This window comes from Gopherus evgoodei, chromosome 11, assembly GCF_007399415.2.
Source record: "Gopherus evgoodei ecotype Sinaloan lineage chromosome 11, rGopEvg1_v1.p, whole genome shotgun sequence".
NCBI classification, from domain to species: Eukaryota; Metazoa; Chordata; order Testudines; family Testudinidae; genus Gopherus; species Gopherus evgoodei.
The window spans coordinates 327,619-466,147 of NC_044332.1; the positions used below are offsets into that span (position 1 = coordinate 327,619).

A 138,529-nucleotide genomic window follows, 5' to 3' on the forward strand; every position below is an offset into this window, starting at 1 on the left:
CAGAGTCTTGGAGAGGAGGGTTGGGGGTCAGCAATGACTACGCTGGCACAATCCTCCATGCTGGAGTGAGGAAGTCCATCCTTTGTTCTTCTCATACATAGATATGGGGAGTGAAAGGAGAGGGGACAGTCTTATCTCACTGAAGCTACACAGCACGAAGGCAGCATCGGAGTGTAACATATTCATCACAAGGGATGGGAAGGCTGTAACGTAGCAGGAAAAGCTACCAGGAGAAGACAGCAGCTCTACATATGCCTTTTTGTATCCTCCTCCCTCATTGCAGCCTTGCATCTTCATCACTTTATCCTTTATGGTCCACCAAAGGACGCTCTCGACCTGGCCCCTTCACGCACAACAAATCTGTTCCTTGTGCATATCCGGAGTCATAGCTGTTGACTGGATTGACATAGCTTAAATCTCTATTGCTTTTTACTCTTGTTAGTATTTGAAAAATGAACACAGCTATAGGAGAGGGGGTTGCATTATTTGGGGCTGTGCATGATCAATGGACTTGCCAGCTAAGGGCTTGTCTCCACTTACTGGGGGACCGATGCGCGGCGATCAATCCACAGGGGGGCAATTTAGCGAGTCTAATGAAGACCCACTAAATGGACTGCTGATCGCTCTCCAGTCGACTCCAGTACTCCACCAGAATGAGAAGCATAAGGTAAGTCGATGAGAGAGTTTCTCCCATCAACCCAGCATGGTGTAGACACTGCAAAAAGTTGACCTACTGTATGTCAATTCCAGCTACATTATTAAGGTAGCTGGAGTTGTGTAACTAAGGTTGACTTAGTCCCGTAGTGTAGACCAGCCCTAAGACTCTAAACCTACACTGAGAAACATGAGGGCAGACCCCCACGGCTTAGTCTATACTGCACAGTTTTGCTGGCATAACTATGCGAGCTAGGAGTGGGGTGGGGGGGGAGGTGGGGGGGGAAATCATACATCCCAACTGACATAGCTAGGCCAGCAAAAGCGTCAATCCACTGACATAGCTTATGTCATTTGAAGAGGGGGTTTAACTGTGCTGGCAAAAGAACCCCTTGTGTCAGTATAGCCCGTGTCTCTTCTAGGGCTTTTCAGGCATAGCTCTACTGGTATACCTACGCCAGCAAAGCCTTTGTAGTGTAGACAAGTCCTTAGAGTCAGTGAGGCTCAGGGCGGACAGACACGCCTGACCACACAGAGTTGTTTGCAGGATCTAAGTCGCAATCAGCAAATCTGTATCAAATACGGAGCCCTCAAATGCCAGTTTTGCAGTGTCTCTTTTCAAAGTATAATGGCACTTGAACACGTAATAGATGTGTTTCTATTTCAGTAAATGGTTTCTTGCTAACTGGACTCACTGGATAGTAACAAAACAAGCAGCTCCTTGGAACTGCAGCTCAGTCTCTCTGGCATTTCTCAGTAATGCACCTCTCTTGTGAATGCTTTGAACCAACAATCAATTAAAAGCAAACTGCATTTTAATGTATAACAAAGTAGGTTAACTTTAAGTACATTTTTTTCTCCAAATTCACAACATACAAGGAAATCATGAAGCATAAAATAATCAAAGTGTACCCCCAACATTATACATGAATATATATAATATATAGAGAGCAAGTCATAAGTAACAGAGCTAGGCGCTTGGATGCACTGAAGTCTCTTCTCTGAACCCTGATCAACAGTACAGTCTCTGTCTGACTGCACATGTGTGCTGCAATAGGATGATGAACAGAGCTTTTGTCTTCATTGCAACTCCTACAGAATTTAGGTTTCTATTCTTCTCTTAGGTTTGCGCCACACAGTTTTTGTAGCAGTATAATTATGTCAGCTAGGGGGCTGATTTTTATACGAATGAATTACACCAGCCCAAGCCCTGCTATTGATGCAGATATAAGTGTGCTCAGTACGGGCACTGGATTACTTTAACTAGACTGGCATAGTTGGTGGTACAACTATTATGTATAGACAAAGCCATGAGGTGTACAAGGAGGGAAGGGTTTTAAAAAGTGCTTAGTATGAAACTATGTTAATGCAAACTAGCACGGCTGGCTCCAGCGTTTTTGCCACCCCAAGCGGCAAAAAAAAAAAAGCCGCAATTAGCACTTCGGTGGCAGCTCTACTGCTTCATTCTTTGGTGGCAATTCAGCGGCAGGTCCTTCCCTCTGAAAGGGAACTGAGGGACTTGTCGCCGAAGAGCCAGATGTGCCACCTCTTTCCATTGGCCACCCCAAGCACCTGCTTGCTGCGCTGGTGCCTGGAGCCGGTCCTGAAAACTAGGTAACTTTTAGTTGGCACCAGCAGGGTCTACGTGGGGCAGTTAGAGGGCAAGACTTTACAGCACTCTACAAAGCACACCCCTGTAGTCCAGACTGCCCTCACTCCTCTCCTGTTGGCTTCAACAGGAGCAGAGCTGGGCCAACGCTGAGTGCTTTGGCAAAGTCAACGTCATTCCTATTAGTAGTAAAGGGAGGTAGGCACACACCGCGGGGAGGGAGTCAGACCCTGGACACAGCTTTGACCTGCCAAGGGGAGGATGAATTTAGGTGAATTTAGGAACTATAAGTAAACTCAAAGTTGCTTTTTCAGCTGAAAACTTGCACTTGGTGCTGTCTACTATTCTGATGCAGATTATAGGCACCTTCTTTATTATAACGGAGAACAGCATTGTTTTTTTAAAACTCTGCTTAGTTTTTATGGTTCACAATAGCTTTCATTTTATTTGAAAACTCCTTTGGCCCTGTAGGCCTTTGAAATCAAATTAAATTACTGATGCCTATTTCTTTTTAGTTTTGGCTTTATTAAGGGCTCAAAGTTGTCATTGTGTTGAGTGGGAATTAAAGACACTTGATACCTGAAAGATCATCCAAATAACAGACATTCTATACTATTAACCAAGCCTTCTTGATAACTGTTTATAATGAGGGTAGAAACACTTAAAATTATTATACTAAAGAAAGCAGGAGTATTGTGTGGGCCTGATGTAGACTTTGCATTACTAGAACTTTTTTTCCCTATGAAACATTTTCAACTTTTTGGTGTAAAAATCAGCTCCCCAAATATTTCCATTTAGAAATGCCACAGTGGTGTCTCCTGGGAACTGTAGTTCGGGCACCTTGTGTTCCCATTCTCTACAGGCCTGGCTCCCTGGTTGGACTACATCACCCAGGCAATAAAGTCTGGCTGGGGGGCACGGCCCACAGAGGAGAATGGGGACATGAGTCACCCAAACTGCAACTCCCATAAGGTACTGCTGAATAAAATATTTCAATTTTTGGCCAAAATCAGAACAATTTTCATTTGTTTAGCACCTGGCTAGTCAATGAAACATAAAGAATGTCCATGGAAAGCAGACACTTTCAATGTAAAACTGCATTTTGTCAAAACCCCAATTTTCCATCAAAAACAGTTTGACAGAAAATTTGGGACCAGCCCCAAAGTACACAAAACTTCCAAATATTTTTTTCCACTTAACTGACAGTAGTTGGGTCATTGTGGCTCCATTTCAATACAGAGGACTTGACTGAGCAAAGCACTTAAGTTCCTTTCTAAAGAGAGATGGAGCTAAGTACATGCTGAAGTTAATTAGGTGCTTCAGTCGTACTGAGGTCAGTCAAACACATGCTTAACTTTAGCATGTGGGTAATTTGTTTGGTGAACTGGGGCCAGAAAAAGGACAACAGATGGGGCACAGATAACTTTGCTTGGGGGCAGAACCCTAGTGGAGGCACTAATGTATTAAGTTTTGTGAAAGTCCAGAAATTTGATATAATGGATAATCAATGACATGACAAAAATATAGATAAACTGTTGAACTAGGATACATCTGGCTTTAAGATCCCATATTTCATAACTAGAAAAGGGTAAGGGGGGAACTAACAAAAAGCTCCCTTGGCGGGTCATTGAAAAAAAGTTTGGATTGGGTAAAATCTTCCTGAGCTGAGTGATCAAAAAGACACGCACTCAATCCCTGATTGTGGATTGCTCTGTATGAGCCTTCTGGGTCATCTGGTTGAGTTCCATTGGAATTCCAGAGGAATAACTTACAAATGCACACACAGTATTCAATATGGTATTTTCTCTGCATGCCCAAATAGGGGCTAAGGCGATATGCTCAAGTATCCTGTAGGCAGATAGGGAAAGACAAATAAAACGCAGATTAATATACAAACAAGACTGTTGCCAGGCAATGGCACATTCCCACATTGATAATTATCCCTTGCCACATCAAAGCATTACACATTATATATTTATATCAAATGACTAGACAGGGTGTTGAAGCAGCCACATGGAGCAATGGCTCTAAGACAATATTCCAATCAGGTTCAGAGATTTGGCATCACCCAGCCACTGTATAGAACATCACACACCAGTAAATACCACACTGGGCCAAATCCTTCTCACATTTACTTTTCAGTGGGCTTGCGTGGGGGAAACAAGGAGGATCTGGCCCAGTGTCCTTATATATAAGCTGAGCCAAATTCTGGGCTGAACTATATCTTGTGCAACTCAACCAAAGTCATTGCCATTGCATACAATGCAATATAACATAACATGCAGCGTACCCTATCTATTGACTCTCATAGCTTTTGATAAACAAGTCAGCACAGAACATAGAGAAGTTACCATAAGCCTTGGCTACATTTATGTGGGGAAAACAACTGTGTGGCCAATACATGTAAAGCAGCGGTTCTCAAATTGTGGGTCGTGACCCCATTTTAATGGGGTCACCAGGGCTGGCTTAGACTTGCTGGGGCCCAGAGCTGAAGCCTGAGCCCCACTGCCTGGGGTCAAAGAAGCCTGAGGGCTTCGGCCCTGGGCAGCAGGGCTCAGGTTACAGGTCCCCTGCCTGGGGCTGAAGTCCTTGGGCTTTGGCTTTGACCCCCCCCCCCGCACCACTACCTGGAGCATTGGGGCTCGGGCTTTGGTCCCCACACCCAGGGCAGTGGGTGGCCTCAGGCTTTGGTCCCCATTCCTGAGGATCTATAGTAATTTTTGTTGTCAGAAGAGGGTCATGATGCAATGAAGTTTGAGAACCTCTGAAAAGTAAAATAAGTCAGTACAAGGCTTATCATCTTTGTTAGCACTGATAACCTTGGGTTGATTTCAGTCATTTGGTCATGTACAATCATTCGAGGGGTAGATGCTTTTTGGATTTAGAAGTGCCCCCATTCCATATCCAGATCGTATCACACACAGCTTCCCAATGGACAAGAGCACATGCACAAATAATGCTTGCAAAGACTGCAACCATATCTTTGTCCCTTGAATTTGAACTCTTGGCCTTAGCGTTCAGGCAGGAGATCAGACAGCAGCCTTATGGAATTTCTATTGCAGCATCTCAGGCATTTTTCTTACATCTGTGTCCTTTGTCTTGGTAATTACTTGACCTGGAAAACTCATTGGAAACTCCAAGTACTTATTCCCAGTTTTTTAAAGCTTATTGTGGCTCAGTTACTTTAGTGCCTAATCCGGTTATTGGTGCTTAATTCTCCTTGACTCTGCTCAGAAGATCAAGCAGAAGACAACTGGTTGAGAGGGGTATAGTTTCTTCAATAGAAAATGCATGAGCATTTAAGTTCATCTCTGAGGAATCCATAGTAGAGTGTCTCAGGAATGCGTGTGTGTTCACTAAGAAAAAGCCACCGGCAGCAACAATTATAATAATACCGAAATAGTCACACATCAGTAGGGGGAAAAAAAGTCTTGCCGATCCAAGGCCATGAAATCAGTCCACAGCTGGGAGCAGGGTCTTTTCCTTCTCTATTGCTACACTCCCTCTCAATACTTGGGGAAACACACACCGTCTTTAGCAATTGTAGAAGTAAATTCCATGGAGGCATTCTCTTCATTTTGGTGACACTGCTGAGCAGAAAAAGAAGAGATGAGTTAGAATCGCAATCAGGCAAGGAAAAAAGGAGGAAAGTGTCAGCATGTCAGCAAAGCAATGAGAGGGGAGGATTAATATATTCCAAGGCCAGAAGGATCATTATGATCATCTAGTCTGATCTCCTGCATAGCACAGGCCAGAGACCTTCCCCAAAATAATTCCTAGAGCAGAACTTTTAGAAAAACATCCAATCTCAATTTAAAAATGATCAGCAATGGAGGATCCAACCACGACCTACAGTAAATTGTTCCAGTGGTCAATTACTCTGTTAACAATTTACACCTTATTTCCAGTCTGAATTTGTTTTAGCTTTAACTTCCAGACATTGGACTGTGTTACACCTTTCTCTCCTAGACTGAAGAGCACATCGTCAAATATTTGTTCCTCATGTAGGTACTTACAGACCGTGATCAAGTCTCCCCTTAACCTTTTCTTTGTTCTGCTAAATAGATTGAGCTCCTTGAGTCTATCACTATAAGGTATGGTTTCTAATCCTCTAAAATCAATCATTCTTGTGCCTCTTCTCTAAACCCTCTCTAATTTACTAACATCTTTCTTGAATTCTGAGTGCCAGAACTGGACACAGTATTCAGCAGCAGTTGCACCAGTTCCAAATATAGAGGTAAAATAACCTCTCTACTCCTACTCAAAATTTCCCCTTTTGTTCACCCCAGGATCACATTAGCTCCATTGGCTACAGCATCACACTGAGAGCTCATGTTCAGCTGTTTATCTACCACAGCTCTAAATCTTTTTCAGAGTCACTAGTTCCCAGGATAGGGTCCCCCATCCTGCAAGCATGGCCTACATTCTTTGTCTGTAGAAGATAACCCTGAAGCTGGATATGGAGACTGCTCACAGCTGGCTGCAGAGCTGAGAAAATATATTTATCATCTTCGATTGGAAATACATATTAGAATACTAATCCTCTGGACTTGAAGTTGCATCTGCCACAATCCAGGTGAATGCTCTAACAACTAGGCTATTCTCAAGTGGGTCTCTCTTAATTGCTCCTGTTGGAGCTATCCTATTTTGTATAGATCATTAAATATTCCCGGGCCTGCAGAAAGATAGACTCAGCCTTGTGGTGAAGGCACTCAGTGGGACTGTAGGTGACCCAAGTTCAAGTCCCTGATCTAAGACTTGAACCTGGAATTCACACATCACAGGTGGGTCCTTCACTTTGACCAGAAATTTAATCCTGGGCCTGAGAAACCTTCCCATCAAAACTGATGAGTCATTTCCATGACAAGTTTCAGTTTTGATGAATCAGCATTTTCTGATGAGGAATGGGGTGGTATTATTGAAAAATCCCAACCAACTTTATTTCAGGTGTTTAGTTTGAGACACCGGAAATGGCTGTGATTTTTAGGAAGTACTGAGCACCCATCTTGTGAAAGATGCCCCTTAAGGGGTCTCAGGTTAGGTGCCCACAAAAATTAGGCATCTAACATCACTAGCCCCTTCTCAAAATTTAGCTTGTAGGTCAGAAATAGTTTGTACTGTTGGTTCAAGGATCATTATTATAACAGACTTTTTAAATAGTGCTTTGAACACTGACTGTATAAGGGGTTGTGAAGAAGAATATGCTGAAATGGCATTGTTAAGATAAAAAGTGGTCTTGTTTAACATTTTAAAGCCATTTTTATAGAACAATGGCCTTCAAGAAATACTGACATCCCAGACATCTTCCTTCCTCAATGGGCTGGAAGCTTTTGGCTCTCAGTTGCAAGTTTCAAAATGAATCTGCACATTTTCAAAATCCATCTGCATTGTGTCTGTATAACTACAATAACTACAAAACCAAACCTTATATAATGTTCATATGTCTCAGCTTGTCACTTAACATGCACAGCTTGGTTGTTCTTGTGTCCGTCCAGTTTTCATACCTTAACATATGCCCCCCTCCCTCACCTTGAACTGAATATTGTAAGTGAAGAGCTGCTGCTGACTCTTCATCTGCCTATCTGTTAATGACACGGAAGGAAAATTTGGTTCCAACTGGTAGAAAGGTCCTCTCAAACCAGCTTCTGTGGGAGGAGTCACTGAGGAACCCAGAATGGGTTCTTTAGGCCTTTGGTAGTTACACAGTTTTGGATTGCTCTCAGCATGACAGGGCATGGTATTTTGTTGCTGGGGAAAGGATGTCATGTGAGTGGCTTTAGGAAACGCAACATCATTTTCAAAGGATAAGCCACTGTTTTCATATTCCCATGAAGCTAATGTAACATCACTAGATAACGTGCTACATGATGAGGACTTCAATGAGCTTTCACAAATATTGTCCATTTGCTGGTTTCCCACCCGGGAGCGAATGTGACACCAGCTACTTGGCTCCAAGGAGCTGACCAGTGGAAGTCCATTGTGTTGCATTTGAGTTGGCCTGCAATGAGCTTGAGGATATATCCTTGCTTGCATCAGCTGCTGTTGCTGTGTTGACAACTGTTTGTTCTGAAGCATCTGCTGCTGCTCTTTATTGTACAAATGTGGCATTAAGTGAGGTCCATGTGAAGAGGTATGCTGGGGAAAGGAATGGCTTCTAGACAGGTGGCCAGCTTCTAATGTACTAGATTTTTGCTCAACAGAATCAGATATTTCATTCTGTAGAGCTTGCACTGGAGACACCTGCATTATGCTGAACTCTTGCATGCCCTGATCATTGTTAAGAGCAGGCTGTGAGGAGGAAATCCATGGATTTGTTACTTGTGATCCAAAAAGATTCTGTTGGTTATTTGCCAATAGAGTTGGTGACTCTGTCTCCATTGGTTTGATTCCCAGCTGATTTGGAGTGGCAGATTTCCAAACATCTAACAAGCGACCTCTTGGAGAATTATTCTGATTGAAACTGATGACTGGATTCATTGAAACCAATGGGTCTGGCTGCTGACTCTCTTGTGAATTCATTTTTAATGGAGCTGGATGATTTGAGTCAATCAGAGTTGAGCCCCGATGTATCTGATTATTAGGAATAACATTCCCCCAGGAAACTGGAGCAGGAGCCTTTGGCTGAAATACCTGTGCAGGATTTGTTAGATTAATCCCTGTAGTTCGCTGGTTATTGAAACCCAAGGAACTTAGTATATTCCCACTTAGCAAATTTGCTTGATCAAAACATGCTTGCTTTTCTGGTTTAGAAGTGATATCCTGGGACATATTGGTGACTAAAGGACCCTGAAGATCATGGTCTAGTGAATTTTGATGTGAAGTATACATTGGATTTTGAAATCCAGATGGTGCAGAGGCTGCTGAATTAGCCCCCCAGAAATGGTGACAATTCACCAGAGGCTTGCTTTGCTGATTGCATTTCTTATTATTGACCAGCTGGTTTTGAAGTCTGTTTAGCTGAGTGCTTTGTGGAATTTGTTCCAGAGGAATTTGTTGAATAAGGGCCTGAGATGAAGCCATCACATCATACTGTGGAAACCCCAGATTCTTTCCATTATCGTTTTTAAACAATATCTCCTCCACACAGGAAGTCACCTCGTCATTTGGTCTCTCCTGGAAACCCTGGGCCACTGGCTCCTTGGTGTCCATGTTGCACAAGATCTCCTCCCATTGCTTTAATTCCAGGTCATCCATTTCCAGGCTCTGCAGAGTCTTAGAGATGTCACCATCCACATTGCCCTTTTCAAAGAGTGTTTCAAAGATGACTAGGAGTGAGTCACTCTCTTTGACAGCTCTCTTATTTCCATCATCCAGCCATGGCTCTTCCGGTACATCGACAATATCTGCCAGGGAGAACTGTGGCACGTTATCAGCATGGGAGACGTATATGGATTCGTCTTGGTTCATCATGGCCCCTAGGAGCGAGTTGGGATCTACGGAGTCCTGCTTCAGGGGAGTCTCTCTCTTTGACTTTGAAACCTTCTTGGTGTGCAAGTAGTCCAGGAACCCTGGCAGACTGTTTTCATACAGGACTGCTTCACCCGTGGCAAATTGAAAAGGCAGTTGCAGGCTCCGCTTGCACAAATGCTCCTCTCCTTCTTCATTCCTGCAGGTATATGAATGGGACATTAAGAAGAGGGTGACAGGACAATGAAATACATAGGGCTGGGCAAAAAACAGCTGCTAGAGAGTGAGATGAGAGCAAACAAGTTGGCATCGGTTTGAGTGTTTTCTCTACTTTAAACCCTACAATTGGGGGGGTGGTTGCTTTGTTTTCTGGCTTGCTCTGAAATGGGAAATACTCCTAACTCAGATAAATGGAGCCAGAGGTTGTGCCGAGTGTCAGTGTGGCTTAGGTAGCTCTGTTGAAAGGCTATTTTTCATAGGTTTTATAAATGTTAAGACCAGAAGGGACCATTATGATCATCTAGTCTGACCTGCAGAACACTGGGCAGTGTATCAGCCTATGATCTAGAGACCTGCCTCAGATCTGAACACCCCTAAATTTTGGGGAAGCTTGGATGCCATCTTTGAGGCTTGGGACCAGGTACAATTTCAACACAGCTGCATTTCAGCATGGCAGGTGATTTTGTCCATGCCCTGAGGAAATGAAGGCTGCGAGGTGAAATCCTGACTTGAGCGTACTCAGTAACAGTTTTGTCATTGACTTCAATGGGGCCAGGATTTCACCCTCGCCATCTGGAGGGACACTTACGACAGGGCCCGCAGCCTGGAAATGATGCAGTCCGGTTGGCCTCCTTTATACACCAGTCTCGCATTTGCTTGGACCCAGATCCAGCCTGCTTTCTTCGTCAGCAGCCTGAAAACAGTCATTCCGCTCTCTCCGGTTTTCATAACTAGGGCAAACAGAAGAAGGTAGCAGCCTAAGCTCAGCAAAATGCACCAAGAAATAGCTCTCAGCCTGCTCCTGTCTATTACATCCAGAAAAAGGTTACCAACTGAGATCTGCAGAACCATTTCACGGACCAGCTCACAAACCATGTAGGCAAACCTTTTACAGTGACACTGCATAGCTACGCCCTGGCCTTACTTGGCAAAGTGTATAATGTTAAAGAAAATCCTTACTGGCCCTGAGTTCATTGCCTGGGATCAGCACTGGGCTATAAAACCTCAGTAGGACATAAAACCTCATGTTTCAGGGTTTAAACCAAACTATAACTACTAGGGAAGAGAACGAGACCTTTCTGGGGCAGATTACCATACACAGCTGCCTATTAGAAGCTCAGAAGTATCTGGTGCCAGCCAAGATACTGGGCTACACGTACTTCGGGGGTGATCCAGTCTGGCTATTCCTATGTTCCAATGAATTTTCTCAGTGGCTTTGGGACGTTTGAGTCTTGGTGGTGTGACATGTTTGTCCATTAGCTTTTCGCATCTGGAGGGCTGCAGTCAAATCAAACCTGGATCACAAATGAGTGATTTCAGAAGGTTCGGTCAGATTCCTAGTGGATATCTGTCCACATCACAGAAACACAGCACAGCTTAACAAAATGGGCAATTTCTGGATAGGACAAGGTTAGGACTAAACTAACATGGGCTGCTGCAAGTCAGAATTCAGAGCTTGTCTACATGTGGAAATTTCCCAGCATAACTCTACCAGTATAATTATACCACTCTAGTTATGCCAGTATAGCTACCTGGCTTAGCTCATACTCAGAGGTATTCTTTGGGAAGTTAAACTTGTACAGGAGGATGTTACTTATTGCAAGGGGAGGTTCTTCGAGATGTGCGGTCCCTATCTGGATTCCACACGTGGGCATGCATTTGTGTTATGTGCCTGGGTCTGGAATTTTTTCTAAGTAGTGTCTGTTGACCTGCACGTGTGCAGTACCTTCCCTTGTGCTTCCAAATGAGGGCATAAGGGGTGGTGCAGGCCGACACCTCTCCAGTTCCTCCTCTTACCACAATGCAAGTGAGTCTGCAGCAGAGGGGAAGGAAGGTGGGTAGTGGTATACAGATAGGGACTACACATCTTGAAGAACCTCAAGTTACAGTAAGTAACCTCTTCTCCATCGTCTTCTTTTTCAAGGGCGGGTCCCTACGTGTATTCTACAGGTGGGTGTCGTGCAAGCAGCAATCAGTGGGTGCGAGAAAGCTGCTAGCAGAGCTGTTTGTAACAGCCATTCCTACTGCTGCATCCCTAGTACCACTTGAATCAGGGCATCATGAGCCATAAACCTGTGGACCAAGCACTGAATTGTGGCTTTGCAAATGTCCTGCAATGGGACATCTGATAAGAATGCCATGGGGGCTGCTTGTGTTTGCCTGGAGTGAGCTGTAACACCTCTACGAGGGGAAGGTTTGCTATCGTACAGTATTCAATACTCATCCTGAGACCCACTTGGAAATTCTCTGTGAGGCTACAGCTTGGCCCCTTGACCTTTTCACTATGGCGACAAAGAGCCTCAGATTTTCTGATGGGTTTGGTTCTCTGCAGGTAGAACATTGGGTTGCATCTGACGTCGAGGGAGTGCAGTTTCCTGTCCCCAGGAGAAGCATGAGGTTTTGGAAAAAATACAGGTAAGTGAATTGATTGGTGATATGGAATTTGGAAACAATTCTGGGGAGGAATTTGGGGTGTAGCTGGAGGGAGACTCTCTCTTTATGGAATACTGTGCAACAGTGATTTCCCCTACATCCACCCTTGAATTTCCCCAACCCCCCCATCCAGTTTTGTGAACTAGTTACATGCCAGGTTAGTGACTATTCGGAAATGTGAATCGGAATTGAAACATTACTACACACTTGAAAAGCATATACAGTGTATGATAAAATACTCGTATCTGAAAAAGTATAATAGATTTGAAAAATATGAACATAGACTAGCTTTCTTATACAACTGTGTTTTTTATGACAATGTCAGTGTATTCATTTGGTGATGTTGGCCAACCTAATAATTTCAAATGATGATTTGTAAACCAAGTCTAAATGAGCTCTCTCGCTGACAGCTAGTGATGAGCTGAAGCTGGGGCTGGGGGGAAAGGCTTCAGGACCAGACTGTATTTACATGCACACCTAATCTACCTAGGTATCCAGCAAACAGCTGTGTTGCCCAAGTGATAGATTTTGGCTGGGATTGGGTTACAAATTACTTGAATGCCGGTGGGAGGAGGAATGAAATGTTGTTGTTCTTATTGTATGAGTAAAGGGCAGTAGAACTATACTTAGCCTGTGCTGATTGAGGGCCTCAAGAGAGAGGGTGGGGACCTGTCCCTCTCCACTGTTTAAAGACAGAGCTGATTAGGCTCCATACATAGTCTTTTGTTCTGTTAAGTGACCACTGCAGCTGAACTCACTGATAATCAGGTCTAAGTGCTCAGTCCTGCTGTGGGGACAGTGTTTCTGTGGAAGAGACAGCCCAGATTGCACTAGCAGCGAGGTTCCCACACTGAGAACTCAGCTGAAATCACTGAGAGCTGGTGGGACCTCAAGAGACCAACTCGCAGAGGTCACGGTGGCAGGTGGCAGCAGAAGGTGACTGCGCAGGGCATTGTCAACAGAGTGGTGGAGTGAACGGTGCCACAATGAACAGCAGTGGCCAGAGCGAACAGTGAGCAGCTGGAGGAACAAGCAAGGTGCCTTCTTGCCCCCCACCTGAGAGGTGTCTGTACTCATGTGAAAGCACCTCTGAAGTCTGAGTCTCCACTGACCAAGAACAACACCGGTGAGTGGAGTGCGGTGGAGGGAAAAGTGAAGGGCACATTAAATAAACCTCTGTTGTTGGACTATATTTTAGTGACTTTGCTCCAGAATGCTAGATTTGTGACTGGGAATGGAAATTTGTTATGTATTTTGGTGTAACTTGCATTATCCTCATGTTAACTTTGCATTATCCTAACAAAACATTTACTTTATTCATCTCTTTTATATGTTGCAGGTCAAAGTGAAAATGAAAAGACAAAAAACAATACAACAATTTTTCCACTTACAGGCCTCAAAAACTAACCAAGGTGAAGAACACTGCTCAAGTTGGTCCACAGTCCTGGATCATCTAGACTTAAGGAACTAAACTCAGCAGCAGCAGGAGGGATAGCTCAGTGGTTTGAGCACTGGCCTCCTAAACCCAGGGTTGTGAGTTCAATCCTTAAGGGGGCCATTTGGGGATGGGTCCTGCTTTGAGCCGGGGGTTAGACTAGATGATCTCCTGAGGTCCCTTCCAACCCTAATAATCTATGATTCTATGTATCTCCGGAGAGCTCCTTCCTGCTTAGATAGAAAAGCTTTCTTTTTCTGAATGCTGCCCCAGAGGGGCGTTTTCTTCTTTCACTCATGACTGCTGTTCTGTGCCAGCTATTGTGGCTCTCAACACTTGATTGAAGGGGACAAATAAGCAGGCTGGTAGCAGGGCCTGAGTGAGGGAAGATATCAGCGTCTTAAGAGCCTAACTGGCTCCTGCTACTTCAGCTGACTGCCTGTTCCCCTCAAGTGGATTCACGGAAGTAGCAGGAAACAGGAAGCTCCCTGAGAAGCTGGTGTGAATCAATCCAGGCTCCTGGGGGTGCGAGAGAGGTACATAAGAGGTGCCACCTCCTCTCTCTCCCTGCAGCTCTTGCTGTTTTCTGTTATTCCCTCTCACCTTTTCTCCTGCCTGCCTGTTATGTCTCTTGTGCCCTCCTTCCTCAAGCACAACCCTCCACAGGTCTGTGCATCTAGAGCAGGGAGAATACATATGCACCGGCACCAGATGCAATTTTCTACACTCTGGGTCCTTGTGGTGTCCACCCCGCCCCCCCCACAGTCTGGCACCTGAGGCGGCCACCTCAGTTTGCTTCATGGTAAGGCCAGCCCTGACAACAACCTTCAGAAGATCTATTACGATAGGAAGCGTGTGGAAGCCATCCAGGAAACTGAAAACACGACTATGATAGGCACCTGTGCTCTTCAGCCCTGATTTTTTTCAGGAATTCATACTATACACAGATGCCTCGAATGTCGATCTCGTGCCATCTTCTCACAAGACTTTGAAGGAGAAAAACACCTGGTCCTGTTCCCTAGGGAAAAGTCGTACTCAATTATTGACAAGGAAGTATTAACTTACCAGTGGGCAGTAGACACCCTCAGGTATTACTTGTTGTGTAGCCCCTTTTCCCTGATCACTGATTACGTGCCCCTACGCTGGATCCAGACAACAGAGGACATGAACCCTCCTATGACGAGATGGTAGCCTGCACTACAACACTATAGCTTCCAAGTACAACACTAGGTGGGAAAGGACCCCAGTTTCTTTTCACAGGAGATCGGGGATGGAGACAACCCAACCCCAAATGGCCTTCTCATCTTGAGGGGTGAGGTATGTGAAGGGACACACCATCACTCTGATATGAAGGAAACTAATGAGTTCTTATGGGCCGGTTCCATGGTAACAAGATGCACCTTCAAGACTTGTTCAGCCTAAAGGAGGAGGAGCTTAAAAAGGGGATTTTACCATAGGAAGGGACAGTGATCAGGAATAAGGCTGCTCCACCCAGAGACTGCTGGTCCTAGCCAAGGAGGAAACAGCCACAAGACACACCACTCCCAAAGCCTCCCTGACTGACAGCAAAGAAATGTGCCCCAGGAAGAGTGGTAGAAGGCAAACTCCATGAAGGAGCAATAGAAGCAATAGACTCTAGGAGATTAACCCATTGGAGCTGAATATCCAGGGTCTGTCTGAGAGACTGGCCCTCTTTCCAGGCAGATCCTCCTCTTTTTCAAGGGGAAGGGAAGAGGAGGAGCCAACCCTCTGCCCATGTGTGGTTGCCTCAGAGAACTCCCCCAAGTGCCGCCAACTGGGGGAGAAAAGAAGGTAAACAACATACAGTGGGACCAGGGTAGGGCTACCTCACAGGAGAGTACTAAACAATGCCTCTCAGCTCACTGCAGGGTGGGGGCACACAATGCTGGAGTAGGCCAAACTGTTCTAGCTGGTCCCAGGATGGCCTCGTTTATTGGAAGGGATGGTCCCTGTGGCTGCAAGATTTCCAAGAGATGGTGTTGGGGGCCCTAGGCCTCCTCCAGTGGAATTTGCAAGTCATCGACCACCCTTTGGAATAGATCTTGAAGAGAGGGTGGCAATTGGATGACCGCGTTGTCCAGTCATGAGGAGGTTCCAGTCAGAACTGGCGGCACCGGCACTGCTTCTTCCTCCTCATACACCGATGGAACTGGCTGACTAGAAGTGGAAGAATGGTAGGACCCTTGCGAAAATTCTGGGCATCTGCTATAAGGATCCCAGGGGCCCCAGTACAGCCAGAAGGAGGGATTTATCAGTTGTGGTGATACCCAAGGGAAATGACCAGGTGTTCCTGGGCAGGGGGGGTGTTGTAGTCAAGAGGCTCGGGGTTCTGTGGCTGTCTGTCTGGGCTCCTGCACCTTCCTGGAGATATTGGTGGAGCTACTGCCTCTGACTCCTCCAACTCTGAAGAGGTTCCATCAGAAATGGTGGTGCTGTTGCTATTGAGACGCTCCTGTCCAGTGGATCGGGATGGGGTCTCTCCTGTGACAGCCGCAACAGTTTGGCCTCCCGGCTAAGAACTTCCCTGAGAACTGCAGGGCCCGATAGAAGTGGAGACTGTGGGTGGGGGAGAAAGACATCCTCCGGTGTCAGAAAATTCTCCTTATGCCAGAGTCTGCAGAGTTCCCACTAAGGCACCAGAGGGACCTGCTTTATCCATCAGAGCTGGCCACTCTCCGAATTGCCAAGGTAGTACCAATGGTACATCCAGACCTGCCCTCATGGATGGGATTGGTCTGTCTTTCTGACCTGGTACTACACTCACTGTTGGGACTGATGGATCCTTTTTCTTCTTTGCCTTATCCTCCAGCACAGAGGGCTTTGGCGCCAGTTCCATGGGATCTGTACATGACGTCTCACCTGACCAGGCATGGCTTGGGGAGCAAACAAGTTCCTTGAGCGCAGTCCACTCCTGGGATCTGCCCTTATGCACATAAGTGTGTTTCTTACTCACATGGGGAGCCCTGTGTCCTGAGTCCTTGGGCTTTGGTGCCAGCAGCTCCACTCCGTGGCTCATGCTTGGAGGGGCATTGCTGGTCAGCTTAGGCCAAAGTACAGGGAGGTCCCTCTGGCCCAGATCAGAGCAGGGCCTCAAAGCCTCTTCCATTAGGTGCTTCTTCAGCCTGAGTCCTTCCTTGGGCCTCTCTGGTTCTGGGCAGGAAGGACACTTCTCAAACCTATGCGCCTCACCCAGACAGTAGAGTCACCGTTGACCATCGCTGACGGAAAAAGAGCGGAGGCAGGAGATGCAGTTCTTGAAGCCCAGGAACCTGGGCATAGTCCCCAAGACAAAGACAGTCCCCGACTGGGGGGAGGGGTTTACTAAATTGTTCTAAACTATATGACATACAACTAAGATTTCTAAACTACAGGATAATTATTTGCAGCCAATATGTACTATAACTCTTCTTGAGAGTTCAAGAGCGAAGGAAGACAGGATTCTGACTCAGGCCATGTGGCCATAAGAGGGAACTGGAGAGCTATCCACTCACACTGCCCCCTATACCTTTGATTGGGGAGCACAAGGGAAGATACAGTTCATGTGCAGGTCATTGGACACTGCCTGGAAAAACTTCCAGACTCATTCACATGATGCGCACCCACATGTGGAATACGCAAAGGGACCAGCATACAAAGAATTATAATTATGCTGGTAAAATAATAATTAAAATAATATATGGAGATATAGCTATCTCATGGAACTGAAAGGTCATTGAGTCCAGGCCCCTGCCTTGGCTAGCAGGACCAAGTACTGATTTTGCCCCAGATCCCTAAGTGGCCCCCTCAAGGATTGAATTTACAACCCTGGGTTTAGTAAGCCAATGCTCAAACCACTGAGCTATCCCTCCCCTCTAGTAATCTTCCTTGAGTAGACCATCCCTGCATAAAATAGGACAATACAATCATGTTCGCTGAGTTGGATCTTTGATCTTATAGCTTGGCCCCAAACTCACTTTTCACATGCTTCTCTGCACAGTGCATCATGTCTGCTGCATGGATAAACTGGTACCCAGAGCCTCTCATGCAGAGCTCAGTTTCTGTGTATCCCAGCACAACTTTTCCTCTGTAAAATAAAACAAACAAAACAAGAAATGCAGTTCACGGAACTTTTAGGACCAAGGATGAATGCAGAACACAGCTATGTGGGTCCATTAGCTCGGGCTTATCAGATAAATGCACAGATTGGGTTAACAGGGAAAGCTCTGGTGGACTTAGCCCACCCATAGTTATCTCTCCAGCTGAGTGAAGAGGCATTTTCCATTCTGTGAAAAATTCTGAGATTTTGAAAATGTTTCAGTCCTCACCAGGATAAAGCAAACCAAAGAAAAATCAACTCAATTTTTTTTGTAGAATGACTACCCCAGCTGGTGTGCACAGGTATTGCAGAATGACTGCCCCTTTGTATTCTTCCCTTTCCCTCCCTGGGTATTCTACTGTTAATTGAATTAGCACATTAGCACTGATCCCCCCCACTTGGTAAGGCAACTCCCATCTTTTCATGTACTGTGTATATATATCTGCTACTGTATTTTCCATTCCATGTATCTGATGAAGTGGGTTTTAGCCCATGAAAACTTATGCCCAAATAAACTTGTTAGTCTCTAAGGTGCCACAAGGACTCCTCGTTGTTTTTGCCCCAGCTGGGAAACAAGGCAACCCCCGTACCCAAGGAGCCAGCCTGCTGGGCTGTCCAGGTCCTCAGGGGAGCTGCTCCGAATAGGAAACCAGCCTCCTAAGTCCTCGGGAAGCCTGGGAGTTGGGGCCTGTCCAGCCAGCTACCCAAGACTTGGGATCTTGGAAGCCTGGGCTGTCAAGGAACTGCCTGCATATAAGCTTGAGTTTCTAGCCTCTCAGCTCCCATTCAGCCCAGCGGACTGGTTGCTGAAGAGCAGGACATCTGAGCTGGAATGAACCAGGTTTTGGATCGAATCCTGGCTGCGTTCCACTGTAATTTTGTCAAGTTCCTGTAGAATGTTTTGATTTCAGCAAATCAATATTTTCCAGCAGAAAAATGTTTCAGCCAAAAAATTCCATCCAACTCTGCTCACTTCACAGAAGAACAGTTAGGAAGAGTCATCTTCAGTACGTTCTCCCTGCACCTTTGCCTTTAGACCAATGGTGCGCAAACTTTCCCAGTTGTGCCCCCTTGCCAGTAATGGAATCTGCCTGTGCTCCCTCTCCCCTCATTACTTCACAGTCAAGGCTCCCTCAGCAAAGGGAGCTTGGGCTGAAAGCAGAGACTGGGGCAGAACTGGGGTAGAGGAGGAGCTGGTCTGGGATGGAGAGGGAATGACAGCTGAGCCAGGATTGGGAGTGGTGCAGGAGCTGAAGTGGAGCGCGGGTTAAGGGTGGAACGGAACTGTGGGCGGATCTGGATTGGAGGCGGAGCTGGGCCTGGAGCCATGATGCTCCCTCCGCAACCCCTATGGGGGCTGACCCAAGGCTGGAGACAGAGCAGGACTGGGAGTTGGGGTAGGGGGAGGAGTGGGGCTGGGAGTGGAGTTGGTCTGGGAGCAGAGCAGGGACAGAAGCATGGCGCTCCTTCCCTGCTACCTGTAGAGGCTGGCTCACCACATACCCACCCCTGAATGTTCCTCCCTAGGGGGCACTCCCCAGAGTTTGGGGACCACTGCTTTAAAGGTGTTTCTGGATGTTCTCCAAGCTGAGAATTTGTAGCAAGATGCCATCTACATGGAAGGACAAGGTAGAAGAGCAATAATAATTGTAAAGTAAAAGTAATGCCCTGAAATAACCATGAGGGGGTTTTCAAAGGAGCCTGAGTTAGCTGCCCATTTCAGTGGGAGCTGGGCACTGTAACAGGGTGGCCAGTCCCTTTAACAGTCAGAGGCCTGGAGCTGGCCAGGACCGTACCATTAGCCCTGCCTTCCACAGCTGGGATGGGGCGTGGAGTTTCATTAGTAGAACCAGCAGGGTTTGGGGGAGCTGATTGTTCGATAAGGAGCAGCAGGAAGCAGGGGGTCCCATGTCTGCATGCTTGCTTAGCTTGCTCACTCAGGAAAGGAAAGAGCAAGAGTGAGGCTGGAGGGAGAGATTTCAGCAGACGCCTGCCAAGGCAGGGAATGGCTGCTGAGTGTGAATAGGCTCCAGCAGGAAACCCAGAGGAGGCAGGTGGGAACTGAGAGACTACAGTGGGAAATGGCAAAGACTACAGAGGCTGCTGAGCATGAGCAGGCTCTGGGAGGGGACCCTGAGTCTTTAAAGGAAAGACTTGAGGTGGGAAAGTCTGGAGGGAAAGATTAGGAGTGGGAACATGGGGAAGATCTGAGAACTCTGCTTTGAGAGTCTATGGAGAACTGCAGAACTGAAGAAGAATTTTGCTGATAGTTTAAGTTATAGGCCCAGAACTGAAGAAAAGGGAAACTGAGGCAGGGACGCTGCAGAGTGACCGCAGGCCATGAGAAAGCTCTTAGGAGGCAGCTGGCCCATGGACAGGCACCTAACTCCTTTATGTTGCTGTGATAATCCCAGCCTATGCCAATAGCTGGAAATATGTTTTGAGACACAGTGGATTTTAACCCGATGATGTCCCTCTGAATGTAATTATGTTTACTGCAGGTTATTTGAAATGCAATGGACAAACTTTTCATAGGAGACTTTCTTTTCTCTATTCACTTAATCCGGCATTTGGCCAGGGTTACAATCATGTTTTCTCTGTTTCCACAACAGCAGTACTAGCATCTCTTGTTTTGCATTTCACATCCGCTATAGCATGATGTCTGCCTATATCCTCAGCAAACTTAACGAGAGCTGTGAGCATGTGGCATCTTGGCCCTGACTCTGTGCCATACCTTGAATCACAGGCCACGGGGGTAAAATCCAGCTTGTGTTTTGTTTGGAAGATGAAGGTCTTCATTCGAAGCTCCAGGATAGAAAACGGTTGGAGCGGAGTTGCGATGGCAAACAGAGCCAGCTGGGGAGGCCTGTGGGTCCCATCTTCTGTTCTCTTTTGCTGCCCATGGAGAAATTTCAAACGGCCATGGAAATTCAAGGCCTTTGGGGAAGCAGGAAGAAGTGGAGATGACAAAGATATACATTAGTGACATGGATCATTCATATCAAAATCTCTCCATTCAACTCCCCACCACTGTAGTATCCAGGTACCACACAGACATTACTGAATATATCCCCCATGATCTGGGAAAAATTATCCCTGTTTCACAGATAACACACTGCCATTATCCCTATTGGGCACATGAGAAACAGAGGCACAGTGAGATTTGCCCCAGGGCACACAGAGAGTTGAACATGGTTCTTCTGAGTTCTAGGGCAGGGCCTTGGCCACCAGGCCATCCTTCTTCTCTACTGTCTCATCTCAAAATCCCAACTGTCCAGAGGAAGCTTGAGCCTGGCAAAGCTCTGTGGACTCCCCACAGTGTGGCATGAATGGGGAAATATCCCAATACTCCCCATCAACTCCCATCATCTCTGGTCAGGTTTGCACCATCCCACAGCAGAAACTAGTACCTACTCGAGAAGCCAGGCTCAGAGTCTGTTCCCAGGGGTGTGACTGTCATGAGGCAAGTGCAGCAGGGGAGAAAGACCTAGATCCTCAAAGGCATTTAAGCACCTAGCTCCCATTGAGAGGTAGGTGCCTAACTCTCTGGGGATTTGAGCCCAAATGCCTTGCTGGCTGGATTACCAGGAATCCCGAGGAGCTGTCCAACAAGCAACGGAAGCGACAGATGAAGCTTCTTTCTAAGAAGGATGAATTCTCAGGTGGCAGGTGCTGGGGGTCATCCATGGTGGTGCTGCTGCTGTCTACATGAGGCATGGCTGGGAAACCAAACCAAAACAAGAGAGAATGTATTCGTCTTGTTTGAAACCACTTCAGAACATTCCTGTTATGCTGAGTCCTTAATGTCCACCAGGCACTGGCTCCTCCATTCCTTGATCTTTCTGACTGGTCTGGCCCTCCACTGCTCATCAAAACACATTTGATGCTCCCACTAAGAATAAGTTTTCTTCAGAATAGCATCCTGCTCAAAACGGCCACAAATTGCATTGCCAGCTCCCCTCCCACCCCCGCCTTTGGACAGGGTTCCCAGTGGGATTGCAGGTGCCATTGTGCCTTACAACCCTTTGTTTGCTTTAGCACTTCAGGCTTGTCAGTCTCCATGGGGCTTTTCCTGTAGAGCTCATTGAGGCAGCGGTAGTCACGGTTCTCACTGCACAGTCTTGTATTCCCTCAGCCCTGGTCACTTACCGTCTGTGCCTTGATCCGGTTCCTTGTATGGAGGCAGGTTTAGGGACCATTGCAGCTGGCACTGGAACATGGCTCGATCGTCCACGTGGATCAGCTCAAACACACTCTGGTAGATGATGTCTGACTGAAAAGAAATCAAAGGGAATATGCCATTGAACGCCCACTCAGCTGAGAGACACATGGAGCAAGAACTGAAAGGCACAACTAATTCATTGCAGCAGCACTGCTCTGCAGCCCCATCCCCTGTCTGTGGCTCAACACCTACGCATGGTCTGGCTCCCTCAGCACTGCCAGACTGACGAAGTGTAGCAGGCCGACCCTTTGACAACTGCCATGGAGACAAGTGCACAGCAAAGCGGTTAAATCAGCCGCATGTTTGAGTCATTCAGACTAGCTGGAGAATGGAGGCTCTGAAAATGGGGCTATCATCTTATGACTTGTATTACTGTGGCATTCAAAGCCAGAGGCCATCTGGCTGGGAAGCATGCCCACCAGAAAGGTGAAAACAGCTTCCTGGACCTCATACAAGGGACACGTGGACTGAATCAATCCGTCAGGCTATGCAAAATATAAAACGACTTTCAAACCAGTGTGCCTGAGGATTTCCTCCCACGCCTCCTGGAAATCAAACAGATTCTTTCATTTAATGTACCTCTCTCCTTCTCCCACTGCTTAGGCCATGATGGAGGGCATTCATGAAGTTCAGTTTGGGTGACTTTTAAGGTTACTTTTTAATTCAGCATCAAAGAATTAACAGTTTCAGCTGAAAGCCAACTGTTAGCAACAGAAAAATAGAAATAAACATTACAAACACTACCTGATTTCCCTGCTGGCACAGTGTTCAATGTTTGGTCCATGGTCTCTTCCTAGGCCACCCGCTGTGCACGACCAGTGCACAGCAATCTTTAAAACTACCTATAAGCCTAGGCCACCAAATGCCTTTTCAGGTTGCGCCTCTCCCGGGGTCAGGAGTGTTAAGATCCAGGATTCTGTTCCAAACTCTTTGCTACGTGAAGCGTTCCATATGCACAGGCTAACGGAGCACCATGCCCCAACTGGTTTGGATTTGTTCCCTCCATCAAAAGGCAAGACAGACAAGTTTAAAAATTTTAAAATGACCCGTATGCTGCTTGTACAGTGAGGGGCTGTGCTGAATGTTCACAGCCAAATGAGAACGTACAAGAGGGAACAATTTGAAATTGCTGGGGTTGGAGTTCAAAACTCTCGTAAGGCCCGTCCTGGACCATCCGTTCCCCAACGCTGCTCCCATTTGACAGATGTAGGGCCAGGAGCCTTCCTCAACTTCTGGCTACACAATTGATCTTCTTGTGTGTCTCCTTGGGCTGAGGATAGAGGGGACAAAAATTATCTCCTGTGCCTTCCCCTTTTAGGGGATAACTGGCTGGCCTGTACCTCCTAACCCCTCAGTCTTCAGGGGCTGGCAAAGAGACGCTTGTCCCTTCCCACCCTTTCCCAGATTTGGACCTTAGCGTCCAAAATATGGGGGTTAGCATGAAAGCCTCCAAGCTTAGTTACCAACTTGGACCTGGTACTTGCTGCCGCCACCCAAAAAATTAGAGTGTTTTGGGGCACTCTGGTCCCCCTGAAAAACCTTCCCTGGGGACCCCAAGACCCAAATCCCTTGAGTCTCACAACAAAGGGAAATAATCCTGATTCCCTTCCCCCCTCCAGGTGCTCCTGGAGAGATACACAGACACAAGCTCTGTGAAACTACACAGAGAGATTCCCCCTCTCCGTTCCCAATCCGGGAACAAAAGCACTTTCCTCTTCACCCAGAGGAAATGCAAAATCAGGCTAGCAATCCAACACACAGCTCTCCCCTTGATTTCTTCCTCCCACCAATTCCCTGGTGAGTACAGACTCAATTTCCCTGAAGTAAAGAAAACTCCAACAGGTCTTAAAAGAAAGCTTTATAAAAAAAAGAAAGAAAAAATACAAATGTTCTCTCTGTATTAAGATGATACAACACAGGGTCAATTGCTTAAAAGAATATTGAATAAACAGCCTTATTCAAAAAGAATACAAATCAAAGCACTTCAGCACTTATATTCATGCAAATACCAAAGAAAAGAAACCATAGAACTTACTATCTGATCTCTTTGTCCTTACACTTAGAAACAGAAGACTAGAAAATAGAACTACTTCTCCAAAGCTCAGAGGAAACAGGCAGACAGACAAAAGACTCAGAGACACACTTCCCTCCACCCAAAGTTGAAAAAAAATCCGGTTTCCTGATTGGTTCTCTGGTCAGGTGTTTCAGGTGAAAGAGACATTAACCCTTAGCTATCTGTTTATGACATGTGCCTTCCCCTTTTAGGGGATAACTGGCTGGCCTGTACCTCCTAACCCCTCAGTCTTCAGGGGCTGGCAAAGAGACGCTTGTCCCTTCCCACCCACCAATTCATGGGAAGGCTCTTTGGGCAAAGAGGGCACTAGCTGGAGTACAGGGAATGCCCCGCTCTTTCTATTAACAACCCTGCACTGAGCCTCACCGTGGTCTGAGGTCATTTCAGAGTTGCCCAGTGTGGGGCTAGGAAAGGGACGCAGCTAGAGAAACTCAGCTCTGGTTCAGCAAACATAACTCAAAGAGATGGCAGAATCCCCATGCTGCAGGAAGACATAGCTCCACCGCCCCAGGAATATGGGAAGTGCTTTGGAGTTGGTGCCGGATACGAAGAGGCTGTAATTCTGCAGCATGTGGCATTGCTCCGCATTACCGAGTAACAGCAGTGACTTCCCTGTAGCAGGTTCTGTAGCTGCCTGTCACTGCCAGGATGGGCTCCTGTTCTCCGCCCAGCCACTTCACACTGCAGCTGTATCCTGTACACTGCACCCAGACAGGAGACTAAAACGAACGATGCTCTGATGTTTTTAGAAAAGGGCACTGCCACATCCTTGAAAGTTGTGCAATGTTTTTTTTATTCTTGGTGATTAACAGCAGCCCACTGGAAGCTTTGATAAAAAAAATAAAATCCTTTTCTTGCTACATGTGCTATTGCCAGGAGGTAAGGTTTGATTTTCCCTGGCAAGGCCTTCTTCAAAATGTTTACTCTTTGGGATAAACTCTGCACTGTGGCGATGGCTTCACAACATTTTGATGCTGTCACATTCCATCATGGGCCATTTTAGACTTGCTGTTAACAGGATCTTATGCTAGATCTGAATTTGTCCCCAACAATAAGAGGATATCCCATAAGATATGGGCTTGCTGCAGACATTTCTGGGAGTTATGCAGGAGGTCAGAGGTTCTCAAACTGGGGGTCAGGACCCCTCAAGGGGTCGCGAGGTTATAACATGGGGGGTCGTGAGCCATCAGCCTCCACTCCAAACCCCGCTTTGTATCCAGCATTTACAATGGTGTTAAATATATAAAAAAGTGTTTTTAATTTCTAAGGGGGGGGGTCGCATTCAAAGGCTTGCTATGTGAAAAGGGTCACCAGGAAACAAGTTTGAGAGCCACTGGACTAGGTGATCATTCTAGCCTTAAAACTATGCTGACCATCACATCTTAGCTACTTATATAGTCACATTACTGTAGTACCTGAGCACCTCACAATATTTACCAGGCTCCATGTACGCAGTGCATCCGGTGTTTTGGTTTGCTGGCTTGTATTGAAAGACCCTTCGGACGTCTTGCAAAATGTGGGACAAATTAATTAAAACTAAGATGACCTCACTTTCCCCCCTGGTTGTATAGGAACTCAAATTAAAAATTATTTAAACTTGCTACTATGTCTTTAGCATTCAAAGCATGATACTATGTCAAACTTTGAAACAAACAGAATGCGAAGAAACTGGATTTAACGTAAACAGAACCTAACCATGCTAAATATTAGCAACAAGAGATGGGGCAGAGAAGAAGTAGAAGTGTGCCATTCTTCAACCCCTGAAGTGCTACATACTGATATCGGATAGCTATTTTTGACATAAATGCAAATCAAGGAAGGAAACGCTTTGGAGAACAAAATGAAGTGAGGTAGGTTGTTAATATACTGCATCTAGTGCTAAGAATAGTCAATAAAATCACAGTTGATTGTTTGGTTCTGTGGAGGGGACTGTGTTCAGAGCTGGCAACATTTTTTGCAATTACTTTTTCCAGAGAAAAATGCAGATATGGCAACATGGAAACATTCTGTGAATTCATGTCGATTTCAATTAATTACTGAAAAAAATGGATTATTTTGTTTCAACATTTCTAAACAAAAGGTTTCAACTTTTGGATTCAAAAGTTCCTTTAATTTTCATTAAAAAAAACCATGATAAAAATGTTGTAAATGGTTGGAATCCAAACAAAACATTTTTATTTTGTCGAATGAAATGTTTCATTTTCACCCACAACAATATTTTTTAATTGATTTCCTGAAAAATTTGAAAAATGTTGACCCAAAACAATTGTTTTTTGTGATTGTACGTATGTGGATGAGAGAGAGAGAATCACTAAACAAACAAACATTTGTCTAACTCTTTTTATGTTGGGAAACGTAATAGGCATTAAGATGGGAGCTGACATTTCAGCTCTGGGCATTTCACAAACTACAGAAAAAAAGAAAAAACAACTGAGGTTGTTGCCTTTTTCCAGATGAGATGAAGCAGAAGGTTTATTTCAAAAACCAACACAGGGAAAAAATATGTTACCTTTGGATAGTGCTTTTATAACCGTACTGTGGCAGGAAATAAAATCTCTTTCACAAGAAGGAATTGTGTAAAGAGAACATACTTGTATACTCCATACAATTTCTAACTTTAAGGCTTCCTTGTACACCCTTATTTCTGTCCTTTGGTGCATGTGTGTTACAACACCATCTTTAATGATGTTAGCATGTTGTTTTTCTCAAATAATGCCCTGAGGGAAATCCTGGCCCCATTAAAGTCAATGGGAGTTTTGCTACTGACTTCAATGAGCCAGGATTTCACTCTGTAAGTAAAAAGGTAACAAAGCTGCATTTGGATTTGAAATGCTGCCTTCCTTAAGTGCAATTCTGGAGATGGCTGAGTTCACCATGAAGCCTATTAGCTGGGCTACAAACACACCAGCAAATGTTCATTATTAACATAAGGTCTTTACTTAACAGACCTGCTTTGCTGGTGCCCTACATCTGGCCTAGATCATTTCCACCAGTGCAAAGCATGCACACTCACTTTGCACAGGAAAATGATGAATCTGGCACAATGTGCAGCAAGTGAAGTGCAGTTTAATGCTATAATTACATACTTGGAAACTCTATAGCAGTGATACTCAGACCGCTGGGGTTCCAGAGCGATCATTACCCAAAAGAGCCACAGTAGTATGAACTCATCATTTTATTTACTATAGTACAATATATTCCTAAGAAGGAAATATTTAGTCCCCATTTTTCTTATATAGTCTCCTATTATCCCCCACTCCCGTCCTGATTATTCACAATTGCTGTCTGGTCACCCACACACACACACACATACGTTTTAGGGTTGCCAAGCAATTAAAGAAAGTAATCATGATTAATCACACTGTTAAACAATAATAGAATATAATTTATTTAAATATTTTTGGATGTTTTTCTACATCTTCAAATATGTTGATTTCTGTTACAACACAGAATACAAAGTGTTACAGTGGTCACTTCCTATTTATTATTGATAAGTATTTGCACTGTAAAAAAAAAAGAAATAGTATATTTCAATTCACCTCATACAAGTACTGTAATGCAATCTCTTTATCATGAAAGTGGAACTTACAAATGTAGAATTATGTACAAACCCCCCTGTATTAAAAAATAAAACAATGTAAAATTTTAGAGCCTGTTCAGCCAATCACTCAGAGAATTTTGTTTACATTTGCAGGAGATAATGCTGCCAGCTTCTTGTTTACAATGTCACTTGAAAGTGAGAACAGGTATGCTCATGGCACTGTTATAGTAGGCGTTGCAAGATATTTAAGTGCCAGATGTGCTAAAGATTCATATGGCCCCTAATGCTTCAACCATCATTCCAGGGGACATGCGTTCGTGCTGATGACTAATAGTGCTCAATAACAAATGCAAACCAATGTGAATCAACACATTCATTTTCATTATCTGAGTCAGATACCATCAGCAGAAGGTTGATTTTCCTTTTTGGTAGTTCAGGTTCAGGTTCTGTAATTTCCGCATCAGTTTCTGCATCAGTGTTGCTCTTTTAAGACTTCTGACAGCATGCTCCCCACCTCATCCCTCTCAGATTTTGGAAGGCACTTCAGATTCTTAAACTCTGGATCAAGTGCTGTAGCTATCTTTAGAAATCTCACATTGGTATCTTCTTTGCATTTTGTGAAATCTGCAGTGAAAGTGTTCTTAAATGAACATGTGCTGGGTCATCATCCGAGACTGCTATAATATGAACTATATGGCAGAATGCTGGTAAAATAGAGCAGGGGACATATAACTACCCCCCCCCGAGGAATTCAGACACAAATTTAATTAACACATTTTTTTAACGAGTGTCATCAGCATGGAAGCACGTCCTCTGGAATAGTAGCCAAAGCATGAAGGGGCATACGAATGTTTAGCATATCTAGCACATAAATATCTTGCAATGTCGGCTACAAAAGTGCCATGCAAATGCCTGTTCTCAATTTCTAGTGACACTGTAAATAAGAAGAGGGCAGCATTATCTCCCATAAATGTAAACAAACTTGTTTGTCTGAGCGATTGGCTGAACAAGAAGTAGGACTGAGTGGACTTGTAGGCTCTGAAGTTTTACTTTGTTTTGTGTTTGAGTGCAGTTATGTAACAAAAAAAATTTACATTTGTAAGTTGCACTTTCACAATAAAGAGATTGCACTACTTTACTTGTATGAGGTGAATTGAAAAATACTATTTCTTTTGTTTGTAATTTTTACAGTGCAAATATTTGTAATAAAAATAATTTACACTTTGATTTCAATTACAACACAGAATACAATATATATGAAAATGTAGAACAACATCCAGAATATTTAATACATTTCAATTGGTATTCTATTGTTTAACAGTGCAATTAAAACTGCAATTAATCACGATTAATTTTTGTAATTATGATTAATTTTCATGAGTTAATCATGTGAGCTAACTGCGATTAGTCAACAGCCCTAATATATTATATCTATATCTATATCTATATCTATATCTATATCTATATCTATATATATATATACACATATATATACACACACACGTGTATGTGTCTATAATTATTCCCACAACAGAATGACTGACCAAGTATTATTATTTTAGCAAATGTAATTGGTTAATAACACCCTGATTGGTTATTAATTAAACCACACAGTGTTTTAATATTATGTGCTGCAAAGAGCTGCAGGAGATGCATTAAAGAGCCACTTGCAGCTAGCAAGCCTCAGTCTGAGTATCATTGGTCTCTCGTTATATCTGCATCAAACTATACACACACCAGGGGCCAGAGTGAAAAGGCTGTAGGTATAGTTGTTGTTAAAATTATTGCAGAGGGGCATGGTTCTGCTGAGCACCCTTTACTCAGTAAGTTAACTGGGGGTGCAGAAGGTTCTCAGCTCCTTACAGAATTGGGCCCTATTCTTTTTTTGTATCACTACTTTATTAAAGGTGCAGTAGTTTCAGAAAATGCTTCCCAGGCTCCTTTCAATCATTCTGATTCAGGACACCTGAGGCTGTCAAATCTCACAATCCAGGTTACTTTTTAGGGGAAATCTTCTCAGGCTGTTTGTTTTGTAAACCAGCTAGTCTCTCTAGAACCACAAAAAGTCAACTATATTTCCACCTCGAGTGACCTGGTTTCAAATCCCAGCTTCAGTCACAATGAAAATGAGTGTGGTAACCTCCTGCTCATCCTACTGACTTTACTCATCAGAAGCCCAGAACTAATGCTGCTTAAAACGAAGGGTACGTCTACACTAAAAATGTAAGTCAACCTATATTAGGTCATCTTACAGCCACTGCAGTAATTACTGTGGTGGTGCACGTCCACACCAGGTGTTCTTCTACTGACCTAAGAAGGGCAGTGTGGGGTGCTGAGAACCCAGTCTGTCCCCCTCTCCTCTCCCCTTTGGGTTTGGGTCCAAAGCCACCAAGGCATCTCCCCTCCCTATTCCCTTCCAAGAGCCGGGGGAAACTGCCTGGGGCTTCTTGCCCCAGGGAGCGAGGTCCAGCTGCCCCGGCTTCTCCTCCTCCTCTGGGAGCTGGGCAGCCTTGTCAACTTCATGGCTCACCAAGAGGAGGGAGGAAGGTTGTAGTGTAGACACTGACATAATTAGGTCGGCATAAGCTGCCTTAGGTCGACCGAACTGTGTGGTGTAGACCAGCCCTGATATACATTGACAGAAGTGGGGATGGGAGAGTGGGCAGCAGAAGTGTGTGAACAGAGGTCAGTACAGAGGAGCACTGGCAGAATTGCTCTTAGGAACATTGCCCGGAAAATGCTTGTACTCTGTCTTGTGCAACCCAGTGCAATTGGTACCCTGTCTTTTGTGAGCACTGAATTAAACTCACATATTTAACAAACACACATCCCTCCACAATATGTTATAACATATGCTAATAAGCTTGATTTAAGTCCCAGACAGAAAGATCCAGGTATGTGCTGTCTGCCAAGATAGTGCATGCACACAGCTGTCTGCATGTGCTAACATTATATTAAGGACAGTGGCTGTTTGTTTTCATTATCCCAGGATAATCCAATTGATTTCATAACATAGAGGTTTATGATCTTCCAAGAGAAGAACCAGCATCTCAGCTAGTAATGGACATTAGCAACTGATCACATTTAAACCACACCATCCTTTTCTTAAATCAGGAAAAAAATGCTACTCACTTGATGAAATCCCAGGTAGTCCTGAACTGTAGGTGAGACGTAGAAAACATAACCCTCTGCTGTGACTGCAATGACAAATCCATTGAGTGCCTGAAAGAAAGAAGAGATCCAGTCCTAGAGAGTGACAACAATCTTTTCTGTGCATGCGCATAGGTTCATGACATGGAGAAAAACACCACTGGACTAGGGGTGAACTTGTTACCTGGGATCCTAGAAATCCCTTTGCCGCAGAAAAAGATGGAATTTGCATTTTTAGAGAGAATTGTTAGTTTTTACATTTTATGAAAAAATAAAAACATATACAGTAGAACCCAGATTATCCGAGCCTCCATTATCCATCTCCCTGTATTAACTGAACCACCGGCCACCCGGGGCTGATAGCCATGGGACAAAACAGATCGAGGGGCATGATGGGGGATTGTAAAGAAAGGTGGGTCTTTGGGCTCTGATTCAGCAAAGCACTAACTTAGGTGTTGTTGACTTCAATGGGTTTTAAGTACAGGCTTAAGAGCTCTGCTGAATCAGTGCCTATTTTAGAGATTGTTCACTGCAATTCAGTTGCCAATTTATTTGACAAATGCACCTTTTTTGGATCATTCCTGAACTAATGATTTACCACTGTCAGAGACCATGATGGGAGGCGGTCAGGCCTAGAGCTTGGAGCCAGGGGTCAAAGCCAGAATCAGGAGGCTAGAGCGGGGCCGGAGTGAGAGCTAGGACGGAGCAGGGCTAGAGCAAGGCTTGCAAAGGTTGTTGCCACTGTTAAGCAAGGAATAGTTCCAAGCCCTAGAGTGATGTTGAGCAGACTAAGCTGCTGTGAGGCTGATATACCTGCCCTGAGAGTCACCAGGCCAGTTCCTGGCTTGTAGATTGGCTGGAGCCTAGCACAGCATGACTCATCAGTGCATGTGTCTTAATCAGGCTCTAGTTCCGGGATGACTCATCATTTTACAGTCACAGCCAGTGCTCTGAGTACTCCAGCCGCACTGGGTAGCTGGTCAGATCGGTGGTTGCTAGGTTACTGTTTCTGCACACTCACCCAGGTAATCCCCACCCCACAAATCACCAGGCAAACACTGCCACCATCAATACTTGTGGAAATGGAACTGTGCTCCATCTGCACGTGACTGTGTGCCTGCATAATACAGGGTCTGAGTCTGCTACCACTCTTCACTGAAGAGCCTGGCTTTTTAGCTCCAGCTCAAGCAAATCAGACATATAGCTCCAGAGGCCCCTGATTTAATCCCTGCTGCTATCCAAGATGGTGGCGATCTCCAAATGTGTGCATATGGGCATTTGTACATAAATAAAACATTAATAAAGCTTTGCACTGGCCACTGTGGCTTAACGTAAGGACTGAGGGAGCAGGGAAGGTGGGTGCTTGGTACCTCTGAGGCTTAAATAACCACATAGGAGCCAGTATTCCCTGCCCTGTGCCCTCTTGCCTCTGAGGCCTCCGATCTATGTGGGATCCTACCCTTACACCTGTGGGGCCTGCAGTTACTTTCTCTCTCTTATTAGAAATGTGCAAATTCTTTGATAAAACTTCAAGAAAGCAATAGCATGCTTCCCATCTGTCTCATACACGGGAGCACAGTTCGTTCACATCTGATTTCACCCTGGTTCCAGCCAAATGGCGCTAATGTTCTCAATGTCCTTCAACATATCCTAACATGACACTCACTCAGCTGAGAATTGCTCGGCAAAGAGACTGCACTTTTATCTACCTCTCCATGGGCAGATGATAAAGCTTCTAACATGGACCTAATCTGTATAAATACTCACTGCTTATGTTAATTGTATTCATATCACCTTGAGCTCTGTACTCAGCAATTAAATACAAGGCATATACTAAAAAGGAAAAAAATAAATTGATAGCTCCTCAATGACAAAGCAAAAATCCCCCACATTAGATGAATGGACCGAAAAATATGGAAGATAGTGTTTATGGTAAAATAATATTCATGCATCGAGTACACCCATCAAAATAGACAGAGATACTGAGATATTTGGTTGCCATTTATACAATGCTCAGATATATTGCAGACTCATCTGTGAAAACTCCCCACCAATTGCACTGGATTGTCTTTTTGCAAAATTGATTACTATAATAAATCTGCTGTGGTTTGTTAACAAGCAAAGAGTGAATTGTTTTGCAGTTTACGAAAATTCCTAGAAACAAAGGGTGAAATCCTGGTTCTAATGAAATCAATGCCAAATCTCTCATTGACTTCAACAAAACCAGGATTTTGCCCCCCATAGTGATTGAAAGATGTCAGTCTTCTAATGTGATATTACCGTGTCCTGTAGAGACACTGAGCAATGTCATTGCATTGTGTCTCTCTTCCACAGAAAGTGATATGTTCATTTTTGTCATTGTTAATATTGCATCTACAGAACCTGCATGGCAATGATCTGTAAAATGGCTCATACTTCCTAAATAGACGGCTACTAAAAATATCAAGTCTTGGTCACCAGCACCCTGCATTCTTCTCAAATCCTTCAGTCCTAACTCCGGTAAAGTCCCACTGAAGCCAGCAGGAGTTGTGTGCGAATGTAGGAATTGCTCTGCTTCTTCTTGTAATATATTTTACCCAAGTAACATACAGGCCACCTGCAACTTGAATAGAGAAAAATCTTTCACCCTTGGTTTGTAATCTCCAACAGGAGCAGCACGAAGAATACTCTATATCCAGGAAAAGAATGCAGGATTCCTGGTTGGTCTAAAGAAAATAGCTTCCTTATTTGTATGGAAAGAAAAGAGGAAGAAAAATCCATAATACCCTAAGAGAAAATTGTTTCTTGTAAATTGTGATCAATTAATGACTGCTTTGTTTTGGTGTGAAAAAAATGCCAACGCATACAAGGAAAAAATGATGGCTTCAAGTCACGCAAAAGGATTGCTTTCCCAGTAAACAACGTGCATTTAGCTTCTTGATGTTGTTAAACGTTTGCACTTGCAAGGGTGCTAAGAAAAATCAGACCCCTTCAGTCAACTGGATTCAATATTGGCTTCAACTGAACAACTCATGGTACTGACTGTTTGGAGTGCTGTCTTCATTCCGTCCTGCTACTGGTTCTGTTTGCGCACTCTTCACAGTGAATCATCAGTCAGATTTTCCAGGTTACAGAAACTTTTCATGGGAGCTAGTTTTAATCTTAAATCGTTTGATCTGTGTTCCAAAGGACTTTTGCTCTCAGAGTTGCTATATTAAAAGGCCGATACTATGTGAGTTTGATCCTATGCCAGTTGAAGTGAACTGTAAAGCTCCCATTGATTAGAATGCTGCAGGACCAGCTCTTAGAAGCATTTCTCCCTACACCACAGTCTTTTTTAATGTAGATGCACTAATCTATATCTTGTTGGCTCCTGTTACAAGTCAAGAACTTGTGTGATGAGATGTGATCTTTCAGTCCAGATATACTGAACAAGGCTCTCAGTAGAATACAGATGGGACCGTTTATTTCAAGAACCTCCAGTAACAGGTAAGCAATCTCCCATTCTGTGGCCTGCAATGTGCAGGAAGTCAGACTAGATGATCATGATGGTTCCTTCTGGCCTTAAAATCTATCTATCTATCACCAGTGATAGCAGTGGCATCATTTGCTATAGGGTAAGGGGGGACAGTTGGCATCCCCACACTTTTCATAGGTCTATATGATCCATCATGTCTTCCACTTTTTGTCTCCCTATCCCCCTGCCCAGTGCCCCCGCTTTCAGGATATAATGTTAAGCAGAATGTTCTACGTGCTGACAACTTCTACTGCCCCCAGTAATTTTTCTGAAATGAGGCCCCTGATGATAATCAGCTGTTTATTAATTATTATTCGTATTATCATTGCCCCAAGATGATCCTTGCCCCAACGAGCTTACAATCTAAGTAAATCAGACTGTAATGCATACTGTGTAATAGCATTTAAATTACTGCCATAGCTAAGGTATAATGTTAGAAAGCTTATTTCATGATCAGGGCAAACAATGATGGCTAATGGTTTTCAGACTGATAACACTGAACGAGTTAGCATAAGCAAGAGATACTGAATTCTTCCTGGGGTTCATATGCAGTGCAGCAAGTGGCTTTTCAAAGTACTTACTAGAAGAACTGGATTCCAAATGCCCCCAGACAGGCGTAGAAACTGGTCACAGAAAGTGAAATAGAAAATCAAAGCACAGATTTAAGAAATGAAAGATCACAGGAGAGTCAGGGAAATTAACAGAGGGACAAGAACTAAGAAAATCATCCCGAGGGTTAGGTTTGACTATGAAAGCAGAAAGCACTGCAGGAGCAAGACTGAAGGTACTGAGCAATTTAGATTTTAAATTCCTCCAGCATCAGCACTCACAGCCTCACACTGCCTGGCCCAGCTCTGGGACTCCTTCCCCTGCTGCGCATGCTGATGCCGGAGCAACTCAGCTAAGGGGTGCTGGAACGGGTGGGGGGCCAAGGGGTCATGGCCCCATCGCTTTTTCCTGTTTTAAGGATGAGCAACAAGTGGAGGACAGTGGATGGAGAGGAGTGAGAGGCTGGCCTTGGGGGAAGAGGCAGAGTGGGAGTGGAGCCTTGGGGTGGAGGGCAAATGGGACCATGATCCAGAGGCTGGATGCCCCCTACTTCTAAGAAGCTTCCAGTGGTGGCACTCCAAAGGCGGCAGGCTGTCATGCCTCCAAAGGGCGGTGACCTGTGCTGCAACCTGCATTTCTTGCCCCCGCATGCCTAGCCTCTTTGGGGGGGGCTTAGCTTCCCCAAGCCTCTCATATGCACTGCCCACGTTTGCGAACCAGAACCGACAGGGGCAGATTGGAGCTACGAGTAGCACAGTGGCTGTTCCAGAGAATCTTGACTAGAACTTGTGGCGGGAGGGGAATGGGAGGAAAAGTGTAGCAGAGGTCTTCTGTCCAGGGGAGGAGGAGCCTGTTGCCTCACAAGTCCTCCTCTATTGCTTTGCTGGAACAATAGGGGGCAGGTTCCAGTTCTGATGAGTGGCAAAGAGGTCCCACCAAGGGGCACCCCAGTTCTCGAAGAGATACCATAGCATGGTGGCATCATGCAGCTCTCACTTGTGATTGAAGTAGAGAGTCCTGCTGAGTGCATCGGCCAGGGAATTCAAGGTGCCTGGGAGATACATGATTTGAAGCATTATATGGTTTTTATGCACCAGTTCCAAAGGCAAAGAGACTCGAAGCAGAGGGAGGGTGACTTGGTGCCACCCTGCTGGTTGATGTACACTACTGCCATGTTGTCGGAGAGCAGTTGAACATGGAAGGACTAAATGAGTGGGGGAAAGGCTTGAGAGAGAGACAGTGGCGGACCATGGTGTGGGATCTGTGATGCAGGTCCACGATGACAGACGTCAGTGTTGCAAAGTGGTCTACTGGAAGGAAAGCTCTCGCCACGATGGAGTCAGAACGTGCGCCGATAAAATGCATCATCTGTGTAGCTTTCAATACTGATTTTTCCTCATTGATGCAAATACCTGAAGATACCAGTAGGATCGCAGAGGTTACTTTCTGGCACGATAGTACCAGGATGAGCCAGTTGTTAAGGTACTGGTACACAAATGGCCAAGGCAGCACATTTGGGCTGTTACCACAGTGAAAACCTTTTTGAACACTTGTGGAGCTGTCAATATACCAGACGGAAGGACCCAAAACTGGTAGTGTTGGTGTCCTACCTGAAAATGGAGAAACTTGCAGTGGGCTGGGTGAACATTGTGATAGAACCAGGCCAGTTGGGAACAGCAGAGTAGTAGAAGGGAGATATACTGGCCACTGGAGAAGCAGTTTTGTGCTCCTTGATTGACCAGAGCAGGGGCTGCTCCAGGCTAATGAAAACACCTGACTCCAATTAACCTGCTAAGAGTCAGGTGAGGCTGTTAAGCACCTGACTCTAATTAAGGCCCCTCTGATGCTATAAAAGGGCTCACTCCAGTCAGGCCAGGGGGAGCCAGAGGAGAGGAAGTGTGTGTGAGGAACTGGGAGCAAGAAGTGTGCAAGAAGCTGAGAGTGAGTAGGCATACTGCTGGAGGATTGAGAAGTATAAGCGTTATCAGACATCAAGAGGAAGGTCTGGTGGTGAGGATAAAGAAGGTGTTGGGAGGAGGCCATGGGGAAGTAGCCCAGGGAGTTGTAGCTGTCGCACAACTGTACCAGGAGGCGCTCTAGACAGCTGCAGTCCACAGGGCCCTGGGCTGGAACCTGAAGTAGAGGGCAGGCCCAGGTTCCCCCCAAACCTCCAACTCCTGATCAAACACAGGAGGAGTTGATCTGGACTGTGGCTTCTACCAGAGGGGAAGATCTCTGGGCTGTTTCCCGACCCACAGGGTGAATCTGTGAGGTGAGCAAATCCACCAATAAGCGTAGGACTCACCAAGGTAGAGGCGGAACTTTGTCACAATATCTACATGGAAGTAAGTGTCTTTCACACTGAAAGATGCAAACCAGGCTCCCTGGGGGAAGGAGGGAATAATCGATGCCAGTGTTACCATATACAATTTGGACTTTCTGGTAAAGATGTGCAGGACCTGAAGACCTAGAATGGGTAGCACTCTCCGCCCTCCTTTGGGATGAGCAAGTACAGTGAGTAGAAGACTCTTCTCTTGTACTGAGGTGGGACAGGCTCTATGCCCCCCTTGAAAAGCAGAGTGACCACTTCTCGTAGGAGAAGGCATTCATGGGATGGGTCCCCTGGGGAAGTCCAGGGCAGAGTGCTGATGAGGTGAGAATGAGAGAAAATCTATGGAGTATCTGTGGTGGATGATCTTCAGTACCCAACTCTCCGCGTGCCCCAGTTATGGACGAATAGGGCAAGATGGCTTCCAAAGGCGATATGGGATGCTGGGGGTGGCACGGGGGAAGGTTCATAGGTCTCAACCTGCATGTCAAAACTGAGGTTTTGGCTGCTGCTAGGAAAGAGTCAAAGAGGTGATTGTGGTGAAGGTGGGCAGGTACAGCTACTGTGAATGATTCTGCGTACATGGTACCTCATGCTGGCATTGGTGGTAGGCCAGGTAAGGAGAGCGTTCGCATGGATGGAATGCTGGTCTCTGCTGCCTGCGTCTTGGGGCCAGGGTGTACATATGAAGGGATCGTAGAGTAGCCCGGGAGTCCTTCAGCAAATGAAGGGATTTGTCCGTCTTCTTGTGGAACAACTTGTGCTCATTAAAGGGGAGGTTCTTGATTGTATTTTGGACCTGTCTGGGGAAGCCGGAGAATTGTAGCCATGAGTCCCAGTGCATTATGATCAGGGGGGCTAGAGAGCAAGAAGACATATCAGCTGAATCTCCACCAGCCTGGAGGCCCACCCTGGCCACCATTTGTCCCTCATCTATCAGTGCCTGAAATTGCTGCTGTTGGTCTGGTGGCAGGTTGTCCTTGAACTCTGCTAGCCTACTGTTGTTATTAAAGTCATGCTTAGCTAGCAGAGCCTGGTAGTTTGCAATCCAGAACTGTAGTCTCACCGAGGAATACACTTTTCTGCCTCGCAGGTCCATGCTCTGTGCCACCCTATCTGGAGGAGTAGACTTCTGTGGGTGCTGGCGTGCCTGCTCTGCTGCCATGTGGACAACGAGAGAGCTGGGGAGTGGGTGTGTGAAGAGAAAATCTGCCCCTTTAACAGTCATGAAATACCTCCTCTTCACCCTCTTCAGTGTGGGGGCACAGGAGGCAGGAGTGTGCCATGCTCCCTGCATCAGTTGAAGAATTGATAGAGCCACCAAGGTGGGTTCCTGAGGTTGGAGAAAGTCCAGGAGCTGCTGTTGTGGGTTCTTGACCTCTTCCAATGGGAACCTCAAGTCTGCTGCTGCCCTCTGAAGCAAGTCCTGGTACTGGCGAGCAGAGAGCGTGGGAGAGGAATGAGTGCTTCAGCTGGCAATGATGTATGCCCCTTCCCCATAGGCCAATGGAGCCCTTGGGCAAATGGGGGACCATCAATAAGATGCCTGTGATGGTGCCTGGTGTCCATGGTAGGGATCACAAAGTGCCCAGAATGGCCAAAAAGAAGGGTCCCTAGGATGTGGTGGGCCCTGCAGGCAGCAGTACTAGGCCTCTGCTGCTGGATCAAATGCTGGGGTATAAGGCAGCCTGGCCCACGAGTCCAGAAAATGAGGACTCCGAAGATGGTTCCGGCAATGGGGGGACCATTGGTACCAGAGAGCTGTCATGCAGCAATGGGACAAGGCTTCTTTGGCAGTCGCAGCAGAGGTTCGCCCTCCAGAATGGGGATGACACTGGTGTGGGGGGCGTTCAGAGAGATGTGGAGGCTGCGGATATGGAAGGATCAGCTCCTCCGTCAGTAAGAAAGGCTCAGAGTCCCTGGTGTGTGTCTGGAAATGACAGAGGGCCCACATGGTGTCTGTGGGGTCGGCCCATCTGGGGGAGCAGATGGGTGGTGCACATGCTGATCGGTGTTCTGGACTTGTGAGTACCAGGGCAGTCATCGGTACAGTCGGATTCTGTTTGTGCCTGGCCTTACCCTCCACATGGGGAGGCTTGGGCGCTGTTCTGGTTGCATGCAAGATCTCCCCAGCCTGACCTGGATGGAGAGGAAATGCTGCACATAGGAGCAGTCCATGACGTGAGAGTGTTTTTTACTCTCATGTTGGGACTTGTCCTTTGTCTTCAGTCCCGATGGATCCAGGGCATGTAAGGCCCTTGGAGGGGTGCTCAGCACTAGTGACAGTTGCAATAAGACAAGGTATTAATTTTGGCTGACAAAAACCACCCCTGGGAGGGTCACCGAAAGCAAACAGAGCAAGAGGAGCTGGGGGAAGGCTATGAGCAGCTGTGTGGAAGCAGGGATCTGCCCTAAGTCGATCTCCTTTATAACATCTTGCTGCTTGTTTTCATTCCCAAGACTCTATCACAAAGGAATCCTGGAGGTGGGTTATTTGGTTTAGACACACAAGGCTAGGGGGGAAATGGCCAGCTCTCAAATGGCAACATTGAGAAGCCAAATTGGTTTTGGCAGAGACATGGCACCATTACTCCCCAATGCGCATTTCCCCCCCAACGGCCGACAATGACATCAGCTGGCGGAAGACATTGAACTTCAGTGATGTCTAGTAAGGATGCCGCCGTGAAGATGAGCCTTGGTGCATTGCAGAACGAAGTTCTAGAGCTGCCCAGGGAGTCTGCATCACGGGCGCCAGGACATCAGGGGCCAAGGGACCATGCCCCTCCCACTTTTTGAAAGAGGACAGGCCTGGCCCACCCACTTTTCACATGCGCCACCCCCTACCCCTCACCTTCCCAAATTTCAATTGGTATTCTATTGTTTAACAATGCAATTAATCATGTTTATTTTTTTTAATCACAGTTAATTTTTTGAGTTAATCCCACGAGTTAATTTTGATTAATTAACAGCTCCAGTGATTATCCATCAGATATATATAGTAGTCTCTGTCATCCAAGACTAATTAAGGGTATGTCTTCACTGCAAAGTTAATTCGGGTGATTGGCACCCATGATGGCCTGGGCCAGGTGGGAGTAGCCATGGTTCAAAGTTACACTGGCATTCCTGCATCCTTCCTGGTGCTGCACTTCCCTGTGTGTGTCACTAAGGCTTCCGTGGGGTCTTTGGGCTGCAGTAACTGAGCTGCTCTGGGATTCTTTCCCAGTGAATTGTGGGAGAGCTTGTCTGTCCATCTGGGGACACAGGAGAAATTGTGGGAAAGGCACTGGAGGACAACCAGCACGGAGCGACTTAGCCTGCATCCTCACTGGCCAAGTGGGTGGGTTATCAGCCCATATGCAAGCTGCCCCCAACCTCTAGCCCACAGGCCAGCAAGCTTGGGTGTAAAGCACCACCCCACTTGGGTGAGAGGGCTTTGTGTGTGGACAGGATGGGGGCCAGGAGCAACAGCTGGGTAAGAGCTCAAGTTAACCCTGCAGCGAAGACAGACCCAAAAATCTCACAGCACTCAGGAACAACACTCACATTAGACTCATTTCAGAGGCAGATTACAGGAGGCACAGGGATGTCCAAGCACACACAACTAAGCAGTAATGCAGGATTCAAAGTAGTGACTTTGCCACAGCACGTTCATCCATTGCACAGCATCAACTGAAGTGCAGGATATTCCTTAGTTTAAAAGTGCTCTTTTCACTCTGTGAGGGTAGAGAGCTAGGATATAATATGGTACCTGGAGCAGCATGTCCCCTTCGGAGAACGTTTCCCCGTTGATCTGCAGATTCATCTGTCCATTCCCTCCAAGCATCCCGGGCTGATCTGCCAGGTGGCCGCCGTGGTTTGGCACAGTGGCTGTGAGGAAGAAGGTGAGAGAGGACAGTGATATCAGCTCACCGTGAAAGCATCGCCACTCTTTCCCTTCTTTCTCACATCTCGGGGGCCTCACTCTCTTTCAGCTGCCTCATGCTGCCTGCTTCAGGTGCTTCCAAACTGGCAGAGCTGAAACATGAAACCTGGAGCTGAAAGGAGAGCTGGTGCAGAGAGGCTGTGTGCTCCATCTGCCTCGGGGGCACAGATAGCTAGCAATCCCCTGTCCAAGAGATAAACGCCCCCTCCCTGCTCCTTCTCATGTTCAAGCACCTTTCACCCCCTGAGTTCAGGCCAGGAGCTGAAGCAGAAGAACTAAAACACAACAAGACAAATGAGAGTTAGACACTGAACTCTTATTGACTTTAATTGGACCTCACAGAGTTTCCAGAAGGCTCCTGTGAGATAGGCAGTAGGACAGCTGTTTCAGCCTGGTTTCCTATGGAGTTACCGTAATGTTTCTAACGGGTTTTAGTCCACTCCAGGTCAGAGACTGTAGGGACCTTTAGACACCAGGTTTGTGCAGAAAGGCCTAGCTGGGATGGGCTCACTGGGTGTGAGAAGAATGTTGACAGGATGGGCGAGGAAGGTTGAACCACGGCACCACCTTCAAAGGCAGTTAGGTCATGTCTTTTGCAGTATGTTATTATTGGAGAGGGTAGAATAAAGTAGACTGGTCACTAGAGACTCTGTAAGCTGTGACAGACACCAGGAAGATGATTGTGGATGACCATTTGTATTGTGCTAATGCCAAGTGGCTCTTGCCCCAAAGAGCTTCCAATTTAAATATCAGATGAGAGAAAACAGGTGGATTCAATGCAAGCTAGCAATGAGATGATTAGGAACAACATGGTAAGCCATGGCCACAGCATACCAGCTGCCTAGCTCTCAAGTGTTCTGTAGCTATCACAGTGCTGTTGTGCTAAGTGTCTCCAAAGGAAGTTTGTTCTTTTTTTTAAAGCACAAGACTAGGAGCTAGGACACCTGGGTTCAATTCTCAGCTCTGCCACGGACTTCCCATGTGGTCATGGGCAAACCATGTAATTATTCTGTGCCTTAGCGTTCTCACCTGTAAAATGGGTACAGTATTTACCTAGCTAACAGGGTTGGATGTGTGGCTGAATTAACCGATGTGTGCAAAGCACCCTGGGAGCCATTGTGGCCTGCAATGACAACACTGGTGACAATAGACCTGTAATGACCACCAGCGAGATATACTCTTGGGCAGGACCGGCTCTAGCAATTTCGCCGCCCCAAGCACGGCGGCATGCCGAGGGGGGCACTCTGCCGCTCGCCGGTCCCACGGCTCCAGTGGACCTCCCGCAGGCGTGCTTGCAGATGCCCCACCAGAGCCGTGGGACCAGCAGACCCTCCGCAGGCACAACTGCGGGAGGTCCACTGGAGCTGCCTGCCGCCCTCCTGGCAACCGGCAGAGCGCCTCCCGTGGCATGCCGCCCCAAGCACGCGTTTGGCACGCTGTGGCCTGGAGCCAGCCCTGCCCTTGGGATTTGCTTTTAGATCCCACCTAATGCATGGTGCCTCTGTAACCCCCACACCTCCTGGGTGTGGTGCTCTGGCCCCTCTAGTGGCACTGACACTATTTAAAGATTAAAGAGTCTGCTCTAGCCTTAGCTATCAGCCATGTGGCTTTTAGCTCATGCAGTAAAGGCTCATGCACTAAGGTTCTAAATTCAATCCCACCCACCGCCAACTGGGGTCTATCGGTGTTACACCTCCACCAAACAGAGTACCATTTACTAGACCCACTGGTGCCGTTCCTATGCTTTCCTCACAAATTTCTCAGTCTCCACCTTTGGTAATGTGAGTGAGAGCTCAGTAGGGAGCCCATTTCCCCAAGACCAACAAGCACATTCCATTGGTTCCACCTTCCTAGGCCCCTCACTTTTTCTCTACTGGTGCCTGACATTTCTGTTTTCCTTGCTTCATCCATCTCCACCACCAGGCATTGGCAGGCTTGCTTGCTGCTCTAGGAAATGTCATGGTCCCTGGAAGCTGGCATCCCTGGTTCCTTTGTTTGCAGTTGCACTTCCACTGCAAAGACAGGATCTTTGATCTCCCATTATTTTGTGAGAAGTTCCCACCTTTGAGCATTGCTAGCTGGCATCTCTGTGGCTGGTTGCATTGCACAATTAAATGTTACCACCCAACAAAGGTACTTTTGTGGCTTGGGAGAAGATTCAGATCATTGTTCATTTCTTTCACCCATCATTGCTAATTCTCATTAATTACAGGCGCCCAAGGTAGATTGTGGTGAACTTTGTGATTTCTGTGTGAGCTCCTTTCACATGGGAAGAGATAAAAAACAGTAGTTTCAAGTTCCCACAGATCGGCATGTTAACTGCATTAACTGAACTTCATATCACACTGAAACTCACCCTAGTTTGGGTCAATCACAGCTCCAGCATGAACTGCTTTTCAAACATGGGCAAGAATCTTAACCAGAGGCCAGACATTGCCCAATGACTCTTTATTGAATACAATGGAAAAGAAAGGCAAGAGAGGCTGGCCTACTGCATTGTGGGTCCAATTCTTAGCATCCACCATGGCCAAAACTGCCTTGGACATAAGTTGGAGCAAGAGCCTCACAGTGCAATGTGCTGTAGACCTGCCCTGTCTTAGCCTGCCTATCTCCTGCACTGGAGTTTGTGAGGTGGCAGTGTAAGGCTGCTTATGGTAGTCATACGGGGCACCCAGGCCAGAGAAATTCTCCTCCAGACCCTCACAGCATCTCCACGGTCCTTAGATGCCGTGCATGGATCTGAATCTCTCACTATGTTTAAATACCTTGGTGGAGCTCTGGTTAGATACGGAGCATAAGAACAGGAGAAAGAGATCTTTACTGTCTGGTTCACCCCACTCACCCCAGCTTAGCAACAGCTTCTTTGAGTCTCACTGTTAGCTCCAGGTGCGAAGAGCAGCTACGGACAATGGGAACCTGCTCATGTGATGAAAACACAATGAAGACCCTCCCTGACTTCACAGGGAGTTTTGCCTGCATAAGGTGCCCCGATTCAGCACTCAAAGGGTACATGAGAAGAGGCACAAGTTATCTACTCCCCCACCCCTCGCAAGCAATCCTGCCCCAGGGAAGCCTTTACTATGTCAGACTGTGCTCTAGTTTGCTTTGCTGTTTGAAGTTGAATCTCTCCAGGGCATCTCACAGTGGATGCCTCTGCCTGTGTCCGCTCCAAGCATAAATACACCCATTGTTCAAGAAAGGAAGCCTTGGTCCTGAAGGTATCACATTAGCGTTGATGGGGGCTGGCTGCTGCTGGGCATTGCCAATGCATTGTAGAACCTCTCGCCTTTGGTCAGTAGCCAAACTCCAACCCACCTCAGCAGGGATCATACATTGTTCCCACCTAGTAAGTGGTCACCATGGGGCTCAGCTCCAGGTGTTACAAACTAACCACTACACATGGTGGACTAAGCAGAGGCGCCAACAATTGCATTGGTCTTGGGCACTGAGCTACTGCTCTGAATCCTAGAGAAAATACCTCCCCCAGATCAGCACTGTGCAAAGTAATGCACATTGGAAAACATAATCCCAACAATACGTATAAAATGATGGGGTCTAAAAAAGCTGTTACCACTCAAGAAAGTTGGAATCATTATGGATAGTTCTCTGAAAACTTCCACTCAGTGTGCAGTGACAGTCAAAAAAGCAAACAAAATGTTGGGAATCATTAAGAAAGGGATAGACAAAAAGACAGAAAATATCATATTGCCTCTACATAAATCCCTAGTACGCCCACATCTTGAATACTGCGTGCAGATGTGGTTGCCCATCTCAAAAAAAGATATATTGGAATTGAAAAAGGTACAGAAAAAAGAGCAACAAAAATTATTAGGGGTATGTAAATGATTCCATATGAGGAGAAATTAATAAGACTGGGGTTTTCAGCTTAGAAAAGAGACATCTAAGGGGGGATAGGATACAGGTCTATAAAATCATGACAGCTATGGAGAAAGTATATAAGGAAGTGTTATTTACTCCTCATAACTCAAAAACAAGGGGTCGCTACATGAAATTAAAAGGCAGCAGGTTTAAAACAAACAAAAGGAAGTATTTCTTTACACAATGCAGAGTCAACCTATGGAACTCTTGGCCAGAGGATGTTGTGAAGGCCTAGACTATAACAACAGGGTTAAAAGAGAACTAGATAAGTCCATCAATGGTAATTAGCCAGGCTTGGCAGAGATGCCAAATGATGCTCTGAAGTGACCCTAGCCTCTGTTTGCCAAAAGCTGGGAATGGGTGACAGGGGATGGATCACTTGATGATTCCCTGTTCTGTTCACTCCCTCTGATGCATCACTGTCGGAATACAGGTTACTGAGCTAGAGAGATCTTTGGTCTGTCCCAATATAGCTGTTCTTATATTCTTATGACAAGGTGTCCTGGCAGGCCAATGTGTGGGGGAAGCCTGCCATCCTGCTGCCTTGTAGATAAACAGAGAACTTCACTCATCAGGGCTCTGAAGCCAGTGTCTTTCACCAATGCTAAATCCACACCACAAGGTTTCATGCAAATCACTAACAATTATGCAAATTGTCTCATGGACTAATTTGCATAGAATGACAAGCATGTTGCTGCGCAGAACCTGGCAGCCATGTCCTTGCTCATATCCAAACTAGGAGGGTGCAGCTGCCTGGGTTAATAAAAGGCAGCACATTCTAAGTGTATTGCATAGAATTAGCTTTGATATCTGCCACAGAAACAAAAGTGCCGTTCCTGACCACTCTCTTGCTAAGCATACTAGGCAGCTGGATTAGAAGGTAACAGTATATTTTTGCAGCAGGCGTCAATAGATTACAGGGCACGTAACTAAGACAAAAGATGGACATCAAAGTTTAATACAAAAACGAACTAGAAAAGAAATGATGATCTCGGGGTGGGAGCACAAAAAAAAGATTACAAGTCAGAGCATTTTCAAACCAGATCACTGCAATTCCACTGCTGCCCAGATTGCCCCTAAGAATACAGTGGGCGGAGGAACAGAAGGCCCAGCATTTCCTGTGGATTTCTTCACTGACACTTTAATACCCACTAAAACTCAGAGATTACAGGCACCTGCAATTCTGGGTCCTTTGCTACAGAAGAGGAAGAGACATGTGTGCTTGGCAGAAGAAAGAAGGCTGGAGAAGCTCTGATGGCCCTGAGAATGCTACCTGAGAAGAGAGCAGCAGATTTGATTTGTTTCCGATCCCGCTTGCTTTAAAAGCAATGGATCTTCTCAGTAAACTGAGTTTTTCCCCAGTTTTTGAGCACTCTCTCAGCACAACACTGAGGAACCAACTTCTTCCCTTCCCTGACTTTCCTCTAGCTGTAGTCACAAGAAAAGGTCATAGTAGTTTTGAGGGGATGGAGGGGAGGTCCTTAAGATCACATGATTATTTATATGACCATAGTCCCTCGGAACCCCAATCAAAGATCAAAGCCTCAGTGTGCTATGTGCTGTACAGACAAATTCACACCTGCATGTCCAAGATGCTGCAGTAGATGGGTGGAGAGGGGGTGGTTCGTTAGGATGAGGTTAAAAGAGCAGAGCTGAGCAGAATAGCAGAAGTCATTGCTTATCACATGCCTAACCAACGCCAGACTGGAGTGACTTGGAAGCAAATGTGACTTCCAGCTGCCTTCCCCTGAGCTGTTGTGGTTGCTTTGTCCCCCAGAACTAACAGGGCACTCCAGCTACATCCCTGCCCATGCTGGGGAGTGTGAAGGAGCAGGAGAGGGAAGTCACCACAAGTCTCTGAAGACCTGGTAAGGGCTCTTCTTTTCAGGGCCTGTCTTGAGATCCCTGGAGGTTTGGAGAACCCCCCCCCACACACACACATCCCAGTGTTTTCTCCCAGCTTGGTCATCCCTTTCCAGATTGGACATCCGAGGGGAGCCACTGGCTGGTGAAACTGACAGCAGGCTGGTTGAGTGTATGTGGGCCTCCAGACCCATCCTTCACAAGGGCCATCACATGTCGTCACTTTACCCTGAGGTCTCCCACTGACTTCCCCAAAAGCTAAGCCAACCCTCCCCAGAGGTGAAACTGGCCGGAGTCAGAAGCTGGCTCTGTCCTGTGGTAGATCTGGGAAAGGTGGGCTTACAAACAGCACAGCCATGGAGAGGGAAAGCAGGCGATTAAATACAGGCAGCAAGGCTGGCCGATGCAGTAAAGGAGAAAAGACAGGAAGGGGAGATGGGGCAGAAGAAGGCCAGGAGGGTGAGAAGGAGGAGTCAGCATGTCTCTGTTACTTGTTCCTGACCAAAACCACTGTCCCATGGCCCTTTCCACCTCCCTACTATAGGAGGCCTAGTTTTTCCCCTTTGAAAAATCTGGTTGCCCATGCACAGCCTGTCTTGCATATACAAGCCATAGCATCTGAGTCACTGCAAACCCTCAGAGGTCAGATGTTCACCAACCAGACCTGCCTCTAAGTCAGTACATCCTACGCTCGTGGAAGAAGTGACCCTCAGAAGAAACGTAACAATGAGACTGGCCAATATGGGCCCCCCAAGCTCAGGATTCTTTGTCACGTGCATTTGGCTTGGCTTTCTTATTCCGTGCCACGCTATCATTCAGCATATGGCTGTGATGAGCAAGGATCAAACAGCAGTGCAGAGCTGTTATGGAATTAGTGCTGGATAGTGAAAGAAAATAAGAGACCTAAGTCTCTCCAAGTGGAATTTGCAGGAAGTTCATCAGTGCCACAAAACCCTGCTGATGAGAAGAAATTCCCAAGGGCCTGCTACTTTGGGAACTCCCAGATGCTTCCCACAAGTTGAAATAACGAGAGTCCCTTACAGAGCTGCACTGTTCTCATTCACTGACTGTCTGGTTAACAACTTGGGGGCTTTATGTTGTACCTAGCCAACTGGAGACTGCCTCTTAGGGTTACTAGCATTGCCTTTGCTAGTAGAAGCCAAATCTCCATGGTGGTTATGGCACTGTCACCTTTAATAACTGACCTAGTTAGAAGGAGAAATCAGCAGCTCAAGTTTCAGGGTAATCCATTTCACATTTAAGTACCCCAGCTCCTATGTAGCAGTCAGAGAATCCTTTGATTGATTGACAAGCACAGCTCCAGCAAATCCAGGCTCCAAGACTCAGGAAAGGCTTAGCTCTTAACTCCCAGATCAAGAGTTTCTTCAGTTCCCCTTTACAGTCTTGGCCTGTCTGTGTTTTGAATCTTGCAGTTCCAAAATTCCTCATATGCCAGGACCAAGGAGACCTACTGTCCTGCCCTCCTTCTCAGCCCCAGCCCCACTCAGGCTGATGTTTTACTCCTACGAATGCAAACAAAGATTGGGCTGGGTCATGTCTGCTGTGAGTCTGAAGGAGTTCTCCCACCATTGATCTAACTCCAGTGCAGTTCCATGGGTATTAGCAACAGCACAAGCATTAGTTAGACTGGCCACCAGTGATTTTACTACCTGTTGGTCTAGACCTTCTCTGAGCAGGATCAGGTGACATGGTGGTAACAATGCAGGTGGCTGATCTACACTCACATGGCCAACATTGCCAGGCCAATGGTGAGAGAATTCCTGACAGCCTCTGCGAGTCTCACTGGCAGCTCAGGGTGGATTTTCACAAGCTGTCAGCATTGGCCTAACTCTGCTCCCACTGAGGTCAATGGGAGCAAACTCAAGTCAAGGCTGAGTGCTTCTGAAAACCTCACTCCATCTTCTTCAGGTCTTTTTTCTGAGCATTTACTCTGATCCCCAACTGCACCCAAAACACTTCCCAACTCATTTGTGTTGCACAGACATTGAAATGGACAGATAAAGTAAATGGGCAACTCGGAGAATTCCAAATGATCATCTCCTGCATCTCTAATGAGAATCAAATAAATTGATCCTTGGTGGATTGTGTGGTGTTGGGATTGAGCTTTAAAGCCTGACCTGGTTTGGGTCTTAGTTACTGGACCTGAGAGACGTCCTTACTCCTTGTGTTCTGTTGTAGTGGAATGTCTGTCTAAGAGCTAGGAGAATGGCAACAGCCATGGAGGGTTCCTCAGTCTAGAACTTGCTGCCCGAGGAGCCTGACAGAACTACGTTTGTTCATTTTCACATTTCAAAGGGTATCATTTTCTTCAGGCTTATGCGCAGGGCCCTACCAAATTCATAGCCATGAAAAATGCATTCTGGACCATGAAATCTAGTCTTCTGTGTGCTTTGACCCTATACTATACAGATTTCATGAGGGAGATTAAATTGGGCGGCCTTATCCAAAAGGGAGTTGCAGGAGGTCATGGTATTGCCACCCTCACTTCTGCACTGCCTTCAGAGCTGGGTGGCCAGAGACCGGTGGCTGTTGGCTGGGCGCCCAGCTCTGAAGGCAGCACCCCACCAGCAGCACTGCAGAAGTAAGGATGGCACTACTATACCATGCCATCCTTCTGCACTGCTGCTGGCAGCGGTTCTGTCTTCAGAGCTGGGCTCCTGGCCAGCAGCCACCATTACCCAGCTGCCCAGCTCTGAAGGCAGAGCTGCCACCAGTAGCAACACAGAAGTAAGGGTAGCAGTACCACAGCCCCCCTTGCGACCCTCCTCCCAACTCCTTTTGGAACAGGACCCTTTAAAATTACAACTCTGAAATTTCAAACAAATAGCTGAAATCATTAAATTTATGATTTTTAAAATCCTGTGACTGTGAAATTGACCAAAATGGGCCATGAATTTGGTAGGGCCCTACTTACACCTGATGGCTTAGGAGGGGTATTTTGATACTTATTTTACTATGAATAATATTTTTATTTACTATAATCAACTTTATATATTTTTCTGCCCAAGTGCCAAGTGCTGGTGAAGAAAGCCCTTTAAATAAATGTAAATAGGATGCTGAATGCAAAATGTACATCATTTATCACCGACACAGTGACCACTAGTGCCCTGGCGAGATCGTCTTTGAATGGAGTTCCCCACAGCAACTCTGCTAAACTCCTATCCTGTGCCCACCTTGGGGCCTCATGCCCCCATGATAAGAAAACCCTGTTTACACAAGGTGGCTGAACTTGCTTTGGGCTGGTCAGAACACAGAGGATTGGCACTGAAGCCACATTTCCTATGGATGCAGGGCTCTGTGTAAAGCTACCTCGGCATGGACACTGAATTCCTGTCAGAATGGCCTGCCCTTGGACATCTGGGATCAAAGGTTAACTGTGAAGACATGCACAATTCAGCTCCCTGAGCCATGTGCTGCTGGTAACTGAAACAGAGCAGTGTGCCCAAAGGTGGCAGTCAAAATAAGGCTTATGAACAAGAGAGTCCTTGTGCTCCAAACAGGTCAGAGCAATGACTCTCCACGTGCACTTTCAGGCAAGTCAGGACACCTGATAATCACAGGAGCTGCAGCCCGAGGCAGAACATCTGCCCCACTTTCCATTAGCACAAAGACCTCCAGCACAATGGCTGCTTTTGAAGAGTTATGTCCCAAGCAGCTGTTTTGGACCAAAGAATGTTTGTTGCGAGGATTATTTCTTCACTTAGGAATGGCCAATCACAGGCTGCACATGAAAGAACGCGCTAGGATTTATAAAAGGTTCTGCCAATTTCCCTCAGGGCAGGATGGAACAATACACCCACTGCATTCTGTACAATGCAAATTAGATTTAAAGCAGCTCCCAGGGGAGGAAAAAAAATGAATTTGTCCTCCTCAAAGTTGCTCTGTTCAAAGGCCTCACGGAAAGGCAGCAGAGTGAATGGCATCAACATCCAAACAGTTCAGGCTCAGCTTTCCTCAGGAACCCACACTTTGAATGGATCTGGGGAGTTCTGGCATTCATCTCTGCCTTCCCTCATTTCCCTGTTTGGCATCCTGCCTCCTCCAGTCCCCTGGTACAAGGATTTAGCCTCACAGCCCCTGGATCTACAGACATGAGGCAGCCGACTGGAAACCAACTCCTGCCAATCGTTAGCATGTTTCCATGCTGGGCTGTGAAAGAAGTAAATCTTTACAGTTTCGTATTGCCTTACTCCACATATCTTCTTAGTATAGATAAGTGAATCTCTTATCATGTAGGGTTGCCAACTTCGTACTAGTTAAAAGACGAACACTCCAGCAGGAGTGCCAGAACCTCCCCCAGCTTGCCTCTTCCCCCTGAGACCCTGCCCCTGCCCCACTCCTGCCCCACCTCTTTCCCCAAGGCCCTGCCTCCCATTCACTCCTCTTCCCCTCTCCTCCTGTCACTCACTTCTTGTCCCCTTGCTGTCCCCTACCCGGGTCGGGAGGGACTCACTCGCAGAGCTGGGGCTGGGAGCTGCAGCTGCCTGACACAGGTAGGAGGCAACCCCAGCTGAGTAGAGGATGGTTCAGGTGATGACCCGGCTCCTCCCCGCCTCCCCCACCCACAGTAACCGGACTTTGAGTATCCAGTCAGTAGATCTGACCGGACACTCTCAGGTCCACTTTTCAACCGGGCGTCTGGTCACCCTTAATATATACCCAAGACTATGGCAAAAGAACATGAAAGGTCTAACTGAAACTCGCACAGCCAGGAAATTCCTATTTGCCCACCTAGGGCAAGAGGCCTTTTCCTGGGGATAGAGTCATAGATTGTAGGGCCAGAAGTGGGCCATTATAACCATCTAGTCTGACCCTACTGATCTTACCACACATCAGTTTTCATCTGACGTTTTCCTTTCAAATGTGCACCTTGATGGCTTTCCATCTCCAGCTACCACAGCCATCATATATGCTACTCAGGGAGACACCAGAAGATAACATGGATGGAACTCGGGCCCTGCTGAAGTCCATGGGAATTTTGCCATCAACTTTAATAGGGCCAGGATTTCATCCCCTCTGTTTATGCAGAATGCAGAATTCAGAGCCGGAAGTTGAATAAAGCCATTTCCCCTTTTGAACTGGCAGCTCACTGGCTGGTCACCAAAAGCAAATCTGAGCTAGCAGCAGCCAGGTCAGAGTGGTCCCTGCCTGTGGCATTCAACTTCGCTCTGGCAGGTAATTTGAGCCACAGTTTGGCTTTCGTCCATTTCATTCTCAGAGGGGCGCAGCAGAGCTGGCTTTTGAGAAGTTTCACAGTCAGCATTTCAGAATCTGCCCTTTGCTGCCCCTGGGGAGAGACTCTGGGGAAGGGTTAATGGGGAGGACAACTGGTAAACAGCGCTGGTAAACAGCAAGGGGAAGGGAAAGAGCAGAGACTGATTTAAACTGTCCTCAGGGGCACCTCCCATGTTAATACACTGAGACGGGACTGTTAGTGTTGATGACGGATATGGGCAACACCAGCAGTCCCGGCAGACTGCAGCACTCAGTGATCTGGAAAAGGAACAATGGAGTAAGGCACCTTCTGTTACTGCTCACCTGGAAGAGCTGCCTGCAAACAGACCACTCAGATAGAATCGTAGAAGATTAAGGTTGGAAGAGACCTCAGGAGGACATCTAGTCCAGCCCCCTGCTCAAAGTAGAACCAACCCCAACTAAGGAACTCATGCTGGTCCTACAGCACAACCTGTTTGTAGGGCTGGATGAGCCACTTTGGCTAAGGTGAAAGAACTGATCCACAGAGGAACTGATCCCTACCATTGCCTGAAGCTGGAATCCAAATCTCCACTAAGGTACAAAAGTCTGGGCAGCATCTATTTCCAGTCGGGCTTAAGTTTCCTGTTCTTGACATGGACCAGAAGTGCTGGAAAGCTGCAAGCAAAACATTTTCCCACACTGTCTTTCTGCTCTGACCAGAAGCAGGAAGAGTTTCCAACTTAGTGCTGAGGATCAGTCGAAGGAACACAGAAGCATCAGAACATTTGGATCCAAACCTTGAAAGATCTGGTTACCACCATCAGTGTCTCAATGAATCATTGAGCTATCCTGTCAATGATCTCATGAGGAATCTGTTCACCCTGGAACTATTGTTTCCAGCAGAAATCAAGTATCAAGGCAACTGGTCAGATACCGCCATAGTGCGTCATTGTGCCAATTTTTTTTTGCATATAGCCACAATCTCGAAAGATGGACCAGGTTCACAAACCTCCTGTTGAACTTGGGCTCTATTTCAGGCAAACGGAGTCCATCTCCTGGGGGTTTCAGACTGAAACCACTAACAGAACCTGAGGGTGTCCTGCTATTTTGCATGGCTTAACCCCACCCTGATAAAATCACATTGGGGCTCTGCCTCACTTTGGTGAAAACAACATTCAAATCAAAACACAGCAGGGAGGTTTGCCAGGCCCACCCCCTGGTGACTGGAAGCCCAGAAGCTGTGCACGGATTGCATACGTTTTCATTCAGAGATTCTCGTTGTGCCATGCATCCTCTTTGAGTCACAAAATAAAGAGAGACAAAGATGAGGTGTCTGTGGGACTATATTTGTATTCTGCTAGGAACAGCTTCTTCTTGGGTGACACATTCTCACCTTCAGAATATGGTCATTGCTCTAAATGTTCATATGGAACCCCATATAATTTGTGGGAGCATGACTTCCCTGGGGACGACAAGAGAGTTAGGTTTCATAAAACGTATCCTAAAATATTACAAAAACACTATTGAGCAAAGGTGGGTTTCTTCTCTTCTGCATGTTTCAGATGGACAAACATTTCAGAATGTAGCTGAAATGAGCAATAGATTTCATCATTTCTTGGCACGAGGGAATTATCTGCAGAAACCAACTCCTCCTGGTTTGCTCTACTCGACACGGCAAGGTTACAGGAATGAGAAAATGGGACCTAAGCATCCAAATCCCTTCCATGGCTTTGAAGATCTCAGCCTGTGTCTGTACAGCACTTAGCACAACAGGATCATGGTCCAGGACTGTAAGCTTGGAGGCGCTACAGTTCTACAAATAACAAACAGTAATGTAACAACACATGCCTTCAGCAGGGCACCATTCTCGCCTGATCTCATTTTGCTCCTATTTTAAAACTAGAAACTGCAATTGAAAATCAAAGAGCGAATGGTGCAGTAAAAATGCTCCTTTTATTAGCCTGACCCTTGCTTGAGAGCTCTTCCTATCTGGATGAGATCCATATGCTCCTCTGCTTTGCTAGAGCTTTCATTGTACAGGGTCCCGAGAAGCTGCCATTTACTGTTTTACTCTAAGAGTTACCATCAGAAAGCTCCAAAACACCAGCTGCTTAGGCACGTCCATAATAATTTTCATCAATACTGCTAGATACCAGAATGGAAAGTAGCTGAGCCAGGACATCGAATATAGGAAAACACCGGCCACTCAGCATTCTGGGAGTTAAAAGAAAAGATTGGAATTATTATTATACCACAAAGTCTCATGGAGCACTTTTCATCATCAGATCTCCAAGCACTTTACAGTAGAGGACAGTATTATCTCCATTTAAGAGCTGGGGAAACTGAGGCACAGAGCAGTGAAGTGACTTACCCAAGGGCAACCAGCAGGCCAGGGACAGAGATGAAACTAGAACCCAGATCTCCTCACTCTCAATCCAGTGGATTATCCTGTAGGCTACACCTGCAGTAAGGGGAGCCCTTTGACCTTAAATAGTCCCCGTGATATTAATCCTCCCTTCTCCCATACTGCATATTACTGATGCCAGAACTGGCAGACCTGTAGCTGTTCTAGTTCCTTGACTCACATATCAGATATTAACAATAATTTTCGGAAGAACTAGCTAGTTTATTACATCTGTGACCTAAGACACATATTAATTAGGGGTGAGATAATAAGAATCTTCCTAAACCTGCACTCAAGCCTAAACCAAAAACAGTTTGAGGTTAAAAAAAAGAGAGTTTGGCTCAATTGCTCCTTATTAAAGTTTTGATTAAAACATACAGCCACATTTTGCAATTATACCTACCTCTGAGTAGCTAGGTTCCAGCCTACACTGCATAATGAAATCCCCAAATACTACTAGAAAGGCTGTTCCCAGGAGTCTGTAATGCAATTTAGGTGATACAAACACAATGGGGGGGGCTCTATCCTGGGAAATAGCATCTTTGAAAAAGATTTGGGGGAATCTTTTTCAGGGAGAGTAAAGAGATTATTTGACCTCTACATACGGCACTGGTACAACCACTGCTGGAACACTGGGTCCAGTTCTGGTATCCACAATTTAAGAAGGATGTTGATAAATTGGAGAGGGGTTCTTACGAATACTTAAAGGATTAGAAAACATACCATATAGTGATAGATTCAAAGAGCTCAATTGATTTAGCTTAACAAAGAGAAGGTTAAGGAGTCACTTGATTACAATCTATAAGTACCTATATGGGGGAAAATATTTAATAATGGGCTGTTCAGTCTAGCAGAGAAAGGTATAACAGGATCCAATACCTGGAAGTTGCAGCTAGATTCGGACTGGAAATAAGGCGTACATTTTTAACACTGAAAGTAATTAACCATTTGAACAATTTACCAAGAGTCATGGTGGATTCTCCATCACTGACAATTTTAAAATCAGGATTGGATGTTTTTCTCAAGGATCTGGCCTAGGAATTGTTTAGGGGAAGTTCTATGACCACAATGGTCCCTTCTGGCCTTGGATTCTATAAATTTTGCGGATTCAAGAAGTTGCGGCATTTGAGGATCTTATTCAACTGCAGACCAAAAATGTCAATCCTTGAAGTTTGCCCATATTACAGTTTTAATACAAATTCCATTTCCAACAGTGACAGAGTACCAAGCAGATCTGGGCAATCACAAGAAATTTTTCCATAATTGGTCACCCTCTTCTGGAAGGTATCAACAGATGGCAACAGTTACACAAACTTCTACGGGCTCTTCCTTTCTTTGTGTGTGAACAGCATAGAAAAATCATATATTGTTAGTTTTGTGATACAGTTTCAGTGGGGAAGCTGTTGAAAAGAGCCTCGCTCTAATTAGAGTCAATTCTTGGGGCAGAGTTCCTTCATGAGAACCCAGGCATTTGGTGTTCAGGCAGAGATTCCTGAAACAGGGGACTGCCTGCATGAGGTTTAGGACCATCTCTGTTCCAGGAATGACATACATAGTGTAAACAAACAAGTTACAATAAAAATATACTAGACTTCATATCACTGGTTTCTCCTCTGCAATGGGAACAGACATACAGGGAAATCATGCCTCATCGATCTATTAGAATTCTTTGAGGGGGGTCAAAACATGCAGACAACGGTGACCCGGTGGATATAGTGTACTTGGACTTTCATAAAGCCTTTGACAAGGACCTTCACCAAAGGCTCTTAAGCAAAGTGAGCAGTCATGGGATAAGATGGAACGTCCTCTCATGGATCAATAACTAGTTAAATAGACAGGAAAGAAAGGGTAAGAATAAATGGTCAGTTTTCACAATGGATAGAGGTAAATAGCTGTGTCCTCCAGGAATCTGTATCGAGACCTGTGCTGTTCAACATATTCACAAATGATCTGGAAAAAAAGTGTAACCATTGAGGTGGCAAAATTTGCAGACGGTACAAAATTATTCAAGATTGAAATTTGCTTTGCATTTAACTAAGAGTTACACAGCGATCTCAAAAACTGGGTGTCTGGGCAACAAAATGGCAGATGAAATTCACTGTTGATAAATGCAAAGTAATGCACATTGGAAACACAAACCCAACTATACACATAAAATGAAGGGATCTGAATTAGCATTACCACTCAAGAAAGATCTTGGGGTCATTCTGGATATTATTCTGAAAACATCCACTCAATGTACAGCAGCAGTCAAAAAAGCTAACAGAATTTTAGAAATCATTAGGAAAGGGATAGATAATAAGAAACAAAATATCATAATGCTGGTATATAAATCTATGGTACGCCCACACCTTGAATACACAGCTTCCATCTGAGTAGAGATTAAAAAGACCGAGAATTTCCAGCTTGGAAAAGAGACAACTAAGAGGGGATGTGATAAAAGCTCTATAAAATCATGAATGATGTGGAGAAAGTTAATAAGTTTATAAGGAAGTGTTATTTACCCCTTCACATAACACAAAAACCTAATGAAATTACTAGGCAGCAGATTTAAAACAAACAAAAGGAAGTATTTCTTCACACAATGCACAGTCAACCTGCAGAACTCGTTGCCAGGGGATGTTGTGAAGGTCAAAACTGTAGTGGGGTTAAAAAAAGAATTAGATATGTTCATAGAGGGTAGGTCCATCAATGGCTATTAGTCAAAATGGTCAGGGATGCAACCCCATGCTCTGGGTGTCCCTAGCCTCTGATTGTCAGTAGCTGGGAATGGATAATGGGAATGGATCATTCCACGATTGCCTGTTCTTTTCATTCCCTCCAGAGCATCTGGCACTGGCCACTGTTGGCAGACAAGACACTGGGCTAAATGGACCATTAGTCTGATCCAGCATGACCATTCTTAAGACATCGCTCTCATTTGCCAGCGGGATGACCATTCAAACTAAACTCTCGAAACCAGTTCTGTGGTATGTCTGACCCTGTCCAGGAAGATTTGTTTGTTTAGACAAGTGGGTTTGTTACTTGTCCTAATACATATTCACAGGAAAACTCAGAGTGGAAGTGACTTGTTCTAGCCATACTCCTGTTTACAGCAATTTCAGTCATCCAGTCAGGGAAGAGAAACAATACCATGTGACCAACATAACCAATCACACATGAACACGCAAACAGTTGCAGCTCACAAATAATTCCTAGGCTGAAATATTTGAATGAGATGATGGAAGAATTTTACCTAGTTCTTCCATGGATTTTGTCCATGTAGCAAAAAAATCAGGAAAGCCAAGGCAAAGAATGAGTTACAATTGGCTAGGAAAGTTAGAGACAACAAGAAGGGGTTCTTCAAATACGTCAGACAAAAAAGAAAGATCAGGGAAGGTGTTGGTTCGCTGCTCAGTGGAGAAGCTGTGCTTGTAACAAAAGATGACAGAAGGACAGAGCTGCTCAATGCCTACTTTGCTTCAGTCTTTACACAGAAAATAACATGTGACCAGATGACTAGCGAAGTTATCAAAGACAATCAAGGGGAAAGGCTGCAGATCAGGATGAGTAAATAATATGTCAGAAATCTTCTGACCAATTTGAATGAATTCAAATCAGCGGGGCCTGATGCTATTCACACCAGGGTACTGAAGGAATTAGCTGAAGAAATCTCAGTGCCACTGGCAATAATATAAAACACCAGCTTGCTTTCCTTCTTTGACAGGGTAACTGGTTTGGTGGATAGGGAGAGTACAGTGGACATAATATACCTGGACTTTTGCCACCAGTCCTACAAGACATTCTGATAGGTAAGCTGGAGAAATGTGGGCTTGGCAGAACTACCATTAAGTAGATACACAATTGGTTAAACAACCACAAAGAATAACTATGAATGGAATGATATCAGATTGGAGGAAGGTCTCAAATGGGGTTCCACAGGGATATGTTCTGAGCCTGGTGTTGTGTAACATCTTTATTAATTATCTGGATGTAGGAATGCAGAGAGTACTGATCAAATCTGCAGGTGACACAAAGCTGGGAGGGCGCTGTAAGCATTTTGGAGGATAGAGCTAAAATTCAGAGGGATCTTGATAAACTAGAGAACTGGGCCATACAACTGAGCCATAGACTGGAGAACTGGGCCATAGAAATTCAGCAAAGACAAATGTAAGGTGCTACTCTTAGGGAAGAAAAACCTTAAGAAGCAGCAGAATGGGCAATAACGGGCTTGGTAGCAGCTCTGCTGAGAAGGATCTGGGAGCTGTGGTGGATCACAACCTCCACATGAGTCAGCAATGTGATGTTGTGGTGAAAAAAGGAAATGCAATTTTGGGTTTTATTAACAGAGGCATAACATGCAAGTCAAGGGAGATGATAGTACCGCTCTGCTTGGTGCTGGTTAGGCCTCAGCTGGAGAACTGTGTCCAATTTAGGTCACCGCTACATAGAAAGGATGTAGAGAACCTGGACAAAAACCAGAGATGAATGACAAAGGTGATCAAAGGGATGGAACACAAGCCATGTGGGCAAAGGCTGAAGGAACTGGATATGTTTAGTTTGGAAAAGAGGAGAGATGGGGCAGGGGGATATGATAGCAGTCTTCAAGTACTTGAAAGGCTGCCATAAATAAGATGGAGAAAAGCTGTTCTCTTGCCACAGAGGGCAGGCCAAGAGATGATGGGTTCAAACTACAGCATAGCAGATTTAGATTAAATCTCAGAAAAACTTCCTACCTGTGAGAACAGCAGGACACTGGAACTGCCTAGGGAAGTTGTGAAAGCTCCTTCACTGGACAGTTTCAAGAGGAGGCTGGAGCCATCTCTCTCAGATGGTTTAGACACAATAAATCCTGCATCTTGGCAGGGGGGTAGACTAGATGACCCTTGTGGTTCCTTCTAACTCCATGATTCTATAATGAACAAATCCATAAAATCTCTTGCCGTCTCCCATGGCTCTATGCACATACCTAACATGGATAATAGTGTGCAACCCTCCAGGTCCTTGCATGTAAAAATCCATGAAAATATGAGCAATGGTCCTGCATTCCCTGTTGGGACCTCTCAGTGGAAAGAGCAGAACTACTGAAGAACCAATTGTTGTGTTTTACCATCGAGGGAGAAGGGCCCGTTGGACCTGAAGGGCCAGTGCAGTGCACCATGGCTCTCTTCCTGGGCTTAGTTTGCAATCAAGCAGATTCAAAGGGTTTAATCTTTTAGCCATTTACAATTGAAAGAGAGACTTCCCAAATATGCACAGGTGGAGACCAGCGACACCAAAATAAGGCCAGAGATGTAATCCTGCTTGCTGTTCTTTATAGAAAATGACATTGGATTGCAGCTGAAAAGGTTTAAATGCCATCTGCATGAAGCATAGTGGGGGAAAAACAACACGGAGTCCAGTGACACCTTAAAGACCAACAGATTTATTTGGGCATAAGCTTTCGTGGGTAAAAAACCCACTTCTTCCCCACGGAAGCTTATGTACAAAAAATCTGTTAGTCTCTAAGGTGCCACCGGACTCCTCGTTGTTTTTGTGGATACAGACTAACACGGCCACCCCCTGAGACCTGGAGGAAAAATGAATTGCTGGGGCTAGAGTTGAGGAGTGATTTCATTTCTGAGCTCTCCCTTTTGCTTTATGTGAAGACATAGCCTGCAGCAGTGCAGGTGCAAGATTGACAAGCAATGCAGTGTGCATCACAGTGAGGAGCTAGAGATATAGGCCAGGGGAGGGTTGCATCTGGCACACTTCATTGGCCAGTTTTGATGACTAATTGCCGATGTTATGATTAAATAGGAGGGCACTATTTTCTCTTCTCTGCATAGTATATCCTGAATTTTCTTCTTCGCCTACGCACTGCCGGGGGTCAATTTCATGCTAGGCTGTTAGGTCTAGAGACTGGCAGTTTGGGGTTATGGAGATGCAACAGCATAAACAGCAGCACCATCTCCCCCAGGACTGAAAGGGTTACAGCTCATAAGCCCCTGTGATGTTGTATTGCGTGCTGAATAAGTCTGAGGTTAGGAAAAAGCAGCACTCTGTCCAAAGACACTGCAGCTCCTCCAGGGAGGGTAATCCGGGAGAAGGGAGAACAGCCCCCTGGGGGGTTGGGCCGTTCTGAACATCATTCTTTCACTTCCTTGTTTGGGGGTTGTTTTCTTCCTGAAAGCCTACCTCTCATTCCTTTGTTATTGTAGGGTTCCTCTTGGCAGATGGGCATGACCATTGAAGCTGTTTTGAGAGCATTCATATAGAGAGATGTATAGAAAAACTGATGTGAAAAAATAAGCAGCAGCACAAATTTGGGACTTAGCCATTAACCTTTAAATAATACTGAGACAGATTCTGCCATCCTCATTCCCAGGGAGTAGCACCTTACCACGTGAGCAAGGCCACTGATTTGAGTTATGGTGGCAGAATTGGTCCCATTCAATGTCTGCTACGCACTAGGAATGGGGCGAGAAGCAAGCTAAGCAGCTTGTCTGGTCTCTGACTTGTACCTTTAAGTTTCTTAGGAGATTTGGATGCCTGATTAATTTAAATGGAGATGGGGCATCCAAATCCCTTTGGAGGTCTCAGCATTAGAACATCCATTCCTGACAGTTTCCAAGCTTATATAACAATAGATGCCAGTCTGCAGAGGATCAAGTCCCTACCAACCCACTGAGCTAGCAGACTGAAGCTGGGAGGTTTCTGTTCAGTTTCACTGCCTTGGGCATAAACAGGGAAGCGTCTTGTGGATTCTAGAGCTAGGAAAACTGGAATTCCCTCCTGAAGCCTCAGATGTGAGATAAAATCTCCGGGAGAATGCCAAGCACTAACATTATAATAATAGCAGCTTTATTTGTAAAGGACCCGCTCCCTCGCTAAAAGCCTGGGGGTTCTGAACAACAGTCAAAGAAAGCATCCCAACCTCAGCAAAATTACAGACAAGGTCAGTAGACAGAAAACATCTATTAATTCATCTCTCAATATCTGTCACTCTAGCCAAAGAAAATGGTAGTAGACCAAAAGTTTAACGTATCCCTCCAGAGGCTCTCCAGAGTCACCTCCTTCCCAGCCTTCCATCACTCTCATCTCCATATTGTGGGAAGCATCTGAAGGGTAGCAAACGTGGGCAGACACAGAAAGAACAGGCAAGGCACGAAAATCCAGGATGCTAACAGGGACACAGCTAGCATCCCTCTCTCTTGTATCAGCGCGGGCTCTGCTGCCCACTCTGACGGCAGTTCCTCCTGGGGAGAGGCCATCCAGGGCTTTATAGAAGGTCAAAAGGATCATTTTAAAGCAGAGGCGGCAAACTTTTTGGCATGAGGGCCACATTGGGCTTCATAAATTGTATGGAGGGCTGGGTAGAGGAGGGGGTCATAGCCCAGCCCCCACCTCCTATCTGCCCCTACCCCCCAGGGACTCCTGCCCCATCCAACCCCTCATTTCCTGATGGTCCCTTTGGGACCCCTGCCTCATCCACACACACCCTCTCCCTGTCCCCTGACTGCCTCAGGACCCTCACTGCCCCATCCAACCTGCCCTCTCCTTCCTGACTGCCCCCCCGGAACCTCTGCTCCCATTCAACACCCTGTTCCCCCCCGACCCCATCCACACCCCCACCCCCTGACCACCACCCTGAACTCCTCTGCCCTCTATCCAACCCCGCTGCTCCCTGCCCCCTTACCGCGCTGCCTGGTGCACTGGTGGCTGGCGGTGCTACAGATGCACCACCCAGCTGGAACTGGGCCACGCCGCCACCACCACGCAGCACAGAGACTGGGTCAGGCTGGCTCTGCAGCTGCGCTGCCCCAGGAGCTCATAGCCCCACTGCCCAGAGCACTACATCAGCAGTGGAGCGAGCAAGCTGCTGAGGCTGCAGGGGAGGAGGGACAGCAAGGGAGGGGCTGGGGATGATCCTCCCGGCCAGAAGCTCGGGGGCCGGGCAGGAGGGTCCCACAGCCGGATGTGGCCCATGGGCAGTAGTTTGCCCATCCCTGTTTTAAAGTCAACCTGGAAATCAATTTTGCAGATCACAGAGCCCAGGTTTAACGTGCCTGCATGGAGGGATGCGCCACTTAACAAGCACGTTGGCAAATTCTGCAACATCCAGATGGCTTTAAGATGTGGCTCAATGTCAGGGCCGGTGCAAGGATGTTTCATGCCCTAGGCGAAACTTTGACCTTGCGCCTCCCCCCGCCCTGAGGTGCCCCCCTTGCGGCAGCTCCCCACCCCCCACCTTCAGGCACCCTCCCACCCCAGCTTACCCCTGCTCCGCACACAAGCACGAGCACCCCGAGCACGCCGTCACTGCTTCACTTCTCCCACCTCCCAGGCTTGCGGTGCCTAAGCTGATTGGTGCCGCAAGCCTGGGAGGCGGAAGAAGTGAAGCAGCTCACCCCTGCCCCGCCTCCTCCCTGAGCACGCCGGGACTGCATCACTTCTGCCGCCTGCCAGGCTCATGACACCAATCAGCTTAGACACCGCAAGCCTGGGAGGTGGGAGAAGTGAAGCAGCCCCGGCGTGCTCGGGGAGGAGGCAGGGCAGGGGTGAGCTGGGGCAGAGAGTTCCCCTGCGTGCTGCCCCCCCTTACTTGCTGCAAGCGACCCTCCCCGCACTCCCCTGCCCCAGCTCCCTCTGCCTAAATGCTGCTGGCAACTGGGGCGGACAAAGATCTGGCCGCTGCGGTCGCTGCCTAAGAAAATGGCGCCCCCCCAAATCCCAGCGCCCTAGGCGACCGCCTAAGTCGCCTAAATGGTTTCACCGGCCCTGCCCAATGTGGAGCATGTTTCCGATGGTCTAATCTCAAGGTGACAAAGCCATGGTGTGGTAACAGTGGCACCATCTGCATCCAAAAGTGATGGTGCCTACCATCTGGCTGCCAACCGGGGAGCAACGTGCTTACCCAACAGGGTCCGGTCCATGACTGGGGCTCCTAGGTGCCACAGTTATATAAATCAGAAATAACAATAACAAAAGCCAATCTGGCTGTGGCTACCGGTAGCAGCTGGGAGTCTAACCAGGTAATGTTAATGACGCTGACCCACACATGGTGGATCTGCACCTTCTGATGAAATGGGCAGAGATTATTGGAGCCATATCCTCCAGTTGCTCCCCTACATCTTATCTGGAATGAATCTAAACCCACTAGCCCTCATCCCTGGCCCAATCTCTTCCCCCCACACACATAGCAATCTTAGAGATTCCCTTCTTAAAAGAAACCCACCATACTGTTAGCAACCAGTGACAATGTTGACAGGAGGAAACCACTCTGGGCTACTGCTGGTGTCGAAAGTCAGCACTGCCCTTTGACAGTCTGCAAGGACTGGAACAGTGATCTCTATGGTGGACCAGGTCAACCCGTGCTAAGAATTAGGGTTGCCATCATTTCAGAATCCTGACACTTGGCAAAACCAGTGCATAGATCTACCAGCATTTGAGTCAGGGTGAGGAAACTGAAGTATAAATTAGACCAGAGTAGGTACAGGAAAATTCCTTCCTGAATAGTTGTTCGCATTTCAGTTCAAGTGGCCCTTTCACTTTGTGTCCCACAAACATACCAGTGCTAGAGCTTTTTGCAGAGTTAAAATTTCTGAAGACATGAAATGACTGTTTCTTAGAGCAGTTTGTCCTGGAACTCACAAGGGGGAGGCTATTCTTGATTTAGTCTGAAGTGGAGCACAGGATCTGGTCCAAGAGGTGAACCACTCAGTAACAGCAACCATAACATAATTAAATTTAGCATCCTTGTAAGAACAGTGAGGTGGTAAAATTTGCAGGCAACACAAAATGACTCAATATAGCTAAGTCCAAAGCTGACTATGAGGAGTTACAAATGAATATCACAAAACTGGGTGACTGGATAACAAAATGGCCGGTGAATTTCAACGCTAAGTGCAAAGTAATGCATGCTGGAAAAAATAATCCCAACTATTATCTGCTTTAGCTACTTTTCCCTCCATCCCCATTTCATAAAAGCTCAGCAGAACTCAAACAGAACTCATCAGAGCACACCCTGAAGAGAGATAAAGAAGAGGGCAAAGTGCCATTGGAGTCTCAGAATGGAGGCACTCCAAAGTTGTGTTTCATGTGTGTGAGAACAAATTAGCTGGATACTTTTTCCAATAGCCCCTAAAAGGTCAGGTTCATATACTCTGTTTTCAGCCACTTCCTCCTCCCCCAACTGCTGAAGTCTGTGGCTACTACACAAGACTCATTAGTTCTTGCCAGCACTGAAGTGTCCCCATGGGCATCCACCCTAGAGTGCAACACACATCTCTCTCTCCTCCCTCCCATTCAGACAATGCCAGAGGATTTGCAAGGGCACAGAGACACAGGAGTTAATTGTTGCAAAGTTTTGCTGACTTAAAAGTATCACCTCTGTAGCTTCTAGGCATGAACTGTCATCCGGACCAAATAAAGAAAGCTGCTTGCCCAAAGCCTAAGCTGCCAAGATGATGGGGCAAATTTCCAGATATATAAACCTATTTGTTACAGGATTCACTCACCATTAGCAGCACCTCCCCATGGTCGCATCTGGGTATTAGCTCCACTCAGGTGTGATGACCTCTTCCTCACACTGTGGCCTCTCTCTCTCCAGGCCTTGGGGTGCACCTTCTTTGTGACTCAGCTCTCCAGCCAGCCACTATACTCCTTCCCTTCTGAGGTAACTCTCTGGACCAGCTGTCCAACTGGCATCTCCCAAACTCCTGTTTCACTTCTCAGTTCCTGACAGGGGAACCCAGGCCCACCCTCTACACCGGGTTCCAGTCCAAGGACCCTATAACAAGCATAAGAACATAAGAACGGCCATCCTGGGTCAGACCAATGGTCCATCTAGTCCAGTATCCTGTCTTCTGACAGTGGCCAATGCAGGTGCCCCAGAGGGAGTGAATAGAACAGGTGATCATCAAGTGATCCATCCCCTGTCACCCATTCCCAGCTTCTTGCAAACAGAGGCTAGGGACACCATCCCCGCCCATCCTGGCTAACAGCTGTTGATGGACCTATCCTCAATAAATTTACCTAGTTCTTTTTTGGACCCTGTTATAGTCTTGGCCTTCACAACATCCTCTGGCAAAGAGTTCCACAGGTTGACTGTACATTGTGTGAAAAAATACTTCCTTTTGTTTGTTTTAAACCTTGCTGCCTATTAATTTCATTTGGTGACCCCTAGTTCTTGTGTTGAGAAGGAGGAAATATTTTTATTTACTTTCTCTACAACAGTAATGATTTTATAGACCTCTATCATATCCCTCCCTTAGTTGTCTCTTTTCCAATTTGAAAGGTCCCAGTCTCACTAATCTCTCCTCATATGGCAGCCGTTCCATACCCCTAATTATTTTTGTTGTCCTTTTCTGAACCTTTTCCAATTCCAATAATCTTTTTGAGATGGGGTGACCACATCTGCACACACCATTCAAGATGTGGGCATTCCAGGGATTTATATAGAGGCAATATGATATTTTCTGTCTTATTATCTATCCCTTTCTTAATGATTCCCAACATTCTGTTTGCTTTTTTGACTGTCACTGCACATTGAGAGGATATTTTCAGAGAACTATCCACAATGACTCCAAGATCTCTTTCTTGAATGGTGACAGCTAATTTAGACCCCATCATTGTATATGTATAGTTAGGATTATGTTTTCCAGTGTGTATTACTTTGCATTTATCAACATTGAATTTCATTTGCCATTTTGTTGCCCAGTCACCCAGTTTTGTGAGATCCTTTTGTAGCACTTCGCAGTCTGTCTGGGACTTAACTATCTTGAGTAGTTTTGTATCATCTGCAAATTTTGCCATCTCACTGTTTATCCCTTTTTCCAGGTCATGTATATATATGTTGAATAGGACTGGGCCCAGTACAGACCCCTGAGAGACACCACTATTTACCTCTCTCCATTCTGAAAACTGACCATTTATTCCTACCCTTTGTTTCCTATCTTTTAACCAGTTACCAATCCACAAGAGGACTGTCCCGCTTATCCCGTGACTGCTTACTTTGCTTAAGGTGAGGGACCTTGTCAAAGGATTTCTGAAACTCTAAGTGTACTATATACACTGGATTCCCCTTGTTCACGTGCTTGTTGATCCCCTCAAAGAATTCTAGTAGATTGGTGAGGTCTGATTTCCCTTTACAAAAGCCATATTGACTTTTCCCCAACAAATTATGTTCATGTATGTGTCTAACAATTTTGTTCTTTACTATAGTTTCAACCAGTTTGCCTGATACTGAACCCAGCTATCTATGTTTCTAATGATCGAATCCCCCATAATTATTATCTGTCTCTTCCCAATACCTGGAGTTCCCCCAACCCCAGAGAGGTATCCTCAGTGTGGGAGGATACCACACCATCCTCTGGAAGGAGGGTCCCAACTATGGGATTATTTCCCTCTGCTCCAGTTGGGGAAATGGCATAACAAGATCTAACGGCTGGAAGCTGAAGCTAGACAAATTAAAGCATGAAATAAGGCACAATTATTTTTTTAAACAGAGGATAATTAACCATTGGTGCAACTTATCTTGGGATGGGATGGATTCCCTGTCACTTGGAGTCTTTAAATCAAGACTGGATGTCTTTCTAAAATGACAGGCTGAACCATCAAGCCAGCATCATAGACTAAGTCCTCCCACTTTGCAGCGCTGGCAGATTTCCCTGTGGTACCAGCAATGGGGAGCTGCCAATTCCAGGACAACTCTTAACCACATCTGCCTGCAGCCATCACTCAAGGGCTTGGGATGGTAATGAAGATAGCAAAGGAAAGCCAAGTTCAGGTTATTGAAATAGGACACAGTCAAGTTATGGATTTAAGTTGCTGTAAAAGGTCACCTTTATGGAAGTATCTCTTGGACTTTCCTTGGAAAAGTTTTGATGGCACGTGTCGTAAACAGATAGTTAAGGGTTAATGTCTCTTTTACCTGTAAAGAGTTAAACAGGGAACCAAAAACACCTGACCAGAGGACCAATCAGAAAACAAGATACTTTCAAATCTCGGTGGAGGGAAGCCTTTGTTTGTGTTTTTTGGGTTTTGTTTTGTTCTCGCTGGGTCCTGAAAGGGACTAGACGTGCAACCAGGTTTCTTGCCAATCTCCCTGCTACAGTCTCTTATATATTCAGAATAGTGAGTATTAAGTAGGAAAGGCGGGTATAGTCTTTTGATTGTTTTCTGAATTTGCAAATGTGTATTTTGCTGGAAGTATTTTAAATTGTATTTTTGCTGGGGGGAGGCTTCTTTCTAGTGTCTATAAGCTGAAAGACCCTGTAACTTTTGCCATCTAAATTACAGAGACAACTTCTAATTTTTTTTCTTTCTTTTTATTAAAAGTTTTGCTTTTTAAGACCTGTTTGATTTTTTTCCCTTGTTGAGGATCAAGGGAATTGACTCTGTACTTAACAGGGAAGGAGATGGGAAGGGAGAAGGGTGGAATCCCTTTGTTTTAAATTCACGGAGCTTGAATCTGTCTCTCTCTCGAGGATGGCCCAGGGAGGGAATGCCTGGGAAGGAGAGAGAAGGGGGAAAAAACCTGATTTCTCTGTGTTGTGATTCAAGGAGTTTGAATCACGGTGATCTCCTAGTGTACCCAGGGCAGGAAAGATCTGGGAGGAAGAAAGGAGAAGGGAAGGGGAATGGTTTATTCCCCTTTGTTGTAAGACTCAAGGAAGTTGGGTCTTGGGGTCCCCAAGGAAGATTTTTGGGGGGACCAGAGTGCCCCAAAACACTATATATTTTTGAGTGGTGGCAGTGTATCAGATCTAAGCTGGTAATTAAGCTTAGACAAATTCATGCTGATACCCCAATTTTTTGGACTCTAAGGTTCAGATTGGGGAAATATACCATGACAGCACGTCTGTTAAAGACACTTACAATCCATTGCCTTGTGTCTCTTCTAAAGCTGCGAGAAACGAGCATTTTAATTTGAATAAAGGTTTCCCCAGTTCAACAATGAGCAATTTTTTTTTAAAAAAGGGAAGCTACCCTGGGAGGAAACCAGAGATTCAGAACCAACTTTCAGGATGAAAATCAGCTTTGCCCCTAATCAGCTTGACCAGGTTCCTGTAAGTTAGGTGAACATGGATTTTCCAGTTCCCGTGACTCTGGCCCCCAAATCAGACAATGCTCCAGACCTGCCCATTGCTCTCAAACAGCCATGCTGTATTCCAGGCGAGTGGTAGCATGCACCACATTTCAGTCTCTCCTCTGGCAAAGGAACCGATCTCCAGAGCACATAGAGGGCAAGTCAGGATTCTAGTGCGCCCCAGTTCAGTGACAAGCTCACCTCAATGCTCCCATTTTAAAGAAATAAGATGCATCCCAGGCTGACATGTTGCACTCAAGTTCTCTGCACAGACTGGGGTTTTTAAATCACATTTAAAGACAATCAATTGAACCATTTAAAAGCTCTAGGTGTGTTAATAAACTGTGAATTTAACAGTTACAGAGGCATTGTTCAGCCTGTAAAACTAATATATTTATTAGTTATGAGATGCCGCTCTTCAGACCATCCAACTGCTTCTGGTGTATTAACAAAAATATGGAGAGCCAAGAAATTAGTGGCCAGATCCTCATCTGCTGTAAAGCTGAGTAGCTCCTTTGGCTTCAGTGGAGCTACATGAGCTGATGAACAGTGCTGAACGGTAGTTACTTTGTACTGTGCAGGTATTACTTTCTAACGACGACTTTTACTATGCATATGACACATCCTACACAGCTTTTCCAGAATACAAGGGGAAGAGACAGACTCTAATCACTGCAAATAGGTCCATAATGTTTGGTCAGATTTCATTTTGAAAGGCTGCTTTCCAATCCACGCCAATGACCAAAACTCTGCTACCCAGTTTCTATGCTAGGATCTCAGGATTTTAGTTAGCCTAGACATGCACATCCTGGAATCCAAGATTCTCTGATAACTGAGAATGAAATGTTCAGGGAGGGATGTAACATGATTGCTCTAGTACAACCACAAGATATGGAATTGATGCAAGAACTACTGGGTGACATTTGCTGGATCGTGCTGTGCAGGAGGTCAGATGAGACAGCCATAATGGTCTCTTCTAACCTTAAAATCAATGAACAGCAAGGCCACCTTTAGTAACCTCTCTGCAGGACAAACTACTGAGGTTACATTTCCAAATGTGCTGGTGGGTAACCAAGGCATGAACAAGTGAAGTCGTGCAGCCCTGTAGAGTGTTTTGAGTCACTAATATTCTGCAAACGTTTGCTTGGGTTTGGCTATGTTTGTTCCTTTTAGGATATGTGCTGTTTACAGTCACTGGCAAGGACTGGAGGATTCAAATTTAGGTGTACACTATGTCTGGTCCGGAATCTGAAATAGGTGCAGGAGCTCAGCGATGTCCCCCACTGCCCATTCAATTTCTTTTTAATTATTGCTATAATTTATATTTTACAAGATGGACAAGCCATCCAATAGGACAAGCAATTTATTCCTTGCACACTGCATGATGCCTAAGCTATGTCTACTGAACAAGCGAGACACCCATCAGGACAAGGTTGATGTCTTGTAGGATTACTATGTAAGACTTCACTGGCTTTTTCATTTGGGGTCTGTAATGTTTTCTCCTTTAACAAAAATTGCCATCAAATCTAACAGCTGACTCTGGCTTTCCTATGATGTCCCTGCTGCAGACTGGAATTTCACTTCCTAACTAGGGAACAAGAAGGAGGCAAGAGCCAGCCCATGGAATTAGCTCAGAGAACGGAGCACTTGCTAGCCCAACGAACAGCTCCTGGAGCGTGGAACAGGCTGGCACTGACAGCCATGTCAGGGTACGGCTCCCTGCTCCTCTCAGAAGGGAAACACACACTGCAGTAGTTAGCTGGATCAAACCCCAGTGGGCGGAAAGAGCTCTCCTTTCACTGAAAGCTGCCCCTGCACTCCCTATCCTCTGCCCAGGATGAAAACCCAAATGCAAACGCACCACTGCCAGCAACACAGTCCCACTGGATCAAGGCAGCTGAGGCAGGTGATTTTGGACTTTCCTTTCAGGCAAGTTTAAAAGCGACTCTATTTCTTCCCCCTGGGCCTGCTCAGGCCCCAGAACATTACTGAAGAATCTAGTACACTGGTGGCATTGTGCAAATAGTAGTAATAACCCTGTATCATCTTGCATATTTTGAGGGGGAGAGATAGCTCAGTGGTTTGAGCATTGACTTCCTAAACAAAGGGTTGTGAGTTCAATCCTTGAGGGGGCCATTTAGGAATCTGGGGCAAAAATCTGTCTGGGGATTGGTCCTGCTTGGAGCAGGTGGTTGGACTAGATGACCTCCTGAGGTCCCTTTCACCCCTAATATTCTATGAACTGAATTAATGGGGGGGCTATATGGAATCCATTCAACACTGCAGATTGCTTGGATATTATGTTCTCGGGGCTTTCCACAGCCATACATTAGGGAACAAGCAACCTAATGGTGTGTGCTAACAGGTTCCAAAGCCACAACCTTACTGCCTAGAGCCAAGTGTGCAGTTCTCAGGATATCCAGGACTGAGGGTCACTTTGTTATCCCCCGCCACTAGTGAGAGGGAGTTGTGCCTGCGATAGCTAGGTGTCAGCTCCCTGACACTGCCAGACTTTCAGTCACTCAAGCCCTCCCCTCTGGGCTGTGCCAGCCCTATCTTTTGCCTTGCAGGTTAACAGGAGGTGCCCCCAAGTCCCCTAGTTCCTTTGATGCATTCCCCTGTGACATCCAGCTCCTGACACTGGCTACTCACAGAAATCCCAGGTCCTCTGTCTGAAAGAGCAGTTACCACAGTTTAGTAGCTTTACCTTAAACCAGTGACTCTCAACCTTTCCAGACCACTGCGGCCCTTTCAGGAGTCTGATTTGCCTTGCATATCCTCAAGTTTCACCTCACTTAAAAACTACTTTTTACAAAAATCAGACAAACAAACAAAAGTGACACAGCACGCTAGTACTGAAAAAATGCTTAATTTTCTCTCACTAGTACTGAAAAAATGCCTAACTTTCTCTCATTTTTACCATATTATTATAAAATAAATTAATCGGCATATAAATATTGCACTTACATTTCCGTGTATAGTATATAGAGCAGTATAAACAAGTCATTGTCTGTACGAATTTTTAGTTTGTACTGACTTCACTAGTGCTTTTTACGAAGCCTGTTGTAAACCTAGGCAAACCTCTAGGTGAGTTGCTGTACCCCTTGGAAGACTCTGCATAGCCCGAGGTACGCATACCCCGGCTCAGAACGACTGCCTTTAACCACTGCTCCTGTGTACTACACAGCACTGGCGAGGCCCTATAATAAACCAAGAGAAGCTCATTTAAGAAAGAACAGAGGTTCCACTAGAAATTATAGAGAGAAACAGAAACAAATGGTTATAACACAAAACCAAATCATAAAACGTCAGCTAGGGCATACACACATTAATGGGAGTTAGTTACCTTTCCTAGCTAATAACGTAGGTGTCCCCCCAAAGTTCAGCTCGTTCAGAGCTGGCCGAGATCATCAGGAACCGCAGGAGCCAATCCCTCATGAAACACCCACGGCCAATGAGAGGTCTCCTCTGTGAATGGATTCAGAGAGTTTTTCCCCCATCGCGAGATACACTGAATCAGTCTTTTGTCTTTCCTCATAGACAGAACCATCCCCTGGCTGTTCTATTTTTTCTGTTTACCTCCATGTGGTTTCCATGTCTATAATCTGTTTTTTGATGGCTTTTCATTGACTTTTCTGTGTGGTTGCAATGGTGGACAATTGATTATGTAAGTGACTAGCCAGGGAACGGTGACAAGGCCCTTCCACTTGAAGGAGGCATCACTAAGACATATTATTCCCTGCTGACTAACTTTCACTCCAAGACCACCAGGCATACTTTCCAATATAGTTGTAACTTTCAGCAGAGACCTCACTTGCTACCCTTATGAAGAAAGTGGTATATTAAGTGTAGTGAGTTTGTCAGATCTGAGACAGGAGCTGCTGTTAAAGAACTGTGAACACCAAACCCATTGGCATTACAGGATCTCTGGGTCACATGCTCTCAGCTCAGTGCACAATAAACACACAGGAAACACATCACGCCAGATTCTAAAGTCAATTACGTTAATGTAAATCCAGAATAAAATGACACATATACTAAAGTTTTTGCAGGGATTGTCCTGTGTTTTTCTATAAGCATGACAGGTCACTTGAGAGTAAATAAGGGATGTCGTTCCCAAGCCCACTCTTCAGTTTGGAAAAGGTATTTTTAAAAATATTTACTTTTTACAATGGGTACTGTTAAAACAATCCTTTAGATTTTTACTGTGAAGCAAGATATTACTGGTTTCCTTATACTAAGAGTCCTGATCCAGCTCCCATTGACATCAATTGATGTCAGTGCAAGTTGGATCAGAGCCATAATGAGAGATCTGTCAGAAATTGTGACGGGGATGGTCATGCCTAGTGCTCAGAGCCAGAATCAGGAGTCTAGAGCAATGTTGGAGTGAGGCTGGAGCAAGAGCAAGTCTGGAGCAGGCTAAGGCTTGGGGAGTTTGTTGCCACTGTGAGGCAGGAATGAGTCCTAAGCCCTGGAGTGATGTTGAGCACAGTGAACTGCTGTTCCCCATGTGGCTTATATACCTGGTCTGCCAGTCACATGACCTATTCTGGCTTATGGATTGGCTGGAGCCTAGCACAGGAGTGGCCCATCACCTTACAGTATCCACCTCTGGTCTTGTGTCTTTTACTGAGAGTTTAAGCTATTTGGGGCAGAGACCTTCTTTTTGTTGTGTGTTTATACAGTGTTATGTTCACAGTACACGCAAGAGAAGTTTGATAAAAATGTAAAATACTGGAAGGTGCAAGGTAGACACCAAGAACCCCAAAACAGAGAGAGACAAAGCAGGCTGCTCCCTAAGGCAGGGAGGCATAACTTGGCCCACCTTGTTCCAGGTTGACTCTTTCAGACTGACTCTGATTGCATGCTTCCTTGCAGAGCCTCCTAGCCTGCAACCTGGACCAGGCAACTCCCCGTTCTTAAAGTGATAGGTTGCAATTCCAACACAGTCCTCAATATACCACACAGAGCACAATGAAGTCCTAGTCCATGATAGGAGTTCCTAGGTGCTACTAGAATACAAACAACTAATAAACAGCAACTATAACAGTCACTAGTGTTTAATATTTCTGCCATGTAAATTACATGGCTCGGGCTCACTGCACCTCTGAGGCCACAGAAGGAAACGAGACTGAGTTTATTAACGCTGCCCACACCACAAATGAACCCAGCCCTGCTCTGCACAGAGATAATGCAACAAAAGGAGCCTTTGAGAAGGTCTTTGCCTTTGGGGCAGGCACCTGAGAGATCCTATCACCAAAGCACATTTGTTTCCAGGAAACACACAGGCAATGCAGGAGAATTATTATTGCAATTAAATACCCATGGAGTTACAGCAGATCAGAGCAAAACAATTCCAGTTCTATCAACACGGGAAATCCCCGGAACGATTTAACAGAGCATGTTCCCCATGGTTTAATATGAAGCGGAGACTATTCACATTCAATACAGTGGAGAGGGAAGACTCAGACTAAGCCAAGAGAGCTAGAGGAATGTCATTACCGGCAAGATCTCAATCTGAGCCCATCAGGGCATTCCTCTGACACATAGCACTGCGCACCAGAACCAGCTACAGGAAGCAGCCTCTCTGGACACAGGCATTGATCCCATGGGCCTGCTTTTTGTTGTTTTTACACACACACACAAACCAACACTTCTGCTTAGATTGGGGCGGTGAGGGAAGAATATAGATATTAGATAGCTAGATATTAAAAGAATTGCTTGTTCATTACACTAGACATGAGGCACCTGTGCTATTATATGGCATACACCTGGCTGGTTTTTCACAGACTATCGTTTTGCTGGTGTCCAGCATACGCTGGTGAGTGGATTTCATTAACTGAATAGTGATTAGTGTTCTGACTCCCGTTAAGTTTTCATAACTTCACCACTTCTGATCCAATAATGATGTAATTAAAAATACTTTACTACTTAGTATAAATTCTCATCTTTCAGCTCAAGATCTGGGGCATTCATGCCAGACACAAAATCATTCCGTCGCAGGAAGTCTGTGCTCAGAGAGGCACAGGAGGATGGTCCAGGGTGCAGGATTGCATGGTCTAGTAGGGTTACCACCTGTCCGGGTTCTACCCAGACAGTCCAGCTTTTGACTTCCGTGTTAGGGCTCCATTTAGGGTTGCCAGGTGCCTGGTTTTCAACCAGACAGTCTTTTTGAGCAGAGCTGGGGTGGGGCCTTGGAGGAAGAGGCGGAGCAAGAGGTGAAGCCTCGAGGGAAGAGACGGGGCAGGAGCGGGGCTTTGGGGGGAAGAAGCGGGGCAGAGCTTCTGGGATCCGGTTGCCAACAATTGGAAAGGTGGCAACCCTGTGGTCTAGATCAGTGGTTCTTAACCTGGGGGCCATATGCGGCTCAGTTAGCACATAGCTGAGGCCCAGCTGTGTGCTAAAGGGTGGTGAGATCTGGGTCAGGGCTGTTGCCTGGTACCACACAACAGAATCCAGGGTCGGGGCTGCAGCGCAGTCCCCACAGCAGGGTCCAGGGTCGGGGCCACCTTATGTCTTGTTCATATTACTGTGAAAATGCCCCTACCCAATAGCTCTAGGTGCTTCTACAGCACTAAAAGAATCACATCATCGATAAATTAAACAAATCAACCCCAGTCCAAATCAACCTAATACCGTAAAACAAAACCAGCTGTTCAGCCAGAGCAATGGAATACAGAAATATTCAAGCCTATCTCCAAACCCCTCTTTCAATAATGTTCCCCCATCACTATTTTCCAGGGTGTTAAGAATCTCTACAGTAGGAAAGGAGCTAAAAATGGCTTATTAATTTTTATATATATACTTACTTCCCTCTAGACCATTTCCAGCACACGAACACTCACCCCATCAGCACAGTGATGGCCCTTTGAAAGCTATCACAGAGTGATCTGGTTTTCCTTCCTTTCCCTTCAAATCAGCTCCCCGAGGAATTTTTCAAAAAGTAAAAATGCGTTTTTCTATTCCGCGATTCCATCTCCTCATCTCCTGAAATTAAGAGCAACCCTAAGAGTTCCTTGGCAAACACTTCAAAGAAAACGTCTGGGAACTACGTGGGATAAGGAACACAGCTCAGCAATGAGACATTTCTTCAGCTCTTGCTGGTTAGCAAACAGCACGCTTTCAAACCCAGGGCAAAAAGGAGAGCAAGCTCTGTAAGCATCACAGACACACAGTTATGCTTAGCTCACAACTGGATTTGTCTCTGTTGTGACCTTTACAAAGAATGGCTTTGAAGTTTGGGAGGCTTCAAAAGGGGCTGCAGTTGGTATTTGAGTTCCAGACAGAATGTGTCGAGAAGTTTAAATTATTATTCACATTCTGAAGAACTCACCACTTGCTCAGTGTCCTGAGCCTCTGTTGCCAGAAGCTGGGAGTGGACAACAGGGGATGGATCACTTGAAGATCACCTGGTCTGTTCATTCCCTCTGGCGCACCTGGCATTGGCCACTGTTGAAAGACAGGATCCTGGGCTAGATGGACCTTTGGTCTGACTCAGTGTGGCCATTCTGATGTTCTCTCTCCTTTGCTTTTTATTTAAATATATGTGTCAGCTTTTCAGATTGAAACCATTCCACCGTGGGAAGGCTGTGATAGCACAGGCTGATGCTGTTGCATAGCTCTTGGCAGAGCCCGTTTCCTGTCCTTTCAGGTGGTTGGTGCCATTTAGTCTAGTACTCTCCTTTCTATGGCCCTGGCAGGAAAGGTAGTGGATGGTGGTGCTAACACAGCTGGGATTCTCAGGGCTGGGTTACTACACGTGCTACAGATGGCGCAGGGCCTCTTCTCTCCCAGCTGCCAGGCATGGCAGCGAACTAAGCACTCCCTCAGAGGAGAGTGCACTGATCTTCTCTCCCATCCGCCATGCTTTGATGGTCATGGAGACAATGAACAATGCGGACACTGAAAGCACCCTCCACCTCAGAGCCCATGGAAACAAAGGAGGCAGTGCGCACAACACGGCTATTGTTTCATGCTCTTTGCAAACACAGCCTGACACCTCGGCCTTTGTTACACTTACTTTAAGTTCTGAAGATGCGTCCATGGATTCTCTGCAACCATAAGAGCTACAGATTGGCTCAGCTGTTCTCAAACTGTGGGCCGGGATCCCAAGGTGGGTCCCAACCCCGTTTTAATGGGGTTGCCAGAGCTTGCATAAGATGGGCCTGGGGCCGAAGGCTTCAGCCCTGGGTGGTAGGGTTCAGCTTACAGACCCCCCACCCGGGGCTGAAGAGTGCAATGAAGTTTGAGAACCCTTGGTTCATTGTGGCTTTAGGAAAGCAGAGATGCTGGAGAACAACTGAGAGGTCTGCCTGCACCTCTTCGGCCATTCCTTCACCCCGGCTTTGGGAAACAATGATCTACGCCAGGTCCCAACAGACAGGGTTCCTAACAGCTTTGCTCTTCCGTTAACATGTGCAAGCATCCCAAGTCCTGAATCACTGGGGTATTTCAGCCTTCCCTTGAATTCAACCTAAAAAAATCATGCTTCCAACTCCAAAGCTGAGCACCTCTTTCACACCGGCTGAACAGTCTTCACCACAACATTAACTGCAGCCCTCAGATCTGCTCACACCCAGAGCAGTCACTGCCCAAAGACTTAACTGAGAACCCCCACTTGCCCGATCCCCACAGCCTCCCAAACCCATCAGTCAAACACCAATAGCTTTGCAGATAGCCCAGAAAAATGTATGAACTTCCTCCGTTTCCAGCGAGTTGTAAGGCATGGGGTGAAAACTGAAACAACAACAAAAGGCCTAGGAAGGTGTAGTTGTTCTTTATCTTCCTTTCCCCTCCACCCCTCTTCATGTAGGATGCTGGATAGCAGCAAAGGGCTCACATTCCATTCTCATATGCCAAAGGTTAACCCATCATTCAAGTAATGCACAGATTCAGCAATGAAACTGCACAATGAGAACACATGAATATGCCCCAGTAGGATACTTCTCACAGCACAAGTGTTGCCCTACACCAACAGTAAGCTCTTCTTGGCCCCAGATGCCAAACAAGACCATATCCACATAACAGAGGAGAAGCCCAGTTTCCTTTTCTAGCCGTTGTTTGACTCCCCCACAGTCAACAACTGCTAGAGGGAATATGGGTTTGGGTCAAATGTAATCTATTTGCTAACCATGCATACAGAAATAATAATGGGCGTTATTGAAGCTGTAACTGCAAGCAGAAGAATCAAAACATATGTATTAAAAATAGGCTTGGGTATAGGTTTTCAGTACTTGTATTAAGCATTAAAGGGTTTAGAGTGAGGCTCTGTAGAAGTTGGCAGCTTGCATAAGCTAACGTAAGTAATATGTGCTTCACCTAAGGATATAAAATTTAGCAATATGTATCTTGTGGTAGTTTAGCTATGCATTCTGTGATAAATAGCTAAACCAAAACCAAATTTATGGCAGCATCTTGGAGTACTTTTGCAATAAGGTAAACATGGAGCTAACAGTTGTAACATAATGAAACTATAGACTTTAATTGTTGCAAGAGGCTTCTGTCAGTGGTCGGAAGTCTAACGATGGTTACTGGAATACCACGCATGGGCAAGGGCCAAAACCTTATCAAATATAGTCGCAGACATATGTGGGTGGATAGAAAAAGGTGTATAATAGATGTGGTTATATACATCCTATTACTGGGATGCTGGGAGATAACATGGGACACCCGAGTAGGCAGTCTGGAGAAAGCTGCAGGAGATGAGTCATGAGAGGACAGATTTTAAAATCAAGTCCTTATCCCAGCTGTGAACTTGCCATGTGGTACAGCCCTGGCATGTTTGACTAATTGAGGTTTCTTCAATTCCTAATGCTTTGACACAAGACCAAGTAGCTGTTTTTTTGTAATTGAAAGATGGGGACTTGGCAGCAGATAAAATGCAAGAACCAGGAGGCGTCCTCCATCCACATTCATGCCATGTGGTCTTTAAAGAACAGACATAGAAAACAACACACCCCCTGGAAAAAGTAACATCCTCTGGCCTCAGGCACCAGGTGGTACAGCAGGTTGTTTGGCATTTTCTGTTTGTTTCTCCCTAAACCCTCACTTTGCCCTTGGCTAAGCCAGTGTTTCGGCAATCTGCAACCATTCCTCGATAGGCGTTATCGCTTCCAGTCAACTTTTCCATTGTGTGGCACTCAGTAATTTCAGTGTCAGAGAGGATGTTCCCAGATGTTGCTTCAAAATTTGCCATCAATGAGTTGATGCAGAGAAAATTACATAGATGCTTTGAATTACATTAAGAAGAACATTTTTAAGAAGCGCATGTCATACCAGCTCCTGTAGTAACATCAATGTCAATACATTCTAGAAAATGCTCTCTGACAGTCACCATTGCAGGGACATTTTCACTAGGTTCTGTTGTTGTTACAAAACTCACCATTAAAGTCATTTGTTCCATATGGCTGATTTCAGGCGTGCAGTCCAGAATAACAGAATAGTATCTTGCTAGCTTCAAATCTGCCACAATCTTCTGTTTGACTTTTATTGACAGTAACTGTATGATCTCATTTTGAATTGTTTTTCCAAGGCAGTGGTGTGTGTACTTTTCTTGGGTAGTGACTCTTCTTAGATGCTCCTGGAGTACAGCATCAAACTCAGCCATCAGCTCCACAATTGTAAGGATATTTCCTTTGTTTGGCACAAACAGCTGATCTGAAGTGCCATGCAGTGCTTGCTGCCCAAAACCTAGCGTTCTCACAATGGCAGTGAGCCTTTTCAGAACATTTTGCCAGTAAAGAGACTCGGATATAATCTTCTATTGATGCTGATCATCTATGGTGGCCTTTAACCTTAGTCTCATCTCAAGCTCTTTCCACCTATGGAATGCTCTCTGGTGATTTGCTGCCTTCTCATGGCATGCCAAATTTCTAGCCAAATTTTTCCAGTCCTTTGTTCCAGTAGAACCCAATGTGGCTGGAACATTAGACTGGAAGAGTTTGCAACAAAAACAGTATGCAGTATTCTGGGGTTTTGAGTACATAAGCCATGGCCACTTTGTCACCATTGGGGATTTCACACCAGTAATGTAATGCTCTTCTAATATCCCTTGTGTTTGGCTATTCAACCTCAGCAGATAGCTGCTCTGCCTCCCCAGAAATTTTCCCCCTTTGTTTCACAGATACTATGTAGGACACAGCAAGCAACTATAACCATTTCAATATTTTTCTCACTGAGATTCAATCTTGTGAGTAAACAACACCGGCGACATTTCTAATAATCAAAATCACATTCAGCTGTCATTCTGCACCTGCTGAGCTAGTAGCTGACTCTTTCCTTGCTGCTGTCCAGCTGGCTGATGTAGATCTTCATGAGCCAGGGGACTAAGACGTAGACTGGGTCTCCCAGGATCACTACTGACATTTCAACGTCGCACCTTGTAATCCACCACTCAGGAAATTCCTTGCTTGTAGCTTTCTGAACAATCCTGTGTTCTTAAAGATGCAAGTGTCATGCATCTTCCCTGACCACCCAATACTGATATCAGTGAAGAATCTTTGGAGACCCAACAATACTTGCATAACCATAGAAAGGTAGCCAATTTTGTTGATGTACTCTGTGGCAAGGTGGCCTGGTGCCAAAAAAGGGATATGCATGCCTTCCCTTGCTCCACTGCAGTTCGGGAAACCCACAGCTGCAAATCGATCCAGTGTGCGCTGCATGTTGCTGACAGTCACACTCCTGTGTAGCAGGAGGCAGTTAATCACCCCCATGCTTGCATAACAATGGCCCCCCATAGTGGATTTTCCAACTCTAAAATGATTTCCCACTGCCCAGCAGCCATCTGATGTTACAAGTTTCCACAGCACGATTGCCATCCGCTTCTCCACTGTTAGGGCAACTCTCATTGTGGTGTCCCTATGCTGGAAGGCTGGGGCAAGCTTGGCACACAGAGCCAGGAACGCGGCCCTGCTCATCCAAAAGTTCTGAAGCCACTGCCTGTCATCCCAAGCCTGCATTACAGTGTGATCCCCCCAGTCAATGTTCATTTCTCAGGCCCCGCAGAAGCTCTCCACCACTGGCAGCTGCTCCATGCAAAATCTCAGTCCAAATAATTAAAGTTTGGCAACATTATTAGCAACTAAAATCAGAGGCTTTTAATGGTAAGCATTGGGCAACTTATAACACAAACACACACATTTTAGAGCACGTGCATTATGTAATATATGTATATACATATCTATTAGGGTGACCAGATGTCCCGATTTTATAGGGATGGTCCCAATTTTTGGGTCTTTTTCTTATATAGGCTTTTATTACCACCACCGCCCCCCCACCCATTGTCCCGATTTTTCTCACTTGCTGTCTGATCACCCTATGAAGTATATATATTTAATATCAAGTTTAAATATATTTCAACATTCTAAGGCTTTTCTTTCATAACCCTGAAGCTCCTTGTTTCTTTCGGTTATTCGGATAACAAGTTTTTCTGCTTTTCTATTAATGAGGGGAGAGAGAAGGAATGTTTAAATGCTCATAGCAAAGAAAGTTTGTTACAAAAAAATGCATTGAGTCGTGCAGTCTAACCGCACATTTTTGGTTTAAAAACAATCCCACACTACAAAACAAACTAGAGGGCAGGGTCTTTGTTGCACCATTTGGATTTAAAAACCAGAAAGCCCCTCTCCCCCTAAAGTTCTCTGCTGCATTCCCTGGGGGTAGACACAGATGCCCGTTTATGAATCACTTACAGTCCCAGCTGCCAGAAAGATGACAATCCAGATCACACATATCAGAAAAATAAAAAGGAAACAAGAACTAGCTGTCTCTCTGTTGCTGACGCACTGAGGGCAAAGTCTTGTATTTAGTTGCCTTCGGAGATTTAACCCCTGAAATGCGCAAGCCCAGTGAGAAGGGTTGGCTTTTCATGTCTCTCTTTAGCTCAGGGTCTATACACTGTGCATTGAGGAATTCAATGCTTATGCTGCAAGGGAGGTGGGGGATTGAGAGGGGGACTTAAGAAAACACAGACATGCACACGGTAGGTAAACATCTTTCTCCCAGCCCTGCCCTAAAGCTCTGATTAGCATGGAGGTGAATGAATTCTGACTCACAAGCAGTGTGTGTTTTACCACATGCATTTCTAGACATGATTATTGAAAACATGCCAAGAACCTTGTTGGCTGGTGAAAGCGGTAAACGGGAAGGAAAGCTACTAGAGCACCTGGGTGTTAGGCACCAAAATACCTTTAAAAAACGTGGTTCCTAGTGCATACTCCCTTTCGTTTTCATGCAGCATTACATAGAGCTGGTCAGGAAGTTTTCAACAAAATGTGATTTCACAGAAAAATGCCAAGTCCAAAACCAAAACTGTTCCTGGAAAAGGGCTGGTTTCAACAAGCTTCCTGAGCCCAATAATAATAATTAATAATAATAATAATAATAATTTTGAAATGTCACAATTTGACATTTTCAAAATGTCAAATTTCAGCTCAAACTGATTCTAAAACAGGATGAAGACAAGAATCAAAAAAATTCAATTTACCCGAACCAATATTTTTTTGTTTGTCAGTTCATAAAAGTTTTCAAGATGGAATTCCAAATTGGGATGGGAAGAATTTTCAGAGCCCTGAAAATTCTCACGGGAAAAGTAAAACCATTTCCTGCCCAGCCCTTGAATTAAGGAAGAAATGAGAACGATGTAAACACTCAGTTGTAATGCCAGCACCCAGGGATGGTGAAAACCTCCCCAGCTTCTGGGCTTGTTTTGATCATTGTGACTTAGATGCTGCTGAAATTGAAACACAGGTTGGAGGCATAACCGGCACTCCTTCGCTGCTGGCCCCCTGCACTTCCCCAGCCTGTGCTCTGCAATGCAGAGTGCTAGTCCTGCCAGTGTGGGGTTAGTTTTATGATGGTACAGAGATTCCAGGTCTCATGTGAAATGAGTTTGGAAGGACTGGATTTCAGGTCTCCAGCAGTATCTTCCCGCTCTAATCAGTAGAGTGCTTAAGCACATGTTTACATCTAGGTGTGGAAGGATTCAATTTTTTTTATCAGTAGATGTCTTTAAACATTGATTTTAATATACACATAAACCAACAAAAAAGTGTCCATCAATATTCACTGACATTTTCAGATAGGCAAAGTAAGAAAAATGATGTGTGAGAACTTCTTAGAATCATAGAATATCAGGGTTGGAAGGGACCTCAGGAGGTCATCTAGTCCAACCCCCTGCTCAAAGCAGGACCAATCCCCAAATTTTTACCCCAGTTCCCCAAATGGCCCCCTCAAGGATGGAACTCACAACCCTGGGTTTAGCAGGCCAATGTTCAGTGTGATGTTGACAATGTGTGTATCAATGGTTATAAAGCTTTAACTTTAAACATTGATATTATCTGTCAAAATTATACAAAAGTAAAAACTGAATTCTGCCACACCTACTTCCGGCTCATTGACTTCAATGCAGCTGAAGCATGCACTTAACTGCTTTGCTGAATAGGGATAGCCTTCAGTACGTGCACAAAGTTAAACAGGAGGAATACACCTTCCAGTAGGAAATCTTGTGCAGGACGACTTAGAGAAATGCAACACATAAAAGCCAAGACCATCATGTCTGTTGCAGACCTCTTCATGGGATCTCATCCTTATGCCTTCTACAATTTCTCTAGGATGAAAAAATAGTTAAAATAAATGCTACAAAACACACCCCCTAACAGGACAGATTTAGTGGTCAGGACTGTGCCAGTCCACAGTCTGAAATACTGCAAGGCTGACAATCTCAGAGGGCTCTCCATCCCCGTCTCCTATTCACTGCATGTGTACCATGTATATAGTGATACTGCTATCACAGCTGGGACATGATCAGTCAGGCCCAGTGGTCAGAACTGGAACTGGCAGCCAGGAGGCAGGCCAGGTCAGGATACCAAATCAGAGTCCGAGACAGACCAGAGAGAAAAACAAGAGAGTCAGGTGTCAGGAGGCAATCAGGGCCAGGTTACCAGGAAATCAGAGTCAGGTAGCACAGGAGACTCAGCCCTAGGCAGGGTTAACCCAGTTGCATAGACAACTTTCTGTTCTGCTGCTTGGTTTAAATAGATGCAGGGAACCACTCAGACCCCCCCCCCCCCCCCAGAGTTCCACCAATCAGATCCTAGAACTGGAGTCCTTTGTTAGAGTTGAGCTTTTGAGTTCTGATGACAGTTAACAGGTCACTGAGTGGTGGGGATGGAACATACTGGACCATGGTTTGAGGCCCCAGACAATTACAAAAAACACTGTATAAACATTTATAATAGACAGTAAAATTAATTTATGCATCATAATCCATTCCAAATACAATCAGCCAAAGTGTAGTTGTGTGTGTGTGTCTTCTAAGCAAAATATGCATGGAAATAAATATCTGGATCAATTGATAATCCCAACTACAAACTGATGGAGACACCATGAAATGGACATTCACACAATTCATACTCAAAACAGTATCAGGATACCTTTTGGAAAACACCATAGAGACCCACAGAAAATGCTAACCTTTCGATGTGCAATGTTGTTGTAGCCATGTTGGTCTTGGGATATTAGAGAGACGAGGTGGGTGAAGTAATATCTTTTACTGGACCAACTTCTGTTGGTGAGAAAAACAAGCTTTTGAGCTTACACAGAGCTCTTCTTCAGGTCTGGGAAAGGGACTTGGAGTGTCACAGCTAAATACAATGTGGAACAGATTGTATTGCATAAGTAATTAACACATAGTCCTCAACCATAATGACTGCATTAATGAGGCCAACTAAAAACTTTCCAATGTCACCTACTATAAAGAACTCAAAGAAGACGCCACACCACAACTTACCCAGGAATTTAAGGATATCATCAAATCCTTCCCCAAACAACTCCAAGAGAAACTCTACAAACTCATCCTCCAAGAACCTACATGCAAGTTACATACATAAGGAAACCCAGGCAGACCCATCATATCTGACCACTGTACTCTTACTGAGAAAACATTGGAACGGGTAGAAACCATCCTCAAACCACACAAAGGGCCAGCTTCCTGCAGGACACAACCAGCTTCCTCCACAAACTTCATAACATTTTCAACCTCCCTCAGAACACTATCTTTTCCTCCATGGATGTGACCTCCCACTACACCAATATCCCCCACAATGATGGCATAATATACTTGCCTCAAATACTTATCAGACAATGGACAACCCTCAGATATCCATTTTACATTCAACAACAATCACTTTGTCCAAACCAGGGGAAACAGCCAGGGGTACTGGGATGGCTCCCCAAAAAGCCAACTTCTTCATGGGCCATCTTGAAGAAGAATTTCTAGCCAAATGCATCATGAAACCAATGATAACCTGAGATACAACAATAATATTTTTGTCCTCTGGTCAGATGACTTCAACTCCCTTATAGAGTTCCACCACAACTTCAACAGCCATGACCCATCTATCAAACTCTCTCTAGAACACTCCCACACCAGCAACGATTTCCTGGACACCACAATCAGCTTCCACACTGGAACCTTACAGATAACTACATACAAGAAAACCACAGATCACCACATCTACCTTTATAGATCCATCAACCACCCCAAACACACCAAGAAATCTGTTATCTACAGCCAGGCACTCAGACAGACTCTCTCCTCAAACTATATTTTGTATAAGATACACAAGCTAATGCACTCAAAACTGCGTTCACCAAACAAGGACACTCCACTAGAGAAGTAGATCTCATCATGGAATGGGCCACACAAATACCCAGAGATAATCTGTTTCAATATAGAAATAAAATCCCCTCCAATCACACACCCCTAGTTGTCACCTATCACCCCACACTGAAACCCAAAAACAGGGTAGCCTCAAACAGTTACAACCCATACTCGACAGGGATCCCATCCTGAAAGAAATCTTTCCTGAACCCCTCTTCAGGCCTTCAAACCACCCCCAAACTCTCCAAGTGCAAAGCTCCTCACAGACTAGGACACCCCAACTCCCTTGGGGGGGAAGGCAGAGAGGGAGGGATAGCTCAGTGGTTTGAGCATTGGCCTGCTAAACCCAGAGTTATGAGCTCAATCCTTGAGGGGGTCACTTAGGGATCTGGGGCAAAAATCAGTACTTGGTCCTGCTAGTGAAGGCAGGGAGCTGGACTCAACAACCTTTCAAGGTCCCTTCCAGTTTTAGGAGATAGATATACAATTATATCTCCAATATTTTTAGGTTGGATATTAAGAAAAACTTTTTCACTCAGAGAGTGGTAAAGCACTGGAATGGGTTACCGAGCGAGGTGGTGGAATCTCCTTCCTTAGAGGTTTTCAAGGTCAGGCTTGATAAAGCCCTGGCTGGGATGATTTAGCTGGGAATTGATCCTGCTTTGAGCAGGGGGTTGGACTAGATGACCTCCTGAGGTTCCTTCCAACCCTGATATTCTATATTCTATGATTCTATGAACTCAAAGCAGCTCCAGACCCTGCCAAAACAACAGATGCAAAACATGCAAGCATAGTTCCACTGCTACAATGATCACCACCTGACACAATACTCCTTTTAAGATCCATGGGTCCTAGGCACGCCTATCATATGTTGCAAAACTCATCCCGTGCACTAAATGCCCCAATGGTCACTATCGCTACACTCTCAAATGAACTTAACATAGGAAAATGATAAAAGACAAAAACACCCCATCACCTGTGGGTGAACATTTTTCACAAAGCAATTGCTCTATGTCTGACATATCAGTCTTCATCCTCAAAGGAGACCTGCGCAACACTTTCAAAAGACGAGCATGGGAGCTTGAATTCATAACTTTGCTAGACACTACTGGATTTATGGTTTATTACAACAATCTGTAACTCACTAACAACCCCCAGCCTCATTTGCCTCCTCCGACAGTTCTCTTCTCACCTCCTTGCCCCATGACTGGAGGGGTGTTAATGGGTCACTTCACCTTGATTGGTTTCAGAGTAGCAGCCATGTTAGTCTGTATCCGCAAAAAGAACAGAAGTCCTTGTGGCACCTTAGAGACTAACACATTTATTTGAGCATAAGTTTTTGTGGGCTACAGCCCAGTTCATCGGATGCATAGAATGGAACGTATAGTGAGGAGATACATATACATACAGAGAACATGAAAAGGTGGGAGTTGCCCTACCAACTCTAAGAGGCTAATTAATTAAGAGAAAAAACTTTTATAGTGATCCCATTATAGACAGTTTGACAAGAGGTATGAGAATACTTAATATGGGGAAATAGATTCAATGTGTGTAATGGCTCCCATCTTTTCATGTTCTCTGTATGTGTATATATATCTCCTCACTATATGTTCCACTCTATGCATCTGATGAAGCGGGCTGTAGCCCACAAAAACTTATGCTCAAATAAATTTGTTAGTCTCTAAGGTGCCACAAGTACTCCTGTTCTTTTCACCTGGAATGGTCCCTTGAAATATGTGTTAACTACTTAAGATAATCTGTTCCACCTTGTATTTAACTCTTAGTACCTTTCCCAGACCTGAAGACAGCTCTGTGTGGCTCGAAAGCTTCCTTCTCACACCAACAGAATCTGGTCCAATAACACCTCAGCCATCTTTTTATAGGCTTTTTGAGGCTTGCAGTAGACTTGAATAAGAAATCACATCGTGGGTGTAGAATTCTACAGGAAGATGCAAAACTGGTCTAGAAAATGAAGATTTTTCTCTGTTAAATACTGTAAGTTTTTGTGGTAGTTTCTACCCTGTTTGATTCATTTAGAGCTGGTTTTAAAAAAGGAATGACAGACAGGAGTAAATTGAGACACTCCCCCCCAAACACACACACAAAACTTTCCCTTTTTTGAAACGTAAAATTCAAAAAGAGTTTTGACCAGTTCTATAATTGGATGGAAAATAGTCAGGGAAAAGAGAGAATTCATGAAATTTGCCAAAAAATATCCCCTTTCCCTCCAAAACTTTCACATTAAAACAAATGTCAATTTGCTCTGGTTTTATCCCAGTTAAGTTCTGTAGGACTTTTTCATATGGAGTATAGTCTTTGGCCCTACAAAATAGTCAAGATCATGCATGTTTGATGTGGTCTTGAGAAAAGAAACGAAGAAGGGGAAAATTAGAAAACAGAGGAAAAGAAGGCTGAGAAAGAGAAAAAAGGAGAAAAATAATCCATTTCTAGTAATATTTGATTTCACAGCCACTGTCATATTCACTGGCATGAGGATTCAAACATTGACTCCAAAAATCTGAAGACAAACACGACTCTCAGCCCAAGATGGGCTCAGCCATTCAAATAATTTTATAGTTACTTGAACACTGAGAGTTATTTTTTTAACCTGTGCAGCCACCTGTACCACAGATATCTAACTCCAGAGTCAGAATCCTAGTCACAGCCAGGAAAAGGACAAGACATGGATCTCCTTGGTCAACACTTTATTACAGCACTGTACCTTGGTTCCTATCTACACCACTTTAACCCTTCTGCTGCTAATGACTCTACCAGGGACGTTCCACAGCCACACTGTACCTGCCTTGTGTTACTAAACCAAGAAACATAGGACTTACCATGTCAAATCAGAGCAATGATCCATATAATCTAGTACAGGGCTCTCAAACACCCGGCCTGCAGGTGGCATGCGGCCCACAGAGTGATTTCCTGCAGCCCGCCATAGGCACCGACTCCACTGGCAGCCAAGCTCCCCTCTCCCTCCAACCCCCTTTCTCCCACCCCGAAGTGTGCCATGTTCCTGCTCCTCTGCCTACCGCCCAGTGCTTCCCGCTCCAAACAGCTGTTTGGCGGCACTTAGGACTTTCCAGGAGGGAGGGTGGAGGAGTGGGGATGCGGTGCGTTCAGGGGAGGAGGTGGAGAAGAGGCGGGGCCAGGGTGGGGATTTGGGGAAGGGGTTGGAATGGGGGCGGGGAAGGGGTGGAAAGGGGCGGGGCCTCATGGACTAGACAAAAGTCTTGAGGTATGAAGTTCAGCATGTCTAATTCTTTGCTGTGAGTAGTTGGGAAGAATGTTTGTTAAAAGTGGCAACGTATTTTGTATGAATAGTTACTTTAGAAAGTTCCTGCCATTACAGCTATGTTGATAGACTGTTAGTGTAGATCATCATCAGTGTTACTGACTACATAAGGAATAGTTACAGGTGTTTATATTTTATTAATCCCCCCCTTCGCATTATAGTTTTAAATAAGTTAATACATTGACTTTTAATAGCATAGTGTATTACTCTTCATTTTTTTTCATTGTTGACTATACTTTTGTAACACTGTATGATGCCCTCAGGCCAATGTACTTAGGGTTACCAGATAGCAACTGTGAAAAAATGGGACAGGGGGTACGGGGTAATAGGTGCCTATATAAGAAAAAGTCCCAGTTTCTATTAAGAAGGCAACTCCTGTTCAAGACTGGTGGAAGAGAAACTGGAGGAGGACTGCCAGGTGATAGAACAGTTGGGAGGTTTGCAAGAAGTAAGAGAAATGTATTCAAGCCAATAGAACATTATAGCATGGCCCTCTGGGAAAGGGAGCTCTCTGCCTTTCATCTCTCTGGCAGTTCACTTTGTTTTTGAGATGATAGCTTGAGATTACTCAATTGAAAAATCATAGACTATCTGTGTTGGAAGGGACCTTAGAAGGTCATCTAGTCCAACCCCCTGCTCAAAGCAGGACCTATCCACAACTAAATCTCCAAATTGCCCCCTCAAGAACTGAGCTCACAACCTTAGGTTCAGCAGACCAATGCTCAAACCACAGAGCTATCCCTCCCCCATTTCAGCAAAGCAATCCATGTCTAATTAGGACCTGCAGATATTGGGGCGGTTCCCAGTAGCAGACCATTCCCAAGGCCTCGTGCTTTGCCCACAAGCTACAATTACATTTTTAAAGCATGTGTTGTGTGGGAGGAAAAGACTGTGTGGCAGTGTAGGTTAGGCTGCATGTGTTACCAGGAGAGGATTACAAAGACAGAGACTTCAGGCTAGGATTGTCAAAGGAAAAGTAGACATGTGAGTGTCCAAATCCTAGTGTCCACCAAATGGCTAAATCCCTCAGGCTCCACAGCTAGTACCAGCCTTCCAGCGATAGTTTGGCCCCAAATCACAGAGAACAGCCTATGGGTGGTGCCTCCTTGCTCCATGCCAGAGGGATGCAGATAGAGACAGAAGTTCAGGTGAGCCGAGGAGACCCTGGGGGAAAGGCTCCTTTTTACAGGCGCCTGTCAAGGGGGTGCCTCAGCTCTCTCTGATGCAATGCAATGTCTCCACAGGATCCTATCACTGGTATTCAGGCTCAGGTCTCCCAGCTGGCAACAAAGTTCTACCTCCCAGTCCTCACCTCGCCATGCCCTCCCGGATCCCGGGAACCTGCCCATTGCCTGTAAGGAGGGCTGCACCATAACTGAAATTAAAAGGGATTTTTCTGGTTACTCTACAATTAACGTATTCACATTGGGATGGGCAGGTGGGTGAGCTTTCACCCCAATGTGGTCAGGAGGTCACTGCACAAAATTGTATCATCCCCTTCCATATTTCATTCCCTAAAACCCCTTCCAGTTTGAATCTGAATTAAGCTGCTGCTGAATTTCCAGGAGGGCTGGCTGCAAGATTGCCTGGAAGCCCAAGGGGCCTTGCTCCCAGCCACTGCATGTTGGGCCCAGTGCTGCGGTTTACAGCCCCCACACAAAGGAAGCTGGGGAAGTGACGGAGAGACTGACTGCAGGAAAGCAGACAGGCCGCAACCGCTAAGACAGAGGGGTCTATGGGAGAGGGACTGGGACTGCGAGTGAGACTCTGCTGGGAGGCCAGGACCTGACTCTCCCTCATCTCTTGAGCAGGAACAACTGGACTCTAAAGGTCTGGCTGCACTGCAGTTACAAACCCACAGCTGGCCCGTGCCAGCTGGCTCAGGCTTGCGGGGCTCTTTAACTGCAGTGTAGACATTCGGGCTCATGCTGGAGCCCTGGCTCTATGAACCTGCAAGATAGGAGAGTCTCAGAGCCTGGGCTGCAGCCCAAGGCCAAATGTCTACACTGCAATTAAACTGCCCCTTAGCCCGAGTCCCAGTCAGCTGACACAGGCAGGCCGTGGGTGTCTAACTGCAGTGTAGACATACCTTCAAATGAGATGGAACCTCCCCCAGCCGAGGCTCTGAACTTCTGCAAGTAGAGGGCTGGGGCTACACCACAAACTGAAGGGAAAATAGCCAGGAAAGACAGGAAATGGCCCAAAGGAAGTTAGTCTGGAGCAGTGGCCAGAAGGGACTGAGCCGCCTCTCACCTCTCAGCCCTGCGCCAGGACCTGGTGGAGAAGGAGGCTCAGTTCCCTCTATCCTTCCCTCCTTTCTTGACCTACTGAGAGGTCGTAGAGGACTCTGGGGACAGGGGAGTGATTTGGTCACTAAGGCCTGCTTGGGCAGCCCAGAAGAGTGGTCCCAAGACTCAAAGAGAGTGTTTGACCATGGCCTGACTACTAGACTTTCTGGCCATCTACAGGTCCCTATTAGGACACGTGCACTCCCTTTGTATCCACCTGCACCATGTCCTGGCACAGTTGCCACCATTTTCCCATCCACTGGCTCTCTCTTATTTCTCTTTTCCCTTCTGTTCCTTTTTCTACCTTCTTGTCTTTCTTCTGGGCATCTCCTCCACCCCTTTAACTCCTTTATTTCACCTACCCCCATTCTTTTCCTGCCCCTTCTCTCTCTCCCTCCCTCACTTCTGCCTCCTGTCAACTTAACAGGAGCTACAAGGGTGCATCTGAAGCCAGAGTATGCCTGCATCCCATATTCCAGTTCTGTAACACACGAGGTAGAATGGAACTATGGAGAAAACCCACAGACGTGTGTGATTATTTGTAAATAGAGCAACGCATGGACACATTTCCCTCTCAAACACTGGTTGAAAAGTAAACTACATAGGAGCATGGAAGCATTGTCTCTGGAAGTGGTCCGCATCCTGCAAGAAGAGAGTGGCAAGCTGATATGTGCAAAATAGTGAGCAAATAGCCAGCTTAAGGAAGGGGTTGGCAAATGCTACATTGTAGATCTGTATGCTTGGAATGATTCAGTTTTTAGTGGTAAATATCAATTTCATCAGACACACACAAATCAACAAATATTCCATCAGGACTAATCAATAGTTACAGATAGGTCAAGTGAGAAAAATCCTGACTGAGAACTCAGGGTTGGATTTAAGGGTATTTAATTGGCATATTTTGACATGTGATGCTGACAATGTGTCTATAACTGTTATAAAGCTTTAACTTTTTGAATCTCAATATCTACTGTCATTAGAAACTGTCTGACCCTTCAATTGCCTCCCATGGCATAACTTCACACAGCTGGGAAATATTACATTGATAAAAATGGAACCAAAAGGTTTAAAAATAATCAATACCAACCATCAAAATTATATATAAAAATCCAATTCTGACAAGCCTGTAGATATTTTACAGTATGGCACACATCATGAGAGAGCCTGCTATAGATACCCCTCCTCCCATTCTATCAAGGGTAGTGGTCCTCAAACTGTGGGGTTCCCTCCCATGGGGGGCACACAGGAACATCCAGGGGAGTGCGGCAGGGCCTGGGCCAGCCCCCATGAGGGGGTGGGGAGAGGCACCACCCTGCCCCACTCTGCCCCAGGACCAGAATTGGGGAAAAGCCTGGATCCCTACAGCTTGAGCAAAACCCTTCTACCTAAGGAATGTGTGTAATTATGTGGATAAATTAATGATAGAAAGGTAAGGGAGGTATCATTTGATTTGTAAAAATCTACAGACTCAGAATGTTCAAGGGTGTCACCCTCTGTGACATGGCGGGGGGGGAGGGGGCGGGCTCCTTGCCCTGCTCCCAGCTCCCGGTCCAGCTGGTGGAAATTTTGATAATACAGTGTTGTTGGAAATGGGTCAAGTCGGGTATCATTCAAAAGACCTTTTTTCCACAAACACGGTGGTACCAAACATGACAAACCTAGAACAATTTTGCAGCTATACATTGGAGAAAATGCTTAAAAATCAACTTTTTAAATTATATTCTTAACACAGGCCATGTCAAACATGCATCTCTCATGAAGTTAAGTACTTGACTGACAGTACTCTCTTATCAATTAATGCTCAGTACATTTTTTATATGAAGATATACCTATCTCATAGAGCTGGATGGGACTGTAAAGATTGAGGCCAGTCCCCTGCCTTCACAGCAGGACCAAGTCCTGTCCCTGACAGATTTTTGCCCCCAGATTCCTAAGTGGCCCCCTCAAGGATTGAGCTCACAATCCTGGGTTTAGCAAGCCAATGCTCAAACCACTGAGGTATCCCTCCCACTGGTACATGGTACCTGATTAATTTTTTTATTATTACAGATTACTGGAATTGTAAGGCGTGCTTCAAGTTGATTTGCTGTCATCAGCAAAAAAAGGCAGCAATTCAGTGGTATCGATTATCAGCTTGGTTTATTATGCTGAAGAATTGTAATGAGGCGCTGATTAAGATATCAGCATTCAATCAGAAATTGCTGGAATCCACCATAGTTACATAACTTAATTAAACGTCTTAGCTGAAAAACAGACAAATATGTCTGAAGACATTTCTCAAAGGGTTCAGGACTTGCAAGACCAGTTCCCCGTATCCAGTGTGCGTTCCACTCTCAGTGACCTATTGCGCATGATGGGAGGGCTTCAGTATCACAGAACGGAGCAAGCAATTCAATGAGAATTGACGACAAAGACAACTTTGGGATGGTGCGGTGATACATGAAGATCCTTGAGTCTTTGCTGCTCTTTATCTGTCAGGACTACTGACTGAAATGTGCACCTGGCAGCATTGGAAGACTTAGTGAAATGCATTTCTGCTTTAGATTTAATGAACTGTTTGCTATGATTGCCTGGTATCTCGCTGAAATAAGTTGTGTAGAGAAGTCTGACCCTGCCATACAGGAGACGTTTTGACAAGGAAACCGGGTTCTTAAAAGGTTACCATTTCCCTTCTGTGCATTTGATTCAGATGAAGCCCTAGAACACAAAAACAGAGCAGGGGGAATGTTGTGGGCTTGATAGGCATAACACAACATCCAAATGCTCTTTTCCTGACAACCCCAGAACTCCATCGAATTCTGAATGAAACATTAAGTATGTCTGGGAGGACTTCCCGAGAAGTAATCATGTACCATCTAGACTCATTAAATGCCAAGAAGGGGCAATTTTAAAGCTACAGGATGAGCATGCTCACACTGGGAATCTGTTTGCATATGACAGACCAGAGTGCACCAATGTCTTGTTGAAAGTGTGTTCAAATCATAGAATCCTAGAACCATAGGGTTAGAAAGGACCACAAAGATCATCTAGTCTAGCCCCCTTCCAAGATGCAGGATATGTTGTGTCTAAACCATCTAGGACAGATGACTGTCCAGCCTCCTTTTGAAAACCTCCAGGGAAGGAGGTTCCATGGCCTCCTTAGGCACTCTGTTCCATTGTCCTGCTGTTCTCACAGTTAGGAAGTTTTTTTTCTGAGATTTAATCTAAATCTCCCATGCTGTAGTTTGAACCCATTGCCTTTTTTCCTGCCCTCTGTGCCAAGAGAACAACTTTTCTCCATCTTTTTTATGGCAGTCTTTCAAGTATTTGAAGACCGTTATCACATCCCCCCTTAATCTTCTCTTTTCCAAACTAAATATACCCAGTTCCTTCAGACTTTGCCATATGGCTTGCATTCCGTCCTCTTGATCATCTTTGTCACACTTCTGGATTCTTTCCAGTATCTCTACATCTTTTCTGCACAGTGGTGACCAAAACTGGACACAGTTCTCCAGCTGAGGCCAAATCAGCACCGAGCAGAGCGGTACTATCACCTCCCGTGACTTGCATGCTATGCCTGTTAATGCGACCTAAAATTGCATTTGCTTTTTTTGCAACAGCATCACATTGCTGACTCATGTGGAGGCTGTGATCCACCACAGTTCCCAAATCCTTCTCAGAAATGCTGCTGCCAAGCCACTTATCCCCCATTCTGTATTTGTGCATTTGGTTTTTCTTCCCTAAGTGTAGCATCTTACATTTGTCTTTGTTGAATTTCATTGTGTTGTCTATAGCCCAGTTCTCCAATTTATCAAGCTCCCTCTGAATTTTAGCTCTGTCTTCCACAGTGCTTGCCACCTCTCACCCTCAAATCTTTATGTCATCTGCTGATTGATCAGTAGGCTCTCTCCTCCTACATCCAGGTCATTCATATAGATGTTACACAACACCAGATCCAGAACAGATCCATGTAGAACCTCACTTGAGACCTTCCTCCAATCTGACATCATTCCATTCATAGCTAGTCTTTGTTTGCGATTGTTTAACCAGTTATGTATCCACTTAATGGCATTTTTCCCCTTTCTAAAGATGGGCACTACATTAGCCCTCCTCCAGTCGTCCGAGACTGCTGCTGTCATCCATAAGTTTGCAAATATTATTCCAGTGGCTCCAAGATTTCTTCAGCTAACTCCATCAGTACCCTGGGATGAACAGCATCAGGTCCCGCTGATTTGAATTCATTCAAATTGGTCAGAAGATCTCTGACATGTTCTTTATTTATCCCGATCTGCATTCCCCTTTCTTGTCTATGGTAACATCATTAGTCATCCAGTCACATGTTATTTTTTGAGAGAAGACTGAAGCAAAGTAGTCCTTGGACATCTCTGCCTTCCTATTATCTTCCATTACCAGTTCACCTTTTCCATTGAGCAGTGGGACCCACACCATTCCTGATCTTTCTTTTTTGTCTGAGGTATTTGAAGAACCCCTTCTTGTTGTCTCTAACATTCCTTGTCAGCTGTAACTCATTCTTTGCCTTGGCTTTCCTGATTTTGTCCCTATATGCTCATGCTATTCCCATGTATACTTCTTTGGTGACATGCCCTTCCTTTCATTTCCTGTAAGTAACCCTTTTGGGTTTTAGGTAGCTAGAAAGCTCTTCATGCAGCCACAAGGTATGGCTGAGGTACAAGCTCTCGACAAACCAGAAACACCTGCAGAGATTTGGATGAACACCTCATTATGAGGCTACAGAGAAAATACTGGACCTTTGACAAAGTCGACCTCAAGTCTGAAATGTTTGCAAAGGAATAAATTAAAAATCTGACCAGAAAAAAAGAGATGTCATATCCAATAGAAAATCATTGACTCCACAAACATCTCTAACATCAAAATGAAGAAGCTACTGTCTCATGCTTGCCTGAAGGACAAGTGAACCACATAGCTTGCAGGACAAATGCTCCAGTATGTGAAGAATTGCTTAAGGAATGTTGTCATCACATGGCATAATGAAGCTGCTGCCTCACATTGTTCAGGGGAGTTTCTTCTGTAACTTTCAAGAGGAGGCTGACACTAAACTTTGCATGTCATCAGTGCCACTGAGAGGTGCTAATAAACTCTGGATGTTTGTTCTAGTGCTCTCAGTAAGACTCTATCTGAGACCTCGCCAAGATTTCTGTTTTTCTGCCTTCTGCTAGAAACTAAATCTCTGTATCACTCGGACCATTAAAACCCCCCACTCTGCCAGGTTTGCACATCCTTTCAGGATGTGACACTGCTGGGGGTGGTGGCTGGAAAGACCAAATTATCTTACTAAAAGGCATTTAATTCAGCTTCTGATGAGTTGCTCCTCATTCTGAAGGTGCTCAGAATGGCTGAGCCAGTCGCAGATGAGGTTATAATTGCACTGGAGGCATCCATGTGCCAAGTTTACCATTTGAAGACCAACATTATGACACTTGCAGAGCTACGCTGGTGGATGTTTTCCAAGAAGTAGACAAATTGAGATAAATTGCTACTGATGAGGGCTGCATTTATATCTCCCATCAAGAAGATAAATTATCAAGCAATGGAATGAGTCTGAGATGACTGAGTGCATCCTCCTGCCAGGCATGGAGGATGGACTGATCAGACCAGTTATGTGTGCTCCCAAATCAGTCCTTCGACTAATCAAATGCTGGTGTGCAAAGATCAGATGCTCACCACACTGCAAATATTTGGCCAGTAGCCTGCCTGGTAAGGAGATGTGTGTGCACAGCACGGGCAAGGATCAGTGTGATAACATGTCTAGCAGCAGTGCCTTAGACTGAGATGACACAGATGATGGCTTTGACGAATAAACATTTTCAGTTGTACATGTCAGGGCCAACTTCTCTCTGATTCCCGAAGATCAATGCCTTTTTTTAATGTAAGTAACGCATCCCTGCAGTAAAGTATAACTAAAAACCGTTGATTTTTAAACATTTTCTCGAATATGTATCTACATAATTGCTCTAGGTTTGTCATGTTTGGTACCACTGTGTTTGGGGGTGAAAGGGCTTTCAAAGGAGACCCAACTCAACCCATGTCCGACGACACTATTTTCAAAATTTCCACCACCCAGAGCACCTGGAGGTGGGAGGCAGGGCAGCGAGCTCCCCCTGCCATGGTGCAGAGGATGACACCACTGAAATGATGATTCTGTAGATTTTTAGGAATCAAATCACCACCACCACCCCGTGCACACACACTTACCTTTCTGTCACTAACTGGCCCACGGAGTGACATTTTATCACACTATGCTCCCAAGTACATATCACCCACACATCCAGCACACAGGGGGACAGAACTCACCCTGCCCAGGAGGCTGCATATGTGCTCTGAGTGCTGGGCTTCCTGCTACAACCTGGATCAAGAGGTTTTAAAAAGATTTGAGAAAACGAACATTAAAAAACTCCCAAATGTCAGATCCCCTCAAATGACTACACTGTATGAACAGAGACAGCAGGCTGAGCACCCCCAAAGGAAATCCCACCAAGAGCAACAAAAATGGAGGGAAAACAAATCTTATCTTGCTCCTCCTAGAAGCGACTCATCTGCTACATGCGGTCTCATGAGGGTGCGTCAGCATCACTAATCAACTCACTTTAAGTGCCACACGTGGAGGCCATCTACACAAGAGATGCAGAAATGGCTATGTAATCAGATATGCTATAAATACAGCCCACACACAGCAAGAAAGGCTTCTCATCATGTGAATTTGTGAAATGTTAGGTGGAGCAAAATGGACCCAGCTCTCCTGACAGGTGCTCCAGTATTTTAATTATGCTCAGTGTTGACATGATGTAGACAACTAGGAGGAAAGCCATCCCATCTCATTGCTACTGTTTTGGAAACAGAGGCATGGTGCATTCCCTCAGCATGGAAGAGAGGCTGCCAGCTGTATCTTCAGGACAGAGAGCTGTCGAAGGCCTTCCATAACTGCAGGGAAGGTTCTGGCTCCGTGGGAAACAATGTTGATCTTTCCATACCTGTTTGCTTTAGGTGGTGTTAGGAGAACGCTCTAGAAAAGAGATGTGTGTCTGTTCACCTGTAAGCAGGTAACATACCGTCTTCACTGGTTTTGTAGAAGCAACAGACATTGTAGTGTACAGCAAATGGCTCCTTATGGACAGCTCTTCACATGCCGCTCTTCATGGGTGACCCCCTGATCTTTTACCAGAAGCACAATTCCCGAACGTCAACAGTAAGTAGCAAGGGTTTGGTCTCAAAGGCAGACAAACAAAGGCAATTACATCCAGTGTCAGCTCAGCCAATGGGGGGCATGCAGGAATATTGCAAAATCTGTTGGCAGGTCAGGTACACGAACTTCAGGCCAATGAGAGCAGAAGACCCAAAGCATGGCTGCAGGTGCAGGGATTTAATACCGCTCCTGATACAAAGGCTTTAGTTGTCTGATTTTGGCCTGCCTCCTAAAATGATACTTAACTGTCACATACTGGTCAGGTGACTAATTACTTTTGCCAGGTACTGTCACTTCTGCCAAGACCACCCTTTCATACCCGTCCATTCCATTTGGCAGCGCCACATCTGTAGCACTGGAAGCCAGTGAAGCCATGGTCCAGAATTATATTTCAGATCTTTATATACAAAGAGTTTTTAGACATATCACCCAAGAAAGGGAAAACTAAAGGAGAGTTCTGATCTCATTCCTTCCACTAATAGCTATACGCACTGAGTCAAAGGTCATGGAGATCAATTTGAAATTGCTCTTATGGTTATGATAGTAACTGACAGAGGGTCAGCACCTGTTTTCCCAGTGACCACCCCATCTCCCAGGGAGTCCATCTTAAAATTAAGGCTTTTGCATTGAAGATCAGCAGTAAGTCTTCCCATCTCTTGAAGACACAATACCTCATTCTTTTATTAGCACGTGCCTCCTACTGGAGCCAATGTTGCAAAACATTTACCAAATGTACAGCATCAAGGAGACTGGGGAGGAACGTTGTATACTCTCTGCCCTGTGCATGTACCGTCTTCGCTCCTTTAAATGCAAACAGCTTCCACTACCTCATTCAGACAAATATGGAACACCAAAAAAGCCATATCTGCACTCCCCTAGCCACCAAACCAGTTACACTGTCAAAGAAGGAAGTATGGCTGGTTTGGCGTGGTTTCTTCTTGTAAATCCATGACCAGCAGGATCTACTTAGAAAGGAGACGGGTTGCCTTGCCTTTGCGCAAAGTCTCGTGGCCCTCCTCTCCAAAAGAACAGCCTTTTGGGTCTCTTCTCTCAGCTGCAAAAGCCTCTTTTACCTAAGTTACTGCTCTGCAATGCTGAAATAGCTGCTTGCACAACCAGTTTGTCAGAATAACCCGGCTGGCAGCCCTTCAGCATTTCTTAGCACCACGGCTTGATTCTTGGTACTGAAGTTCTTGTCTTACTGGCAGAGAGCAAAGCGGAATGATTCATCAGATGAGCTGAAGACGCTTCACTTCTGTTTGTGTGCTTGTTTCTGCTAATATGGCTGATGCATAGGCCGAGATAATTTGGCAGTGCCCAGTACATCTCATTATATCAGTGTGGAGTGCTGATGTTGAAAAAGCAGTGCATTTCTCTGGCATGATCTATGGTGGATCAGACCCCACCAGTACGGCAGGGAAGGTCTTGTGGTTAAGGCATTGGACTAGGACTTGGAAGACTTGGGTTCAGTTCCCCAGACTTGTAGGACCTTGGGTAAATCATAGGGCTTGTCTACACAGAACACTCTGGAAGACTGGGTTTTTTAAAAAATCTCTTCTAAAGTGGATTAGTTGAAATGCCTGCGGGGGTGCTCTTATTCAGAATAAAGCGTTCTGCATTTGATTTAGTTTAACGCACTTTGAAGTGAATTAAAATGATTAGACTAAACTGAGGAAAGATCACTTTAATTCCAAATAAGGGCATCCACACATGGTTCAATGCAGTTTAACAAATCTCTTAAATTCATACCTTTAGTTAATTCAGATTAACATTCCTGAATGTCCCAGGAAGATAAGCCCTCCAGCTCCCTTGTGCCTCTGTTTCCCCATCTCTAAAGTGGAGACAGCAGCCCCCTCCCTTCCAGGCATTCTGTGAAGGATAAACTCACTTACGATTGTGCTGTGTTCAGATACTATAGTCACGGAGGCAGCTAAGTAGGACAGTGGTATTTCCATGGGATTGTTTCTTTGCCTGTTTTACCCATTTTTACCTTCAAAAACCCAAGAGGAGCAGCAAAGACTTAACATCAAGAGGCAAATCAAATCTGACATTATCAGTGGCTGCATGCTGACATTCTGAACACAGAGAGGATTCAGATTCCAGATTTTCCAGAACTGAGTTTCACTCCCTAGCGAGATACAGGTCCCCACCACTGTAGCTCCCAGACCCCCAACAAATTCTGAGTGGGTGAGATAAAGTCCAAGATTAACTATGGTTCAGAGAAAGTCTTTAATAGGTAAAAATTGTGTGTTTGTGACAAGGACACGGTGTCTTTAAATGATCCCTTCTCCTTCCTACTGCATACGACTGCTCTCTGCCTAAACGAACATGCTGTACACAAACACACCCATGTTGTATCAGCAATAGTACATGCCGGATAACATCACACATAACTCATCTGGATTCAAACGTGCCCCAGAATCTTTTCTGGAAGATCTGGAAGTGCTAGTCTTGGAAGTCAGGCTGGGCTAAAAAGACACGAGGCATAATAAAGTGTCACTGGCTTTCCACTGTGTCTGAAAACCTGCCATTTGCCTTCATCGGGAAAGCACACTGACCTAGAGGCCTGGACTAGGAGGCAACCAAAGGGCTCTGCTCAGTAGCGAGTGACCTTGTCAGGAAACAAGGGGCCCAGCCTAGTTTTTAGAGGCATGCTTGGCTTTCTCCAGTGAAGCAAAACGTGTAAATCCTGGGCTGTGAAACTCACTGACAGTATCTCAGGGTGAAAGGGGACTAAATAATAGTGCTCCTGAGAAAACAAGAGAACCACTCACCCCAGCCCAAATTGCAACATCCACCCACCCACAGCTAAAAGGATTCAGCTACCATTCAGAAGATTAAGGAGAAGGCTTAGCCCTGTCTATGGGAGGGGAAGTAGATGTACCACCCCAGAAAGGAATTTTCCTTCCCTGCTACTCTGAAGGGTGGGGAGAGAAGAGGTAAATAGGAACCATCCCTCTCAACTTCCAAGCCTACCGATACATGAAAAAATGAGCCACATGCACAACACCCGTGTTCTGTTGCATGTCACACCATCATGTACAGACTCTACTGTTTCTCAACTATAAAAGCTGCTGGGTAAGGTGGCACATTTCTTTTTCACAGGTCAGGGAAGAACCAGTAACACCCAAAGGACTGAAAAAAAAATTCACTCATGAATCCTCCCAAATGAAAATAGCAGCATATTTCCCACCCATCTGGAATCTAGGTTAAGACAAAAGTTCTAAGATGTAGCATCACCGACATCTATAGAAGTGCAAGGTGTTATCGCATCAGGCCTATTTGCCCTGCTCATGTTCACCATAAGCTCTGCTAAGCTGGTTTTTTAAACCAAAATCTGAAACATATCCGCTTTCTCCAAGTGAACACTGAATTTTCTTTGTCACACATGGAACTGCCCCCTTCTAAGGCCTGATTACTCCCTTCCAGGATTTCTTTTTTCCTATCCACTATTCTCCCATACAAGTTATTCAGTCACACAGTGCAGTGCTTTAACAAACAAAGCCAACCTGGCATGCAGACAGCAGTTCCATGACTCCACAAAAATGAGAAATATTCACTCAAAGAGCCTCAAGGCCTCATCTCTTCAGTAATGATTCCCTCTCAAACTCACATGAGCAGTTGCCCACTGCCTCCCCTTATCTCTAGTCTATACATAGGGCATCTGATTTTCAGTTGTAACTAACACCAACAAAACACTGTGACACACATACACACGAAAAATAATTGTTTATGTAACATATACCGGGCAAACCCCGGACCTAGTTACTTGTATGTAAGGGCTTATCTACACAAAGCAGTAATGCTGACTATGGACTATGATTTCTAAAGCACATCACTGTGTTGTGCTTTCACAGGTCTCTGGTTCTCAAACTGGGGGTTGTAACCCCAGAATTCCCTAGCTATGCTCTGTCTCCCTAAGTAAATTTACTGAGGCAATGCAAGACTTATGAGCAATGCTCCCCACACACTTTGAGGTGTGCACTAGGGGAGCGACTACAAAGCAAAAAAGAAACCCCTCATGGCAGTGAGTCTCAGAGCCTGGTTCTACAGAACTTGGACTCACAGGGGTTCCACTATGGCACTAAAAATAACCATTGTAGACGTATTCATGGATTCAGCATAGATGTATCCCACAGAATTCTTGCCAGCAAGTTAAATAAGTATGGGCTGGATGCATGGACTATAAGGTGGATAGAAAGCTGGCTAGATCATCGGGCTCAACGGGTAGTGATCAATGGCTCCATGTCTAATTGGCAGCCGGTATCAAGCAGAATGCCCCAAGAGTTCGTCCTGGGGCCAGTTTTGTTCAATATCTTCATTAATGCTCTGGAGGATGCACCCTCAGCAAGTTCGCAGATGACACTAAACTGAGAGGACTGGTAGATACACTGAGGGTAGGGATAGGATAGGTAGGGTAGATATGCTGAGGGCAGGGATAGGATAGGGAGGGTAGGGTAAATACATTGAGGGCAGGGATAGGTAGGGTAGGGTAGATACGCTGAGGGCAAAGATAGGATACAGAGGGACCTAGACATTCTTGGAGCCCACGTTTGTTCAATTTTGTTCCATAATTTCAAATATGAATTGGAAAAATATGTATTTAGAGTGAAACTTCCCTTGCCCACCCACACAATGAGAGTTCCTGTTGGATTCTCCAACCTTTGAAGCATTTAAAACAAAATTGGACGTCTTTCAAAAGATGTATTCTAGCTCAACTGCAAGTTACAGGTTTGATGCAGGATTTCTTCGGTGAAATTCTACGGCCTTTGTTAAGTAATCGTCCCACTAGGTCTTAAAACCTATGAGTCTGTGTGTGACATCATGATTCCTTTGTTGACAACAGGTCATGTCATAAACACACAATTAGAAGTCCATTGCAGAATCCAGGGAGGGCAGAAGCCGGCTGGAGGTGTCAGTCTTATTGAAGAAACATACTGGGCCTCTTCAGTGGCAAGACAAAAAGAAAGTCCCAGGCAGAGCAATTGGAGCTTCCACAGTGAAAGAATCTTGAAAGAGAAGTCCCAGAACTGGATCAAAGAATCTGAGCTGGACAGTTCCCAGCCTAGTGGAAAGGTTATTGCAATAATTGTCTCTGTAAGAGGATGGGGGATAAAGGATTACATAGGTGAAAATGAAGAGGTGGGAAACAGAAGAACTTCTGTAATGGGGAAACAGTAGCTCAAAGCAGTGGTTAGACAGATATTTAAATAGAATAAAAAGTTAGCCAAAACTTTTAGGGAGTGTTATAAAACCCTAGGGCTGTGAGCTTGTGTAAGAACAGACCAGCTGCACAATAATGCTGGAAAGGGTGTGTGTATGTGTGTGTGTGTGTGTGTGTGTGTGTGTGTGTGTGTGTGTGTGTGTGTGTAAATTGTACGAAGATTTTTTATTTTTTAAAATTTGAAACGTTTTGACCAGCTCTGTAGCTGGTCAAAAACAAAATACAAAATCTGCAAAAGTTTTGTCTACATTTTTCCCCTCTTCATTTTTTTCAGTTTCATAATGTCCAAATTTGAAATTGTCAAAGCTTCAGACTAGAAAAATTTCAACCGCCTCTACCAAACAACAGATCAGTCACTGGTTGGGTCTCTGGCCTGTGCTATGCAGGAGGTCAGGGCATAATAGGCCTGTCCTAAGGCGCTGCACAAACAGAATGAAAAAGACCCCCTTGTGCACATCAGATTCTTTGTGGCAGATCCTCATTTAGTGTAAATTGGCAAAGTGCCACTGTTGTCCCTGTGTCTTGTTGTCCAGTAGGGAACAATTTCTACTTGCCATGGGACACCTCTCCAAGTCAAATGCGAGAGGAAAAAGAAATTCAGAAATACAATGTAGCTGTTGTCCAAATAGTTCAATTTAAACTTCACCTATAGAGTAAAGGAACCTAGATGCAGCCTCTAACCTGCACAGTGAATGCAGCCAGCCTGTCAAGGGGACAAATAATGACTTTTTTCATTAGGGTTGCCAAGACACCATATTTTCAGGTTTTAGAGTGGTAGCCGTGTTAGTCTGTATCAGCAAAAACAGAGTCCTCCTTGTGGCACCTTAGAGACTAACACATTTATTTCGGCATAAGCTTTCGTGTAGGATTCTAGGTCACCGCAGAAATACAAAAGCTTATTCCCAAATAAATGTGTTAGTCTCTAAGGACTCCACATTGTTTTAACATATTTTCAGTGTACCACAAGGAGAGCATTTGCCAGCACAACAGCCTGTTGCTAAGTAATTATCTGTAGGTTACAATATTGTGCAGATTAGGTTTAACTGCCATCTTCTGATCTCTATTCAATAGGTGATCACTCTATTTGGAAGCGTGTTTACTGGGATCCAGGCAGGTTTCCTAACTGACATAGGGATGTGGATAGTACTTGTCATCTTCTGCTACCAAACACAAACAAAAATAAAAAAGGTAGAAAAATATCTAACTGGTGGGCAGATTAATGGGGAATGGCAGGTATACAGTCCGCTGACCTACAGAGAATTTCAACCTCTCTCCTCAATACTGTAGGTATGCACAGCTCAGTTTGCACTTTGGAGGGCCTGCAGCCCTTAGAGGGAGTTACAATGCAGATGACCCACAAAAGATATAATGAGTGTATGGTATCTGGGTTGCAACAGGACTGTCTAAACACTCCCTGTTCAGAGTTTCCTCTGGCTTCCTGGATAATGGAAGAGACCCTTCTACCTCTCCTCTGAATACAAAAGCAAAGGGAAGCTGGGTGATCTGTCCCAATGCCCAAAGGCTCTTTAGAAAAATCAGTCATTAGCACGAGCACCTTCAAGACTGCATGGCACATACCAAAAGCTAGGCCATACTCCTGCAATAGCTTTGCAATGAGATGCAAAATTCATACCGAAGACTGGTGGCACCTTCCTCGCTAATAAGATGGAGGACTAAACGAATGAATTAGAGCTATACTCAGTGGGTTGCAGTTTCCTCACTACGGCATATGGGGACAATGTGGATTTAATTTAGACTAAAGCATGTACACTGAGGAGGAATATAAGCCTTCCGTGCAAATGCTCATGTCAAAAATAACCTGGACTTCATCAACATTGTTGCTTTATGCCTTTAAACAGACGGCAAGTCTCACCCCAAAGGAGGCTGCATTTCAGCAGCAGAGGAAGCAATCCCACCTATACACACCCACAGTGTGGGTTATGTATCAGCTTGTGAAGCACCAGAGAATTCTGTCAACTGAACTATGTTCTATACTGGAGACCCTTGGGCCTGGTCTACACTGGGCAGGGGGAGGAATCGATCCAAGATACGAAACTTCAGCTATGAGAATAGCGTAGCTGAAGTCGACGTATCTTAGATTGACTTACTTCATGTCCTCACAGCACGGGATTGATGGCCGCCGCTCCCCCGTCGACTCTGCTTCTGCCTCTCGCCCTGCTGGAGTTCCATAGTCAACAGGGAACGCGTTCGGGGATCGATGTATTCCGTCTAGACGAGATGCAATACATCGATCCCCAATAGATCAATCACTACCCGCCAATCTGGCGGGTAGTGTAGACATACCCTTTGACAGCAGGCATGCTAGGGGAAAAGCAGTAGTATTAGAAGTGTGTAAATCATCAGCAATGCCACCCATGGGATAAAATACTGAGAAGCCCACTGAGTAGAGAATCCATTAATTTATGACACGTTTTATTCCTTCTTTTCTGTGCCATCGAGGAGAGGAGTAATTTGCCAGCACGGGAAGTCTGCTGCTTGAATGGCATTATGGAGGACAGCTGGAGAGGCAAACACAAGTAGATTGGTTTGCCAAATAAATCAGTTTAAAGTCTTTTCCTGCACAAATGAATTGGGCTAGCTGGGTATCATGTGTCATATTAAATATCATAAAACATACTTATTGGAAAAACAAATCCTTTGGTTTTCTTGAATCCATCTATCACAGCTGCTCCTGGCAGAGGTTTTCTAAGGCTGTAGCAACACACAGCTTCAGAGACCACAAAGGGATGGGGGAAGAAAACGGAGTGAAGAAGATACTGAATTGAACAAGCGTTTTAGAGGAACCTTGTATCAGCAGATCGGCATCTGCACCCAACTCACCCAGTCCCAATGGCCTTTCCTGTTTTGCAACCTCCTTCCTGTTGAGGGAAAGGATGATTGGAGGGGAATGCCCTGGACTGAGGCACAAATTCCGTGGTCCGGTCCCAACTCTGTCACAGACACCTGGTGTGACTTTGGCCACTTACTCTCTCTGCGCTTCAGTGCCCCATATGTAAAATGAGGATAATAAAGCTCCCTTTTCCCCCCACCCTTTACCTGCCTTCTCTATTAGACTGTAAACTCTCCTTTACCATGTGTTTATACAGCACTCTTCACCATCAGGCCCTGATCTGGATTGGGATCTCTAGCAGCTACTGCAGTCATACTAATACAGGCTGTCCTTGGACTTATGACACAATTGATTGCTGAGAACCGCGTCATAAGTTGAAAACATTGTAACTTGAATCCCACAGGAAAACTATGGGATGGAGCATCGTAAAGTCAGAACGGGACATCAATTTACAAATAAGAGATCCAGATGATCTACTGTCCAATGCAAGAGCTGCAACAGCACTAAACCCTCCACTTCTAGGCTGGGTGAAACCTCGCTGCACATGGCAAGTGCACTCACACATACTACATCAGCTTATTCCCTTTAACTGGCTGAACACTGCAGCTGATGAGAATTTGATGACGGGCACTTCAGAGAAAGAGACGCATGTCATTTTACTCCTCTCTTCCCAGACGCCTAAGGAAAGATCAGCAGTGTGCATGCTACATGGACTTGTGATCATATGCAACTGTATCAAATCAGCACCCACAACAGATTCAGGGCTGCTTGTCAGTGAGTCACTTAGCCCAGGCCCTGGGATTTCAAGATGGACAGAGCCATCACTGAGGTCAGGGCTGAGACGGAATCCAAAACGTATCAGTGGCACATTTTAAACCAGTGAGATGTTTGTTATATGATTAAAATATGGCTATGTAGATCATTGTTGCTACCACTATTAGGCAACTGATACAAAACTTGTACAAACTATGTCATGTAGGGCGTGAATGGAAAAGTTAGGGTTTACTGAATACAAATAAGATAATCACATTTCTGTATCTGGAGTTATGAATATTGACTGCGTACCTGCATTTCAAATGTGTTTGCTCCTGGGTAACACCCACAAGGTATTTACATCCAGTCTAGCCAGCACATTATGTTGGGAATGTTTAAGCTGATGGCCTATCAACAAACACAATAGGCCATGGAAGAAGCCTATCCCCAGCTAATGAACTTTCCAGATGGATGTTCTAGCTAGAATTTGGGTAATAGCCCCTGCCATGACACATGGAAGCATGCAAGGGCATGTGACCAGATCATGTAGTACTAAACTCCACCTTGTGCCTGTACTTTTCCACAAACTACATTGAGGGCTTTTTTGGGACAATGACGTTTCCCTCCACATGGCAGAAGCTATAAAAGGTCCTGGAAACATCTCCATTTTGCCTCTTTCCTGCTCAAACCTCTGGATTATGGGTTCATACTAATGGAAGCATTCTAACCAAGGGACGGAGGTCCTTCCAATGATTTGGAAGCAACTAGACATTTAACAAGCCAGCAGTTTATTCCATCACTGTTCCAAAGCTGATCCAAGAACTGTATGTATTTGATTCCTTTAACCAATTTTAACTCTCACCTTTCCTTCTTTCTTTTTATAAATACACCTTTAGATTTTAGATACTAAGGGATTGGCAACAGTGTGATTTCTGGGTAAGATCTGAGTTATGTATTGACCTGGGTGTGTGGCTGGTCCTTTGGGATCAGAAGAACCCTTTGGTTAGATGAAATTGGCTTTAAATAACCACTCATTTTCAAGTCTAGTGTCTGGGTGTTGAATACAGGACTGGGATCCCTAAGGAGGCTGCATTTCTGTCTTCTTGTTTGCCAGTGTGGTGAGACACAAGTTTACTTTTGTTGCTGGTTCGGTCCATCTTAGGGAAGAATAACCACAAGTTTTGGGCTGGTCAGCAGCTTGTCCTGAATTTGGTATTCTCAGTTGTGACCCACTGAGGCATGGTGACAACAAGGAACGAGAAGGATCAGATTTTTCATACCACAGCTTTGTTTTTCTCTCTATCACTCCAGAAAAATAAAGGGAAAGTCTCAGCAGCCTTTATTTTGCTTGTATAAAGTGAATAACTTGCATGCTTGAGCATGAGAGCTTAAGAGGCATCCATTCAACAGAAACTGTCCTGTTTTTACATTTAAGCGCAACTTAAAAAATACTAATTAAATTTTGCCTTCAACTCTATTATTCACAATTCCCTTTCTACAGTTATATTTCTTTGCTTACCAATCATGTCATTTTCCATTTGGCAAGGTCTGACTTATTCTAACCACTCCCATACCAAACACGTTAGAAATTAACTGAACTGCAAGGGCATAGTTTGGGGGCAGGGGGCATTGCCCCCTGAAACTGCAAGCCTCGGGCAGGTGTAGAATTTGCCCCTCCCCCCACATGCAGCCCCATTGACGTGACTGGAGCTGTCCTCCTCCCCTCAAATATAGAAGTCAAATTACACCTAGAGCAATGGTCTTCTTTTTGTTGGTTTAACTTTTATTTACATAACACTTTGCCCTATTGATCTCTCATATTGTTGACCTCCAGCATAAATCCCAAACATCAGAAAAGCTCTAAAAACACCAGTGCATTAGTTCTGCTGCTGAAGAAGCCACAGAGGGGGCAGAAGAAATTAGTGTGTCTCCAGAGTCCCCGGTATAGATAGTGTCTATTCTTTAATAAAAGATTTTGAAGAGTGGTGGATTACAATAAAAACAAATTCTCCAGAACCTGCACAATTTTCCACAATCAGGTTGTTTACAGTTCGAAAATAAATTTATTAGGCTTCAAATCTGACTTAAAGCCTTTGCTGTGACACAATTGTTGGAGAAATTTTTCCAAAATGAGATTTTTTTCCCCTCTCAGATCTTTCAGTGTCACTTTTCTGCCACAGTTGAGTTTTCCCCTTGTACATATCAGAAAAGGGCTAAGAGTATGTCCATCTTGAATCAGACACTTGCAAAGGCTCTGGTACAGCAAGCAGCTTGCTAAAATTGTTACGGTTTTCTTTTTGGGGGGTGGGGAATGATGAATGTCTGCAGACACCACCAAATTCTTTGCCACTGCTGAGACAAGGTGGCCTTCATCTCTAAGTAGGGTTGCCAGGCGTCCGGTTTCTGACTGGAATGCCCGGTTGAAAACAGCTCCTAACCGGACTGTTAAAAGTCTGGACTGTGGCGCAGCAGGGCAGGCACCCCCGGGAAGCCACCAGCATGTCCCTCTGGCTCCTAGGCACTGGGGCAGCCACGGGAGCTCTACGTACTGCCCTCATGCTGAGCTCCGGCTCCACAGCTCCTATTGGCCGGGAACTGTGGCCAATGGGAGCTGTGGGGACAGTGCCTAGAAGCAGGGGCAGCGCATGGAGCTACATGGCCGTCCCTGCGCCTAGGACCCAGAGGACATTTCACCACTTCTGGGAGCCGCCTGAGGTAAGCATGGCCTGGAGCCCATACCCCAAATCTCCTCCCGCACCCCAACCTATTGCCCCAGCACTGAACCCCCTCCTGCACCCAAACTGCCCCCCAGAACCTGCACCCCACATCCCTTCCCACATCCTAACTCCCTGCCCCAGCCCTGAGCCCCTTCCTGTATCCCAAATCCTTCATCCCTGGCCTCACTCCAGAGCCTGCGCCCCCAGCCAGAGGCCTCCTCCTCCCTCCACAGTACCCCAACCCTCTGCCCTAGCCCCATGAAAATGAGTGATTGAGTGAGGGTGGGAGAGAGCAAGCAACAGAGGGAGGGAGGATGGTGGGAGCATGGGGTGGGGTCTCGTAGAAGGGGTGGGGCCTCAGGGCAGAGGCAGGGCATGGGTATTCGGTTTTCGGCAAATAGAAAGTTGGCAACCCTATATCTAAGACAAGACAGGACAGGCTTGCAGAAGACAGTAACCTGTCATGGGCTGAAGAGCAAAGGGAGATGCCCAAGCCAATGCCAACAGAGGTGATGGTTGTATAGTTGGTGGCAAAGGCTCAGAGTGGGGCTTCTTCCAAGTACAGCCTGAGCAGAAAATTAAACTATTAAAATTAACTGCAGTAGGCTATGAACTCCTCATACCCTGTAGTTATATGGGAACTCCCAGGAGACCTGCACATCCATGAGAGAGCCAAGAAGATGCTGCATTTCCGATGGGAGCCCCTGGGTAAGGCTTGCCAGAGCTACCACTCCTCTGACAACGGAGGGCTGAATGGAACCATGGGTGCTGGTCCTTAGTCAGCCAGGCATAAAGCCCTTCTAATCCTCTGCCCTCGCTCTGCCAGCTCCCACTGGAGGATCCCAAAGTGCTTTCTCAGCACAAAACCATTAAGGCACAATGGCCTTGTGAGCTCTTCAGAAGCTGTAAGCCACATTTTACCGGAAAAATAAAGGCAGAGACCTCAAGGCCAAAGTCTTCATAAAAGCCTCTGTCTTGAGACACCTAAGGTTTTCGGAGGGGTTGAGAATTCACAACTCCATAAGCGGTGATGAAACCACGGGTGCGCAGCCGTCAAACATGGAGGCCCCCCAAATGAGTGCATCCTGGCCACACAGTGGGTCAGTGGCAGCAGAAGCAGGACTAGAGCTCAGCTCTCTCCCAACTTCAAGTCCATGACCCCTCCCTGCAAGCATGACCACCCCTGGCATGTCCTGAGCACCTCTCTGAACCCACAAACTGGCCCTGCTGTTCTCAGGTCTGAGCCACAGCCAGATCAAAAATCCTGCTACCGCAACGTTACGGCAGAACACACAGGGATGCACAGCACAGTGCCCCAGTGCAGTGGGGGCACAGATACAGCGTCTCTCTGCAACAACACAGTCTCTCCGCCCAGAGGAAGACCAAAAATAGTCAGTGACTCCGTTCTCCCCTCCCAGCCTCTCTTCAAAGCAAAACACTTCCCAGGATGCCACATCAAAGGCTGATCTGACTGTACAGCAGCCCAGATCAATGATCTCTTCGCTATGAAATAAATCGTGTTGAGGGAGGGAGCACAGAACAAGTCCCACCCTTACAGAGCTCAAATGCAGAGATTTTCTGCAGCCTGATGCAACAGAAATATTTAAAACTTACATGATTGTACTGAATAAAATATTTCAATTGACAATATCTTCTTGTTATAGCTAAGTACCTACAGTGCGCCCATCACCATATGTGAGTGCTGTCCAGAGCTGTCTATCAAACACAGACACGCACACAACTGTACTTTTCCCCCCTACCCCGCTCCAGGAGTTTGGAAAACTAAGCAGAAGCATCAAGATTCACATTTCCTTTTGTGCCTAATGAAAAATACTAGAGCTTCCACAATGTGGTAACAGTTCCAAAGATACAAAATACACCCACCCATGACCTACATCTTTCTTTCAGTTCTCTTTGTGTAAGTCTGCACGTTTCTGTGATGCGGAAACAGGATGTAGTTTGTCTTGAACCAGCCCCTTTACAATACCATGGTATTTCAGCCATGCCCAGGCCAACCAAAACGAACCCCAGGACCAGAGCTAGATGAAAAAAAATCTTTTATTATTTCCCTTACAGGAAATTTTGACTCTTCATTGAAAACCCAAAACTGAAACATTGTTTGACTTGTAGCTGAATATTTATTTTTCGGGGTGGGGGAAGGGGAGAGAATTCTCCAGTTAAAAATCAGAAAATTGAGGATAGCAGCCATTTTCTGTGACAATTTTCAGTTAGTTAGAAACACAATTTTCCACAGAGAGAGAGAGAGAGGTGGAAAATTGTGTGTGTGTGTGTGTGTGTTTGTGTTTGTGTTTTTAATGGGAAATTTTTGACAAGCCCGACCTAGGATATGCTCAGTGGGATCACAAACCACCTTGCAGATTCTACATTGAAAATGGACACCAGGACAACTCTCTCAAATTCCCAGACAGAAAAAGTGACTTGTTTTTTAGAGTGTCCTACATTTGCTAAATATTGCCCTATCTCAAGTATCAGAGGGGTAGCCATGTTAATCTGGATCTGTAAAAGCAGCAAAGAATCCTGTGGCACCTTATAGACTAACAGACATTTTGGAGCATGAGCTTTCGTGGGTGATACATCTGATGAAGTGGGTATTCACCCACGAAGGCTCATGCTCCAAAACGTCTGTTAGTCTATAAGGTGCCACAGGATTCTTTGCTGCTTTTACCCTATCTCAATCCCTCTGTCCACTAGGTAGAACTATTAAGGCTTACACATGGAGATAAGTATCATTCAACTAAAATTAGGATAAAACTTATCACAATAGGGATTTTCCAGATCATTCAGCATTGGTCTAACTGCTCCCCTTGACAGCAGTAGGAGTTTTACCTTTGACATCAGTGGGGAGCAGAGATAGGCCAACACTGTGCATTTTTGAAACCCCCTCTTTAATATTTAGCATATTAAAGATTTCAAGACAGAGGAAGGTTATGGCTGAAAGTTTTGCTTCTTGCTCCCCTAAAACTGAGACCACAGCTGAGACATCAAGATTACCTGAGGAGCCTGCATAGGATTAGATGCTATACCACATGCATTCTTGCTCTATTAGTCAAGCAAATAGCAAAAACAGAATGTTGATCTAGGACTGCCTGGCTGAGATTCTCATCTTTCTCAAAAGCACAGGGATCCTCCACTAGCATTCTCCATGATACCTTCCCTGCAACTCCAGGCATCAGGCAATGGTGAGTCTGGGTGCTTTCCATTTTATGTTTCTAAGCACTTGGCCACCTACAAGTATCTCCTCTTTCCCCATTGCATCCTCTGTATTTCCCAGGAGCAGAAGCAAACAGACAGGGGAGGAAGGGGTTAGATTTCTGTCCTCATTCCTAGAAGCACTGCACCTGGAAAGTGAGATTTCTGGAGCCAACCCTATGATGAATATCTAGATGGAGCAGATTCTCAAAACCAGACAGTCTCACAAACCTGTGTACAGGCCCGTTCCCCAAAGTGCTTAGTAATATTGATCCCCAAGGTCTTCTCCAACACAGAGCCAACAGGCTTCATCAAGAAGGAATGTTCCTACCTGGGCAGCACCTCCTCCCACAAACTATTGTCACAAGCACTGACTAAGTCACAGAACAGCCTCCATTATAACGGGCCTCTGACTCCTCCTCTTCCCAGAAGTCTTTGCTCAGAGTTTGACAAGTAAGCCTGCCTTCCCCCACTCAGGGTGGGGATGCTTGCCTGCTCTGCCTCAACCTTCCAAGTCTATCCTCTAGGCAAGGACAAATCTCCCATGGTCCGTTTCCTCCGACCACTAAAGCTTAATAGTAATGAGTTAAAAGCACAGCCCTGAGCCACTCTGCTCTCCTGGCCTTAATGAACAAACAGGGAGCATCAGTCCAGCTTCCTAGGAAGCATGGCCTGTCCTGCCCTAAGACTGCTCCCGCCTCCCCAGTGGTAGCTCATTCTGGCACAAATTGCATTCAGGACCATGAGGCCGTCTGGGTCAGAAGAAGATAAAATGCTGCCTAGCAGATCTCTGAACATCCCTGAACGCCATCAAGCCAGGAAGCCCTCCCAGTCCCAGCACAGGAGTCTCGTTGAGTTGCTGATGCTTACCCATGAGGTAGCTCTTCACTTTCAGGTATCCTACAATCAGCCGGAGGACGGAAAGCTTATCAAGCCTGGCCTGGACATCCTCAGGGAAGGGCAACAAGCTTGTCAGTTTGTTCAGTTCCTGATTGAGGCGGTCCCGGTGCCGCTTGGAGGGGTTTGACAGTACGCCCTCAGGAGGTGGTGGCTTCGGGCTAACAGAGGGAAAGAAAAATGCAAATAAGAAGGAACTATCAGCATAAACCTGGCACAAGTCACATCCCCCTCTGCTAGGCCGTTCCCAAACTCCATCTGTGCACCACTGTAATCTTAATCATCAAATAGTCGCTTACATGTTCTTTATCCACTTGTTTAAGAGAACCCCAATAAAACTGCATCTAGTAAGAGAAAGGCAGCATTAGCCAGTGGCTATAACTTTAGCCAGTGGCTTGACCCAAGAGCCCTACCTGAGTTCTATTCCTGGCTCTGCCACTGAGCTGTTCTGAGACCCTGCGTAAGTCACTTAAAAAAAACAACAAGAAAACTGGCAGGTTGTTTTCAATGGTGGGTTACAGGCATGCAGCCACATGTCATTAAAAAGGTCTAGGGGGGCACCAGCATGGGTGGTGAAGGGACCAATCTCCCAAAGACAGGCTTCAGGAAGACTCCCCGTTCAAGATTACATGGTCATCACCTGCTCACTACAGTCACTAAGAGCAAGCAGAATGACCAGAGGCACTTGTGTTTGAACTCCACTTGAGCTCTGCTCATATCAAAGCTCACTCGGCGATTGTTAGTAGCACTAGAAGGAAATCCTGCACTCTGGAGCTGGAGAGCTGCGCTTAGAAAATAACACCCTTTCCTTAATACTCTTCCACTTCTTTCGCAGGAAGCGATGGGGGAGATCCATAAAGATACATACAAGGCTACTCAGCACTTGATACTGCATTGTGTGATCCAGCTATCCATGCTCAATAGCAGCTCTCACCCCAAGACATCCACGCCGAAGCAGCACTTGTGCAGCAAGGTGCTACTCAGTATGAGTAAAAGTATTATGGTTAAAGTACTGCCCAGTGTTTTCAGCTCACACGATGTGATTTTTAAGCCAGACAGCAATGATACAAGAGGCTCTCCTCAGAAATAATGATAACTGAGTTTGCTGAGGCTTTTGGTGACTTGCCAGTCAGGTGCAAGGGTGGAGGATCTCTTGTAGCATCTAGATGAACATTGAGAGTGCTCTATGGAGGAATCTATGGTACCTACTCACCAACAAGGCAGTGAAGTGTCAGAAAGAGGGAGCTAAATTTAGATTACTAGGAAGAAGGCTTAAATTAAACAGCCTCTACAATAGCTTCCTCTTAAATGCTCCTGGCTCAACACACAAGGAACTCTCAAGGTCTCCATGGATGAGAAGATGTTGTAAAGAGGCACAGGTTGTTCTTTGGACACTGGGGAAATCATAGGGAAAGGGATAGTCTGTACAGAATAGCTGGGGTTCCACCTTAACCAGACTACTTACCCATAACATAAATAATGTATACCAGGGAAATTCCCAGCTGCTCAGATCTGAAGCTTTACAACCTTGCCCTTATGTCTCACCTTGACCTGACCAGACCACCCGTCCACTCCTGGTGGTGGAAGGACAGTTCAGTCCTACGTCATTTCCCTGCTTTTCCTCTTTGCTGAGGCTGCCATGGCAGTGGTGTCTGTGAAGCGCACACACATCCACTGTGGAGCTGGAGCGAGACCAGCTCCTGTCCAAAAGGCAGCTGCCACCTAGTGACTGTCAGTTACTGCCAGCCTGTGCTGGTTTCACACAGCAACCTGAGGGACGATATCCTAGCTCATTACCCATCCTATCACCCAATCAGTCCTGTTGGATCTGGTTCCTCCAGCGAGCTCACACACAGTAACACAGATTCAAAGCAGTATTTAATCCAGCTGTAATGCAAAGGATAACTATTTCTCCTCAAGGGAGCCTCCTCCAGACGTTTACCACACTCACACATCACACAGCTGACATTCCTGTCAACTGCTATTTCTTTCAAACCAACAACGAATTGTCTCTAAAACCAATCTGGTTTGCCAGTGCCCAGGTCCATGAGCAGTGCTTTTCATCAGGGCTAAGTAGGCATAATATGCAACCATTGTGATCTGACAATGTTTGCCACCTGCTCAGCACTAGTGCAAACGAATGCAAAGTGCTGGCGAACAGAGATTCAAGCCTTCGTGGTGCCCTATGTTCTAAAAACTTGGCCTAGTGGATAAAGCGCTGGCCTGGAATTCAGGTATCCCAGCTCTGCTCCTGGCCTGCTGGGTGACCTTAGGCCAGTTGTTTGGCCCACCTCTCTGTGCCTCAGTTTCCCAGATGCAAAATAATGATCTGACCTCCTTTGTAAAGTGCTTTGAGATCTACAGATGAAAAGCACTTTATAAGAGCTGGGTATTATTTCAAATTGCCTCATTTAACTCAAAGTTGTGTAACATAACTTCTTTCTGGAAGAAATGAAATCCTAATTCCTACCAGAAAATGCTGACCATATAGACAGTTCACAATACCAAGTTACACTAACATGCTCCGCAATCCACTCCTGCCTCTCCCCACGCACGCTGGCCTTAACATTGCATAAAAGCACTGTCATGTGACACTGGTAAAAAAACCACTGAAAGTCACTTTCTTCACACATTGAACAAGGGTCTGTGTTAAAATCAGGAAGTCCGTATGATCCTTAAAGCTACTCTGCCCCTGCTTTACTGTAGCACTTCTCTTAGAACCTTCCCTAGCCCTGCCAGCCTGGCTTTTTACTCCAGATTTAAAGAGAACAGTGCAATTATGCTCATAAGCACTTCCAGCTCCCAGCATGAGAAATGAAGAAGTTCCTTCACATCCAAACTAGACAACCTACTTCTCCCATTTTAAGGTGGTTCAGTGGAGTTCCTAGAGCAAGTTCTTCTACACTAGAACTTGAGATTTTTCTTCTGCAGGGCTAATACATTAAAAATTGATCTGTCTAGGTCCTGTGTCCCAGTCAAGCCCATGAGACCCCCTACTATCCCATTTCACTCTCTTTAATTCTCCATTCATAGGACCCAAACACACACAAACTGCAATCCTTCCTGCCAACAACTGCACAGGAGTACCCAGCAACACTGCTCCTTCATTGGCCAAAGGAGTTACTGTTGAGTAATAGGAGGCACCCCACTTGGTGCTACAACAAATATTTTCCCACTAGGGGGTGCTATCGGGCGATTATCAACTAGCATCATAAATTGAACCCCATGCATCGGAAGGCAGAGCATAGCAACTAAATGGGTCAGCTCTGTGATTTGGTTTACTTGCTGGAGCCATGACAAGACACAGCTATATCATGTGTGTATGTTTTACAGTGCGAAACTCAGCAAACAAATGCTGGGCTGCGGCCCAAAGCAAGTTTCTCCCACGGGAATTTATGATGGAACTGTCAACAAACTTAGCACCAGCAACATAAACAGCAGGGGTGTTGCTGGAAATAAAAACTGTTTTCTAACAGGGCAAAGACAACTGGATTTGTTATACACTATCACACTGCACCATTCTACTTACATTTGCTACAGTATTCCTCTACACCGGTGCTTCTCAAACTGGGGGTTGTCACCCCTCAGGGGGTTACGAGGTTATTGCATGGGGGGGTCACAAGCTGTCAGCGTCCATCCCAAATCCTGCTTTACCTCCAGCATTTATGATAGTGTTAAATATTTTTAAAGTGTTTTTAATTTATAAGGGGGGGAGTGTCTCACTCATTGTGTGAAAGGGGTCACCAATACAAATGTTTGAAAACCACTGGTCTACACTCAGCATGGGAAACACTGCAGGAAGCTTAACCATTGCAATGCAACTGGTGAACCTGCAACTGCAAAAGTGCCTGTGCTGTAAATTAATAACTTCAGTTAGGGTTTTCTGTTTGGGGCAGCAATGTATATTGCATAGTTAAACAAAGAAGTGAGAGGTATGGTAAGTGGATACATACTTGTGGCTTTGTCTTGCATATATGGGATGCCTATTAATAGCATTTCATATATTAATTATATTTACAAATGGTATTTAACCTATTCTCCACTCCTCAACAATTTGAATGAATTGATATTGGACCAAACAGCCCTGCTTGAACAGACATAATTTCCCTTCCTACTGCACTTTGCCCCACCTATGCCGATCTGTCTTCCAGTCCTGGCACATTCTGAGGAGCGACTGCCAAGTACCCTGAATGCTCTGGGTCTGGGATATGGTCATGTGTAGAGTTAGTTGCAAAACTTTTGACTGAATAGTTTTCCATCAGAAAATGTGTCAATTTCAATACATTTTTTGATGGGAAAAAGTCAAAATGAATCATTCCGATAATGTCAAATTGTTTCATTTCAACTTTATTGTTTCAAGGCATTTCATTACTCCTTTTATATTATATTAAACTTATTTTTAATCTGATATGTATATAAAACATTTATATGATAATGTTTCAACACTAACCCAGTAGACATTTTGAAGTGGTAAGTGCTTTGGAAATCTCAAGGAGACAGCAGGGGAAGCCTGATTCCCCGTTTCCCCAAAACTTGTGCAATCATTTACACCCATGCAAAGCGAGTGTGAAGCACTCATCTTTCTGATCTGAAAGCCTTAGTGACTGCACAGGCGCAAAGCCGTGGCGAATCCGAGTTGTCATCTTTTGCCCTGACTTGGCACTCCAGCAAGGGCAAAGGTTTCTCCCTCTCTCACTGCAGCTCCAGAGGAAGGAATCCTCTTTCCTCCAGGGCACTGGGAAGAAAAAGCTGATTCGTTTAATTAGTACAAGTATAGCCCAGTGTCTCCACTATGCCCATCTACTTGTAGGACATCCTAAGAACCCGGCCCAGAGCCTGGATTGTCATCCTTAGATTACTTAGCACAAATGTCCCAAATTCCACAAACCCTTTTCATTTCCTGGAGATTTCCCTCAAGTTCTCACAGCCCCAAAGGAATTTATAACTTTAAAAGACCTGGGAAGGATTTTGACTAGAACTCCCAAACCAGGAAACAACACCCTTGTGCTCCGTGGGAATGGTTTTTTTTTTTTTTAAGAGTCAGCTTGTCTTTGGAGCCGAGCTGCTAAGTGAGCCCGGGGAAGCACATATCTTCAGCGTGAACTTGTGTGGGAGTCTGTGGAGAATTTCGGATTTCAGGGTCAAACAGCGCAATCCAGATGGGATGTAAGTGGCATCAGAGAATCCACGAGCTGTTTCAGCAGCCCCATCCCAGAGAGCCAGGCCTCTCTCTGAATGTATTTTACAACCAGTTCTGGAGCAAATACTTTAGAGGTAGGTTAGCCAAAGGAGGAGGAAAGGGAGAGCAGAGAACCAAGCCTTGTGAGGTCTGTCCAGGGGGCAGGGGGGAAAGGAACCCCAGGACGCTGAATAGCACCAATGAGAAGGACTGGAGCCAGGGGGCAACCTGCCTGAACAGTGGGGCGAGCAGGAGCCAGGGGCAGAGGAAACACCTGCCCTTTGATTGAAGCAAACAGAGGCAGCGGCAGCCCCAACCCAGCGGAGCCCAGCCAGCCCTGCAAAGCCCCGATTTACACAGGCTCCGGGAAGGGAGCTCCCCTGTCCCAACTACCTTTTCTGCGCCGGCTTCTTCCTCCTTTTCACGGCATAAACGCCTCCCGTGTGCAGCATGGCGAGCCTGGGACACAAGCCGCCGCCGGGGAAGGTTCCCTCTGCTCTTCCTGGCACGTAGTGGGGCGGCGGGAGGAACCCACCGAGCCCGGCCCGCCCCGCGACGCTGCTGCGAGCCTGCCCCCTTCTCGCGGCCGGTCCCGGCAGCCCCACGCCACGCGCCCCGTCCCGTCCCGTCCCGTCCCGACCCAGCTGGGACTGGGACAAAGTTGACGCAGCTGGGCGGGTACAAGCCTGCAGGGCGGGGCCGCGAGCCACCCCACTCCACTCCCCGGGCAACACCCCACGCAGGAATCGCAGCCACGCGGGGAGATCGGAAGGTTGGCACCGAGTCCCTGGCAGGGGGGTGGGGTTGGGGTAGGGCGTTGCCTCCCACTGCCCCCCCTTTCCTGCTGCCCTCTTGGGGCCCGCATGGCCCTCGCCCCCCTGCTGCCAGCTCCGCGGGGGGTGCAGGAGGGGGTTCTGGGTTTGGGGGTGCTCAACGGGAGTGCGGAGTCGGTGCTCGGGGCGGAGAAAGCGCACAGAGCCCCGTGGCCCCCCTGCCCAGAAGCTGGACCCGCCGCTGGCCGCAGTCAGGGCGCAGCGCGGTGTCGGAACAGGCAGGCACTACCCTCCCTTAGCTGGGCAGCACCGCCGATGGCTTTTAACATCTCACTGGGGTGCTGACCAGAGCAAAGCGACCCAGTGCCTTACCTGCCGCAACCCGGCCAGAACTGGGTTACAACTCCCGGTTTGAAAAACACTGTTCAAAAATAATCTTCCTGAGCGGAGAGCTGCTTCTTAGCATAGGAGCAGGGGGCCCCAGGTGGCCTCTGACCAGGATTCATCACCAAATGTGGTCCTGGTTGGATCACTAGCTTCCCTGGCCCAGGTCAGGTACTGACATCCAAATAGCCATACTGGGTCAGACTAAAGGTCTATCTAGCCCATCAACCTGTCTTCTGACAGTGGCCAATGCCAGGTGCCCCAGAGGGAGTGAACAGAACAGGGAATCATCAAGTGATCCATCCCCTGTCGCCCATTCCCAGCTTCTGGCAAACAGAGGCTCGGGACACCATCCCTGCCCATCCTGGCTAATACTCATTGATGGACCTATCCTCCATGAATTTATCTAGTTCTTTTTTGAATCCTACATGACCGCTGATCCATGCCCTGCAACGGAGAGCGCATTTTAGATAAACGTAAAGGGACCAAACTGCAAAGAAGGAAGAAGATGCATTATCCCCAGGTGCTCAGCAGAGCTGTTCTGCACAGCTCACTCCTGCCCTACCATGGACTCCTTCATTTGCTCTGCTCTCCTGCTGCTCCTCTATACAAGAAAAGCCAGTATGACAATGGGTCATTTGGGAGCTAGATGGGTGCTGAAATGGCTCTGGTTTTCTTTGGAGACTTCCCATACAGTACATTTCCGATGAGTGATTTGACTTTGTAACATCTAAATCCAGTGTGTTTCTGCAGCATATGGGACCCAACCATGCTCCCACTGCAGTCAATGGCATTTTTGGGTGGAGGAAGCAGGAACAGACCCCACCCTGGTGAACACAGCTAGGGAGTGCACATTTCAGAGAACAATCCACACCCCAGCACCCACAGATGGCAACTTTCTAAAATCCTGCATCTAAAACTCATGAGAGGATTTTTTTTAAGCCTCCCCCCGCCTTCAAAGAGAACTGTTGGAAAGGGGAATAGTGAACACCGTGTTTTATCTCTTAACCATTGGGTGGAAGGGGAAACAGACTTCTCACTAGATAGCCTGGGAAGAGTGCCGAGGAGGTGTAACACCACTATTTTGATGCATGGCATCTCTCTTCCTGCGATATATTTACCTAGTTATCAACCTTCATTCTGTTTTCTGTTCTTTTCTCCCTTTTTTCCCATTCCCTCAGAATAAGAGGATGTTGGATGAAATTGAAAAGTAGCAAACTGAAAACCGACCAAATGAAATACTGTTTTGTACAAAAAGCGTAATTAGAACTCATTGCCACATGAAGTGGAAGTGTGGAACTCATTGCCACATGAAATCTTTAAGGTCAAGAATTTAGCAAGGGTCAAAAAAGAGATTGGACATTTATATGGATATCCAGAATGATCACAATTAATGGTTCCAAACAGGAGCGGCACCAGGGTTTTTGGCGCCCTAGGTGGGGATCCTTCCGCACCCCCGGTTGTTGGCGGCAATTCTGCGGCAGGGGGATCCTTCCGCGCTCCCAGTCTTCGGGGCACTTCAGCGGCGGGTCCTGGAGCAAGTGAAGGACCCGCCGCAGAATTGCCGCCAAAGACCCGGAGCGCGGAAGGACCCCCCTGCCGCAGAATTGCCTCCGAGGATGGCAAAATGCTGCCCTCGCAAATCCTGGTGCCCTAGGTGACCACCTAGGTCGCCTAAATGGAAGCGCCGGCCCTGGTTCCAAAACATTTTGGGCGAGACATTAAACATCATGTTACATGGCTTAAGTCAATCTCTAACTATTAGAGACCAGGATCAGATCCAGTATGGGTGTGGGTTATCCCACACCTGGTTCTTGACCTTCATCTGAAGCATCTGGCACTGGCCACTGTCAGAGATAGGATCATGGGCTAGATGGGCCTCGGATCTGATCCAGTCTGGCAATCACTATGGTCTTTTCCCTTCTGTGTATTTTCTTCAGTATGTAAAAGGATTCATGCTTAACTCTACCTTTGTGTCTGTTTTCTGTGATACTGTTCCACCAGCCTAGATTGCTCCAGTCCTCCAGAACTGCCCAAAGAATGCTCCCTTTCTGCCTCTTCAACACAGAGCTGCTCTGGGCTGCACTGCCACAAGCTACCCATGCCACCTGCCCTGCTGCTGGGTCAGAGGCAGGAGAGTGGGACCAGGGAGCAGCAAAAGACAGAGGGAGCCTCCCAGGAGGTTGAATGGAGAGTGTGGGACTGGCCCCATGCCCTTTATCTTCTCTCCCAATCACAGCCCTTCTCCAAACTCAATGGCCTTCCTACAAACCCAAGACACCGATGACCATTTCTGAGATGCAAGAGACGTCAGGCCTAGCTGTTGTCATAAGGGCTAAATATCAGAAAATTCCTAATGGAGATTATGGTGAGACCAGATCAATCCCTTTCCAAGGCCAGTAGTGGGAGCTCTTCTATTGGGATGAATGAGCAGATCACTCTCCATTAGTACTATCATGATGTGACTAACATACTAGATATGACTAGTGGGAAATTTTCCATCAAAACTGTTTTTCTATAGAAAATGCAACTACATTTTTTCATAAAAAGTGTCTGCTTTCCATGGGAAATTTAGATTTTTCATTAAATAAAGAACACACAAAAACGAATTTGATTTAGACAGGCTGCTGCAGTGCCTATGAAAGATGTAGTTTGGTTACCTTAAATCCATAGTCTCTTCAATTAGTCTATTGGTCAGGCTCACAGGTCAAACCACATCTCTCATGCTGCACCACAGCTTGGGACTCCCATGATGCCCCGCTTCCCCAAATGGAAGAGTGTAGTGCATCATGAGAGATGTCACTCACCACTCACTCATGCCCGTCACCTCAATCGGGGTATGGGCCGCCAACAACAGATCTCCAGAGTCCTCTATCCTGGGCCATTCGTTCTAATTGGTACCAGGTATAGCCCATTTTTTTGCTATCAGCCTGAAGGTCACGTCGCCAGGTGTTTCTTGGACGGCCTCTTTTCCGGCAACCTGCGCCGTCTTTCCTGACTCGTATATGGTCTTCACGTTCCATGTGCCTATGGTAATCCTCCTGGTTGCAAGAAGGTAATCGGCTTAGTGGCTTCCTCACGGCTTTTACCACCCAGTGTCATGCATCTTCGAATTGAAGACCCTTCTTTTTCCAGGGTAAAAGTCTCTGTTGTCTCTATTGTTGGCGTTTCTGTAGCAGGTTAATTTTTTTACAGGGTGGAGTTGCTAGCCCCACGCCCAACCCTCCTCCTTTATCCTGACTTGGGACAGGCAGATGGCCCCAAAGGACCTCTCTGGTGGAGTTTCATGAGAGATGTAGTCCAACTAAAGAGCCCTGTCCCTAGAGAAGAATGGGAGCAGTGGGAGTAACAACCTGAACTACAACTCCCATGAGGCAGCACAGTATTTCCAAATAAAAAATATTCTATTTTGTTGGCCCAAATACTCTGATATTCAATTTTTTCCTGAAAAATAGAAATTTTCAGCGGAAAATGTAGACACAAAAATTATTTGTTTTTCTCAACATTTTCCAACTAGCTCTGCTCCTGTCTCTTTGATTGCTGAGAGTGTGGTGTGTTGTAAGGGGCTATGTGGCTCTTGCTATCTAAGTCCAGACTACCTCCTGGTGTAGCTCCGCTAACCCATTGCCTCTTGTTTTGTATTTATTTCTGTTGGTGAACATTACCCAAAGTTTACACCTGTCTGTCCTCCCTCCCCAGACTTGACTTCATTTATTGTAGGAACAGGCAGAGAGTAAGACATCATTTAGTAGAAACTGCTATTCAAATAAAGACACCAAGCAAGCAAAAGAGAGTGTTAGGAAGAAGTACTAAAATAGATACTGATACTTAACATATCTAACCATGTAATATTATGACTATTATCTCTACCCTCCTCTTGTTTTCCCCAGCTAATGTTTATCATACTCCCTTGTTGTGTCTTGTCTTAAATCAGGCCTCTCTCGTGGAATCACTTGTGTGTGTGAATAGTCCAATTGGCCTAGTCTTGACTAGTGTAATAGGACATAATTCTCCAGCCCCTCTTCTTTTAGGGTACACTCCATATAATTTATTCAAGTCTTCTCCACCAACTCCTATAGAGTGCAATACCTATTACCGTCAGCCCCTGTTCATCAAAGCCCTGCGAGGAAAAGAGGTCTCCCTTACATGAATCAGATTAGGGCGGGGTCAAACCCAGACCTGCCCTACCCCAATAACATTTCCTTCCTGCTTTTTATCAAGATAGTCATCTGAGGGGCCAGTTAGTTCCTTAATTTACCCAGCCTCCCCATCTGATTAGCTATTTCATCCCTATTTCCTCAATCAGCTGTCACTAGGGAAAGTAATTGATGCTACAAGGATCAGAGAGCTAATCCATCTTTTAGACCTCAGCACTCTATCACAACCAGGAAGAGGTCATGACTGACAACATGTTATGGCTTTGTCCTTCGTGCAGACACCTTTTAGCACATTAGCTAGTTGTGGTCAACCTTGTCAAGGAATCTAGGGTCGACCATTAACAGTGTTAATACCTGTTAAAAGCTTTCTACACCAGAAACAAAGCCATGGCTGCTGTTGTATTAGCCAACATGATGTCAACCATGACTGCTTTCCCTAGTCAAGTCATTGCCTTTGAACTAATAGATTTTACAGCTTACTTCTGAGCCAAAAAATTAAAAATTCACCACCAAAAAATAAAAATGACGCACATACTACTTTAAAATTCTGCATATTTTATTTGTTAATAAATAAATATGGAGGCTCTGCATAGCAGTGGGGAGCACAGACTACCGGCTGCCCGGAGATGGGAGATCACTCTGCAGTGTCCCCCAGGACACAGACTCTGTGGTGAGGCTACACAGTGCAAGGGCCGGGCCTGCCCCAGAAACACTCCAGGACCCTGCCCCTCCATACCAGGCACACCAAGATAGCAAGCAAGAGGGACAGAATCTCAGACACATCCCCAGCCCTGGCCCCCAGTCTGGGTGTGGGGCAAGCAGGTTCACTTTGGCAGGATCCAAGTGTGGAGGGGTTCAGTGTGGGAGGATGCAGGTGTGGGGTAAGAGGTTTCTGTATGGGGCTATCGGGATGTGGGAGTCTGGGTGTGTGGCCGAGGAGTGATGAGGGCAGGAAGTGGGGAGGTGTGATGCAGAGCTTCCTGAAGCTGGGTGAGGTTTCTGGGGATGGGTCTTGTCACAGACTCACAGATCGTGCCTACTCTTGGCCCCATACGGATTGTGGGGGGTGCCCCTTTCAGTGTGACAGCCCTTCTCAGGGATCCACTCTCTCTTGTGGTCAGGCCCCTCCACCTCCTGGAGCTACACCTCTCTGAGCCTTAGCACACCTGTTTCTAAGGCTCAGAGAGGGCCCCCTTAGAGAGTCCATGCGCTCTGGACCCCCCGGGCCTCCTCACCCCCCAAAGGGGTTGATGCAACCCTGTTCTCTAGACTGGAATGACTCTCAGCCAGCATAAAACAGGAGGGTTTATTGAGAGTCGAACACAGCACAGGAAACTCTCAGGGCCTCAAGCCTGGCCTCCCTCAGCCCAGCATATCCCAGTCCCCCTGCAGCCAGGTGGGCTCTGCCTGCTCCCCCTCTCCAGCCCCGAGCCCCCCTGCTTCCCAGCTGGGCCTCCGATATCCCTGGCCCCAAGCCCTGCCTCTGTCCATTGTCTTCTCTCCAGGTAAACAGGGTAGTAAACAGGAAGGCCTGGGCCTCCTCTCCTCTCAGCCCTCCTCTGGCCCCTCTGGCTGGAACCGGCTGGTTAGGTCACCGGGGTCCTCTCTTCACAGCCCATTGTCCTTCCACTGGCCAGAACCAGCTGTGTCTCCTGAGCCAGGTCTCTGGGTCACCAGGCCACCAGTTGCAGGGGTTTCCATCCTCCAGGCCATCGGCCGGGGTCCCGAGTTTCCTCTCCAGTGTTCTGTAACAACAAACTCCCTCTCCCTTCATGTCGTTAAACCAATAACACCCGGGGACACTGAGTTCCACCCCCTGTGCATGCAACCCATTGGAAAACACAGAAAACCCCAAGAAAACCCCCACTTCGTCACAGGTCTGCCCCAACCCCAGCTGCTCCTTGTATGGGAAGAGGAAGTCCCATCCTCCCCAGCCCAGACAGGACTAGCAGTGGGGCCCCGGCACAGGGTAGGACCCACTGGCCAGGGTGTCCTCAGCCTTGCATCCCCTTACCCTCCCGATGGTTTCTACCTCTCAGCCAACTGCTCCAGGTACCTGAAATGATGCACCCACACTGCTGGAGAGGGGCGTGTGACGGCTCTTGTGGCCTCCCCTTGCTTACTGAATAATCTTTATAGAAGCCACATTGGAAAAATGAGCTAGAGAAGAAGGATGGCTCAGTGACTAGGGGACTAGTGTGGCTTTTAGGGGACTAGCATCAACTCACTTCTTTGCCAACAGTTTCTGTCTCATTTTTAAAGCCAGCTGAGATGCTACGCTTAGATCTCAGACATCAGAGTAAAGCGGATTGCTTCCAGAGGCAGAAAGGCATTTCCCTTCTCCTCTCTCACTCTGTACGTACAACATTACTCTACTGGGTTAGAAGCTCTTGCTTCCTTCTGAAACCTCAGCTATTGGTCTCTGCTAGAGGCAAGGTACGTGACTAGAGGGACAAAATCTTCAATCCTTGAGGGCAGGTCAACTATTTGTTCTTATAGAAGGAGATCTTGAGGAGGAAGACGAGTTAGCAGGATCTCCACACTGAAGCATTCTGAAAAGGAACATTTATCTAGAAGGAAACATGGATGTGGCCAATATTTCCATATATCTTTTTCTCTCAAGTTAAGTTTTAAGAAGAGTTTCCTCCTGACAGCTCAGTTTTTTCTGCTTCACCTGCCAATGAAGTTACATTTGAAGACGTGATATCCTAATTGACTGTGGCCCGTTTGGACAGAGATGCCTGGAGATCCCCAGCTGTCAGGCAACCTAACTGGGCTCTCAGGACCTTGTTAATCCTGTCAGAGCTGGTGTGAGGTGCCCACCCATCACAATCCCATCACAATCCCCACTTGGTTTCACACAATTCAGGTCCTTGCCATGTGGCAATATGTATCTGTAACCCTTCTGCCCCTCTGAGTTGGCAGCAACAAAGGCCGGGTTCAGTATCCAGGGGTTCCGTTTCAATAACACAACGCATAACCGGCTCGAGCCCCTACCCAGTGACCTGGGACACTTACATACCACACCTCCCCGGATGCCTCTAGGAGGCAATGCTTCCCCTCTCGCAAGCATGGAGTCTGAGTGTAGTAAAATCCTTTTAATAAAGGAAGGAAACAATGCGGCATCCCATTGGAGAAACACCACAAACAGGATTATAACACAAAACAAAAGCAAAAACCCACCTTCAAGTACATTTGGCAATGTCCTTTCCCCCTTAGGGTCTTAAGCCCAATCACCCCAAAGTCCAAGAACCCAAAAGTCTCTGGTCAGTGCCACCTCAGAATTCAAAAGTTTATTTGCAGGGTTTTACCCCCCCAGCCTGGGTGGAAATGTGGGGGGGGGGAGTCCACACAAGGTGTTAAGCGGCACCTTACGTGGGCCAGGGCCAACTGCTCCGCCTCTCCATGGAGTTCTGCTGCAGCCTTCACCATGACCAGCTCTACTACACCAGCTGTGCCACTCCTCCAGCTGTCCCTGCAAACCACTTCACTCTGCTCACTGTTCCAGGGGCTGCTCCAACACACTGCAAACTGCTCCACTCTGCCAGCCACTTAATGATAGATCTTTAGGCTTCCTCACTAGTTAACATAGCACTCAGTGATTTCAGCTCTTAGTAGGGGAGCCCTGGTGCTGGTGCACCATTGGCCCAACATGAATTCAGCTCAGCAACCTCTAGATGGATTCCTAATAGAATCAATATTAGCTCTATTCTTTTACAGTGGAGAAAGGAGAATGTGCAATTGGTGTTCAAGGCTCTCAAAAGGGCCCCTATACCATCAGGTGTACATACACACCAGTCCCCAACCTCTCTCAATTCACTGGATATTGGAACCCATGTCCCTTGTCTAGCAAGTGTCACTTAATTTATATTGAGACATCTCTGTCACAACGCAGTCTCATAGTTCCTCATTCACATAATCAGGTGGCAAAACTTTATTTATCCTGCCCCAATAACAAAGAAATTGGGGATCCCAGAGCTGTCAAAATAACCATCCCAGGCTGCCTTGGGCTATGCTGGACGTGCCCATGCAAATACCTGAAATTTCACACTTCCTGAAATTCTTTCCACACTTCCCATAATTCACCACCAGATGTCAAGGTAGAGCTCATCCTGACTCTGCTTACAAGTGTTTTACGAAAAGTTTGGTAATACGTTAGTCTGTGACCTAGCTAGACTAGATGTTCAGATATTAAGGATCAGAAATGTAGCTAGACCACAAGCGTTTCAATTACATAACTTAAGACAATGATTCAGTTTAGCTCTGGAAACTGCTCTCCGAATCTCTGTCAAATGGGGAAGGGAAACCACAGTAATCTCAGCTAACAATCAGTGTAAGAACTTAGCCTCAGACTTTCAGGAAGTACCCAACTCCCACTGAGCTGGAGGGAGATTGTAGATGGGAGTTCAGTGCCCAGCTCCCACTGGAAATCAGTATGACCTGGGCACTAATTCCTGTTTGGACCTTTGAAGATCCCCTTTACATGCATAGCACCTTGAGGCTGAGACTGGGGCCTCCATCGGTAGGACATGCCCCCTAGCATTTCTAAATGGGAAGAATGGCCCAGTGGTAAAGGTGCTAGTTGGGAACACAGGTTGAAGTCCTTGCTTTGTCACAAACATCTGATATGACCTTGGTCCTCATTTAATCTCTGTGTTCCTGATTTGTAAAATGGACATAAGAGCAGTGCCCTGCCTCATAGGGGTGTTGTGAAGATAAATATGTTAAAGATTATGAGGTGCTCAGACACACTGATATAGAATTAAAGGTCAGTAATATAATTAATGCCAATCGACCTAGGTTTATGGAAAATAGATCCTGTCAAACCAATTTGATCTCTTTTTTGATGAGATGACAAGTTTGGTTGATAAAGGTAATAGCGTTGACTTGGACTTGTGTAAGGTGTTTGACATGGTACCTCACAACATTTTGATTAAAAAATTCCAGTAATATAAAATTAACATGGCACATATTAAATGGATTAAAAGCTGGATAATTGATAGGTCTCAAAAGGTAATGGTAAATGGAGACTCATAAGGCGGTGTGTTCCCAGTGGAGTCCCACATGAATCAGTTCTTGATTCTATGCTAGTTAACATTTTGATCAATGACGGAAGAAAACATATAGTCATAAAGTTTGCAGATGACACAAAAATTGGAGGAGTGGTAAATAATGGTGATAGCTTACTGATACAGAGTGATCTAGATCACTTGGAAAACAATATATGTTTTAATACAGCTACATTTGAATTTATACATCTAGGAACAAAGAATGTAGGCCATACTTACAGGATGGGGGACTCTATACTGGGAAGCAGTGACAGAAAAAGACTTGGGGTCATGATGGATAATCAGCTGAACACAGGATCCTAGTGTGATGCTGTGGCCAAAACTTGGATGCATAAACAGGGAAATCTTGAGTAGGAGTACTGAGTTATTTTACCTCTGTATTTGGCACTGGTGTAACCACTGCTGGAATAGTGGGTAGAGTTTTTGTGTTCACAATTCAAGAAAAATGTTGCTAAATTGGAGAAGGTTCAGAAAAGACCCACAAGAATGGTTAAAAGATTAGAAAGTTTGCTTTATAGTGATCAACTATTTAGTAAAAAGAATGAGGAGTACTTGTGGCACCTTAGAGACTAACAAATTAATTTGAGCTAAAACCCACTTCATCGGATGCATGCAGTGGAAAATACAGTAGGAAGATATATATACACATATAGGACATGAAAAAATGGGGCCGCCATACTAACTATAACAAGAGTGAACAATTAAGGTGGTCTATTAGCAGGAGAAAAAAACTTTTGTAGTGATAATTAGGATGGCCCATTTCCAACAGTTGACCATAAGGTGTGAGTAACGGTAGGGGGAAAAATTAGCATGGGGAAATAGGTTTTACTTTGTGTAATGACCCATCCACTCCAACTCTTTATTTACTAATTCCCTTATTCCCTCCAGAAAATGCATAGTAGCCTCCAGAGTAATCTACTGGAAAAAGCCCTAGAGAGCAGCGAGATAGCCTTTAAGCAAGTATCTGGCATCAGATCACTGCAAAATTAGAATTACTGTTGTTATTACCATTTATATTATAGTAATGCCTAGAGTCACCAACTGAGATCAAGGTCCACTGTGCTAATGCTGTACAAATATATAGTATGAGTGGCATTCTCTGCCCTGAAGATCTGACCACCTAAACAGAGAAGACAGAGAAAGGGTGGGAGGAGAAACAGATGCACAGAGAGGTAAAGTGATTTGCCCAAGGTCACATGGCTGGCCCATTGTAAAGATGGGCATAGAACCCAAATCACCTACCTCTCAGGCCTCCACCTAAGTACCTTCCCCTTGCCAAGCTCCCACTACATTCAAAAGAGGAACTGGCAAGCAACTGTACAGTGAGCTCCCATAGGCAAGATGAGCCTGGAGACTTGGTTGGAGTTACATGCTGTGGTGTTCCTCTTTGAGAGAGTTGCCTAAATGCAGGTCCCTGTGTCTTGATCTAGATGTCTTGAAATGCATGTCTCCACTGTAGCGGCAGAGGGGAGGGGAAAAGGAGGTTGGTGATAGCCAACTGGCTGACATCTGCTGATGTTATGAACAGCTGTCTTTCAAAGAAGTTCAGGAACAGCAGGGATGTCAGCCCAGGTCGGCCCTCCAGATAACAGAGGCAGCATTGCATATGCTTGAATGATTGAAGTGGGCATAACAGAGCCGTTGTTATGCAAGCAGAGAGAAATGGAGGGACACATCAGAAGTGCTGCCATTCCCAGTTGCTTCCACTGTATGGAACCAAAGAAGACCCTACCTCCCTTCCATCCCATAGGAAAGCAAGGAAAGCCATCCTGGTGTGTGCAGATGATTAGCTCACAACTTTCTCATTTTCAAGGGTGCTCCAGAAGCAGAAAGGAATGAGCTGTGAAATGCACTCTGTGAAGCTCAGATGAATAAGTCATGAATTCATTCACCACTGCCCAACATCTGCTGTTGTGCTGCCAGGCAGATCAAAGCTTTACAGTTTAAAAAAAAAAAAAAAGGACAGCTTTAGGCTTACAATACATTTTAGTCCAGACCTGTTTGCTTCTTAAAGAAATGGCACCATGGCAGTGTCATCACATGGAGTCTGCAAGCCCCTTCCCAATGCAGCGCTGGGGACCTGCCACAGCCCTCACACTTCCCAAGAGCTTTAAGGGCTGACTTTTCCAGAGTGAAGTAAGGCCTCTAATCAGTGACAACCATGGGCTGTTAGAGAGGCTGAACTCTTCCTGCTCAAAAGGGAACTGCACTCCAGTTGCATCGCCTCTTAGTCTGGGACTTTGTACGCTTGAGAAGTTCTGTGGATCAGAAGAAGAATACTTGGTCTGCGATAGTCAATGGCTAACAGAATACAGAAGAAACATTTCCCAGCATCTGTTAGTTACGGGCCAGGTTGTGTCCTCAGGAGCACGGGAAAGGTTCAAAGTCTAATGCAGGATTCCAACTGGCAGCCCTCTCTAATGCAACAGCTTTCCCTCCCCCTGACAGGGTTCATAATGTGGGTAAGATTTTAGTGATGCATAGATCTTTTGCTGGTGAATTTCGCCCCTTGAGACTAGGGGAACGGAGATGGTTGAAATGTCATGTTCTCGATGGCAACCCAAGGGGAAAATCTGTTAAATGGTTGATTCTTGTAGGACAACCCCCTACTGATGTTGAGTCCCTAGTGGAAGACAGACGGAGACCCGTCCAGCAGAGCTGGTTTCTTCCTTCCTTCGTCCAATTGCCCTGCCAACTCTCATGATATTTTGGTGATTTTCCTCAACCCCCAGCTTCTGGAGTCATCTGGTTACATGGCAATCTCAGGTTTTGTTTTTAAAATAAGTTTCTAGTCCTTGTTGGCTTCAGACACAAGTTGATAATGGACCCAAGAGTAAACTAAAGGCTCAAAAAGCAGACAGCAAAGAAAAAGGAACCACACAGTCATTATTTTAAAAATATCTGATTTTTAAGGCAATCTCATGATTTTCTGAGGTCCGCCACATGAGTTTTGAAAACTGGAGATTGGCCATATTGGTCTTATCACAGAAGGTGGAGAGTTGGTTATTCTTACTGCAGCGATCTCTTTGTAGCAGGTTTCCCTGGAGCAAGAAGAGGCCACTATGCCTGATAGGGGCTATGGGACTCCATTTTGGGTCATGCAAGGAATGCTGCTGTTTATACCTTTGCACAGCACCATCTGATGTTAGGAATGCAGGGCTGGAAGGAAGGCAACACTACTGCTTCCCAATGATGAGTGGTGAATGGTTAGTTTTGTATTGGTGGGGCCCTGTACATCTTTCTGGCCAAGTGATGAAAAAGGTTAATGGAGGGGAGGGTGAAATACATCCATGGAAAAAGAAGAGTAAAGGAAAAAAACAACCTCCCCAAAAGCGTAGAGATCACAGTATGGGATAACTTGACATGGCTAGATCCTAGTGCAAGAACTGGGCTCTTCTCTGGAACACAGCAGTGGAGCTTGGCAGAGTGGATGCCAGTTCTCATTTTGCCCAGGCTTTCCCAAGGCAACATCTGCCTGGCTGACAAAGGTTCCAGCTGTGTGAGTGTTGTCTGGACAGATAGCCCATACAACAGGCTCCAGTCAAACAGCACAATAACCACAGACTCTTTTAGAAGCGACGGCACTCGATCAGGTTTATTGCCAATGAAGCATGGTGCTAATGCCCCAGCTCAATGGTTACAGGTACACTAACATATGTATGCCCGTGACAATGGACCTGCTCAGTCAGGGGCAGGACTTTCCACTGCCCCCTAGGCCAGACAAAGGGTTAAAGTGAGGTATTCCAACATTTGTAGATTGAGACAAACACTCTGGGATAAATAACTTACGTATCACGTTACGTGCTTTATGACGTTTGTTACCTCCCCTTGTACTCTTCTCCTGATGTTTCAGACAAAACATCCCTATACACCATGTCTTTGTACCTTGCCTCATGATGTTTCCGACAAATATCTCTGTTCATCACTTTTGTCAAACCATTTTATTAGGTGCTTGGCCAGGGTGTTCTTGTGCTGGCGGGCTGGGATGCATTTACATATTCAGTGTGTTTTAGCAATGCTAGCAATACTAGTGCTGAGTTCACGGACTGGATGCTGACTTGTCGGCAAGCATCTGCTCTTGAAAGGGCCTGACTGTTGCTCATAGCATAACTTTTGCTGACTTTGGTTCAGGCCTCAGGACTTGCACGAGGACCATGCTTTAGGCTCTCTCTTTCAACTACTTTCTTCCACTTTTTGTGTTTTTATGGGGAGGGTGTTTCCCCATCATCCTAGAAAAGCATAATGCATGGACTGAAGATGACCCAGTGGGTTATGTGGTCACCTTACATTACCGTCCATACATCCATGCCCCAACTGTCCTTTAGTCTGCACAGTCCCTTGTATGACCAATGGATAGATTTTATTTTCCAACTGTGTTTAGTCCTTTATGGTGGGCCTGGGAATGTTAGGCCGAGGGCCATGATTGAGGAGTGGGGTTCATAATTCATAGATTCAAGGGCTGGAAGGGACCTCGAGAGGTTATCGAGTCCAGTCCCCTGCCCTCATGCCCTAATTGTGCTTTGATGACCTTTGGGTAGTATTATAAAGGGAGCCACCTCTTGCACTTAGTTGGTGGTCAATAGCATAGACTTTGGTCAGGATTATAGATTATATTTGTCATCGGATTTATACTTTTATAGAATACATATATATAGATAGATATAGGATTACATGATAGTTTACTTGAATGTATATAAACGAATACACAGCTCAGGGGAGTCACCGGTGGACAAGGAGAACGGAAAAGACGTCACTCAGGTAAATGAACGATTTAGAAATAACGTTAGAGGATTTATGTGTGTGTGTGTGTGTGTGTGTGTGTAATGGGGTTAGGAATCAAGGTTGTGAAAATCTAAAAAATTCTTGTTTCTTTTCTGAAAATCTCTCAACAGCTCAACAATGCCTTTCTAGAGGACCCAGAGGTCCTGGACAGTGTTGCATCAAACAGCGAAGATGAACCAGGTCCACCTTGTTTTTGCTCAATGCTGATACAAATTGTTGAAGAGGACTCCGAGGATGATGGCTATGAGGAGTTTAGGAGGCGGCTTGGCATGGAACTAATTCAGCCAGTGCCAAGTTTTGAGCATAAACAAGTCATGTGGACTACTGTACACGTTGCTGTTTTTGCTGTTCTTAATCACTGTCTCAGGGAAAAGCTTTTTGAAGATTGTGAGAGCAGTGTCATAGATGCACCAGGCCAGCAGCACCATGACTGTGTGACTTGGACGTCAGTGGATATAAACTGCAAGCTCTGGGACCTGTGTGCTGAGCTGTGTTTGGAAAGCTTGTTAAAAACTGTTATTGCCATAAGTTATGCCAAATAATGTCTGTGCTTAACTCAAGAACATTTAGCGCAAGGGGTGACCTTGATAAATGCTGTGCAATTCCGTGGACACCCTGATCATGTTTTAAAGAAAATGACCAAACTGGAAGATGCCTGCTTACAACGTTTGTAAGCAGAGTCAGGATGAGCTCTACCCTGACATCCGGTAGTGAATTATGGGGAGTGTGGAAAGAATTTCAGGGAGTGTGGAAAGGAATTTCAGGTATTTGCATTGGTACACCCACCTCACCCAGCACAGCCCACGGCAGCCTGGGATGGTTATTTTGACAGCTCTGGGATCCCCAATTTCTTTGTTATTGGGGCAGGAAGAATAAAGTGTTCTCACTTTGATTATGTGAATGAGGAACTATGAGACTGCTTTAAGACAGAGATGACTCAATCTCAATAAAGTAGTACTTGCTAGACAAGGGACATGGGTTCCAAAACCCAGTGAATTGAGAGAAGTGGGGGACTGGTGTGTGTACCTGATGGGATGGGCCCCTTTTGAGGGCCTGGAACACCAATTGCACATCCTCCTCTCTCCACTGTTAAAGAGTAGAGCTAATTTTGATTCCATTAGGAGTCCATCTAAAGGCTGCTGAGCTGAATTCATGTTGGGCCAATGGTGCACCAGCACCCGGGCTCCTCTACTACAAGCTGAAATTGCTAAGAGCTGAGATCACTAAAAGAGCTGAGCTGAGATCACTGAGTGTTGTGTTAACTAGTGGGGGAGCCTGAAGACCTATCGCTAAGCAGCTGGCAGGGCGGAGCAGTTTGCAGCACGTTGGAGCAGCCCATGGAACAGTGAGCGGAGTGGAGCGGTTTGCGGGGACGGCTGGAGTGGTTCGTGGGCTGGCTGGAGGAGCGGCACAGCTGGTGTAGTAGAGTTGGTCATGGTGAAGGCTGCAGCAGAACTCCACAGAGAGGCAGAGCAGTTGGCCTTGGACCACGTAAGGTGCCCCTTACCACCCTGTGTGGGCCTCCCCCCCATTTCCACCCAAGCTGAGGGGGGTAAAACTGTGCAGATAAACTTTTGAACTCTGGGGTGGCACTGACCAGAGACTTTTGGGTTGTTGGACTTTGGGGTGATTGGACTTAAGACCCTAAGGGGGAAAGGACATTGCCAAACATACTTGGAGGTGGGTTTTTTGCTTATGGTTTGTGTTATAATCCTGTTTGTGGTGTTTCTCCAATGTGATGCTGCATTGTTTCCCTCCTTTATTAAAAGGATTTTGCTACACTCAGACTTCGTGCTTGCAAGAGGGGAAATATTGCCTCCTACAGGCGCTCGGGGGGGGGTGGTATGTAAGTGTCCCAGGTCACTGGTTGGGGGCTCGAGCCGGTTATGCATTGTGTTATTGAAACGGAACCCCTGGATACTGAACCCGGTCCTTGTTGCTGCCAACTCAGAGGGGCAGAAGGGTTACACGTTATATTGACCGTCTGGTCTGCACAAAAAGTTACAGAACCCTGCTTAAGAAAAAGACTATTTGTAAGAAATCTAAAAGGATTAAGTTAGAGAATGGTGAGGGCAATGTGATGGAGTAGGGACTGTCTGTGTGGGGGATGGGAGAGCAGGGGATGACTTTAGGTGAGGGACAGGACCTAAACCTGTAACCTGAGCCAGGTGGGGGGACGGATGTCAGCACCTTTGCCGTGGAAGCTGGACAAAGGAAGGGGCCGGCTGGAGGGAGTTAGGTTAGTTCAGTTTCAGTTTGGGACTCGGTGTTTGGAATTCAGGGAATCCCAAGCGGGGGACTAAGCTTCCTGAATCTCCAGAGGGACTTGATTGAGGGGTTCTGGCTGTACCTACAAGCTCTGCTGTAGCCTGTGTTCCTGTTGTCCAATAAACCTTCTGTTTTACTGGCTGGCTGAGAGTCACTGTGAGTCCCAGGAAAAGGGGTGCAAGGCCCTGACTCCCCCACACTCCGTGACAGGGACAAATATGCGAAATAAAACTTGGTAGCTGTAAATAAAAAAAAATAGATTGAAAAGGGCTTTCTGACTATCTATGTTTTTGTTAGAAGGTCTCTGTGGCCCTTAAGTGAGCTAAAAGTTTGAATGGAGCATCTTGGCTTTTTTTGAAGGAGCTGTGTGTCTTTTAAATAAAAAAAAAATAGTTTGTGAGAACCTAGCTCTTGTCTTTTTGTGTAAAAGAGACCAATTTACAGCAAAAAACTGAAATGTATGTTCATGGAATATCAGGGTTGGAAGGGACCTCAGGAGGTCATCTAGTCCAACCCCCTGCTCAACGCAGGACCAATCCCCAAATGGCCCCTTCAAGAATTGAGCTCACAACCCTGACTTTAAGCAGGCCAATGCTCAAACCACTGAGCTATCCCTCCCCAAAAGATACATTGTAGAACCTTGTGGGGAGGGGGACCCTAAAAATGTGTTGACAAAAAAAAGCAGGGATGGTTCAGACACATTTGAGTACAATAGAGCTGACACACCCTGTTGAACTGAAGTTTTAACCCCCCCCCACTGAATAGCTAGGGTGACTGTGATTACCCACCCTTGTTGCCATTAAGGTTAATCGTGTTAGTGATCAGTAATTAAATTTGATGGGTGTACACCCACAGTAAGGGGGGGGGGTAAGGATGGTGAGCTCTGGTTAATACGAAACAAAAGAAAACCCGGAGTTGGTAGAACTCTATTGGACAGTTTAAACAAAATCTCAGGAGTTGGTAGAATGCTATGGGTCACTCTTTCTAGCAACTCAAAGTCATTAAAAGTTTAAAATAATATAATTTACAAAAATAAACAAGGATCTAAACCCAAACTGAAATGTTTCCAGGGTTCATAAATCTCCACCATACTTTAGAACAAGCTTTTGCTCTAAAGAAAATCAAACATTTAACAGCTATAGGTATTTGTAGGGTGCTTACTATAGTTGTGATATACCCATTTTATTTAAAAAACAACCCCAAAACTTTAAGCATGAAAGAAACATATGTAAAAAACAAACAAACAAATAAGCCCCAAGACATTCCTTGATATCTGCAAGGGGCCCCCACTTGGGAATCGGTACGGTAACGTTAAGGATTGTTGTGTATTGTGATTTACTGCTTAATAATATAAGAAGGCCCTACAGAAAAAAAATAAACTATATCAGGGTGTCCAATAGGGTAGTCTTTGGTTTTGTTTACGAAAGGGTAAGCCCAGAGCCCTTTCAATCCCGGCCGCGGCTCCGGCGGCTGAGCTAGAGCCAGGATTTAAAGGGCTCAGAGCTCCCTGCAACTGCGGGCAGCCCAGTGCCCTTTAAATCCTGACTGCAGCTGAGATTTAAAGGGCTCAGAGCTCCCCGCCACTGCAGGCAGCCGAGAGCCCTTTGAATCCTGTCCGCGGCTCTGGCGGCCGGGCTGAGGCCAGGATTTAAAGGGCTCAGGGCTCCCCTCGGCAGCAGGAGCTCTGAGCCCTTTAAATCCCTGCCCCAGCACCGCAAAGCTTGGGGTTCCCCTCAGCGGCCGGAGCCCCGGGCCCTTTAATTTGCCCCTGAGCCCTGGGCAGCTCCCAGCCACCTCTTCAGCTGGGAGCCTCTGGTTGATTTAAAGGCCCTGGGTCTCCCAGCCACAGTTGGTGCCCCAGGGCCTTTAAAGCTTTAGAGTCCATGCCCCCCTCAGGACTCCGGCAGTACCAGTAAGTCCTGTAAGTTACTTTCACCCCTGGCTGTATCTGTATATTTTCTGTGTGAGAGGTATATAATAGCCACTGAATAAATGGAGGAGTTGAATATCTCTTTTTCTGTCTGTGGTACTTGCCTGGAAGGAGAAGAGCTACCGTGTTAGGCTCCAGAAACATAAACCTGTACACAGCCATGCAGACAGATGCCAGCGTTATGTACCAGAAAGGATCTAGACTCAGTTTTATTTTGGTGAATTTGCCAGGGCCTCTCTTTGTCTCTTCCATCTCTGCCATTTTCATAATCTCTTTTCTGTATAGGATACAAGTCTGTCTCGAAAGTTTGAGATCCTGCTGACAGTAATACTCAAG

At 45.7% G+C, this 138,529-nt stretch overlaps 1 protein-coding gene across 3 annotated transcripts; it reads right to left on the reverse strand.

Moving 5' to 3' along the window:
* Positions 1–4,968: 4,968 nt before the first annotated feature.
* LOC115659982 (aryl hydrocarbon receptor-like) lies at positions 4,969–119,315 on the reverse strand. Of its 3 annotated transcripts, none has more exons than XM_030580840.1 (11): positions 119,224–119,315; positions 113,625–113,812; positions 40,963–41,081; positions 30,823–30,912; positions 22,003–22,126; positions 21,439–21,572; positions 20,588–20,790; positions 17,732–17,841; positions 10,479–10,620; positions 7,793–9,869; positions 4,969–5,850 (listed from the first exon to the last, which is right to left on the reverse strand). In XM_030580840.1, exons 1-11 carry the CDS (start codon positions 119,280–119,282, stop codon positions 5,770–5,772), a joined length of 3,327 nt encoding a protein of 1,108 aa, XP_030436700.1. In that variant the 5' UTR covers positions 119,283–119,315; the 3' UTR covers positions 4,969–5,769. The 3 variants fall into 3 exon arrangements, with proteins under 3 accessions (XP_030436700.1, XP_030436699.1, XP_030436701.1); XM_030580839.1 differs by having other exon boundaries at positions 4,969–5,853; XM_030580841.1 differs by lacking the exons at positions 7,793–9,869; positions 10,479–10,620 and having other exon boundaries at positions 5,794–5,850.
* Positions 119,316–138,529: the final 19,214 nt, after the last annotated feature.

Excerpts from the sequence above, each read along its gene's own strand:
- LOC115659982 (XM_030580839.1), bottom strand. The coding sequence starts at position 119,282 with ATGCTGCACACGGGAGGCGTTTATGCCGTGAAAAGGAGGAAGAAGCCG. Across the intron at positions 41,082-113,624 it reads AGTGAAGAGCTACCTCATGG|CCACTGTGCCAAACCACGGC; the intron begins GTAAGCATCAGC and ends TCTTCCTCACAG. Across the intron at positions 30,913-40,962 it reads AAGGGGACATGCTGCTCCAG|GCACTCAATGGATTTGTCAT; the intron begins GTACCATATTAT and ends TCTTTCTTTCAG.